Genomic DNA, 144179 nt, shown 5'->3' with positions numbered 1-144179 from the left:
CAGTGGTTGTTCCTCATGCAATTATCTAAGACCAAGTTTTGTTCTATCTTCTGACTTAATCATTCTGGATAAGCTTATGTGGCGTCCAGAAGCAGAGGATTGTACAAGCAGCCAGATCCCTCTCATGGAAGCCATGGATAAGAATGGCATATTCCATTTCATTCACATACATGACCACTTTAACTACATAATCCAAATGTATTCATAGTGATAAGCACTCTGATATAAAACTAAAGGATGGAATTTTTAAGGAAAGTTAACATTTCTCCCAAATTTGAACAACACTGAAACATTATAAAAATGATATTAAAAATAAACGACCCCCGAAGACCACCCCCAAAGATAGCTACAGTGGCAATTTGATGCCTAGTCCTACTTTGCATGGAGTCATTTGTTCCAATATGTTTAAGTGACTCCAGAGTATGCCTAACACTTTTAGATATAACTGCAAAGATGCTAAAGATTACAAATGGGACTCATCTTATTCTCCCTCAATGCACAACCACCACATGAGCTTCTCCTTTGTGATTAGAATATTCTTATTTGTGTTGGTGTTTTCTCTACCTAAAACCTCTCAAATCAGTAACAGTATAAGAACTTTCATATTCTTCATAATCCCCATCCAGTGATCTCATCATAGAAGTCTTCCTTCAATATTTATTTATCCTGAATTTTTTTCATTGTGGCAGCTGAAATCCCAAAATTAAAGCATAGCTATCGTCCAAGGTCTAGCAATGGGTTTTCTACACAGTAGCTCTACTTTATGAGTATTCCTTGTTTTCTAAATTATCTATCTGGTTTTATCTCTACTAGATTGTAAACTCTTTTCTCACTAGTAGCTACTGTTTTGATTTTTGTTTTGTTTTTTTTTTTTTTTAAGATTAGGGGACCTTATATTTCTTGCCTACCACCATTTCTCAAAAAAAAAAAAAAGCACATTTCTTGGAGTTTATATATGTGCAGTGAAGGAACTGAAGAATTATTACTGCTGTTTACAGAATGTATACTTCTTTTCCAAGAACTGTGTCAGGAATTTGGGGGTTTTGGTTTGGTTTAGGGTCTTGTTTGTTTGTGTTTGTTTTCATTTTTTGTTGTCGGGGTTATTTCATTTTACAGTTTACGAGCCCATCATACAGAGAATTCAGGGTAGTAACTCAACGCAGAAACCTAGAGGCAGGAAATGAAGCTAAAGCCATGAAACTGACTGATGTTATGATTTCGTGAGTTAATTGTAGAGGAATTTCAATCCAACAACATGGCTGCTCTTGCAAAGGATCACAAACAACGACCTTCTGGATCAATATGATCTAGCCAGAATCAAGACACAACCTAGATTACAGTATGATCTGACTGGGATACAGACATTCTCTTAGTACACACCTTTAATCCATAACAGTGAAGGTAAGATTAGTGTAGAAGGAAGAAGTCACGTTTGAAAGTGACTATAATTGAGGGACAAAGTCATGAATCCAGAGACAGATTTGACAGAATGAGGCAGAAATAGAATATGCTCAACTCACATTGGAACAGCACAGGAAAGAGCATCTCTTTAAGAGCAGAGAGACAGGGAGGAAGACAGACAGACTGACTGACTGACTGACATACTGACTGACTGAGACAGAAAGGCAGTTTTACCTTTTTCTGGGACAGTTTTACAGAAACAGGTTGCAGAGTGAACAAGCTAGACACCAGTGAATGAGCTAGAAAATGGGAAAGAGACGTAAGAGTAGAACATACTGCCAAAGTTAGTAGGAGGCCAGACAGACCAATTCAGGCAGAAGCTGAGAGAAAGCAGATTAAGTCAGTCAACTTGGAAGATTACAGAGGCTAGAAGCTTCCAGGCCTAGGCTTAGGATAATTAGACTAGAAAAAAGAAACACTCTGTTCTCAGCCCAAGCCATGTATTCACACAGCTAGAGTACAGCTCTCATCCCATCCCTGTATTTGAGGAAATAAAAGTGACATTTACAGTTAATCATTAATAGATAGAGAGCAGAATAAGAAAATGTTTTATGAGGACTAAACTTTAAACAATTAGTAAAGTAACTAAAAATCTTGAATCATTAAAGAGGCTGTAGAAGTTCATCACCAGTTAGTGTGAGAAGGCAGATAAATAACCTATCGACAATGGAAAGGGAGATGTTGGGAAAAATCTCCAGGAGCTCCCCTTTGAAAGTTTATATCCGAGTAATTTGTGATGGTCCTGGAGTTAGCATGAGCTATCCAAAAGCTAGTCCCACTGGAAAAAAGCCCGGCTGGAAGCTATAGAATCTGCATATATTTTGTTTAAGTTTGAAGATAGTACTGTAGTTGGGGGGTGGGGGTGGGGAACAGTACATGGTAGGGCAATGAGGTGCAGGAAGTGGTAGGGCCCAACAGATACCTCAATATCTTTCATTTCAGATAACCATGGCAGCCTCGTGAAAATGAAATATTCCACGTCCTTCTTTTGGCCAACACTCACTGAAATCATACATAAAACAGATTAGGAGAGCACAATCAAACCACCACTGCAAAACCCACAGAACTATGCGTACACTTTTATTATGAAAGATGGAAACCTTTCAAAGTCTATCCATGTAGAGCCATTTCAGTTCTTATTTAAAATATTTAGGATTCACTACAGGTCAACTTTCTACCTGACATCTTCCCATGGATGTCAAATAAATATTTCACTCATAACACTGAAAAATTGAAGTTCTTGCCCTCATCCTGCCCCTAGTACAGTTGACCCCATTCCTACCACTTAACCCTGGACAGTTTTCTAAACTATAAGCCAAATCTTGTTTCATCTCCCTTTAGAGCTTTCACACTGGGTTCCCATTATACCAAGAAAAAAATACTGTATGCTCTGGAGTTAATACTCTGCCCCCTTAGCATTAACTGATAGCCCCTACACTGGCCCTATATACTCCACCAACATTGGCCTTCTTTGTACCTTCAAACCAAGTATATTCAAGTTGTCATTTACAGATGTTGCTTCTGTTTTTAGGAACTTTTCTGATTTTTCTCATCTCAGACATTTTGGTGCCTCCTAGACCCAGCCAGTTCTAAAGTACTTACAAAGTCTACATGATGAGCTTCTGCATTCCTTGGAATTGGACTCCAAATTTAAGCATTTGCTTAAAATCTTAGATGTTTGTTTCCAATTATTCATTCCACTTGTTTATTCAGTGAAATGAGAAATCACATCAGCTACATTCCTATATTTAAGAACAGATGTTTACATGGTAAGAATTTATCAAATACTTATTTGTCTCCTGAGAGGCTCTGCCAGTACCTAACAAATACAGAAGTGGATGTTCACAGACATCCATTGGACAGAACACAGGGTCCCAATGAAGGAGCTAGAGAAAGTAATCAAGAGGCTAAAGGGGTTTGCAGCCCCGTTGGAGGAACAACAATATGAACTAACCAGTACCCCCAGAGCTCCCTAGGACTAAATCACCAACTAAAGAAAACACATAGAGGGACTCATGGTTCTAGCTGCATTATGTAGCAGAGGATGGCCTAGTCGGTCATCAATGGGAAGACAGGCCCTTGATCCTGTGAAGGTTCTATGCCCCAGTATAGGGGAATGCCTGGGCCAGGAAGCAGGAGTGGATGGGTTGGTGAGCAGGGGGAGGAGGGAGGGAATAGGGGATTTTTGAAGGGAAACTAGGATAGGCGATAACATTTGAAATGTAAATAAAGGAAATATCTAAGAAAAAAAGGAAAAAAAATATTAAATACATATATGCAAAACAAAAAATTAAAACTTTAAAAAGAAAACAGTGTAAAAAATTCTGGGATCAGTCAGAGGGGACAGTAGAGAATGAAATGAATAATAATCATTTTCCTCTGAAGCATCATATGCTACTATGTCCTCAGTCAGGGAATGTTTATTAAGTTGCTAAGGACTGTTGAGAAACATGCAAAACATTTGGCATGATCCTAATGTCCCATGGCTGTATGTTTAGACACGGAGACAACTGTACACATAGGAAGCTAAGTAGGCATCTTAGGAAATGCCAGAGAATGGTTGTCCCACATGAAAAGGAGAACTGTTGAAAGACAATGTATTTGTTTCTCAGGCCGACTGAAAACATTTCTTTTTGTTTCTATCACCATTACAGTATAGCTATATGTATACTTGGATGTATGATCAATAAGCAAAATTTTGAGAACATCTTAAAAATGTTTTAAAAATGAACTGAAAAATGTAAATGATTTTATCAAAGAAAAAATATTTTGGGCAGAGAAAAAGTCTTGAGCAGAGACAGGCTTACCTGCTTGTAATATACACATGTGGGGAATGACTTGAAAGCTATTCATGTTTCACAGTTGTCATTTTAGAAAAAGAATTTGATTGCCTAGTTCTAGTAACAGAGATTTGCACCACCTGGGCCATTTTTCAAAGCTATTAAAATTCTTCCTCTGATGTAACTCTTTGTAGTCAGAAATTCTGGGTTGAACCTATACAATGCAATACAAATACACTGATTTGAATTTTTTTTAAAGTACTGTGTGAATGGGATTCACAAATTCATTTATTCTTGTCAGCTGCATTGTGAGGCCAGAAGCTGTGAAAGATTCTGTACTAGGGAAAAGATCACAAAAAAAGGAAAGCGTAAAGGAGACAAATGTTGCCTACTTTTGAAAATTACCAATGTAAACATCAATAGAAAATGTATTTAATTATATTTGAAAGGAATGGCAGGGAGGGTAGGATTTAAGGGAAGTCTATCAGCAAATGACAATTCTCTATTGTTTTTTCACTACCGCCTACACACACACACACACACACACACACAAAACCTCTGCAAGATGTAGTCTCAAAGTCATTCTATATGGTCATATCACCATGGTTACCTACAACCCAAGTTACATTATATCTGAAGAGCAGTATGAACATTCCTTTACAGAGAAAAGAATGCATGTAGGTCACACACAGTGGGAGAGAGTGTGGCTCAAAAAGAAAAGATTCATTTACAGAGATGTGCAAACTGGATGCTGCAGGCATGAAACCCTTGAACAATCAAGCCTTGTTGAGCCTTCTATTATAATAAGGAGACACACACAATGTTAACCCCAGCTACTACAGCTAGAAGTGTTTCTAATGTAGTAAGGAGGAAAAATAAACCAACCAAATAAATAAATAAATAAATAAAACACTTAGTGACAGAAAAATACCTTTCCTAACCACATAACACAGGAAAGTTTCTTTTCTCTTTTAAAACCAAAGTGGAAGATTTTTCACTTACCCTCTACTGAAAGTGCAAACACTTTTGTATTGTGTGTATGTATGCCTGGGGGGGGGGTATGCATGTGTGTAAGGTTTGTGAGCTCATGTGCACATGAGCTCACGAGTATGGAGACCAGCAGTCAGCCTTCAGTATTGTTCTTTGGGAGCCATAAAGCTTGTTTTGTGGGACAGGATCTCTCCCTTGGCCTTGGGATTGCTCACTGGGCTATGCTGTCTGGTCAGCTGTTCCCACCTGGTTCTGTCTCCATAGCACTGGGATTATAGGCGTGTACCACCATGTTGAGCTTATTACCTGGATGCTGAGATTCAAACTCAGATGTTCACGCTTACACAGCAAGCACTTTCCTGGCCGAATCCTTTCCCCCAGTCCAACAGAACATTTTCCTAGAAGCCCTGATCATCTTTTTCAAATATTATATAGATGGCATTGGTTAAATTTGTTCACACAAGCCAAACTGCCTTTCACTGAGCCTTAAAAAACATGTATCTGTGTGAGAAACAACAAGAAAAAATAATATCTAGAACAATACTATCAAAAACTTACATAATGTTTGATAGACATTTTATGTGTGTTTTGCTTTCTTAGTCCTCCCATCATCCTTATCATATACATACTATTTCCTCTTTTTATTTTTTAAACAATGAAGAAACTAAAAAACAAATATGCTCACCAAATTTCCCCAGGGCACACTGCTACTCTATGTCACACACAGAATTCATAGAGACAGATTGGCTCCAGAGTCTGTGCTGTCATCTCCTGTACTGAGGTCAAACTGCATTATCTGTACATAGGATAAAATATCTCAAAGTGGCTGCCGCTGCTGTGTTAGTCACCCATCATTCTGTAACAAATGGTTTACAATAATAGGCATTTATCATTTCAGAATTTCCATGGCCAGGACTGAGGCCCCACTCAGGTTTCTTATGAGATTGTGATTAGCATGTGAGCTGCACTTTCAGTCATTAGAACTGACTTGGACTGAGAACTATACTTCTAAAATGGTCCATTACTGGTAGTTGGCACAAGGCCTCAGTTCCCTGTTACTCAGGGGTCTGGATAAAACTGTTAGTGTGACCTTGCAAAGCTGTGATCTGGCTTCTTCTAAAGCAAGACCTTCTCTGGGAAGCATTAGAAGCCAACAGCTGAATTATTATATACCTCTGACATTTGTTGAGCACACAAAGTGCTAGTTTAGTGAACACCACACAAAAGATGATGACCATTGGGCATCACCCAAGAGACAACTACTATCGCTGTATTTTCAATTACCTGGGAAAAGGTGGTGCAAGTAAGGATGAACTTGGCAGCCCAGAGAATGAGTGCCTTTTTGGATTTTGTGTCCTAGAGTTCTGAGTTGTTAAGACAAGCTCCAGTCCTGCCACAAAGAATAAACATCCCTTTCCTTTACCATTCATTAATGCATGCGTCACTTTTATAAAGTCAGTCATTCTTACACTTTTATAAAGTCAGTCATTCTTACTAAAGCCCCTACCATGATTTTAGATGGTTATCATTGCATTCTAAATATGTTAAGCCTATAGTCTTGTCATAAATTTTAAAATTATGCTTCTAATATGCTTGCTTATGAAGCTTTACTTCCACAACATCTCTCTAAGCAACTAGAATGGAAATCATTTTCAGCCATGGATTCTAATGGGAATCCATGGGAAGCCCATGGGAATCCAGGGAGCATGTCCATGAGAATCCAGTTACGGTTCTAATTTTGAGACAGGGTTGCAGAACATAACCCAGCCTGCTCTGTTAGCCATGTTGATCACAATGAACTGCAAGCAACCTGTCAGTTCCAGACAAGGCTTTCCTACCTCAGTTCCCATGGTGGTTTCTGCTTGGCGAGTTGTGATTCTTTGTACACATCCTGTCTCTTGAATTTCATGGACAGTAGTTTGCTCTGTAGACTCTTTTTCATTATGCAGCTAGGAAGAGTGTCTGATATTTTAAGTTGTTCATGATAGAGTGATGACCTCTATGGTCTTTCCCAGAATCCTTTTTACTACTCATAGAACTCTTGCTGGATGTGGACTCTGTGTGCATGCACATGCTTAAAACACAGCAATGGAAAAAGATGTCATATTTGATATGAAAGTTTTTTTTTAAATCCACTGGTATGAACTTATCACCAAATGCAGCATACTACTTAAAGTACTAAGCAGAGATAATTGATTACAGCCAGATTTTGCTATTTTAATTCTGCTTTAAAATATAATTTATACCATTTTAAGTCATTCCTTAATTCTTAGAAATAAGTAATCTATTTGGAAGCCATCCAATATCTCACTATGAATTAATCTCTCTCACTCTACAATCATGCTATTTAATCAAAAATTAATTTCCTTCCAGAGTAACTTGTTAAGGATTTACTAATTTTGATTTTCTTTTCTGAAACTTAATTGAGCTCAGCAGTCAATCGCTCTTCTCTTCAAGTCTGTGATAACTAGGTACATTTTTTTTTTAAAACTCACACCCTGGATTTATCACTTTTTAGACCTGTGCTGTTTTTTCTTTTAAAATTGCTTCTCTTTTCTACAGTGATTAAAGCAATTAAAAGGGATAAACAACTCACCATTGGGTGATTCTTCCTCAAGTTTTGCTACTTTTCAGTATGAGAATGATTTTCCATCTCTTCTAATAGGCATTTGTGCCAGTTAAAAATAGGGTAATGTGTACCATAGTTTAAAATGAAACCTCAGCTTCAGTTTTATGTCTTGAAGGCCTGGTGACCCTAGACTGAAAGGAGACCGGAGCTCTAATTATTGTGTACAACCCAGAGGAAGTCACAGGAGGTGCTTTTTTGTTTGTTTGTTTCTTTTTATTGGATATTTCATGTATTTACATTCCAAATGTTACCCCCTTACCCAGTTTGCCTCCAGAACCCCCCTCTCCCATCCCCCTCACCATGCTTCTACCATGCACCCACCCACTCCCACCTCGCTGCCCTGGCGTTCCCCTACACTGAGGAATCCAGCCTTCACAGAACCATTGATGCCAGACAATGCCATCCTCTGCTATATATGCAGCTGGAGCCATGGGTCCCTCCATGTGTACCCTTTGGTTTGTTGTTTAGTCCCTGGGAACTCTGGGAGGTCTGGTTGGTTGATATTGTTGTTTTTCCTATGGGGTTGCAAATCCCTTCAGCTGCTTCAGTCCTTTTCCCTGACTCCTCCATTGGGGTCCTTGTGCTCACTTTAATGCTTGACTGTGAGCAACTGCCTCTGTATTTGTCAGGCTCTGGCAGAGCCTCTCAGGAGGCAGCTATAACAGGCTCCTATCAGCAAGAACTTGTTGACATCTGCAATAGTGTCTGGGTTTTTTAATCCAGAAAGGCTCCTGTCTGGAGGTACATTTTTGATGGATATCTTCTCCGGGGCCACCTCCAGTCTCACAGTGTTATTACTTTCTGAAAACGATAAGGTGATCCTCCTCATCCAGTCTCCTACCTTCATGCCAGTCAGCTCACTTCAGCCTAAAAGGATGGAGATGGCAAACCATGGTCTAAACCTCTGGAATGTTGAGCAAAAAGAAACCTTTCTCCCAATAACTGGCTTTACTTAGGTCTTTTGTCTCAGTGGTCTTACCAACTCACAGTCTAGTGTCTTGGGCAAGCCTGAGGTCTTTGTCTTCTTTTCTCTGTTGTTAACTATAGTCCATGAGGAATAGCCTTCCAGGACGGTATCAATGCCGCCTAAAGCTAAAGCAGATATGTAATGAAAGTCACTTGTGGAACTGTGAAAAGCTTTAAAAATTTGAGTAAACTATTTAAGCTTTCTGATTAATAAGTTGTGGAGAGATCAAGGTTGTGGCAGCAAAATTGATGAAGACATATTGATAACAGAGAAAGCTAGATGATACATTCAGGGAGCTTACTATGGCATTCTTCCAATAGTTATATATGAATTGAAATGCTACAAAATGAAAATAAAGGATAAGATATAAAATGCAAATCATAATATAACTGTATAGGAAGGGGCATAGAGAAATAGTTAGGATACAAACAAAAACCAAGTATATCTGCATGTGGTTTCTTGTAACTGAACCACAACTGGACAAGATTTGTTGGGTTTTTGTTTGTTTGTTTGTTTTGCTTTGCTTTTTAAGAAATAACATGATATGTTAGATCAGGAACATTAGTCTGTATTCTACCATCTTTGTTTTGTATTATCATTTGCAGAACAAATAAAATCAACTTAAAGTAATGCGTCCTGACCTTCTTTCTTATAGCCTGGTAACAGTTTGTAATAAAATGTCACATTCACCTGTTTAGGAAGGATGACTGACACTGGTGATATAGCACAGATGTAAGGTACTTACCACTTACAGCCACATCTTTCCCTAGAGCTAGAGCCATTCTAGAGAGTCCATCCACAGTCAGGTTTGTGGAAGAGGGCTATTAGTTTTTCCCAGACTGCCCCACCAATATAGGATGAGATCTTGCCCTTAACATCATCTCCTTCTGCCAACAAATATGGTCTTATACTACATCATCCTCTAGAATAAAGAATTAAATAGTACTGCTAGTAAAAGCAGATGCATGGCCACCCAGACTGATACTAAGATCTGATCAGAGTCTAATATCCTCTAGTAGTCATAAGGGCCTACTCTCTCTCAAAGGTGCAAAATGGGGCACAAAACCACGGCCACCTGGGATGCACATTTATGCCAAGTGCTAGGCAATTTTACAACTCATTCTGACTTGAGCACAGTTGTGCCACCTGAAGTTGGGAAACTGAAAATAGAGAAAGCCCCTTGGTCAGCAATGTTGACTATAAATTGAGCCATCCCTGATCTTCAGAGCCAGATTATGCACAGTCTGTAGAAGGAATTGATTGTGTCAGGTCCCCACATGTCTCTTTGCTGCTGAGGAAGTCTAGAGGCTCCATCGGTGACTTCTGACAAGTGTCGGGAATTTTAGTTTCTGCCAGATTCCCCACACAGCATTGGGCCTGTGGAGACTCCTTTGAGATGGAACTCTATGCTGTCTTAGAACTGTGGGTGATGGAAACAATCATTGCCCTATCCTAGATGCAGTTCTGGCAGATCTGCATGTAGGTATTGGGCCATGGTTTAGGGGCATTCTCACACACTCAGTTTCACATGGTGACAGACCTGAAACTGAGTTTTAATTCTGAAGTCTGGACTTCATTTTCTCTCCCTAACCAACAGGAAGTATTTTTCTTCATGCTGGGAAGCCTACAGTTGTGGAACTGGAGCATCATTTTGCTCCCTTCTTTCTTAACTTTGTCTTTTAACATTATAAAAAAAAAGTTTCCATTTTATTAAAAACACTTCTTTTTCATACAACTTATCCTGATTATACCTTTCCCTGGCTCTATTCATCCCCAGTTCCTCCCCACCTCTCATCTTATCCAGATCCACTCCCTTTCTGTCTCTCATTAGAAAAGTAAAGCTATCTAAGATGTAACAACACAATTCCCGCCCCTCAGAGATCAGAGAGCCCTGTGGAAGAGGAAATGGGAAGAGTGGAAGAACTAGAAGGGATGGAAGACACCTGGAGAACAAAGGTGCTCTAATGTTTGTGAAAAAAGCCCATGTGGAACCATAGAAACTGAAGAAGCAAGAACAGGGCCTACACCAGTCTGAACCAGGTTCTCTATGTACGGACTGTGGTTTTCAGTTCAGAATTTGGACAGAGTTCCTGAGCATTGGAGCAAATGAGTCTCTGGTCCACATAACTGCTCTTGGAGTGTTTTCCTACTGTTGGTTTGCCTTGTCCAAGTTCAATGTAGTGATTTTTATTGTATCTTACTATATTTTATTTTGCTATGTTTGTTTTTAACTTTTTATTTTTAATCTCTAAAAGTGCATAATACTTTAAAAAAAAGAATTCCCTTGTTGCTTATGGATGTTAACTCTTCTATATATGTTTTATCTTTACTCTTTAATGGGATAAGTTGCTTTCTCATTTGGGCTTTATGGTTGGTTGTTTGTTTGCTTGCTTGCTTTTCTTCTTGAAGATTTTTCTTTAACTTTATTTTCTGAAACTCAAATAATTGCCACTCATTTCTGGTGGGAGTACAAGATTGTATGGTCATGTTGGAAGACATTTGGGAGTCTCACATACAAATAAACATTCTTAATACCCAAGCCAGCAATCATACTTTTTATATCTGCCCAAATACAAATGTGTTTATATGATAATTTGTATGTGGATATTAACAACAGCATTGTGTACAGTTGCCAAAATATGGAAGCAACAAATATACCTTCTAGTAAATGAATAGGTAGTACAGCCAAAAAAATGGAATATTACTTGTAACTACAAGTAAATGATTCTATGGAAAGAGACAAAGAATTCTTGAATGCACACAAGCAGAAAGAAAATCTGAAAAGACTATAAAACAGGATTCTAACAATGGAATGAGGGCATGACCTGACCACTCCAAGGTATGGTTATCTTAACCACTCCAAGGTATGGTTAAGATAAAATTTTTATAGTAGAGATGAAAGAAACTACAGCCAGATGCATCTGGAAAAATACAAAGCAGGGAATGAATATAGTAGACTAAACATGACCAGTAGAATGAACTAGGCCACAAGAATAGGGAAGGTGAGAGAATGAGAGAGGAAGAGAAGAGAAAGGAGTGAGAACAAGAGAAGGGATTTAGAGGGCCCAGAAGGCTCATGGGTGAAATATCAGGGTTATATAGGAATGAGAAGGTAGGAGAAGGGAAGCCAATGGACTGGAAAAGTTTGTGTTTGGAGTAGGTGGGAAGGATGAGAAGAGCTGAGGGAAGACATGTGTACTGAGTGACACTGGAGGCCAGCAGACACTTTAGTATGCAATTAGGAACCAAAGTTAACCATTTGACCCCAGCTTCTTTTGGACCTGACACTAACTACATGGAGTCCTGGAAGGCAACAACAGACAATAAAGCATAAGAGGTTTTCAGGAGTTATAGGAAAAATCAGGATGCACACATAGGACATAAAAAACTGTACAATAGTGAACTATCCTGTGTAGTGTTATTGTCATCACAAGCTACATTATATGGGCTCACATCCATAGGATGTACAAGACAAAGAATAGACTGCTAAAGTAAACTTAACCCCATGTAATAATGACATGGCTGTATAGAGTCATTAAACTATATACCACTCCAATGGGGGTGTTAATAGTAAAAGAAACTGAATGACATCTCGGAGAATATAGACACTCTGTACTTCAGAAATTCTTCTATGAGCCAAAATTGCTCTAAGAATTAAAATGTATTAATGTATAAATAAATAATAATGGATCAAGTATCAAAGGAATTCAACTCATTCTCTGAATATTTATTTGAGTGACAAAATGCTTATGTAAAAACAAAATACTGAACCACATTGAAATATAATTAAGCTTCTTTCTACAATAAGAATAACCTCTAGCGTGGATAGTATACATACATAACAATGATTTCAAAGGTAGATCTTTTGAAATTTTCATTCAAAATAAATTTTTAATCCTCTATGGTATCCAGACTCTTACCTAACTAATCATTATTAATATCAAATTCAGTTTTAAAAACATGTACCTCACTGTGCATGAATATTATTGTGTGTATGATGTTACCCCAACAGAAACTATTCCAAAGGAAAAAATATATAAACACCATAAATTATTCTAGTAGTTTTAAATTTATTTTTATTTTAAATAATTTTAAAACATATAAAAAACCTCAATGTGCATTATACTATAAATATATACTTAATATTTTCTATTTGAGATTCAAATGAGCTTGACCTTATAAGCCATATGACTTGAAGCATTTAGAGATGAAGATTTAATATATAGTCTGAATAGGAAATGAATAATACTCTTGATCAATGATTCTCTAAGTCTGCTTCTTTGATCAGCAATCTAATAACTTCTAGTGCTTCTAACCCTGTGCCTAATTAATAAAATATTCTGGGAATACAGCCAGATAATATGGTTCTTAAAGCCTTTCAGCTTCTTCTGAGCCCAACTGAAGTTTAAGATGTCCTATTCTAAATATTTTATGTAATGATACATTTAAGGGACTGGAGAGATGGCTGATTGGTTAAATATGTTTGCTAATATTCAGAGAACCCTAGGAACCTATTTAGTTCCCAGCACTCACATTGGTCACCTCACAACTACCTGTAACTCCAGGTCCAAGGAATTCAATGTCCTCTTCTAGCCTCTGTGGGTGTCTTCACATATATGCCAGACATACACACATACACATAAATAATATAAATATAAAAAAATAGATTTGATACAGGTCAGATTCTTACAATAATACTAAAAAGGCTGCAAGAACAAGTGCTAAACAACAGCTCCAGAAATAAACATGTTCAATAACATGTTGGGCCAGGATGATGAAGTCAAATCACCATGTGATCGATATTCTTGGTTGTCAACTTGACTGAAAATGGAATTAACTAAATCTCCAAAATGAAGAGCACATTTACAAGAGGATTTTGCCTAATTTGAAGTAGGAAGATCTACTTACAATCCATATCTTTGGGAAGGAAAACGTCTTTAAGCCACATCTTTTGATCTAGGAAAACCCACCTCTAATCTGAGCACTTACTTCTGTTTGAAGCCTGTATAAGGGCATGGAAGAAGGAAGTTTTTACCCTTGGCCTCCTAGCAAGTCCATTCCTTCACTAGCATCAGAGCCTACTTCTTCAGAATTTCACAATATACTCAATACCAGATGCGACATGTAGCCCCATGGACTGAATAACTGCTGGATTCTTGGACTTTCTGTTCATAACTAGCCATAGTTGGATTAGCTAGACCACAGCCTTTAAGTCATTGTAATAAATTCCCTTTCTACACACACATACACCCACACTTTATATCATTCTCTATATATGTGGTTGTATTTATGTATATGTATATGTGTATGTGTATGTATATGTGTATGTGTATGTGTATGTGTATGTGTATGTATATGTATATATATATTGAGAGAGAGAGAGAGAAAGAGAGAGACAGAAAGAGAAACAGAGAGACAGAGGCAGAAACAAGGGGAGACAGAGAAAGACAGAGACAGAAACAGGGAGAGATAGAGAAAGAGAGAGAGAGAGAAAGAGAGAGAGAGAGAGAGAGAGAGAGAGAGAGAGAGAGAGAGAGAAAGAGAGAAAGAAAGGGAGAGAGAGTCTATAAATTCTGTTCCTCTAGAGAACCCTGATTAATACAACAATAGTGTCTAACAGGTATGTATATCTCAATACCAAAACTGAAGAGAAAGCCTAAAAATTAACAGCAAACAGACCTTACATTTCCATTCAAATTTCTTATATAATTTAGTGAAGAGGTCAGATACAAAGGCAGAGCATATCTCACAAATCTTCTCACTTCATTTTGGAATATAAACAACAATAAAACCAGAAATATAGATATTATCTGTTGACAGTCAATGAACAGCATAGTTACATTAGCACACCGATATGGCCCATTCTGTTTTGAAATAGCTATAACCATCATTTTTACCCAAAACTCTATTCAAGTATAGATAAAAACATGTAAGAAAGCAAAGGATTTAAAAGTAATAATTATCGACATTGTAAGCTGCCATATGGTCACATGGCCAATAAATGAGTCAAAGAATCCATGTCTTCTAAGTCCTGGGTCAATGCTTATTCCAATACATTTATTCCTTTGCATATGTCTCCTGAAACACAGCATGACTGAACAAAATGGTACCATGCTGGAGACAGGAGAGTAGTGTGAGTGAGAGGCAAACTGGGACAAGTGATGGCCAAAAGAGAGGCTTCAAATTACCATCACAGCTAGCTGAAGACACTGTGAGTCTAATGTGGTTCCATATACAAATATCAGTTAGTGAAACTGGCTTGACTACAGTAAGATAACCAGTACCAGAATCCCAGTGACTTCAGTAATAAAGCTTTATTTCTTGCTCCATTGAGGGATAGATGTAGACCTTAATTTGCCTTCTCTTCACTCTAGAGCCAGAGCTAATGAAGCTTCTATTAGCTGTAACATCACTGATCATCGCAGCAGAGGAAAAACACACTCTGGAGAGTCTCTTGCTGGTGTTTAAATGATACACATCACTACTGCTCACACCTCATTGACCTGAATAAGTCGCATGGTCTCACCCAACCATAATGGGGTGTGGAAGGACTATTCTATGACACGCATATGAAGTGGAAAGAAAAATCAAGTCAGTGGTGATTGTAGCTGGTGATTGAAGTTACTGGTGATTGTAGCAGCATCAAAGTTAAATTAGCAAAAAAAAAAAAAAAAAAAAAAAAACGTTTTAGGTGTTGGGTTTGTTTGTTTGTTTATAGTAGTTGTTGTGGTTGTTGTTGTTGTTGTTTTTAAAACCTGGAATTAAAAGTCAGAAGCAATCAGTTAGGATAGACTGAACAATGTTGGTTAAGTCAGTGCCTGCAAGTAAACAAAGATATGGAAAAGCAGAAGAAGTCATTCTTCAACAACAACAAAAAAGGAAAGAGGGTATTAGGCAGTGTCATCTTAGGGTTTCTATTACTATGACAAAAGGACCTCTTTTAAAGGAAGACATTTAGTTGGGGTTGGCTTACTGTTTCAGAGGTTTAGTCTGTTATCGTCACATCGAGAGGCATGGGGCATTCAGGCATATAGAGCGCTGGAGATAGAGCTGAAAGTTCTATGTCTTAATCTGCAGGTAGCAGAAAGAGACTGTGGGCCACACTGGGCATAGTTTGAGCATATAAGACCTCAAAGCTGCCCCCCACAGTGACACACTTCCTCCAATAAGGGCATGCCTACACCAACAGAGCTATACCTCCTAATAGTGTCACTCCCTATGGGACAAGCACTCAAACACATGAATCATAGGGGACTATCCCTGTTCAAACCATCACAGGCGATGAGACAAAGAAAAGGGACCAAGTCTAACAGAAGTCCTAATATCTTTTGTGATCTTGACTATATGGAAGAGTACCCTATCTGTCCTGTAATACTATTGATAATTCATCTATTAGTTGTCTTTTTTTTATATGCTTTGAGTTCATTTCCTATTACGTGCAAGTAACAGCTTTAATTAAAATAAAAACACCATATCCTTAATATCTCTTTATCAAATAAACTGCAATACAGATTCTAACATAGTATGTTAAATTAATTTGCCATAAAACTGGTGGACTGGAGACTGCGTATGATGATGTATGTCTTTAGTGTTAGTACTCAGGAGGCAGAGGCAGGCAGATCTCTAAATTCAAGGCCAGCCATGTCTACATACTGAGTTCCAGAACAGCTAGGACTTTATAGAGAACCTTTGTCTCAAAAAACAAAAACAAATGGACAAGCCAGGTGGTCTTCATTTTATTTTTCCTTGTATGACACATTGAGATAGTAATTTCTTCAAACTTTAAATAAGTATCACATTATGGGAAATAGAGTGAGAGTATGTACAATTCCTTCTTAAAAGTTAAAAAATTGGAGTGCCATTAATATAAGAGAATATTAGTAAAGATAGGATAAGTTTCTGTTTAAAATTGCTTTTTAATGAAAGCAAACAAGCAAAAGCAAAACAAAAAAGCAAAACCTGTAAAGACAGACACTTAGAAACTGATAAAATGCCAATTATCATCCCACTGACTTCTAAAGTTTAAAATATTACCTTAAATATAACAGTGAGAAAATGATTTTTCTCACATATCATGACATTTAAACAGAAAATTCAAAACTGGAAATCTTTGGATATTCAAATTAGTTAAGCAAAAGAAATTTTCACATTCAGAATGGAATTTTTATTACCCCACCAAAATAAAATGGAATACAAAAATAAGTACTTAAAATCATTAACATAATCCTTGAAGGAGTATTTCAGGTTAATAATACATGCCTTTCAGCTCACTGCAAAATAGCAATTATGGTGCTAAGCTCATATGCAAGGAAATCATTTGGTTTACACTATGAAAAAAAATCAGACAGTCATTGATGGAGGCTGTCAGACAAGCCAAATTGTTAGTTTACTTTGAACATTTCCCAATGGAGGAAGTAATTTGACCAGAACTGCCAAAAACATGCCAACTATTTCAATGCATGCTTGAATAAACATGAAATAATATTTATATATACTGATTAAACATAAGATTTTGTGATAGATTATAAGATTCCATGCAAAACTGTTTTCTATTATTAAGAGGACCAGTAATGCTTTCAACATAAATACTAAAATCTGTCTTTTAAAAAATGTAGCAGGGAAATATGATATTAATAACACAAAGGGCATAATAAATGATCTAAAGAAACTCATGAACTCCTTGCCATATGATTATGCTTTGATAATTTGTATCCTTCTGTGACCTTATACTTTTCAGTAGCAAAACATCTCTCTCCAGACACAGAATTTAAGTCCTTTCTTTTATAATTATATATTGTAAAAATATGATATTCTTTATTTCTATTCTCTAGCCTGAGTAGGTCCACACAAACAGGCAAGTCATAAGCTGAGTTCCTGTGGTGTGTGGTTCTCTGCAATGAGGGGTTATTGATTTGCTTTAAAAATAGTTGAGTGTCTCCTGGGTGCCAGATTTATTTTAAGCATTTAAAATTCAGTTGGGGACATGGTATACAAGTTCTCTGCTTCATTTAACTTCATATTAACTAGTGGGAAAATATTTTTAAGCAGGCAAGTAAATATGCAACACAAGTGCTATGCAGAACCATTAAGTCGGAAACTATGGAAAAACTACAATGTAATTCCTCCACTCATCAGGAATCAGATTCCAACAACGCCTTTTAATCTTCCCTCATCACGTCAGCAAAACCACTTTTATTTATAACATTCATGTCTTTCTTTTACTTATAAACAGTTTTAGTTCTACAAGAGAAGCCTGTGCCTTGTGTCATTCTTGAGGCTAAGAACTTATTTGTAGAGAGGTCATAGGTCCTAGAAGATAACCTGAAGTGGAAACTTAAGGGTTCTTTGGAAAGTGGGTTGTATCAGACAGTGTTCTGCTGGAACAAACAGGCAAAGGAGTGTTTTCCTGAAGCAGACACAAATGAAAAGTATGCTTTGCTAACGCAAGCATGTGAAAGAACATGTGATGAAGGATTCTTCTTTAACGGCATGCATGTATTGGTCCACCTTACATTGCATAGTTGAGCTCCATTTGTCAGGACTCCACAGAGAGAAACACATCAAAAGACTTCTAGTGGTGTGCTGCAACTTCTTGCTGCTTCTGAGGACTTGGGCCAATTGGCAGAGTGATGTTCACCTGAGACAGACTCACATACTGAGCCAAGACACATGGTGAGGCAAGACCTGTGGCAGACACGTGATGTTTAAAGGGAGTATAAAAAGGATTCAATGGACTGTGAGAGGGGCTTTCTGGTAGAGCTAGCTGTGCAAACCTTCTTGGTCTCACAATCTTTGTTTTGCTGAGAGAGGCACAGCCCAGAAAGTCTCCTGGCATCCCTGATGATCCAAATGCCTCCTACTGATTCGTGTTGATTTGGCTAAGGCCTGGCTGTGTCTGCTATGTAGTGCACTAGGCACTTTCATGCAGCAGTAAGTGTATTCAATGGAAGTAGGGCACAAAACAAACAATCAAAAAACCCAAACAAACCAAAACCATGAGATCAGGGAGTGGAGAGGAGAGTAAAGGAAGCATGAAGGGAAGAAAACAAGGAGTGGACTTGATCAAAACATGCCATATAGATATACAAAATATATAATAAAAAATCATTATTTTAAAAAATAAAGTTTGTTGATCTTAATGATCTTAGCCACACAATGTTGCTTCTTTGAAATGCGTTGAAGAAAAAGAGTGAACAAGAAAGCCTGGAAGAAAAGCCTGGAAATATGTCAGACACATATTGACTTGGCGATTCCTTCACTTCCTGCACCCATCAGACACAAGCTTAAATTTTAAATCTTCAGTTTTTGTAATGTAGAAATGCCTTGATTATCAACCTGGTTGGATTGAAATTACCATAGAAACACATTTCTAGGTTTATTTATGAGTTTGCATTCAGAGACTCTCTGAATGTGGAAAATATCATTCAATGGGCTTGGATATTGGCATAAATAAAAGAGAGAAAGAGAGAGAACACCACCATTCATCTCTCTCTGCTTCCTAGTTATAAACACACATAAACAGTTGCTTAACACCCCTACCACTGTGGCTTCCTTACCATGATGGACTCTAAAACTGTAAGCCAAAATAAACCCTTTCTCCCTTAAGTTGCCTTGGTCAAGGAAGGCATTATGAACTTGAGAGTCATTGCCCATGCCCCAAGCCAAGTTTGCTTATCCTTTCTCAACAAGCCAATTAAAAGAACCAAGTTAATAGAGGAAAACAGAAGATGTAGTCAAGGAGATCACATACAGAAGAGGGACAAAGACCTAGGGACTCCACAAGATCCTTCTTTGGTAGGGGTCATAAAGTAAAATTAAAGCTTAAATAAAGAGGCTAATGTAGCTTGTCTTTTGCTACTTTGTGGTGTCTCCTTTCTTTCTCTCTTCTCCATCCCCTTTTCTTGGACATTTTTAAGCCCCTAACAGAAGATAAGATTGAAAAAAATAAAAATAAAAAGACAGGAAAGATGAGAGGTGCCTGAATAAAGTCAGGGATTTGAAAGTGGATGATGTTATCCTTAGACTACTTCTTGCTGATTAGGGGTGCCAAGTTACTTGGGGCAAGTTTGATTTTTTTACCATAAAGATATTTCCATTTCTTCTTGTCATTGTTTCTTCTTTGTGCATGACTACTTAACAAACTGTGACTAACAACCAACCAACATCCCATCAACAACTAACCCTGCCTCCCGGGGCCCTAGCGTTTATGTACCCCACAATTCTAAACACCATACAACCACAGAAACTACCATGCGCCTGCCAGAGCATGAGACAAATCATAGTCAGCTGCTATGAAGCAGCCCCATATTACATACCTGGGGTTAAAAGGAAAACACATTTATATAATATGTTTGTGTTTTTTAAGAAACAAAAATTCCAAAATTGTCACTACACACTACAGAGATGGCTTGGCCATTAAGAAAACTTGCTGCTCTTTCTGAGAACCCTGCTCCAGTCTTCAACATCCACTTGGATGATGTCTTGCAACCATCTGAACTCCACTTCTAGGGAATTGGTGTCCTTTTATCACCTTTGTAGGACCAGGTATGCACACGGTATGCATACATAAATGCAGGCAAAACACCCATGTACATAGATAAATCTAAAGTTTAAATAAAAGACCAAGGTGTGTACCCCTGAGCAGCCAAGACAAAGGTGTGGTACTGCCCACCATTGATCCATTACTAGGTTTTAGCCTCATCTTGTAAAGTGATCTGACAAGCAGTTAGAACTGTGAGAAATTTCTTTCCAAGAGACAAGTTCTCCTTCTGGTAGAGGTCTTTTTCTCCACCTAACATAAGATTCTCGTGGACATTTCCATTTCTCTGCACCCCGTTGTTTCAAAAGTCTGATAGAATTGAGATATTGTGTCTCTAGAATATCTTCAAGTCTGCCAGGCCAGCTCCAAGTGTGTTTGGTAAAAACAATGAGAAAATTAAATAACATGCTCTGTAAGGTGAAAAACTGTACTAAACAATGAAGCCAAGAGAAAATTGGTAAGGTCTTTCTTGTTTTTCTCATATATGACCTATATAGCCATATTTGAAGTCTCAGAAGTAAGACTAGATTTTTCACAATATCTGTTGCCACCAACAGGTAGACTGAGCATCGTCTGTAGGATGGGGAAAGGACTTTTTTTTTTTCACCAGCTAAAACGGGGTCTTATGAAAGTAGATTCTTGAGATCACTGAAGTGCTGCTAAAAGGCTTTCAGAGAATTGAACTCAACTAATTGAAAGACAACCCAACAGATTTCCCTAGAGGTATACCAGATAGATTTGAAGTGTAAAAGGTTTCTGAATTCCTAGAGGTATCATCTTTTGAATGAACTTCAAAATGGAAGTGTTCACATTAGTGGTAAAAGGCCTAATACTGTCTAATGTCCCCAGCAGGATAACACAACTAGGAAATTTCTCTCCTGTATACTTCTAAGACTGGAGGGAATGTTTGCAAAGCACGTTATTTTTTTGTCTAAGTGAATTGGTGGCTACTAATAAACACAACCTTTAAAGAATATTATACTGAATTGTGATCTCTTTCATGTGTAGCACTCATTACAAATTGCTTATAACAGCATCCAATCATCATACATAAAATATCAAAATAAATTCATTCACTAATTTTTCATTTCTACCCCCATAAATCTATCATATTTCTGGAATATTCATATGCAGTTTCCTTTGCATATACACATGTGGTAAACAAGATTAAGAAAATAGGGTCAAAGTCCAAGAATCTCTGTTACACAGATATTCACAATTGTCCCCAATGATTTCACAAAGTTGGTCCTTGTGCAGGCCAGATCCTTCTGGAGCACCTCTGCTCAGAGCAAGCAGCCAAGGTTCTCTGCTAAGCCAGTGCAAAGGGGAGACCGACTCTTTAAACAGTCACTACAAGATCCACAGCACAACCTTGTGTAAGGTCCTCTCCCTGTACTTACAACTACAGGTTCAAGATTTAAATACAAGTTCACTGGTTAAGACATGAAAGGAAAACATAAAGAGAAGAGAAGAGAGAGAGAGAACTGTAAATGGTGATAATTATTCAATTAATTAGGAGAAAAGAAAGTGGTGGAATAAGAAAAGATATTACAGCTGTGTCATGTTTATGCAGCAGGTAAGAGAGTCAGTTCAAGCAATAATGATAAGAACTTACAGTGCCTTTGATGAATCACAAAATATGAAGATGCCCAAAGTGACAGTCGTTAAGAATCCAGGAATGCCCATAGTACCTTTTTTTTTCCTAGTTTACATTTCCAATGCTATCCCAAAAGTCCCCCATACCCACCCCCCCAATCCCCTACCCACCCACTCCCCCTTTTTGGCCCTGGCATTCCCCTGTACTGGGGCATATAAAGTTTGCAAGTCCAAAGGGCCTCTCTTTCCAGTGATGGCAAACTAGGCCATCTTTTGATACATATGCAGCTAGAGACAAGAGCTCCGGAGTAGTTCATATTGTTGTTCCACCTATAGGGTTGCAGTTCCCTTTAGCTCCTTGGGTAATTTCTCTAGCTCCTCCATTGGGGGCTGTGTGACCCATCCAATAGTTGACTGTGTGCATCCACTTCTGTGTTTGCTAGGCCCCCGGCATAGTCTCACAAGAGACAGCTATATCTGGGTCCTTTCAGCAAAATCTTGCTAGTGTATGCATTGGTGTCAGCATTTGGAAGCTGATTATGGGATGGATCCCTGGATATGGCAATCACTAGATGGTCCATCCTTTCGTCACAACTCCAAATTTTGTCTCTGTAACTCCTTCCATGGGTGTTTTGTTCCCATTTCTAGGAAGGGGTAAAGTGTCCACACTTTGGTCTTCATTCTTCTTGAGTTTCATGCGTTTAGCAAATTGTATCTTATATCTTGTGTATCCTAAGTTTCTGGGCTAATATCCACTTATCAGTGAGCCTTATTTATAATAGCCAGAATCTGGAAAGAACCCAGATGCCCCTCAACAGAGGAATGGATACAGAAAATGTGGTACATTTACACAATGGAGTACTACTCAGCTATTAAAAATAATGAATTTATGAAATTCCTAGGCAAATGGATGGACCTGGGGGGCATCATCCTGAGTGAGGTTACCCAATCACAAAGGAACTCGCACAATATGTACTCACTGATAAGTGGATATTAGCCCATAGTGCCTTTACATGATTTCTATGTTCACAGAAAGGTGAATTTCCAAACTAGCCAAATAGTTCTCTCATCTTCTCCAGAAAATTCCCTAGAGACAAATGCTATCTTCTTAAACAGATTGGCATAAAAATTGCATGAGAATAAACCTGACAGTATTAGAGATGATTAATCACTGTGACATTTTAAAACATGGCTTTATCTAATATGTCATGTATATGGGATATTTCTACTTAATTTTAATTTTTCTTGTAGTAAGAAAACTATAGGACACTACATAAAATTAAAATCTATTGTCTTCGTAGAAATTTTGGAAGACAATGTAAATAATTTAAAGAAAAACCATCTACTTACACATTTACTGATAGGGATTACATTATTAGACTTTTTAATATTTTTTCTTTTTTAAAGATTTATTTATTATTATATCTAAGTACACTGTAGCTGTCTTCGGATGCACCAGAAGAGGGTGTCAGATCTCATTACGGATGGTTGCGAGCCAGCATGTGGTTGCTGGGATTTGAACTCAGGACCTTCAGAATAGCAGTTGGTGCTCTTAACCACTGAGTCATCTCTCCAACCCTTTAATATTTTTTATATATCCCTATGGACTTTGATATTATTAATTCAAAGCTCTATTAATAAACAAAATTATCTTGGGTTAGGTAACCCAGACCACAAAAGACAAATATAACATGTATTCTCTTAGTTTGGATGTTAGTGTTTAAGTTGTCAATAAGCATTCTACAGTCCATACAACCAATACAGGTTGGGTATAAAGTAAAGGGCTAGGGAAGAAGGAAGACACTTTTAAGATGGAAGGAATAGTAATATAGAGTTGTGGAGAGACAGAGGGGTATTCTGTCCCCACCCCCACCCCATCTCCATGGAGACTGTTGGCCACAGCCTGTGCGGAGAAAGGAAGCAGAATGGAAAGCAGGGTTTGGAGGGTTGTGAGTATGGACAGAATTACCACCAGAGACTGCTGTATCAACAAAAATCTCCTTTATTGTTTTGAGACTAGTGTAGGGGCTGGAGAGATGGCTCAGCAGTTAAGAGCACTGACTGCTCTTTCAGAGGCCCTGAGTTCAATTCCCAGCAACCACATGGTGGCTCACAACCATCTGTAATGGGATCCGATGCCCTCTTCTGGCAGTCAGAAGAGACTAACAGTGTACTTGCATTAAATAAATAAATAAATAAATAAATAAATAAATAAATAAATAAATAAAAGAAAATGCAGGAGGGAAGGAGGAACTGAATGGAAGTAATTTGCTTACCTGCTCTGGTTGAGATAGTTGAGGATAGTGTATACAAGGGCTTTTTCTTAGGGGCATGGGTAGAAAGGGCTAAATTGGTCATGGCATCAAGTAAGCAGGAAGGGCTGACTGGTTATAGTACAGCACCAAATTATCATGCAGGCAGGAATCCAGAGCAGCATGTGTGTGCTGAGTTATGCAGCTTTGCAGAGGCTTTTTAGATAAGGCCAGGCAGACAACGCCAGCCAGCTTTGTTCAGGTTTACTCTCCAGACAAAGACAGGCAGAGACAGGGAAGCCCCTTTGAGAAAGGGAGTCCTCCATTTTGCAATGAGCTTAGAAAGCCATCTAGTCATGGGAAACTTCTACCTTAATAGCAAGGCCCCCCAAAAGGGTGAGACCAGAATGGGAGGATTAAACAGAGGATGAAGGAAGAGGGGGAATATGAGAGCCAACAAAGACAGGGACAGCTAACACTAAGGGCCATTTTGTGAAGTCATATGGAAATCAAATACAATAGAATCTCCTTAAAATATATACATATATGAGAAAATTCTAAATAGAATCACCAAGGAATGGGGAAAATAAAGCCCCAAATAGGTTTCTCTTGCTACCAAGTGAAATATTCGATGGTTGAAATGGCTTGTGTCTAATTGAGTTATTGACCAAAGAGGTCCCGTGGAAACTCCCAAACAATCAAGGCCAGGGCCATTGCTTGGGCTTCACAAACTGACAGCAGGCCATTTTTCTGAAGACAACACTTATATATCGCCTTGAACACAGAGAAGTTGAGTTCATGCCTAAGGAAAGTCTTCATTCCTTTGGACTAGGGTTCATGCTACTGGAAGGTACTTGGCAACACTACTGCAAAATAAAAAATAAACAACAAAACAAACAAAAAAAGACCCCATCCAACACTAACAAAAACAAAAATTGCATCCAGTTATATACTCCAGTCTACAACGCTGACTTGTCTTCATGATAGGTTGATGGAAGAGTGGCACAAAAGCTGTGGAAATAACCAATAACTATCTGATTGGATTTAAGGCTCACTCTGTGATTTGGAACCCATCCCCAACACTGTTCAGGTGTCCAAGAACCTGAAACTAGATAGGTTATGGAACTAGAAAAAAAAAAACAAATATTACTGTTCTGCTAAAGAAACAACAATAAAATGACTTATGACATTCTGCAGTGTCCGTAGATAGATCAGTATCTTACTTAGCCAGCATCCAAGAAGCTTCATCTTGAAGGAGATGGCAACTAATACAGAGACCCACAACTAGACAAAGTGCAAAACATGAGAGACCTTGGACCACAACTAGACAAAGTGCAAAACATGAGAGACCTTGGAGCACTCCATCCTACATGGGATGTCTTCATCAAACCCCTCACTTTAAAGTTCAGGGAATTTTTGCTGAAAGAAGAGGTGGAACGTTTGTAATAGTCACTGGGAATGGAAGGCACCAAGGAAACAAGGCCTTCCAGAAATAAAGGAACTGAATTGCGTATGAACTCACAGAGAACTTACTATGGTAACGGGCACTGGGTCTACACAGGTTCAAGCCAGATGGGGTCCTAGTGCTGAGAGAGGAACAAGCTATCTCCAAGTGACAACTGCTCATAAAGAAAAACTCAGTCTTCTCCAGTAGGATGTGATTGGGTACATAAACCATAGGTAAGGGCAGCTCCCATGCCCAGCAGCAGACGGACATCACAAAAGGAAGCCAATGATCCTTGTGGAAATGTTTTGTCTCATAATACTTTGGTTTGGCACCTGTATTGTGAAACGTATATGTTTTATTTCTAAATTCTGAATTGGGAGAGTTTATCCTATGAATGAGAACAGTTTACTCTGAGACTTATGATTTATAATACATTATAAAAATATCTTACCAGTTTTGGTCCTGGCTATGTCTGACAAGGTTTATTTGATGTGCAAAAATATTGGTAAATTCTTGTAGTGAAATAAACCCTTTTTTATTCAAGGTACTACTTGATTATTCCTCAGTGCTAGAAAAGCTTGAATCATCAAGTACGTATGCAAATGTTACAAATGTATTTATTCATATGTGTGTTGCAGGTGTGAGGGTTTATGTGCATGTGTGTGCGCTGGTGTGTGGAAGCCCGATACTGATGTCAGATGTCTTTTCTATTAATCTCTACATTACATGTTAAAGCATGGTCTCTCAGTTCTTTCCAGAGCTCGCCACATCAGCCAGTCTAGCCAACCAGATTGCTGCAGGAACCCCACCTCTGCCTCCAGGGCTCTGGGATTACAAGTAGGCTGCTATGCTCAACTTGCATTTACCTGATTGAGTTCTGGTCCCCATGTGTGATGGTTTGAATAAGATTGGCCCACACAGACTCATGTGTCTCAATGCTTGGCCCATAAGGCATGGCACTTTTAGAAGGTGTGGCCTTGTTGGAGTGAGTGTGTTATTGTTGGTGGAAATGTGTCACTGTTGGTGTGGGCTTTGAAGTCTTAGATACTCAAGCTATGCTCAGTATGGCACACAGTCCCCTTCTGCTACCTGCAGATCAAGATGTAGAACTCTCAGCTCATTCTCCAGCCCTATGTCTGCCTGTATACTGCGATACTTCTTGCCTTGGTAATAATGAACTAAACCTCTGAAACTGTAAGCCAACTTCAATTAAATATGTTCCTTTGTAAAGTTGCTGTGGTTTGGATGTCTCCTCACAGAAATAGAAACCTTAAGAGACCACGCTTGCAAGATAGCAGGCTCTGTGTCCACAGATATATATTTTCCTTTATACTTCATAAGCCCATTTTCAAATGAGCATACTTCATAAGAAGACTTGCGTTTCCATGATTCATAACTCCATTTGTGTCTTGCACACATGTGCCTCTGTGTGTGTGTGTGTGTGTGTGTGTGTGTGTGTGTGTGTGTGTGTGTGTGTGTATGCTGAGAATTGCATCTGGAGTTAGAAAATGATGGTCGAATGAGCTGTATTCTCAACCATAAATAGAAATTGGAAAGTACTAAAGTTAAATTTGTTTCCATTAGCAAGGTACTATGGGAAATATTTTTAAGTGGAAATCTCAACAGTGGTAATTTTTAGAGTATATTATCTGGATATTTATTTTAAATTTTAAAGTTTTTCTACAAAATGCATTTGTTCAAGAAGTTTTAGATTCAGAGTAAAATTTTAAATCACTGTAAATACTTTGTTGTCCCTATTTAATTTTATTTATATTGTTATTTTTTAGAGTATATTAACACATCATGTCTCTACATATTAAAATATGTACACACATGCCAAATACTATATCTTGACAACAGACAGAACTCTATCTGGGACAAAAACTAAGTGGAGATAGCAAACTCAGAGTAATGAAGTTGGCCTGATAGAGCATTAACTTAGCACTAGGCTTCCTGACTTAAAAAAAAAAAAAAATTGACACAACAAAATCAGCTCTAACTGTGCTGTCACATAACAGACAAATGGCCCACAGGGCTTTTATAACCTTTGCCTGATTGAATTACTGTCCCTGAGAGGTTCAGTGGAGCGTTTCCTACTTCATCCAGTCTCCACCATTCTAATATTTATAAATAGCCAAAAGCAGCAGGCCACAAAAATAAAAAAAAAAAAAAACAGCATTGGAATAACGAAGGTTTTCAAAACATCTAACAACAGCCCATTTATAAATTCATTCAATTCGCCCCATCTTCGCTTGTTGGGTACAGGGTGTGTTCAGGTTTCCTGCAGGGTATGCAAATGAGCAGGCACTTTACAGATATCTATTGTGGCTGTTCAGAGAAGAGTGTTTCTATGTCTATTCTCACATTCGAGCACTGTTCATCTTAAGAAATGGATGGTTAAAAATTAACATGCACTTATTATTGTACAGTCAGTTGCAATTTTCCATAGCTTTGGTCTTAAAAAAATAAGTAGGAGTCACATCAAATATATGCCATGTTATTTCAATTTCATGTTACTTGTATTGTTATATATATAAACTAAATTTATGCCCCAAATTTCTCCCTTTCAAAAAAAAGGCCTCGGTTCATCCCTAAATTCAGCAGTACATGGAAGGCATGAAAATATATACGTAAAGTTTGGTTGTGTAGGAGTAACTTTGATCAATGAAAATACCTAAATGAGTAAATATTTTGAATTCTTTAAATTTATTCCATAAATCAGTAAAATGATACATTTAAAAATTATTTTCAATCCCTCGCTAGCAAAAACACAGTTGCTTGTCTGCCCTCTGCTGGCTTTAAGAGGATAGTCCAACTTTACAAAGAGTACATTTGCACTGTAGTTTAGCACAGAAAAATGAGAAACACTTGTAACCACTTTCAACATTACACAATTATTTAAGCTATAATTAAAATCTAAGTAAAAATTAAGCGTTCATATACTTCTTTCAGGACTAAAGCACAGCTTAGAGTCAGAAGATCTGGAAAGTGAGGATACCAGCATGAAATCAAGTTAATTGAACGTTTTTAAGCAGGCAAAGGGAAAGACCAAAAGAGCCCCAAAAGCAGAAAATCGTTTAGTATTTACAAATAATACGGGCTGAACAAAGAGTCAAGCATGTGTTAATAATTTATGATGAGATAATTGTTCTTATTTATAGAAAAAAACAGAGGCCTCATCCACAAACCTCACATAAAACTAAATTTTAGGCAGCAGTCTAAAAATGTTAAATAGAAAACTTTAAATCTATAGAAAGACTACTAGCAGTTTGAAGAATTGTTTGACAGTAGGGACTGTCAGAAGTAAGAAACTGAGAAAGTCACAGAAGAAATGACAGGCACAGTTAACTACAAATGCATTTTTGTAAGAGGAACCCTTGGTAAAGGCAGAGGCAAAGATCGGTGTCAGAAACAGCACGAGACATCCTGTACAAAGGCACAAATTCTCTGATTGCAAAGTCTGACCATGGAGTAGTGAGAAAACAAAAATAGTTCCATGGAAAAAATAAAGATTTATTTAAAAGAAATGCCTAAAAGAAATCTAAGCTCATCGTGAAGATGTTCATCCTTAACTCAGGAGACTGTGGTAGGAGAATCAGAAGTTCAAAGCTAGCCTGAACTAGTCAAACCTGCTTTTCTCAAAAAAAAAAAAAAAAGTGGAAATGTGGCAGAGAAGACATAGAAAGAAAATTTTAAACCACCAGTAAGTGTGTAAACGTTTTAGAACCCACATTACTAATCTTGGAAAATAAAATAAAATGTGATATGTATATATACATATATATACACATATATATACATACATATATGTATATATAAATACATATATAATATATAATACATATATAATGTATAAATATATATGTATATATAAATGAAAGTTATAAATCACTGATGACCAAAATTGGAAACAATTAACATCACATCTAATCTGCTGCAAAAGTTATAATATATTTTGGCACTAATTGTAAATTATAAATGCATGTACATTTCACACATATAATTTTGGTGAAGCAATTCTACTTAGAATTTATCCAACAAAAATTTCAATAGGTCACTACCCAAGAATATTCAGGTATGAGTACATGATACATTTGGTGTGGCAAAAAGCAGCAAAATTCAAATGTGAGAAAAATATGATTAAATTTTTGTATAGCCATCCTATTATACAATTATTAGAAGAATCTTTTAGAAATGTATGCACTGATCATAAAGATGAATCAGTCAGATGGATCATCATGAATCATTAAGGAAAGTATAGATGATGATAACATTTATATATGATGAGAGAGAGAGAGAGAGAGAGAGAGAGAGAGCAGCGTCAGGAAATGACTAGATCCTTTATATTAACTAACAAGGAGGTACGAATGGGTAAGATGGAAATAATTTTCAGCTTTATATTTTCTTATAAATCTTCAATACTGGTAACATTTTAATTATTTCCGTTCAGAACGTATTAATATGTTAATGGCATCGCTTAGTTTGCAGAGTCAACCGGAAGTATTCATATATCACATCTTTGAGGATGTGTAGGACAATTGCTTGAACTGTTTCTTTTTTTTTTTATTTTAAACAAATTTTTTATTAGATCATTTCATCATTTACATTTCAAATGCTATCCCGAAAAAGTCCCCTATACCCTTCCCCCGCCCTGCTCCCCAACCCACCTACTCCCCCTTCCTGGCCCTGGCATCTTAATTCCTCTTCTTAGCACATCCTTAAGCTCCCTAGTGGCTTTTGGATTCAGCCTTCTAATCCAGTTCCTGACTACAAATGTAGGCTTACAGATTACCCATAGCAAGCATCTCTCCTAGTAGCATTTCATGTGATTCCTTCCGGTTGGCTGTGATAGCAGGTTCTGGCAATACTGATGGATGCCCAAAATAGCTTCCAAAATGATTCCAGAAAAAAAAAAAAAAAAAAAAAAAAAACAAAGACAGTGCACTATTTTGTTTTGTTCTTTTTTCTTCATCCTTGGCTCCACACTAGGATCAACTAGGGAACAAACAAAACACCCTGCTTTGCTGTACTTTCCCTGCCTTGGAGCTACACAAGGTTTACTAAGCTGCTATTTTCAGATGGCTCTCCAGGTGATTCTGCAGCAAAGCGGGGATTTAGCATTATTAGCAAGCCTTAAACCTGTGCCAGAGAAGCGCCTGGAGTCTGTTTGGTGCCTCAGCCAGGCATCCTGAAGAGGAAGACCGACTGGAACAATACATAAGAGAAAAGTAGGTTTTTCACTATGGTACTGTATGCTCATTGCTGTATTTCCCCCAGTTCACACTATCTTAAAATGGCTTCATTGAGTGGAATGTGTATAGTTCTTCCTATTTAAATATTTTGTTTGGTAAGTAAATTTATGTTGTTGTACAACGACCACTGTGACTGAGTGTGATGGATGATCTTGCTTGTCAACTTGAATGTAGCTGGTATTAATAAAAACACATCTCGATATGCACCCTTTTTGAACTTTTTGAAGATTTTTTTTTGTCAGATTATCTGAAACCAGATGGCCCTCCCTGAACCTCAGCAGCACCTTCTAGAGGCAGCAACAGAGGAACTCTGACAAATTCTAGAAGAATTCATTCACTATCACTCTCCAAATCTCCCCATATCCATTTATAATCTATCCCAGCCCCTAAGACAGCCACTGGTTTTCTTATTATTTATAGTTTTCACTTTCTTAGACCATGGATAGTCTCCTACTTCATGCTTCCTTCACTTAGCACAATATTGTCATGTATAACTGTGGTTTCTTATTTCTTGATGCTAGGCAGCCTTCTGTAGTTTATTTAGTCTCCAGTCAAAAAGCATTCAGACTCTTTCCAGTTAGGCAAATCTATGTGTAGATATTTATTTCATTACTTTATAAATTTGTGTGATTGTATCAAAAGTGTGTAGATTTGCATCATTGTATCAAAAAGTATAGGTTATTCCTTTTACAAAAAAGATGTAGAACTCTCAGCTCTGCCTGCACCATGCCTGCCTGGATGCTGCCGTGTTCCCACCTTGATGATACTGGACTGAATCTCTGGTCTCTGAGTGTTATGAGTGTTTCCTGTTTTATACAAAGCAAGGTAGATGATTTTATGTTCTATTTAATCCTTGCAATATACTGCCCCCACTAAATCACTAGCATGTGTTGAAACGATAGTGATCTTCACACTGAATAACAATGTCAAAAATGGAAAAAATGACTTTAAAAAAAAAGGAAAGCACATAAATGGATCAATTTCTGGACTTAACAAAGTTCCACTTATCTCTATGACTATTTCTGTACCAGTAGCACACCTTTTTTGGATTACTGTCACTTAGTAGGAAGTTTTGAAGTCAAACTAAATGTTTTCTTTTTTTTTTTCAAAATTGTTTTGCCTTCTCCGAATATACTGCCATTTGCTTTAACAATGTAACAGTAGCCAAGACCAAAAGGAAGATGGAAATGGAAATAGACAGTGTTCACTCTTGCTAAACAAGAAGAGAGATCACAGAATATCCTGAACATTATCTTGGGATCTGTGTACATGAAATTGGTTCACTTGTGGTCAGTAAGTTAATTTCTACCTGTGGCATCAATGAATGGGAATCTGGTTTTGTTATCTGACTGGTGGACATTTCTCCTTCTAATAATTTTGATTTAAAAATACAATGTACCAAAACGGTAATGGATTCAATCTTTGAGAATTTTATTGAGTATTTTTGCATCGATACTCATAAGGGAAATTGGTCTGAAGTTCTCTTTGTTGGGTCTTTGTGTGGTTTAGGTATCAGGGTAATTGTGGCTTCATAGAACAAATTGGGTAGTGTTCCTTCTGTTTATATTTTGGGAAATAGTTTGAAGAAATTGGTATTAGGTCTTCTTTGAAGGTCTGATAGAACTCTGCACTAAACTCATCTGGTCCTGGGCTTTTTGTGTGTTTTGTTTTGTTTTGTTTTGTCTTGTTTGTTTTGTTTTTGTTTGGGAGACTATTAATGACTGCTTCTATTTCTTTAGGGGTTATGGAACTCTTTAGAAGGTTTATCTGATCTTTACTTAACTTTGGTACCTGATATCTGTCTATAAAATTGTCTGTTTCATCCAGATTTTCCAGTTTTGTTCAGTATGCCTGTAATGCCAACACACAGAAGGAGAGGTGGAGGCATCAGGGACTTAACTACCTTAGCCACACAGGAAATTCCAGGCTAGTTTGATGTGTTACATAAAATTTTGCCTGGACTCAAAACGTCTAATATCTGATTGCTCTGATGAATAGAATACTGACACTCAGTCTTTGAGGAAGCTAATAATTTCTTTTGCATATTTTCTTAAAAGCTGTACCATATAAATACATGTAAAATATAAAACTGAATCAGTCTCAGATTCATTGAAAGGACTGTAGCAGACGGTCTTTCTAGAAAGAGTTTCATAGTTGCAGGCCTTGGAGTTTATGCAGGCATTTCTCAAGCAACTTTCACATTGTATCAGAGGACTTAACTATGATGTCCAAGAACCACTTTGGCTCAGAAGCAGACTTCAAATAAAAGCAGAACCAGAAGAAGAACTAGTTTAACAGAATCACCAGCATATGAATGAGGCATATGTAATGGTAGTTACTGGGAGAGACACTATTGCTATTATTTTAAATGACTGACATTTTGGTTGACTTTTTAAAGCACTGCCTTCCTTTACATTAAGTTTTAATGGTTTTATAACATTTCAAATGTGTACATCCCATGCTTTGCTCATAGCCACCTGGTATTTTCCCATCTCCTCCTTCAGTAAGTATCATTTCTTCTTCTTTCTTGGTGTGTGGTGTGTGTGTGTGTGTGTGTGTGTGTGTGTATGTGTGTGTGTGTGTGTGTGTGTGTGTGTGTGTGTGTGTGTGTGTGAGAGAGAGAGAGAGAGAGAGAGAGAACAATAATTTGTCTTTCTGAGTTCAGCTTGTTTCATTTAGCACTGTAGAGTTTTAAGGATGCCTTCCCTGTTTTTACTAATCTATTGCTAAAATGGTTTAATAGACTACATTTTTACAAGTAGATCCTCCTTCAAATGATCTTATTCTCCTTTCAGAACTAAGAAACAGAGACATTTCACTCAGTCTTCTTAATATTCATGGCAATACTTTTAGAAGAGATAGCTGAGAAATATCAGTGGCATAATGGAAAGTTTCTCTTTTTATTTGTTTGTTTGTTTGTTCCATTTCATTTCGTTTTAAATTGCTAGAGGTCACCATTAAGGAATAAGTGATTCACTACACTACGGAACCATTACATATGACATCCATAGATCAAACTTAGTTCATAACTATTTCATTACTTCTGAGATGCTATTTCTACAACTGATAGGCGATGTCACTTCTGAGGGCTGTTGAGATGGCTCATCAGGTCAAAGCACTTGCCACCAAGCCTAACAACCTCAATTAGATTCCCCAGGACCTACACAGTAGGAGGAAGGAATATACTCCTAAAAGCTGTCCTCTGATCTTCCCATGCACTCTGCAGCATACAATTATTCCCTTAAACCCACAGTTACACATTATATAATTAAAATCTTTGAAATAAAGAAATGCCATTTCTTAGAAGGTCAGCAAAGTTAGATTCTTATGATGATTTTGATAGAAGAGCAAATAGCTAAAATTTAAAGAGAATTCCAAAAAGAATTGTAGAAGGAGATTTGCCTTTGCTTTTCTAGACTTGAGCATGTCAGCATGTATCTGCAGTTCCAGCACTTGTGGTCCTAAATAAGTGGATCCTTTGAGCTTTGGTCAAGATTGGCAATACAGCAAGAAGGGAAAGAGAAGGCAGGGGACGTACCTGCCCAGTACAGCATCAGAGGTCTATGTCAAATAAAATTTAGTATAACACATATTATTAATACAAAGGCAACAAGGGATGAAGTCGGAGTAATAGAAAGAACAAAGTTTCCAGGGGGCTCTTGTGTCGTAAGAGGTTATTCTCCCCTCGCAGCAAAAGGTAAAACAGGGCTATCACAGCCATTTGTCTCTCTGTAAGCCTTGTTTTTGCAGTGAATGCTCAGCCTGAGAAGATGCATTAATACATTACAAGCCAAGAGTTGTGCATTTTAATATGTAGCAATCCAGTGAGGCCACCACAGAGAGAATTAGGAGGAAGGAGCTGTACACATCCAAGTGCAATTTAAGCAGCCTCATGCTGTGACTGGATAGAATGCAAATTTTATGTCCTCATCTCCTTTTAGAAACCCTAAGTGTATGTTAAAATATCAATGTATATTATGACCTAGAAATTTTAACCTTCAGTACAATTCAGGGAATGCATATATTGTTGGATTCTTTTTAAATACAATGTATACATATTTAATTTGTTTTTTTAAAATTTTTAATATTTTTATTACATATTTTCCTCAATTACATTTCCAATGCTATCCCAAAAGTCCCCCATAGTGCCCCCCACTTCCCTACCCACCCATTCCCATTCTTTTGGCCCTGCATTCCCCTATATTGGGGCATATAAAGTTTGCAAGTCCAATGGGCCTCTTTCCATTGATGGCCAACTAGGTCATCTTTCGATACATATGCAGCTAGAGACAAGAGCTCCGGGGTTCTGGTTAGTACATCATGTTGTTCCAACAATAGGGTTGCAGATCCCTTTAGCTCCTTGGGTACTTTCTCTAGCTTCTCCATTGGGAGCCCTGTGATCCATCCAATAGCTGACTGTGAACATCCACTCCTGTGTTTGCTAGGCCCCGGCATCGTCTCACAAGAGACAGCTATATTTGGGTCCTTTCAGCAAAATCTTGCTAGTGTATGCAATGGTGTCAGCGTTTAGAAGCTGCTTATGGGATGGATCCCTGGATACGGCAGTCTCTAAATGGTCCATCCTTTCATCACAGCTACGAACTTTGTCTCTGTAACTCCTTCCCTGTGCAATCGGTTAGCGCGCGGTACTTATACATATTTAATTTGTCTGTTTAAAAAAAGTATCAATTGTTTAAAAGTTTTTATTTTATTGGCTATTTTATTTATTTACATTTCAAATATTATCTCCTTTCCCAGTTTCCCTTCCGCAACCCCATCCCCCTCCTCCTACTTCTATGAGGGTACTCCCCCACCCACTCATCTACTCTTGCCGTTTCTATACATGTTTTGATCATAGCCACCTGGCTCCCAACTCATCTATATACACTGTCCTTCCCTTCCCAGCCAAATATGTGTCCTTATGTTTGTTTTTGGCTATAATCCTTCAAAACAAGTCTGCATTGCCCAAATGTTCTTCAATCGATGTTCTTCCTATTTGCCTTTCCCAGGGCTACACTCTAAACTGTCTCTCATTCCAGAAGGTAAACCCAGCCAATAGCTCCAAGGCTAGGTTGGGATTTCATGTTCATCTCCCATCCCCATGCTGGGGCTTGGTCTAGCTTGGACTTCACAGGCCTTGTGCATGCTGTTACAGCTGCTGTCTGTTCCTATGTGTCACTGTGTGGCTGTGTCACTGTGTGGCTGTGTCCTGAGGACAGTGTTTCCTTGTAATCATCCATCACCTCTGGCTCTCACACTCTTCTCACCCCCACCACAATGACTGACAATGAACCCTGAGCCTTAGGGAAGATGTGGTATGTTATCTGTATTCCATCCATTTAGGGCTTAGCATTATGTAAACTCTTATTCTTCACACCTCGACCAACTGCATGTCCCTGCATTAATCACTGAAGGTAGAAAGTGTTCTTTGATGAGAGCTGAAAGATACATTGATGTACCTTTAGAATGATAAGCCACTAGGGGTCAGTTCAGTATTGTGTCCACTTAACAGAAAAATAGTATGTTCTCCCTAGAGCCTGTGGCCAACCCAGCTATAGATTCTTGGGTTGATAATCATGCCAGGTATAGACTTCATCTTGTGGAGCAGGACTTAGGAATTTGAGGCCAACAAAAGTGTGTGTGTGTGTGTGTGTGTGTGTGTGTGTAACTGGGAAGGAAACAAAGGTAAAGAAGACATACTATACTGTTGGGTGCCTTCCAACAGGGTCCCTTTCCTGCCCCCTTCCCTTTGTTCTTTCTTTTTTTGTGTGCTGGGAACAGAATCCAGGGATACATGCTAGTGATCTTTTATTTAAAAAACAAAAAAATTATCCACTTGGAAGACAGAGGCAGACAGATCTCTGTAAGCTCAAAGCCAACCCCAGACTGGTCTGTAACGTGGGTTCCAGGACACAGAGAACCCCTGTCTAAAAAAACAAAAAAAAAAAAAACAAAACAAAAAAAAACCCAAACAACAAAAAAAGAACTTGTAGTGATATATTAAGTTTTAATACCCGCAAATCACCTTTGAATGTCACAGAAAGGAACAAATCTGTAGATCATACTAGTTAAGCAAAATAACCAAGACATATAATTCAATTTGCTATATCTGGGCTTTCTTTCCTTTGATGTCTCTGTCATTTTTGACACTTAGTCTTTTCCTGAGGACACAGATTTTTGTCAGTAAATCATGCAAATTCATCTAAGACATACTTAGTATATGCGAGCTATTTGACTTTAGGCTATCTCCTTGTAAATAAAATGGTTAAAGCAAAGAGTAACTATCATCTTTAAAAGTATGAGATGTATAATGTTATAATAATAATAGATAACATATAAAACCCAGTCACTCTTCTAGGAGCCTTGTATTATCCATTTCTCATTTAAGTTATTCTCTGATATTCATCTTATCCCAGATCTACAGTCTCCATAGTTATGAAAGTCCCACTTGGTTTCATTTTTTTTTCCCACATGAAAGAAATCTCACCTGAACTAACTAGTTTCCTCCTTCTTTCTCCAACTACTATAATAATATGTTATAAAACAAGAAGAGTTTGCAGCCATTTACTGAAATTCCAAATGTCATGGATTCTAAACACACCACACTCATCCAAAAGATTTAGAAGTTAGTTATGAGCCTCTTTCTTCTTCACGCCATGGACAAATAAATGGGGCAGAGATAAAGTAGGTAATTAGACAAAATCATAATTAAAATGTGAATTGTTTCCATGTAAATAATTCATGGTGAATTTAAAGGTTTATCCCACCCTCTCTTTTCCCATGACTCTACCATATTGAAGGTGAGATGTGATACACAACCTGATGGTCATTAAAATCATAAAACTAAATAAAATTACTGTTCCTAATGTTGCTAGGTAAGGAATAATTTTGTCGTTTGGGGAGAAGGTCGTGCTGGTTACCCAGATGACTGGATGCAAAAATATTAACTTATTGGAGTGTGTGTCTTGTTTGTTCTAATAGGATGGCAAATGCTGGGCCAGCACAGACAATTCAAAACCCTGCTGTGAATTACTATATAATAACCAGCTTGAGATATGGAATTACAGAGCAAGCAAAGCTTTTCAAGGGCTTAAATATATCCGTCTTGATTGAAATTTCACAGATGCGATTTCTAGAGATATATCTTCCAGCAGCGTGAGATGGATGTCAGGAAACAGTTTCTGTTTCCAACTCAGGAACTAAAATGTTGGGTGACCTTGAGCGGAAACGAAGCGCAATTTTTTTCTATCACATATTTCTACTCTTAAAATCTAAATCATATTTAAAATTCTGTTTTCAGGAATCGTAAGTGGGATAGACGGGCATGTGTGCAGTGAATTTAGACATTTTTAGGAAGGCCTGAGAGTAGCATTGCTTATTTCAGGGTCTAGTACTGAAAGTGGTGTGACCTAGTTTCACAGAAGTGAATATTTGTCATCTGCAGTATGCCCTCAAGATAGAAGACTTAAACTCGTCCTAAGAGACCTTAATAGTGTTAAAGTGGTGAGTAATTTCATAATCATGACTGCAAAGTCAGATGCCAGAAGCAGTCAAATTGTAAACAGGTAAAGTAATAACCATTCAAGCGCTTACATCCCTACAGCACTCGACATATATTCTCAGGGATGCTTCAGAACTTTGAGTCATTGTTGGGACAGCAACACACAACAAATGGATAAATAATTTCAATCAAGAGCCAAGATCAATACTCACTTTTTATACTGGACTGATGATTTCTGGAGCACTCTATAGTCTATGCTGGTAAAAGTTCTGTTTGACCAGAAGGATTTTCGCACGTGATTCATGTGGAATCTCCATTTACTATGCCATTCTTATGAAAGCAAAGAATTTAGAGAAGTCTTTTTAGTTACTGGAATAATAGACACCCTGTGAAGAGTATATTAATATATATCATATTATTTGTGTCATAAAATATTTTTAAACAATTAGACAGGTATTGCTATAAAGTGTCAGTCTCTGCTCTCTGATTCAAGATACTAATTTTCAAATTTGTTTTTATATTTTGCTGTTACTAAAGCGTGCAAAAATATAAATTTTCCTGTAAAGATAGTCTTACTTAGAATTTTATTGCTGTGAAGAGACACCCTGACCAGGACAACTCTTATAAAATTAAGCATTTAATTGGGGGATGGCTTACAGTTTCAGAGGTTCGGTTCATTATCATCATGGCAGGAAACACGGGAGGCTGCAGGCAGACTTAGAACTGGAGAAGGAGGTGAGAGTTTTACGTCTTGATCCTAAGGCAGCCAGAAGAAGACTGTCTTCTGCAGGCAGCCAGGAGGAGACTGGAATTCCACACTGGATGGAGCTTGAGCATAGGATACCTCAAAACCCACCCTCACAATGACACTCTTCCTCCAACAAGGTCACACCTCCTTGTGGACCAAGCATTCAAACACTGGAGTCAATGGAGGCCAAACCTATTCAAACCATCACACATGGTTTGAGGGTAAAATGCAGTAGATTGACAGTAATTTATCTCTTTTTACTTCAAACAACTTTTGCAAACGTTTATAACTTAATATGCTGCATTAATATGGACACTAAATAATAAACTGATCGGCACTAAAGACATTCAAACCATATTTCTCAACAAACAGGTATAAAATATAAGGCAACCTTAATGCTAATGTTTATAAAATGAAACCACACTTCAGTCTACCATTGAGAACATGAAAATTAATCCTCAAATCCTAAGAGTAATTAATTTACACATAACTTCTGAGACCTTTTTCTAAGACTGGTGAGATGAAATGGGTGGCCTCAAAGACATGCATAGTTTAATCAGTTTAAATGTCTATATCACAGTTCATCATCAAAGAAAATTAGGGCAGGAACTCAATCAGGGCAGAAACTTGGAGGCAGGAACTGATGCAGAGGCCATGGACAGTGCTGCCTACTGGCTTGTTCCTTGTTGCTTGCTCAGCCTACTTTCTTATACAACCCAGAACCACCAGCCTAGAAGGGATTGGCACCATCCACAATAGGCTTGGCCCTTCCCAATCAATCACAAATTAAGAAAATGCCCTACAGGCCAGCCTACAGCCTGATCTTATAGAGATAGTTTCTCAATTGAAGCTCCCTCCTTTGTTGACTCCAGCTTGCATCAATTTGGCATAAAACTAGGCAATAGAGAGCTCTAGAAAAGGAAGAATTTTATTGCAAGTAGTGGCTCTCAATTTTGATGAATTTAAGTTATGTACTACATACATCTGAGTTTAATCATTCACATGTTCATTTGTGCATAGGCTAAAGATTGTAATAGGAATTATCCCTAAAAGTCCACAGAGAGGTCACAGTACACCTTATGGCTTGTGTACCCAACAGCAGTTCAGGCCCAACTGGTTTGGGTTTTACTGCTGTGAACAGACACCATGACCAAGGCAACTCTTATAAAGGACAACATTTAATTGGGGCTGGCTTACAGGTTCAGAGGTTCAGTTCATTATCACCGAGGCAGGAACATGGCAGCATCCAGGCAAGCATGGTGCAGGCAGATCTGAGAGTTCTACATCTTCATCTGAAGGCTGCTAGTGGAAGACTGACTTCCAGGCAGCTAGGATGAGGGTCTTAAGCCCACACCCGTAGTGACACATCTACTCCAAGAAGGCCACACTTCCTAATAGTGCCACTCTCTGGGCCAAGCATATATAAACCATCACACTGGGCACATGTCTTGGCTTTTAATATGTTCCCTAACATCTTTAGTGGTGGTTTGAAAGAATGCTCCTAATAGAGTCATTTATTTTCATGCTTAGTCCCCATTTTATGAGTTGCCACAGAAGATATGGCCTCGTTGAAATAGATATGGCCTTTTTAGAGTAGGTATGTCACGAGGGGTGGGCTTTGAAGTTTCAAAAGATCAGGCCAGACCTGGTGCCTCTCTGTCTTTCTCTATGTCTGCTTCCTTCGAATCAGAATACAAAGCTCTTAGCTCCCCCTCCAGCACCATGTTGGTCTGAATGCTGTCATATTCCTTGACATGGTGATAATGGACTAGCTCATAGAAACTGCAAGCCAGCCCCCAATTAAACGCTTTCTTTTGTAACAGTTGCCTTGGTCATGAGAGTAGAACAGAGACTTAGACATGCTTGAGTAGAAAAAAAGGTCATTATCAAGGGATTTTGGAGAGGTAGCCACTTATTTCCATTGTTTAAAACAGGTACCTAGGCAGTCAGAAGCTGATAGAGTCCTGAGTTTCCAAAAGGTTGCTAGTGGTATTGTTGGGCAAGGAGTGTCCGTGCATAGAAAGAGTGTCAGGGTGTCAAGGATAGTAGTAGAAAAGGATGTGTATGTAGCCTAAAGCAAGCAGAGCCTCAGGTTGCTAAGATCTCCCTTGAACCTTATTTATGCAAAGCCTATTTGAGATCTTGCAGAAGAAGGGTCTCTCCCATACACATTTCCCTGGCTTACGTTAGTTTTTCACCACCACTCATGCAAAACAATCCCTCACTTCCACACACCGAACAATCAAAATAATTTGCTCTGACTCAACATACTGGCACCCAGAACCTATCTGTCTGAAAAACAGATCCCTGGGGTGGCCCACTTCATCGGCAGAAGTTGAACTTAGGGATGTCAGTCAAACAGCCTGCTTGAACTGGGTCTATTAACTTCCTGAAGGCTTGGTACTTTTACAACAACTCATTAATTTTGTAGATGGCAGTGCTATTCATCTTACATATAATATCACAAGGCATTGACCTTGAATTTTTGGTCTACACATATTCTTTTTAAATTTTTAGCTTTGTAATTACCTTTCAAGAAAAAGGTTTCCACATGATATTTTCAAGTATACTTTCTAGTCCTCATCTTCAATGTGCCCCCATCATCCCTCCATCTCCGGTTCCCACTTTTCCATTCAATCTTTTACCTCAAAGATTACTTCTATCTTCATAAACTGAGTGTTTAATAGCTTCTAACTATTGATATTTTCTTTGATAGTCAAAAAGTGTGAAGGAGTCTTAAATCCTTTTGGCTTTCACAAAGTATCAAAATCATAAGCAATTCTTACTCTTTCATCTTTTATCTGTTGAGCACCAATACAGGTTTGAGGCAGGGCTATTAATTCAGCCTCCTGGGAGGACTGAACACGGTAGAATGGAGCTGTCTGGATGACCTCACTTTCAATGAATACAACAAACGATGATACTGTTACCTTTAAGAGTAAAATTCATCAAATGCTTATCTAAGATCTGACTCGGCTGCACTGAGCTTCTGTTATTGCTCAGTGGATTTTCATTATAAAGAGGAAATCCGGTTTCATGAGTGAGATTTGAACGATGCTAAACAATGACGTTTAGCAGGTGATACAACTAACTTGTTCTGTAGCATGGACAAGCCTTCAGTTTGAAATCCTGCTGCCTCCGCTATCTGAGTAGCTAGCCCAGGTCACCAAACCCTGTTGCAAGCTGCATATCAACAGATGCTTCAAACAGTTCAGCTGTAGCCACCCCTGCAAATGTGATATGTAGACTTTTTTTTTTTTTTAACTGAAGGAATATGCTATAAGAGGCAATAGAAAGCCTCTGCTGGGTTATTACTCACAATGTGCCATTGTCCCTTTCTGAAATAAAGGAGACACTGAAGTCGGAAGGGTTTGAAGAGAAAAACAAAAGAGAAAGCTTCTTTCACCGTTGTATCCATGAGGAGACTTAGGAGGTGCCATCTCAAAAAGTTCCTGAGATGACTAGTTTTTAAAAGGGTGTTATTATTTAATTTTCTTTCAGTTACCAGTCAGTCTTTCTAATATTTTCATCCTCTTTTAGTGGTGTGGTGTGGTCTGTTCTTTGCAGGGCAGAAAATATCCACGTGTACATAGTGATTCAAATAATTTCTCCAACTTTGGACAGCATTGTGACTTAAAAAAAATTATATCAGCTAATTTTGAAAAAAAAAAGATATGTAGAGTTTTCTTGTGTTCGATTTAGATCAAGTAAGGATAGCAATATATCAACTATACACGGTATAAGCCAGCCCCTCACATAATGTGCAGATGAAATAATGTCCAAAACACACTGAGAACCTGTTGGAGTGATGTTTTGTACACAATGTAAAGATTATCCTTGTATTATTAAAATGCTGACTTCCATACAGCCAGAGAGTTGAGTACAGGCTGGACTTTAATGTTGTTATTTTTAAGTGAACCATCGCCTGTCTCAATGTTTTGTAAACATCCTTCTCCCTCACCTTCTGATTGGTCAATAAAGAGCTGAGCAGAGGAAAAAGGAAGAGCTGGACTTCCGATCCCAGCCAGGCTCCCAAGGAGAGAGAATCAGGAAAAGGAACATGTGGAAGATTTGCCACAACGTCATAAGGAGAGAGCAGACGTGAGGACACACCAGTGCGAGCCAAGGCAAGACTACATAAGGAGGTAATGGGCGTTTGTCTTATACTAACAGCCTCAGAGGGTTAGAATACCTCAGAACCTGCCCAGCCTAGGTTTACAGCTTGTTAACAAACTTAATAGGTCTGTGTGTCAATTATTCAGGAGATAGAATGGAAGCAGATGAGGATTTTATGCTTAAATTACAATCTATAGAATCCTTTTGTTTAAATCTTTATAATTAAAGGAAATACAAGGAGATTCCGTAAAACTCATGCATGATATAACCATACATGCAGGCTACTAATATATACCTAAAATAGCAAACAAGTGCCAACTCTCATTGTATACATATTTACCATATACTTATGCATTATCTAGCTCTTCAGGAAATTGACAGAACACCTTGCCATTGGGAGTTACCACAGTCTAGGAATCTATTTCATTGTTTCTACTTGAAAATGAATGCTCTGAAATATGAGTTTCCTTCTTTGATCAGGTACTTACCTGAACATTTAAGAGTATTGCAAGGGTCTGAGATATGTCTATCATTGTTCTAGTAAAGATTTACTACTACTGGGTTTTATTCAGGTTTGAGTGGATAATAGGATGGTGTCACTGTGGTTTTAAAGGACCCATTTAATCAACTACAAATATTCTAGTCCTATCAGTAGACTTTCAAAGTCTCATGATAGAAAGAGCCTGATGTAACAGTACCTCAAGAGAGGCTGGTCCATGTAAGAGAAGCATTGAGATTCATTGTAACGAATGTGCTAACATCTGGTGATCACTCAGTTTGATAATATTATAAAGTAAGACATAGTAAGTTAAAGTTGGCACATAATTGAAACTTAAATTTGCAGTACTGGTCAGGTTTATAAGTTATCAATATTTATTTAAGACAAACAGTTGTTATCTTGGCATGTAAGAAATGAAGTAGAGATAGTTAAGATCAAGTATATCCACTAAGAAGGAGAAAGTCCACACCGAAAGCAGACATGATGCTCAGGATATAGTGGGGGTGTTACTGAACTTCTTAGAAGGCCTTATGGTTTTCCAATTTGACTTTATAGGTTCCTTTGCCATCTGAACAAGAAGATATTATTACAATATCTAATCATTTCACATCTGTCGAAATTTCTGAACATTAAAAATCCTTCTATCAGCCGGGCGTGGTGGCACACGCCTCTAATCCCAGCACTAGGGAGGCAGAGGCAGGTGGATTTCTGAGTTCGAGGCCAGCCTGGTCTACAAAGTGAGTTCCAGGACAGCCAGGGCTATACAGAGAAACCCTGTCTCGAAAAACCAAAAAAAGAAAAAAAAAATCCTTCGATCATATGACGCAACCATGTGGTACCTTCAAATTTACCAAAAGAAAATTAGTGCACTGACCCATACAAGACTTAGACACACCTGTTTAAAAAATAGCTTTAGTTGTTATGACCAAACACTGAGAGTAGCTCATGTAACAATCAATAACTGATAAAGTATACCTATCCAATAAAATATTCCTATTTCAGTAGAAACGAACTACTGAAGTAACACATATGAATTGACAAGTATTGGTGCTGACTAGAAAAACAGGAAAAATAGAGCACAGTATAGAACCGTTGTTGTTATTATAACTATTATTATTATTATTATTATTTTGAAAATGCAGCCTGGATTGTAACAAAAAATGATCAGGTGCTGCTTTGAATCAGTGTGGGGCCCCTGGGAGGACCGATTACAGAGGCCCAGGAAGAATATTTTGATGCTGATGCTAATTGCTAGGAGACCGTAGAGAGAGTTCATGTGCAGATAGACTTCAGACTCACCAAGTTTTCCATTTACATATTTAATGGCATGCCTCAATGAAGCTGGCAGCCCTGTGAATGACTTAATGGTGGTGTTCTTAATAAAAGTTATCCAAACAAAGGAGAAATCTAGGGGACAAGAAAGGAAAATATTTCTGCTTTCTATTTCAGTATGTTATTCCTAATCAGGCTCCTGGAATAAAGTGGAATCTTCATATGAAATCATCATCTAGGTTAGCATTCAAATAAAAAAAAATACCCCTGGATTCTGACTTTCATACTGTTAAAAGTTTTAAAAAAATAAAAATAAAATTGACGTTCTCCCCAGTTTTATGTTTCACACACATGGCACACAGCCAAGAGTGTGCCTAATCCTCGGTTAGAGCTTTCAGCAGGTGTAGCCTCATTGTCTATTTTAGGAACGAACATGAGTCATTGAGCTCTTCAAAAGCTCAATTGATTCAACACCAAATCTAGAGTGTCTCTTGATTTTTCAAATGGCCCAGCAAATTAATAAAACACCCAAGATCACCACACTTGTCTCATGCCCTCATTTAAAAGGCAGCTATTCTGTACGTGATTTCACTCCTACAACCCAGTGGCTGCTATGGCCAAATATCAGAACCTATGAAGTAGAAAGTCATGGATCTAAGAGAAAAGGGCAAGATAGCTGATGATGCACACTTAAAACTAAACTGGAAGGTATCTGCCAATGAGAAGTTAAATTTATCATCCTCGTGCATTCGGCACGGCAGACTGATTCTCTCCTCTGAGCCAGCGTGTATCTGAGATACTGGTACAACCTTAAAAGGCAAAGCATCTGCAATAGTGCTACTCCAAACGACTGGGCTCCTTTAACTGCTTTGCTCTTTCCCACTTACAATGGTCAAACTCTTACAATGTACGATGCAATTCAACTACTGGTGTGAACAGGCTAGACCTTGAACGTCTCTGGAGCTCTGCACTGCACACAGGCATGTGTCTTGGATCTATAAAAGCAGCAAATACTGATTAATCAATAATGTCTAGCATACCCAATTATCATCTTCTGTCACTGAGTCTCTGTTGTAAATAAGATTGTTATCTAGTTTTGGAAGCCACTGATGAGCACCTGCTGCTCGTATATGCATTTTAAATATAGGTCAAGGTTAAGTCACAGCAGTTTGTATCGGAGGCTGACTCCTGTTGTTACCTTGCTTGATATTAGCACACTTAGGAGAGCTTGCCAAGTCTTACCTTGGCTGCCATCTGCTGTGGCCATCCGGGACACCAGCTTTCATGAGCCACCGTCTCAAGCATAATGTCAGAGAGGATTATTTGCTTTTAAGTTTGGCAAGAATAAGGGAGGGGATGCTGTGCCTTAGTTGAAGGCCATGTCCACCACCTTTATGTCACATGTCACTTCTTGTCTGAGGTCTCCAATCCTCTTTTTAAGGACAAATATTACACTCCATCTCTATACAATATTTTTCTGGGAGACAAGGATACTCTGAGTTCAGGCTAAACTCTCATCATAATACTTTTAAGGATGAATGCAGAAAGCTGGATGTGGTGGCACACACGCCAGCACTGGAAAGGCAGAGGCAAGCAGATCTCTGTGAGTTTAATGCCACTCTGGTCCACACAGTTCCAGGACAGCCAAAGCTGTTTCAAAAGGAGGATGAAGATGATAACAGAACAAGTAGGAGAAGGAAAAACAAGACAGGAAGAGGACAACAAAGAGGAAGAGGAGGAGGCAGGACAAAAGGAAGCAATTAAAAGCCTACTACACTTCTACAAATTAAAGCTATGGCCTAACATCCTCTATGTATGGTAAATTCAATGCCTGAAATCAGTCTCTGGTCATCCAAAGCTTCTTCATGTCCATAGCTAGCCTTTTACATTTTTCTCTTGGTAACTTGGACATATGTTACTTAACTTTTTAATCATTTTGTTTTGTAGCACTGGGGCTTTAGGCCAGGACCTTGACAATCAGGACAAGCAATCGTCCTCTAAGCTGTAACCTCAGCCTACAGAACAAGTTCTCAGATGCTGCACTGCTCAGAACACTGGCCTTTTCCTTGTTCTGTGTCTATCCTCATTTTTATCCTTTCTCAATAGAATTTGTTGTTGTAATTTATGAGAATGGTGAATGCTGACATGTGCCTATATTGCAACTGGCTCCTAGGGATATGGAAGATCAAGTCTAGGAGTTGAGGTCGGCTTAGGCAAAACAACATAAAAATCCATTTCAAAAGATGTCCTGGTCAGTAAAATGACTTTTGTGCTGTCCAAGCAGGAAGGTCTAAGCTGGGATTCCCCAGCAACAGCTTAAAGGCCAAAATGCTGTTCCTGTAACCCCAGTGCTGGGGAGGCAGGGACAAGAAAACCCCATGTTAGTGAGAAACTATCTCAGTCAGGTTCTGTGTGATTGAAGACCTCAACTTTGGTGTCCACACCCATGTATACATATACATATAAATATATATAATGTAGTATATGAACACCTAACATATATACAAGCAGGGTGGGTTGGGATAGGGAGATTATACATACTCTAAACCAGCCTGCCTGTTCTCAGTTACAATACTGTCCTAAGGCAGAACAAGTCAGCCAATAAGGAGACAATGTTATTTTCTCTGTATAGGAAGGACAATCAGAAATAGAGAGGTGGGCCAGGAGGTGGTGGCATACGCCTTTAATCTCAGCACTTGGGAGGCAGAGGCAGGGGGATTTCTGAGTTCAAGGCCAGCCTGGTCTACAGAGTTCCAGGACAGCAAGGACTACACAGAGAAATCCTGTCTCGAAAAAAAAAAAAAAAAAAAAAAACCCAAAGCAAACCAAACCAAACCAAAAACAAACAAAACAAAAAAAACAACCCTCTCCCCCCAGAAGAAAAGAGCGGAAATACTATCTCCACTCCTAATTATTTTTATAGACTTCACTACATCTCAAACCCTTTTCTCTCATTTCCCTTCTGCTCTGTCACTAGCTTTTGCAACCTTGAAGACTTAAGCATTTACCCCTACAATTATTTTTCTCTCCATACATGTCCAAGGCATAACTAATCTGTCTGGCTTTGGATTGTCTCAGCCTCCATGCTTTCTTTCCAGTAAATCCCTTCCATGAGGCTTTGGCTAAGGCTTTAGTATGAGTGGCATAAGAATCAACAGCCATGACTGAGCCAATCTCTGCTATTCAAACCTCAGGGTGTAGCTTTTAGATGAGGGGTGTGTGTGTGTGTATGTGTGTGTGTGTGTGTGTGTTTTACCACACTTAAGTCTCAACCTTTTGTTTTGAACCTAATGCTAATTGCTGTCCTAAAACATCTTTGGATATATACAAAGTAAACAAAACCAAGCAAACAAGACTAAAACAAAACAACAAAAAGCCCTCAACGTAGTAGACCTCTCCACAACAACGTAGTAAAGGTAATTAGTCCTATTTTTCACTTAAAAGGACCAGCTTTTTTAACCTGAAGAATCTAGAACACAGATGTGATTACAGGAGTTCAATGAAACTGCTGTGCATGCTTCCTTAATCAGATTGTGGCTTTCTTGGCTGTTCAGGTGCAGTAGCACATCACATACTTCTAAGCATTATTTTTCTGTGCAGAGATCAAGTTTTGTATTTCCTCAGCATGTTACTGAACTTTTAAACACAGGATGAAAGCTGTAATATGTGAAGCTTTCCTAAAACCTTTAAGACGGTTTTAGAATGTATTTGCTATTGTTTATAAAGCACGCAGCTTTACAACCATTATTATGCAGTCTTTTCGCTTACAAGGCCAAGGCATTCCTGTTCTGTTGCATCCGAAGGCAGGAAGGTTCTCTAACTATTTATGGTGACAATCCTTTTCAACGTGTAGGGCCCTCTGAAGCATCTGGAGAGCTTGATTACTAGGAAAATGCTTCTATTACACTCCATTCATAAATAAAATCTCTTTATTAGGTCTACGTTATTGTGGAAATACAAACTCTTTTAGTGTACTTTCAGGTAGCCTAGAAAACCTGCTTTCCTGTATTATATACTAGAAATTAATAAATAAAAACTGCAAAGGAGTCACTCCTTTCCTTAATTAAAATGAATGAAAACACTAAATAATCAGGGCTGGTGGTGTTGGATCTGAACTCCCAGTCTTCCTGGCGGAGGCAACAGCACAAGTTTCAGAGCAAATATATAAGCTGAAACTTTATCTCAAAACTCCCAGGGGCGACAATGTAGTTAATGTTAGTACAGCTGCCAGGCTAGTGCAAGGACCTAAGTTTAATTTCTAGTAACCAAGTGAAACATGTTCACTTCACTGAAAATATCTCACTGTGAGCTCAGGCCTATTTCAAAGCAGTATATTTCATTTAAATTCCACTGAAGTTTTTAAAGATCTTCAGGATAATGTCTTTTTTTTGGGGGGGGGGGGAGGTGGTGGAGAATATACATAGAAAATTTTCTCTCACAAAAACAAAAAATAATTTAACAATCCACTTGATGCCAACAAATTGAGTTCATCATTAGGAGGTTCCCATACACGTACAAAAGGATGCAACAGTCAGTCAGGATTCAGTCCTTAGAGACAAAGTGTCCGCTTTAACTGTTTTCTTGTATTTTCTGCAGAAGATACTCCATCTGTAGATTCAGGTTAGGCTGGCCCTTTTTAGTCTTTTTGCTCAGTATTTTGAAAGCTTCCATTTTTTTCTTTTTGTAGAGCCTTTGAGCCTCTTCTCTCTCTTGCTTTCTCATTTCAAATTCCTGCGATCATAAACACACATGATGTCATTAGTCACAAACAGGAAATACAGGTCAGAATTGCTCTGAAATTGCTGACACTCTGTGAGCCTTGATAATCTGTCTCTTACACTGTACAAGAGCAGAATTGGCGTAGTTGTCCTCTCTGCTTTAATACCATAATGATATAAGGAATAGCAGAGAATAACAGAGTCAGGGCAGCACTTTATGCACTTGTATGTAAGTAAAAGAGAAACCAAGTGTTTAACAACTTCACTGAGACGTCAAATACTTAACAATTCCATTGTTTAAATCCACTAATGAATTACCTTCTAAATTTTTATCGGAAAAAAAAAAATGGGCTAGTGGTTAACTGCTAATAACCTGGTAACAATAAAAGTTCACTTCCAGTAAACCGTACTTGTATATTGTTGTTGTTGTTGTTAACTAATTCACAGATTTAACCTAGAAAATGCTGACTACCCACCTACTACTTAAGTGCAAAACACTCTGCTAGACAATGTGTCTCACCATTTAAGGACGATGATGCTCATTTCACTTGCTATGATCAAAATTCAAGTCTAAGTATAGACGACTATAATTCAAAATGATAGCAGCTCTGAAGATCCAGCATTAACAAGCACTCTAACATTCTTACTAGCTTCAATGTAACAGCTGAAAAGATGCTGCACTGTACTAAGTGTGTTCTTCATCTGTGGTCCAGGGAGCCTCAAAATGATATACTAGACAAACATCAGACTTACACTGACTCGTAACTACAAGTAATTATAATTAGCAAGGAATCTTACATACAATTTGTGAAACTATAGCACATACAGAGTTTACTTTGTTGGTCTTACATCCAAGGAGTAAGCCCAGTGATAAGGAAGTGCCTTGCTGGGGACCACTCTGTGGCAGAGCTTGGTTTTATAAACAGATTCTCAACTGCTCAGGATGCTACTTCACATTACTTAACATCAGTTAACCACACATTTATTTTAAACACACACAGGGTTAAGAAGCTGGACGTGGTGAAGCACGTGTTTAATCCCAGGACTGACAAGGCAGAGGCAGGTGGGTCTCTGAGTCAGGCCAGCCAGAGCTACATATTGACGCCCTGCCTTAACAAAGTCTGAAAATTATTCATTGTCTTAATTAGGTCCCCAGAACTCAAATTTATAGCACATAAAATTATTTCAAGGAACTTGCTAAAGAACCCAGTTCCTAGGCCATAGTTTGAGAAACATTATCACAGATGCTGCTATTATTAACTGACCAACAACATTTTTTTTACTTGCTTTTTTTTTTAATCTTATCATTGACCTAGTAAGATTCTCTGAGCCAGTCAAAGACTTCAAATATTGTACAATTCTACAAGTCTACTGAGTAAAGCATAAAATAAGTACAGATAACATTATGTAGCAATCCTAAGAAGCACAGCTTGCACACATGGCAGAGAAAGAAAAACAAGGCTACAGAATCACTAAGTAGGACTTACGAATTTCTTAGCAGCACGCTTCGCTTGTACTCGTTCATACTCTTCTTGTGCCTTCTGGTTTGAAGTTTTCTTTTTCTTTTTCTTTGGAAAAGTCACAGAACTTGCAAGATAGATTAAGATAGGTAAGTTAAACCATTCAAAAATGATTTAGCCAAAATTATGCTACTGTGTCAGATTCAGTATCTACAAAACTTTACTAATACAAATTGAAGAAAGCATGAAAAGAATTACCAATACCACCTACAGCAACAACAAAAGGAAAATGCCCAAATAAGACATTGAAGCTATAGTATAGTCACGACTACAGGTTAAAGGACGGTAAATAGAGATTTTGGGGAGAGATATTTAACAAGTGCAGTAAGAATGGATAATAAGCTGTTAGAGCAGATAGAGCGTCCAGTACTGAATACAAGAGAGCTTGTATATGACTGCTTTGGTCACCTTGTGTCTGCCTCCTCCTCTTAGCACGAGTCATCCCTCGCAGACACAGCCTTTGTTTGCTGTGCTCTGCACTGGAAAGGGCAGTCGCTAGTGTCACCTGTCACCTGACTTGGTAGCTTCCCAGTTACAAATAAACGCATGCCTCCCACTACCAGAGTAAATGTCTGCATGAATAAACTAGTCATGACTTCCCACTCACTCCTGACTCTCTGACACACGATTTCTGCTCCACCATTCCAAACTGCCCTTACCAAGACAGTCCTGATCTCCCAAGCCCCAAATATTCAATAGGCTTTTTGCTTCCTTATTTACTTCTGAAAATGTCAGTGTGAGATAATGTCATTCTTCACTTCTAATTCTCATGCACATGAGTGTTCCTGTAGGTTTGGGCATAGTGTATGACATGTCTGGAGACTAAGGGACTGCTCACCACCAATTTGAAACAAGGGCTCTCCACAAACCAGGGGGCTAGCCAATGAGCTCCAAGGATTGACCTGTCTCATCTACTATTTCCTGACAGAAGAATCTACCAAAAACAAAATACCACCAACCCTCATTTCTTCCTTTATCCCTACTACATACTTTCTTCTTATTTGCAACACAAATAATGCTCAATTTTGTTTTTAAATTGAGAATTATATATATCCCTACAAGTATTATTGGTCAAACCTACCCACCATTTCTTCTTCCCCAATTCCTTCCCCATCCCTTTCTTCTCTGCACTTCCCCCTCCTAGCTTCATGTGCATCTTTTGTACTTTTATTAAGCTGAGTCTGCTTCCTGATACCAACATGTGCACATGCATGGGGGTGGAGCCACCTACTGGGGCATGGGTTGTCTGATGTGGCAGACTCCGCCTCCCCAGCCATCAATTGCCAAACTCTCCTAAGCTCCATATGGGACTTTGTAACTCTCTCCAAAGTCCATGATGGGATTTGACCTGGCTTGATTCTGCATATGACTTGTGCATGCAATCCTTGCCCTAGCTTTGAAAGACAACATTTTGGTTAAAAAAAAAAAAGTTAAGATCTGAAGTGATGCCTTGCTGTGCACATGTTAAGGCAGTTTTGCTTGAATTGTATGTAGTAACAGTCTTATAAACTACCTTTAATAAAATCAAGGGGTAAACAGGGTTTTGTTTTAAGGTAAAGTAGTGTAAGCTGGTCTGAAACTCACCATCTACCTCAGCTTAGCCTCTAACTATTGGGTCCTCCTGTGTTAAGCCTCTTCAGTGCAGGGATTATCAGGGGTAAGCCAGCAATCATTCAGGAAGAAGTCCATGTGTTAAATATTTTTGTTGTTTTATAGGATGGCATCTTACTATGAACTACAAGCTAGCTTTGAATGACCAGCAATCTTCCTGCTCCAGCCTTCTGAGAAGATTACAGGCATATAAAACCATCCCTTGCTTGGTTTTCATTAACTGCAACCTATTTTCTGGACTCTTTACAGAAAATGTAAATTAAAATACAGACAACAGCAGTTAGCAGTCATAAAGTTACCAAACACCAAGCATGTTTTAGAATACTTGATATAAATGAACATGATGTCATGAAATGTAATGCTTTAGGGACATCATTGACTGAGAAAATGATCCAGGTTGAGGCTATAAAAGATGGTGTCCACCGTGGCTCTCAAATCATTTTATACTATCCTTCCTATCACAGTGAACACTGGTATACCAATATGGAAAGTCTGGCTTTATAAGCCAAAGTGGCAATGGCTACACATCTGCATTGTTTTTCTAGTATCTGGTTATGTTGCCCCATGCTGGTCTGGGACTGGGAATTGTCTGGACTCAGGTTCCTAAATGTTTGGCTTCCAGATCTACAACATCAAACATAGTCCCCCACCCCAAATTAATATGCGCACATTAATACTGAGCTTAATTACGGTCCAATTATATTTCATGTTCTTGAGAGGCTGCAATTCAAAACTCAGATCTCTTAATTCTCATTTCCTATTTTCGACATCTCTGTTCAACTAGCCAATTTCAGTCATTTAACACTAAGTGGGGAGACTCCATGAAATACTGTTACATGACTTGAAAAAAGTGCTAAGAAAAATCCTGATTCTTACACAATTTTCTCTGTGTTGTCAGTAAAACATTCTTTACATTTAAAGTGAAGAATTTCTGAAGAAGGGAGTGCTTACTTTCCTGTGTTCAGCTCTTCTGGCTGAGGCTGGTGAACACCTGGCTGTTCTTCAGAGGAAGTCTGCTCAGTGCTGCCCTCCTCTTCAGGCAAAGGCTGGTCAACCTGTTCTTCTGACAAAGCCCGGCCAGCCTTTCTTTGCTGTTTTCTGAGTCTTTCCTCTTCGGCCAGATAGAGGTGTTTCAGGTGCTCTGGGTAATGATCTGTGAACTGGGACTCCTGTGACCCTGGTGCCTTCTTCACCTTCCACAGCAATTTCCTGTAATTTTGCTGGATCTTCAGTTTTCTCCGAAATGCAAAACCTTGTCCTAACATTGAAGGATTTCAGTTACAATTACTTTAACAGAAAATGAAAACTAAATAATTTTTTCTTTTACTTTATATTCAAATGAGAGAATTATTTGGCTTTGCTTTAAAGATAAGGTTAGGCAACCATTTAATGATACACTGAAGAGCAAGCTGGCCCTTTACCTAAATATAAGGATAACAGCGAGTTGTCAGACACCACGTAAAAACTTCTAAGTACAGTAAACTAAACTTTACTGCTCAGCTTGAATTTAGACTCATATCCACAAATTACATTTTCTTTAATCCACATACAATCTCACTTGGGTCTTCAGTAAACAATAAATAAAGTAGAGTAGTCTAGTATTTTTCCCTTGGAGAAACTTACTAATCACTTATTTTCCAAAACACAACACAAAACAAAAGGGGGGGGTACTGTACAACTTTATGAACACCTGTCGATTATTCTTAGAACGAACAAAAACCACTTAACCATCTGACATGCAATGAGAGGCCTTCAAAGACAAGACATCGAATCGAATCTAAGGAAGGCAGCAGTATGAGACTGGAGGGCTACTGTGGTGTCTTTTGGTTATCAAAGCTTTGGGGGCAGTGTATTTTAATGTAATATTGTATCTATATTACATACTTGCTGTAATAGAGATGCAAGTATGTCTGGATGCTTCTTGGCCAAGCGCACCTCTAGACGCCCCGTGTCTTTGCTTAGACCTGAGATCTGCGTTAAATCAATGAAGCTGACCGCACTGTCCGGTTCTCAGTCAAAGGACTGAGAAGCTCTCGGGCTTGGCGAGCTTAGGAACGGCTTCCCGGATCTCAAGCCGGATCCCATCCTACTCCCTCGACTTCGGCGGGCCCGAGCGCTCCTCCACGGCTGTCCCTCCTTACCCTCGCGCACGCTCCCCCGGAAGGCTTGCTGGGGGTTCGGCCGCCAAGTCCTGCGTTTCCCATTCTGGTTTCCGAATCTGATCTGAGGGGTCCCTTCCCCACGCGCCGCAAATCCTCCGGTCCGCCACCTCGAAGACGGCCGCGAAGGCGCCATCTTGCTCCACGGGGGAGTTCCTGGAACGCCAGTGGACGCCGACCTAACACGTCACGAGGCGGAAGCAATCAATCGCCCAACCCGGCGCGTGCTCGGAGCTCGACTGCCGCAGCCTGGGCCGCTTCCGGCGGGGAAGAGAGGGGTCGCGCGGCCATGTTGGCGCCACCTGCAGCCCCGGAGGATGAGCGTCATGGCGGCGGCCTGCCCTCTGCCCAGGACCCCGGACCTGGCCACGCTGCACGACAAGTTACAGGGCTTGCTGAGATTCCTCAGGGGCGCCCTGGCCATTTCCAGCGCGCACACGGTGGACTTCTACACCAAGTCGGTCTGGCAGGAGCTGGTCGACCTGCCCCCTGAGAGCGTGCTGGCGGCGCTGAGGGAGTCGGCGATGCAGGCCGAGCCGCGGGAGGCAGAGGCGGGATCAGGTGACTGGCGGGGCGGGCGGGGCGGGAGCTGTCAGCGCGCCCCCTGGTGGAACTCGGCGGAAGTGGCAGGGACTTGAAGGATGCTGTTACCTAGGAGATGAATTGGAGGGAGCCTAATAGCGAGGATGGATGGGAACAGGCGGGGTCCCCTCTGGGTTCTAATCTGGGTGTTGGTAGAGTTCCACAATTTAAAGTAGTCAACCCGGGGAAGAGGCGTTCCTTCACTGATTGATTCAACAATTTAGTTTTGAAAACATCTAAAGGCTGTGTGATGACCAATACAAAGTAGAAGTGGACTTGGGGGACCCATAAGAGCCAATTCCTACTCGGTACAAGGAAGAGTGTATCGTGGAGTGAATGGTGATAGTGAAAGTTTTGAGTGCTCGCTAGTTTATTTGGAAACAGGCTTTTGATCCCAGCACTTGGGAGGCAGAGGCAGGCGGATTTCTGAGTTCGAGGCCAGCCTGGTCTACACAGTGAGTTCCAGGACAGCCAGGGATACACAGAGAAACCCTGTCTAGAAAGAAAAAGAAAAAAGAAGAAAACTGTATTTTCAATATCATTTACGCACCCTGGTATTTTCTAGGCTCTGGACTTTCATACCCGCAAGAAACTTAGATTCTACCAAGTTTCTGCTTCTGGAAATAGACAGAGGAACAGTAGCAGCTACTGGAATTGCTTGTGCTTTGCTTCCAGGCGTTCCAGATGTTGTCAGCGTTAGTGAACTTACTTAATCAACTGAAGCAGCCTGTAAATGCAAAGTGCCACGGGGGCGGAGGTAGGGGCCATGGTGGGTGTTATAATGATAGAACTTAAGACACATTGGTTCTTGGCAGTCGTTCTTGGTGGTTGGAAAGTTAGACACCCTTTCAGTTTGCTCCCATAGTATTCTGCGTTGATAACTTGGTACATAAACTTGTAGAAAGCAGGAACCATATTTGCCTTAACCAGGATTCCAATGTGTGGGAAACTATTTGGCATACATTAAGTCCTCTATAAAATATTTGTTGAAAAATGTGACTTTTGTTGGCCAACAAGAAAAAAAAAAACGAAGAAAATACAAGAAAACAACTTTTAAGTGCAGAGCAAAACTTTGTTTAACTTTGTCTCTACCTGATGGGCTATTATTACCTTACATATACTAATAGCTTGATTCATTGGTGCCTATGGTATGTTCTGCAGTTTCTTTTGCTAGGTGCTTAATTTTTTTTCCTGTTTCCTCTGTGTGTGCGTGTGTGCACACACACACGCGCACACGTGCACGTACCTGCCTGTCCTCAGGTGAAAGGCCAGAAGTCAGCTTCCAGGATTATTTCTCAGGAGCTCTGCACCTTGTGTTTTGAGACAGGAGCTGACCAAGTAGGCTAGGCTGGCTGGCCAGTAAGCTTTAGCACCTGATGAATTCTGCCCCTCCCCCGATCCCCAATAATAGAATTACAAGTCTTTACCACCATGCCTGGCTCTTAATGTGGATACACAGGCCCCAAGGCTTATAAGGCAAGGATTTTGCCTACCTTCTAGGACCTTTTTTCTCGTCATCTTTATATTGCAAATTGGATTCTTTAATTTCTGATTTGTGAGTTTGCAGCTTGAATTAATTTTCCAGGGATGAGGGCTTTAGTGGAAGATTAGACGCTCAGTTTGGCATCATCTGACTGCATAGGATGGCCTTTCCATGCCCACGCTCAAGTCTGTTGACTTGTTTAGCAAACAATTACCCAGTAAGAATCAGTACTTAATAGTCCTAATGCCATCCTTCCTTAGTTTTTTTCTTGTCTCTTCCCATAAGCAGTATTCCCATAAGAATATTTTGTCCATCACTTTAGAACAATGCCTGGTCATTGTAGATTTTTAATAGATATTGGCCAGACGTAAAGTGTAATGAGTAGGTCAGTAATACCACTTCTTTGTTTCCTTAGGCTAAGAGTGAAGACTAATATTTGTTTTGATGTGTGCGTTCATGTGTGTGAGTGTGTGTGTGTGTGTGTGTGTGTGTGTGTGTGTATGTGCAAAAGTCTGAATACTAATTCAGACTAGACTGGATTATTGACCTTTGAAATATCTCTGGACGTGATAACTTTTTGAGTATGACACTCCCAATCTTATGAATTCCCAGCTGTTGTGTGAGCTGACTTATTGGAAGCCTTCTTTCGGATTTTGTCATCTAGTTCTGTGAAGAGACAGCATGGTGCAATGCAGGCAGACATGGCTGGAGAAGGAGCTAAGTAAGGGCCTTACATCTTTTCTTTTTTCTTTGAGATTTTTTTTTCTTTTTGTGATTACACTGTAGCTGTCTTCAGACACACCAGAAGAGGGCTTGGACCCCATTATAGATGCTTGTGAGTCACCATGTGGGGACTGGGAATTGAACTCAGAACTTGTGGAAGAGCTCTAACCGCTGAGCCATCTTTCCAGCACTGAGGGCCTACATCTTGATCCTCAGGCTGCGTGAAGAGACTCTGCCTCGGTTGAGCTGCTGAGACCTCAGAGTCCACCCACGAGTGACACAACCTCCAGCAACCAAGTCCCAACTACTTCAACAGAGTCAAGTCTAGTAATGCCACTCCCTTCGCCAATGTCCAGGCGAAGACATGATCTATGACGCCCTTCCTGTTCAATCTACCACAAGCTCTTTCTACACTTGTGAGGAAATCCAGCAGTGGAAGAGGTTAAACAAATGTTACATCCCAGCAGGGGAGATCACAGACCTCAGCAATTGTACAAAAGGATGCAAATTTAAGCATTCCTTCTAACTGGGATTTGTTCTCATTTCTCTCATTTATAGCAGTTTAAGAATTAATTTTTTACTCTTTCTAGATGAATACAAGAAAATCCTTTGTGTTAGGCATCGACCAGAGGATACGTTTGGTGTATATGCACATGTATGTGGTATGATATATATGTATATGTATGTGATGTGATGTATATGCATGTATATGTGATATGTTGTATATGCACATGTATGTGATGTGATATATATGTATGTGTACTTGGTGGGATGTATATACATGAGAATGTGATGTGTGTGTATATATGTGTGTGTGTATAATGTGATACATATATGAGATGCAGCTTTTGTTTTCTCATATCTAGTTGTTTGTGTGTCTCAAATAAGTTGTCAACATTTTAAATCCTTTTTAACATATAAAGGGCATTTTTATTATTTTGAAAATTTTGTGCATGTATATGCTTTCTTCTTCCTAACTAGCCTCCTTCCAACTTTAATGTCTTTGTGTGTGTGTGTGTGCATGCATTCATGCCTGTGCGTGCGTCCCCCTGTGTTTAATTAGAATTGCTTGTATGAGTATGCATGTAGCATTATTTACTGGAGCATGAGCAACTTGTCAGGGTGTACCCCTGAGGAAAATGTGTCCTCATCTGCCAGCAACCATCAACTGCCATTTTTTTACTCTTACAACATAAAACATGTATGTATCTCAGTTGTTACATTGCTTTCGAGCTATTCTCTCAAATTCTGTACAATAAAATTCTTACTGTTTGCCCCACAGTCAAGCTGTTCTTCACTAAAACACCTTTCTTCCACATGTTGATGTGCTTGTGTGGTGTGTGTACATACGAATATGTATGTTCTTGTGAGGGACACACATGCATGTGGGTGTACGTGTATGTTATGACCTGATATTGATGTTCAGTGTCTTCCTTGATTGCTCTCCACGCCTGTCGTATGGCTTACAGGATTTCCCATTGAACCCGGAGCTTGCCATTTTGGCTAGTCTGGCTAGTCTGCTCTTCTAAGGATTCCCTGCTTCTCTCTCCCACAAGCTGCAATTATAGCCAGTGGGTTGGGTAGTTCTGTCAGCCTGATAGAAGCTGCAGTTATTTGGGAAGAGAAAAACCGTGATTGAGAAGGCCCTGTCATCAACCAGACTGGCCTGCAGACAAGTCTGGAGGAAGTTTTCTGTCTTCGAGAATATTGTGGGAGGGCCCAGCTCACTGTGGGCAGTGCTACCCTTGGGCAGGAGGTGGTCCTTGGTGTATAAAAAAGCAAGCTGACAGAGCCAGGAAGAGAAAGCCAGGAAGCAGTATTTCTCCATGGCTTCTGCTTCAATTCCTACCTCCAGGGATTTGACCGCTCGAGTTCTTGTCTTGATTTCCCTTAGTGTTGGACTGACTGGGACATAAACCCTTTCTTCCTCAAATACGGTCTTTCCCCATCTCAGTAGGAAGTCCCCTAGGACAGGGCGGCTCCTGTATTCATCTGTCCTTCTTAGGAGGGTAGAGGATCCAGATTGTGGTCCTTGTGATTATGTGGTAAGCATTTTACCCCTGACCTTTTTCCCCACCCCTGTTCTTTATCTATATTTGAGGGTCTTCGTGCCATTTTAGTGTCCATGACTACAACTTGACAATAGTATGCACCCCTAAATTACTTTGCTTTTTATCTATTATTTTATTTAGCAAATACATTTCTACATTTGTCACATTGTATAGTTTATTTCTGAAAAAAAATTAAGCTATGTAAAGAAATTTTAAATTTAATTATTATGATTAATTCTAGTTTTATATTTAATTTCATTTTTAAATGTAATATAGTTCATTGTGAAGATGCTTAAAGAATGATTGACTGTATTTGTGCATCATTATGGTGTTAATATTGGTATAGTAAGGATCTGCGTGTCAGTCCTTCTTAATATGTACTATTTCATCCAAAAGCATGGTTTGCATGTTTAAATAATTTATTTTCATTTTATATGAAACTATAAATTAAGCTAGAGTTGTTTAGACCAAAAAAAAAAGAAAAAGGATAAATCCTAGCACATAATTAGATCATATAATTGGTTAATACTAAAAGCAGCAATATGTATTATATTTGTTCTCTTTGTACATTACAGTATGATGGATATTTGCAAAGTTTGTAGAATTTAACACAACCCATTTTCCAAATTTAGAAAGACAAACTTAACTTTTGGCTATTAAACAATTAACAATTAAATCTTGCAGTCAATTATTGAAGAAGCCAGAACCTTAAAACTTTTATTTAATTTTCATAGGATAAAAGTTTCCTTTTCAGAAAAAGCACGTTCAACTCTTCCACCATGGGGGGGGGGGGGGCGCAGCATTGTGCTTTTTTTATCCAAAGGGACACGACCATGAGGCTTTGGGGGCAGTGCTGGAACTAAGGGGTTTGACCCATAGCAGCAGCGATGGGGAGGGATTTTCAAATGAAAGGCAATTTACATCAGGCTAGGTTGCTAGCTAGACAAGAATGGAAGGCACACACACTGTGAAAGATGAAAAGACTTCTTAACTTTAACAGTAAATGAAATGCTATTAATCAACACAAGAGGTTGGAAAAGAGAAAGAAAGATATGTCAGGAATAAGGATATTTATAGAAATAAATACAAGATATTTTTATATCACTGTGAAGATAATTATCAGGAAGATACTCTTGTCAGCATCTTCCTAAAATTCTGGTCCATTGGCTGTGTGAATAATGATTTTCCCCAACCCGTATAGCACAGTTATGTCTGTAACTAGTACATATTTGTATCTTATACTGTGTTCTGTGATCTAAATCACTCTTGTCTCACACTAACATTGTCAACATTCAGGCTGAAACGAGCTTTTATGCTTCCCTAACAGGCTCAGTGCTGCTATTGAAGTCCTCGTAGTGGCCTCAGTGATTACAACCACTACGGAGTCTTAGGAGAGTTCCGTAGTTGATGATGCTACAATAGTAAGTGCATTGAAATATGCTGTCGTTCATGCATGCATGCATCCATCCATCATCCGTTCATTCATACTGTGTGCAAAATACTTTTGCTTTACAACTGAACATGGAACAGTAGTCATTCCTTGTTTCTAGTAGATACCACAGAAAATCTTACACGAGTATTTTACTGTCCTTTCAGAGACATCAATCATCTCTTATGTCCAAATTACATTTTAATTTCTGGAACCAAGATCACTTCTAGTGGAGAAGGAAATGTTAAGAAGAGTAAAGAAAATGGCTACAAAAATAAGCAAGTGTGTGATATCTTACCATAGCGCTATAGGCTGATCTCGACCAGAGAAGTTGCCAGACCGGATTCTGATAGTCAGGTCCCTTATAATGCCCGCTGTTACTTTGCCCGCTGCTGTGGCAGGCTCTGGAACATGGGGATTAGGAGCAGAGTGTGAAGTCAGACTGCCAAGGTTTATTTGCCCTGATGGTGTGTGCACATTTGAATCCGTTACCATCTTGTCAAGTCTTAGTTTTTTCCACTGCAAATGACATAAGAGCAACAATTAACTTGCTCAGATGACAGGTAAAATGTTTAACCATGCCTGGCATGTGGTATTAAGCATTCAGCACATCTTAGCAATGGGGTAGTGCGTTGTTGTGAGATCTGCAGAGCTCGTCCTCCTCAGAGTCTTTTGGGACACTCACATATGATAACAGGTAAGTAGTTTTGAAATCTTACTTGATTATGAATATACGTTCATTGATTTTTATCTCTAGTTTTAAAGCTTTGTGCATTTTTCCTCAAAGATTCTATGGTCTGTGTGTTTGACTTTTGGTTTCCTATATACAGCCGTATCTGGTAGAAATAGTAAAAGTAGGTTGGAGGTATCTTGGTATCATGTTTTTAAAACATCCTCTCCTGCCTCTTTTCCATCTTATTTCCTAAGTTGTTATTGTCTTTAAATCTTATTTTTATTTATTGTTGTGTGTGTGTGGTGTATGCATGACCTGTTAGTATGGATGCCAACATAGCATACCTTTGTGAATCTGTGGAGGTCAGAGAACAGGTGCAGGAGTCAGTTCTGGCCTTCCACCACATGGGACCTGACGATAGCCTTCAGTTGTCAGAATGTGCACAAGCGCCTTTACCCACTGAGCCCGCTCATTGGCTCTCAGTTAATCTGTTTCACATACTGCCTTATAGCTCTGGGATAGAGATAATAATGGTTGCACAAAGAAAACAATAGAAGCTGACACTGAAGTAAGGATTAGGAACTTCCACTAGAGGGCGCTGTAAGCAAAACAGTCAAGCTATGGAGTGTGCAGGTGTAGCAAGCAGGCAGCAAGCATCCTTCCCTGTGGGGAGGAATATTTGCACCCAACTAAGAAGTAGCTAAGGCTAGTCTAGTCTACTACACTGCAGCTTCTCTGCTCCTAGCTGCTAATCACAAACTGATTATATAGACACCCAGTCAGCAAGACACACATGTGGGACTCAGAAGAAAGGAAAGATCTTTCTCCTTTCTTGTTCTCTGTGACTCTCTAAAAGTGGCAAACTGAGTCTCTCAAAAGAAGAAAAGAAAATTACCTCAGCTGTACTTACATGATCAAAATAATTTCTAATTGTGGAACTCTGGACTGAGTAAACTGGTTTTAACTCTAAAGATATAAGATTGACTCAGAATATATATACCCCTTTAAAAAATTAACTTGTTGAAAACACTTTAACTTAGGCATCCAATATCCCAAATTTGGGGGTGTCTGTAATTAAAAGCAAATTAATAGCATTTAGGTCAAAGTCAAATTGGAATCTTTTCAAGAATTTTCAGTAGGATAGCTAAGTTGATTCAAACATTGACTTTTCCAACAGAAACATCACATTTCTTTCTGTTGGCAACATTGCCCAATAACTGACGATTATAACGGCCCCTCTGCTCACTGCCATTTAATATTTGTATTCTATCACACTTTAAGAAACTGGTCCCCTGGACCCTGCCGATGTTGAGACTGCTCTTAAACCTGAAAGTCTTACTTAATAGTTGACTGAGTTTCTCCCCCGGTATCATATCTAAATATTTTGATGTAGATTTAATTACTTTTGGCTACATCAGTAAATTCAGCTTGTAAAATGTCCCAGAATCTATATTAAATAAATTCACCACAGTAACTTTGTGGTTTTATTTTCTATTTAGTTGATTCAAAGTTGAAGTTGCACATCTCTGCTATTTTTTAATAATAAATATAGCACACATTATAACACCAAATTAAGAGATACTAGTTTTACAAAGAAAGCATGTATATGCAGAAGCATATAGTTTTTATTTAGAATTTGAAGCTATCATGTACATTATTTCCAAGTTTTATCAGAGAGCAGCAGTTTCCTTTGTGTCTCTGTGGACTTTAGTGGACAGGATTCATGGCATATGGATTATGGTGTTCGTTTGGCTTGGGTAGAATCAAAGAGTTCTCTGGAGTGTGTGCTTCCCCAGAGAGGATGCCATGCATACTTCAATACTTCACACTTGCTGTTCAACCCTGGATTTGTTGGTTTTGTAAGCTTGCTTTTAGTTTGTTACACTTTGATTTAGTTTTTAAAAATACTTTTTAAACGAATTAACTGTTTTATTCACTAAAGATTTATGAACTGCTATGTATAAATTAGAATGAAAAGAAAGAAAAAAACTTTAGAAACAAATTAATGTCCCATGACATCAGTATAAAAGAATACAATTGTGCAATACTATTTAACAGGAATAAGGAACAACGGTGTGGTAAAGACTGGCACCTTAACATGCACGGTTGTAGGAACGAAAGGCAGTTCATAAATTAAATATGTTACTCTTTAGACTTAAGACTTCTGCTGTTGTTGCTCCTGGAAAGCTCAAAGACCACATTTTAATTTGATCTTTAAAGACATGATTGGAGAAAATGCTAAAAACCAGGTTTTGTGGAGGCTGAGAGTTTAAATAGCAAATGCAAAGGAACTGTTGGAAATGTTGTAGAGATTGAAAGTTAAAACATTGTAAGTTGCTGTAAAATCCTAGCTGTTCATTTGCTGTTTGAAAGATCTCAAACACAACTGTTGCTAATCTCTTATGTCCATTTCTTTAGGTTTCGCTGAGCTCCCCAAAATATTTTGTGAAACTTCTCAGAAGCTGTTGAGTGTGGAAGCCTTTGCTCGAACTGCAAAACACTATTCTGTGCAAAACTTGGGACTGTGTACTCCTTCTGAGCAGTTGCTCACAGCCCTCCGAGTAGATACAAGACAGAGAGTTGGTATGTGTGGTTGTGATGTCTACATTCGCTTTTTAGGTCCTTAGACATAGGACGTGGCTCATTGATGTATGTCTGTCCGTTATAGTCTTAGTTTATTTATTGTCGGATATTATCAGCCCTGATAAGTTAGCTCATACTGAAAAGAACAGATTCCCTTATCCCATATTAAGAACACTTACAGATCTCTATGCTCTTTCCTATATTAGCCTCTGAATGTCTTTACCACAGTTTCAGAATCTCAAACACATATAATATTGTGCTACCACAGATGCTAAAATACTTGCATTCATCTTTATTTCAGTGGGATAATGGTTTCTCTATGGCTGGTTCTTAGGGAAGAATATAAAGAACGTGGAAGGTGGTTGCTGGGGAAATGTATGAGAAAGTGGGGATTTTCCAAATTATAACGCAAGTGGCCAGATAGAGTAAAACGCATGTCTATAGTTATGTAAGAATCAGAAGATACCCCAGTTCAAAGGTGGTGATCAGGAAGCTGTGGTTTTAAAAGCCGGCTGTGTTCCGTGCTGAGGAACCAGCGTTAGTAGTACAGACAATGGGTTAAATTCTAATTACATCAGTGATAAAACTATGTGACCTTTATTGTTTCCTAAAGTCTTTCTTGTCTGCTGTCTCATTTGGCCCTCATTAGTTCATCAACTTTTTTAGGAAGCTATAAACTTAGAGAAACATTGCTTGAATCCTGCCGTGAATCCTGATACTTTGACCTAGATTTGCCATGCTAAACCCCTGCCTGTTCGCTGTTAGGACGCCCACACATACTTCTCTAAAATCTGAGTCCTTTGACCATCAGCTACAGATACCGTATTCCCTGCAAGTATTTTAGCACATGTCCATAAGAACCCAATACATTCCTGCTTACCCTGTAGCATGTTGGTTTATTCAGGACTTTAGCTATGCGTTAGTAATACTATCTAATAATCAGGCTGTACTTAAGTTTGTCTTAGTGTTGCAGAAATTACTTACAGCTTCTTTTTTTAAAACTATTTTGTCTTTTAGAGTTTTTACTTTTATGTATGAGAGTGTTTTGCTTACATGCATGTCTGTGTATGAGTGTTTGCCTGGTGCACACAGAGACCAGATTACGGCATCTGAACTAGTTTTGAGCAGTTGTGAGCTGCCATGCCAGGCAGTGTCCTCTGCAAAACTAGCAACTCCTCCTACCCTGAGTCATCTCTCCAGCCTGCTTTTTCATTCCTGTAGGAATCAGTCTGGACTCATCCAGGACACTTAGATGTAACGTTTAAATCCCTTCCGTCGAGAAGTTTACCTCAGTCTTTTTCTTCTTGCTTATCCTGATGCTGGTAACTTGACACATGCAGGAAGGCGTGTTTGATTATCTCCCCATGATTAATCAGCTTTACAGTGTTAGCTCGAATGCTAATTAACTTGCTTTTTCGTGCACCTCACCCAGAGGCATACGTAATTTTGTCCTATTACCAGTGAATAGTGTTTGCTAGCCAAAGCAGATCCACAGAAGCCCTTCATTGTAAAGGGAGCTTATCTTCCCCTTCTGACACAAGCTTTGCATCATTATTGTTGTTCTTCCTTTATCTTTGAGTATTTAATAAAATTATTTTCACATGGTCATGTTTCACTGGAACAAATTACAAAGGACTTTGGGAAGTCATAGCTCGGGGTAAGGGTGTTCTGGCTGGAACTGATCTCATCAGCAACATTCCCATTGGCATTGTATCCAATGCATAAGTACTTTATCCCAGAAGTTTCTAAACTGGCCACAACTGAGTGAATTTCTCAGTAAGGATCGTCTGCCTCGACGTCCCCCTGCCTTCTAAAATTTAAGTACTATGTGTTGGATAGCAGGTGTGATCACCAAGATCTAGATGGACGATGTCTTATACCACTGAAAGAAAGCTGGCATCACAGTGTAGAGACAAGCTAGTGACAGCTAGCTTCACATGGAGGGAATATACTCCATATATGGAGTACGTCAGTTTATTTGTGTTCTAGGCTGGTTTCTGTCAGTGGAATGCAATTGTACTAAAACCATTTGCTCCTGGAAGCATCTTACTAGTAAGGTTTGCATTTTCCTATTGAAAAAAATAAGAGGTTCATCCTGTAAGCAGGCATGTTGCATGTGAGCACTGCCACACCTTAATAGATTGATTTCTAGCCCAGCCCTCCTGGGGTGAACTTGCCTCCACCCAATTCCCACCTGTCTAATGCTGCTGACTGCCTTGTTATATGTGCTTTATATTCTAGAGCACACAGTGTGTGCTCTAAAGTGCTGTGTTGTTGAATGCTCTGCAATACTATACAATATATTCATGTATATATTAGTGTATATGATTGCTTATACTATATAGGAGAAAATAACCACATATGGCTAATAAGCACTTCAAATATGACTAGTATAGCTTAGAAGTTTACTTTGCATTTTGGCTTTGGTAGTTTTATGTGTGAGTGTAAATAATCTTGTGCTTGGTAGACACTGGGTTGGACAGTGCAGACAGTGAAATGGCTGCTCCTTTGTCTGCTCTTATGTTGGGCAGTATTTTTCTTATTGATGTATAGGGTTTTATTTTTATATATGTGCATTAGAATGTCTTTTCCAGTTTGTTGCTTGCTTATCTTTTTACTCTGTTAAAGCTGTTCTTTGATGACAAGTTTTTTTGTTTGGTTGGTTGGTTGATTGATTGGCTTTGAGGAATTCAATTTTTTTCACTTAGAGTTAACTATTTGTTATATCACGGAATGATTTTAGTAATCTGTGGATTTTTATTAGTTCAATTTAAATCATAACTGTTAAAATAATGTATTTACACAGATATCACAATAGAATTCATGCCATTTTAATGTGTAATTTAAAAAGCTGTAAATTTCAGGTGACAACTAAAATTTTCTTTTATAGCAGTGTTCTAATTTTCTTTATGTTTGTTCAGATGAAAATGTGAAGGCAATTGAGTTTATGAATACAAAAAAATCTCATGAGGTTCAGGCAATGTCAGAGCTAATCTGCAGTATTGCTGATTACTGTGGCTTAAAGCAGGTAAGAATATTTTCTTACGAGTCTTACCCATCTTTGGTATCACTCAGGTTTCCTTTCCTACTTCTACATTTTAGTGGACTGTTGTTCCCCACGGCATCCTCTTCTTCTCAACTTTCCTTTCCGTGTTTATTTCACTTACCAAAGAGATTACACACAGTTCTTAAATCGCCATTGAAAGATCTGTCACGAGCCACATCAAGCTAGAATAAGACAAAGGCTGGTCTTTAGTATATACTGGAATTCTTGAGAGACAGGCTATACTTCCTGTGTATATGACTTGCTGGTGAGATGAGAGAGCAAGCAGGCAAAGAGAAAAAGCTTTCTTCTTCCATGTCCTTATAGAGGCTTCAAGCAGAAGGCATGGATCAGCTTAGAGGTGGATCTTCCACTTCAAAAGATCCGAATAAACTAATGTGCCTTCACATCTCGAAGGCCTGTATTAGAAGTGGATCTTCTCACTTCTGATGAACCAAAAAGCCCTCACAGATTTGCCCCTCCATTTTTGGTTTATAATCCCAGCTAATGGCAAGTTGACAGCCAAGAATAGCCGTCACAGGTACCTAGAGAGCAACACCCCATACACTTTAGGGTCAAAATTGTGAAAAGAAAGAGTCAAAGAGGTTTTCTATTCCCGGAAGGTAGATAACTAAGAAAGCCACCACCTTCAGCCTACAGAACTTACTGAAACCAGGGTCCAGATGGGGCAGGCTCTGTCATGAGCTGGCACTGGAACTTGACAGTGTTGCCACGTGGTATTGGTTTTGGAGGCTTAAAAGATGTAAGATTGAACTGGTCATGTTTCCTTCCTCCGTGATTTCACAGGGTCATTGAGACCTGGCAGCATGTGGCAGAGTCAAAGTCCCAGTGAGGAGATCCAGAGAGGCCATTGTGACAGGGAAGCTTGAGTTAACTGTGCACAGCCTGAGCTGTTAGAATGTCAGAGCTGTGGGAAGACTGCCAAGGAAGGGCAGTATACAGGGAGTGGAATCAGTCTGTAAGAGAGATGGGTGTTTTAGGCAGCAAAGGTGGAGGGGTGGAGCTACCTAAGCCTTTTGAAACTGAAGCGCAGATACTGGACATGGAGCTACAGAGTTCTGTGGTTTTCCCTAACGTGTTTCAGTATTACTTTAGTTCAGTCCTTGGTCACCATATCCCCATCCTCCCTTTTTAATGAAAACATTTGCTCTGTGCCACTGTGTATTGGAAGTATGAATTTTTAACCCCCTCTGTTCTCCTCCCAACATTGGTTCCCTCTTTCTGTATAGCCCAAGTCAGCCCGTGCTGCCTGTGTTACTCAGGGCTGTGGGGTTACTCACTGCAGCATGCCTTACCTGCTTGGGTCCTACCCTTAAAAAGACTGTAGAAAACTGACCTGCCTTCCCTACCCACCATCAACTGTCAGTAGCGCCTCAGCCCAGGGGAGGCTAGTTAGCCCTCTCCCTACTCCATTTAGCTATGTGTGTTAAATGTATAGAGGCTGGCAAGATGATGCAGCAGAGAAACCCACATAGCTCCAAGAGTGACATCCTGAGTTCAGTCCTTGGGTGGAAGGAGGTAGAAGGAAACACACACACACACACACAGAAGCATACAAATTAAAACAAACACGTAAAAGATATTTTTTTCTAAATTTAAACTGTACATTTTGAATAGCAAAAGCTTTATTTTTAACGAAATCTATCTGAACTATCTTGTTGTTCTTGCTCTTGTGTCCTGTATACAAAATCTTTGCCTATTTCTAGATCACAAAGGTTTTTTTTTTTTTCATGTTCTCTTGCAAGTTATATTCTATGTAGTCTTACAATTTGACCCATAATATGCTTTTAATATTTGTTTCCTGTGTGAGAGGCAGAGTTTATTTCCTCCCATTTAGCTACTTCTTTACCACAGTATTATTTATTGAAAAGACTGTTTCATCCTTGGGCGGTCTGCCTAATATTATAAAATTCCAGAATCTTTCCTTGATGATTTATATCTGTTCTTAGAGCACTATTAATCTGTTTGGGTCATTGTTTTATGTTAATATTTTGCATGTGTATTCATGTGTAGTGTGCCTCCAGTATTTGTATTCGTCTTTAACATGTATGCATGATGTATGTATGGGTGTGCTTGTGACAGACCAAAGGTGACATCTGGTAGACTTCCCTTGGTCACTCTCAACTTTATTTATTGAAGCATCATTTCTTGTTGAACTCAGACCCTGCCAATTCAAATTGGCATGTCAGGTTGCTGGAGGGATCCTGTCCTGCTTCTTGGTGCTTTGCTCATAAGTGGTTTCATACCTGCCCCACTTTATGTGTCTTCTGGGAATCTAAATTTAGGTCATCACGCTTGCTAGACAATCTCTTTATTCACTGAGCCTTCTTCCGAGCCTATTAAGTTAATTGTTGAACTAATAATATCTTTTAACTTTATTCTTTCTGAGAAAATGTTTTTGTTATTTACAGGTGATTTGCATTTGCATGTAAATTGTAGTATATGATTTTCAGTGTCTTTAGACTCAGTTAAGATTGTGTTGATCTCTGAGTTGAAAGAGAATAATTGCCATCTTGGTATTGAGATTGTTGATTCATGACATGAGCTATCTCAGCTATCTCTCTGTTTAACCTTTCAGGATTTTATGTGGCAGTCACAGTTTTCAATGTATGTACCTTCTGTTCTTTGTTAAACTTAACTGCTAGGTATTGTTATATTGTCTTGTTTTAAAACATTTGCATTCAAACGTTCCTTACTGTTGTGTTATATATGTTTTATGGGATCATTGGTAATCTCTACTTACTTGGTGCCTTGTATTGTGGGACTTTTGGGGGTCCTGCTTACTGGCACGGTCCCTCAGCCAGCCCATCTAACTTAAGCAGATTTCTCCTCCACTTTATCTCTCACCACACTATTTCCCTGCTCACCTTCTGCTTTTGTCCGGCTGCCTCTCTCTCCTCTGTTGCTTTTCTGCCCAAGCTTCAGCCTACAGCACTTTGTTGGTCAAATACCGCACTTCTTTCTCAAAAAACAAAACAAAACAAAACAAAAAACAAAAAGCTATTAGCATAGTGGGAGAGATTTCTCCCCCACAGTAGCCTGCCTTTCTTTTGGGTAGGTGAGGAAATGACAAACTTTTCCTTGTCCTGCTAGCTGGGCACTGCTGACACAGCGGTTAAGAACTGAGAGCACCAGACTTCATACCCAATTGATACAATGTGTATGGGTTATCCCAACACCTTGGCACATGGTTTAGTACAGCAGTTAATTTTGTTGACCTCTAAAGATATTCTTTGGAATTTTCTGTGGAGATAATAGTGCCAATATATGATAAAAACATAGTTTCTTCCTTGCTTTCAATGTTATTTTTGTTCCTTAGTTGTTCCTTTGATTCACTGTACAATCTGGAACAGGAAAATGTTGAATAAAGATGATCAGTAATTTATTTTTAATAGAAATCAAAACATTAGCAAGTATAGTATATAAAGGATATATTGCATTTGTTACTCATCTTAATAAAACACGTGGACTGTTTCTTCCATTTTGTTTTCTTCAGATAATTGACGTGGGTTCTGGTAAAGGCTATCTAAGCTCCTTTTTGTCCTTAAAATATGGTTTGAACGTTTATGGCATCGATTCCTCAAACACTAATACTCATGGCGCGAAGGAGAGAAACAGGAAGTTGAAGAAGCATTGGAACCTGTATCATCCTCAGTCAAGAGCAGACGCCACCGGCTTGGCATTAGAAATGCCCAAAGAGTTGAAAGTGCCAAAGGGAGTGGAGTGTAAGGGGGATGCTGAGAGCATGCAGAGGAGCAGGCTTGGGAATCAAGACCTGTCTGCCACCGATGTTTTGCCTGATTTTTCAGGGTCTGCAATTTCAATCATCAGAAAACAGCAAAAAAATCTGCTTGCTCAGCCAGCTGAGGAAGAAAATTTGTATTTTGAAGATGCCTTTTCTCTCATAGACTTTTTACCTGTTGATGCCATCGAACCTACTTCATCACAGGTGCAGACCACAGAAAAGTCTGGACTGAGAAAAGAGAGAAGAAATACGACATCCAAAGCAAGGGACTCAAGCATGTATTCACCACTAACGTCTTTCATCACTGCTGATTCACAATTGCATGACATTATTGAAGATCTGGAGGTGATTCAACTTTCAGATTCTTTAGTTTGCAAAAGTGCTGTTGACAGAGATGCAGTTTCAGTAGCTTGTTATTGTATTAATGTAATCTTATCTGACAGAGTAATCCTAAAGAGCAAGAGTAGAATCCTAACTGGCTTTCACTGTACCCACAGCTGTCAACATTGAATAAGGGTACACTGTAGAATACAAACCCCTCTACTCATTTCACTTGTGGGTAGAAGAGCTAGCACAACTGCTAGTCAGGAAGCCAAATTATCCACAGTTAGAGGTTGTTTAAATTCTAATTCAAAAACTGTCTATTTTCATAATTTACTTGTTTTGAATTGACACCATGATTATAGCTGTTCATGGGGTACAGCATGATGTTTTCCTGCGCTCGCACTTGATCAGATCAGGATGGTGAGAACAGCTAGAGAGGAGATGAGCGCAGAGTTATTAACCAGCACGCAGTTTCCTAGAGCAGGAATAGCCTATTCTTTAAGGTTTTAATACTTTCTGAGTAATAGCCTGTGTGTATTCTTTAAGATTTTAATAATTTCTAAGTAGTCGAGTTTATAATTGGAAAGCAGTGTATCTCAAACGCACTACCACTAGATGTTATAACAGTATTATACAGAAGCTCCGGAGATTATGCAGCCTGGCTCCTTTAGAAGTTAATATTATTCTTTGTTAATTTTTAAATATCTTTCTAAAAGAAATGTCTAAACAAAGATATTGGAATTCTTTAGATATTTAAATCTTGGTTTTATGATTTTTACAGGGTTACCCTGTCACTGATTTTCAACTTTAGAGATGTTATTCTTATTTTTAAATTATGTGTATATGCAAGTGTCTCTGTACAGTTTGTTCATGGGAGTGCACAGCTACATAGGCCAGAAGAGAGAGTGGATGCCCGGGATCTACATTGTAGGCAGTTAAGGCGCCCAGTCTGCATGCTGAGGAGCAAACTTGGCTTCTCTGCAGGAGTAGGAAATGCTGTTAACCGCTCCGAGGCTTCACCAGTGCACCCCGTCCCCAGCCATGTACCTATAACGGGTACAGATTAAATGGAACCTTAATCTGCATGCATTTAAAAGCAGTAATTAGGTTATTTTTAAACAATTTTTACAAGTAAAATACAAAATTTTTGTGCATTTTGTCACTTAAATTTTTCAAAACATTCTTGGAATTACATTACTAGAATTCTGCAACCTGATCGTGGTGGCATATGCTAGGGATAGCATAAAGATTGAAGCAAGGGGACCCTGAATTCAAGGACAGCCTGGAGACATTATCATAGGGAATCTATAACAAACTGGGAAGTTAACGAAAGTTGCAAAATCATATTTCTAATGAAGCAGACTCTAAATTGAGCTGTTTCTCAAGCTTATGTTCTTAGTGATACTGATATATTTTTTGTATAATTAGACTCATTGAGGCTTAACTAATTCTTTGATATGTCTTAAAGACTATGTCATCTATATTTATTTATTTATTGTTGTCATTTGTTTAGTTTTAAGACACAGTCTTGCTATATAAGCCTGACTAGCCTATAATTCATTATCTAGCCCAGACCAGCCTCAAACTCACGGCAGTCCTCTTGCCTGAGCCTCCTGACTGCTGGGACTTCTTACTGCTAAGCCTGGCTTTATCTATACCTTCGAATTTAAGTTTAATTGGTATTTAAAAATTAAACTGTTACGACAAATAATTCTGACTGAGCATTTGGAGGGTATGATGGTTTGTGTTTTCTTTTGGTTTTGTTTTTATGTTGTGGGGAAAAAAAAAAAAACCCTGAGAAGTTGCTGTGACTATATTCAAGTCATAAATCTAATCCTAGTGTGATCTCTGGACTATGTATGTTAAGGGTATCCCCTGAAAATCCCAAAAGGTCATAGAACTTCCAAATACCAAAAGCACATGGCACAGATTTTCTACAGAGAAGTCCCACTTGCTTTTGTTAATTTACTTCTGTGATTCATGTCAAGCAACACAAGAATAAATTACTCTGAGATGATTGCCAGATTGACAAAATTCTATGCATGTATATATTTGTACTCTATTACATGTAAGTACATTTAAATTAGAATTTGAGTAATTGGAAACAATTTCATAAGACAGTTTTTACATAAAAGTCATGCTAGAAATTTGAGAAAAAAACTACATATCTTGATTTTTATTTTGTTAGATTTGATCAATGAATAAAATAAGTAAATGTATTGGCATTTGCCTAGAAATGACAACTTAGTACCATTTCTGTTTCTTATAAAAGTTGAGCAGCCTAAAGAAGTTCAGCCAATAAAAGAAATGTGGCTAGTATCATACAAACATTTCAAATCTCGGGTTATCAGAGTAGCTACATTTTTGACCTAATTTTAACCTTTAATTTGCAGTATCTATTTGTTGAGCAAATATTAGTTGTAAAAGAAATGAGAGAAAATACCAATGAAGAAATTAAAAAAAAAAAAAAGCAAAAACAAACAAAACCCCACAGAAGCAATAGGAAAGTCTGACCATTTTGCCTAAAAGGAATTACTCATTTTGAGTATAAAATGATATGTAATACTTTTTAGGTAGAATTAATCATTTAAAAGATCCACATATTTAAAAAGACACTTAAAATCTTTACCTGTGTAGTTTTTAACTCTTGTCAATTGCTATTTTTCTTATTGCCTCCAAAGGACTGTTTAATGGTGGGGCTGCATACCTGTGGTGACCTTGCGCCCAGTACTCTGCGGATATTTACATCCAAGGCTGAAGTCAAGGGAGTTTGCAGTGTGGGTTGTTGCTACCATCTCCTATCTGAGGAGTTTGAAAACCAGCATAAAGATAGTAAGTACTCTACGAGTCATGATTTTCACTGATACCAGTTATCAGGACTATTTTCTATTTCTCTTGTAGTCAGTACTGTGACACGATTGCTTTGTTTTGTGTGGTTCTTGAATGGATCTCCGTGTATAGTCTTGATGTCCTGGAGCTCACTGGAAAGACCAGTCTGGTGGGAACTCAAGGGTCCATCAGCCTCTCCCTCCTGAGTGCTGGGATTAGAGCAGCAGCTCTCATCCTTCCTAACACTGGGCCCTTTCAGACTGTCCCTCGTGTTGTGCTGACCCCCAGCCATACAGTGGTTTTCATTGCTCCTTCATGGCTGTAATTTTGCTACTGATCTGAATCACAATGTAAATATCTGATATGCAGGATATCAGATATGTGACCCCTGTGAAAGGCTCGGGGTTACACCCCACAGTAAGAGAACCGCTAGACTTGAGGCTTGGGCTGCCATGCCCAGTCATTTTGTCTCTTGAATTAACATTTGAGATAGCATCTAATTTTGTTGCAAATTTAACATTAATAGTATTAATGAAATGAGATATAATATCACTTTTATGATCATTTCATTGGTCATAAAACTGATTTAATGAAGACTGAAAATTTTGTAAATATTTCCAAAATTCTATAATATACAATATCTATTTTATAAGATTTATATTTGTAAATACTTCTAAGTTTTGCTGTGATTGTAATAATAATAAATAAAATGATAGCAATATTATTTTCATAAATACAAATATTTATTCTCATTGTTAGTTTTCATTTCTAAAGAATTAACATCTTTTTAAAAAGAGTAATCAATGTACTTAGATTTCTATGAGCTTGAAAAGCTTTAGTACTTTTATTTTATTAAAATAGTAAAATTCAGTTTGTGTCCTTTGGACTCTGGCTGCAAAGCAAAATGAAAAATGTGTTGGCAGCTTCTAATATAGCATTTGCTTGGTGGGGTTTGAATGATAAATCTCTCCACAATATATCGCTTCAAAACTGCTATTTCAAATTTGTTTCATTATTTTTATGCTATTAATAATGGCTATTCTGTTATCTATTAAGTAGTATTTTAATTAAGTTTGACTAGGACATTGTTGTGGTTTGAGTGAGAGTGGCGCTACATGACTCTACCCTTCCAGCTTTGCTGACTGTAGCACACTTCTCTCTCTGCCTGGTTCTACTCCCTATGTGCAACTTTCCCACATAGCATCCCATGGTTCTGGCACTTCCACCATTTTTGGGTCCCCAATGCAGTCCAAGGTTCACTTTTACAGCTTCTTGTAATTGTTTCTTCAGGCCTCCATCCAAGAACTCTCCTGCCACACTCTTAGTGACTTTCTTTACCACAGAAGATGCAACCCCTTTCTGCTGTATCCTCCATGACACTAAAGCCAGAACCATATAGCTGATGCTTTGTCCAGATTGCTCTCAGCATTACTTTCTTTCAAGCTCCTAATGGCTCAGTAAGCCCAGGATACAGCACTCAACCACTTTTTAAATCGTAAGTCCCATGGTCTTCCAAAAAGGAGCATTGTGGGCCTGTCACAGGAATATCCCACTTCTGGAATCCTCTTAGTTACCTTTTTATTGCTTCCAGTTTGAGAGGGTGAGTCCATGACTACCATGGCAGGGAACATGGGAGTAGATAGACAGGCACTGAAGCCATATTTGAGAGCTCACATCTTTAGATAACAACAGCTTATTCAACTTTGCTAGAGAACTGCCCGTGACCATTTGAATTATAGCCTAGGTACAGAACATGAGTATCAGAATTTGTCAGAAGCTCCATATGGAATTCTGATGAACACCACTGTAAAAGCTGTGAAATTATAATAATTCTTTAAAGACATAGAATTTGAGAAGATGGTTTGTAGAAATATGTTGAAGAAAATACACACTATTTATTTTAACTTTTTCTGTATAGACTTAGATGGCAGAGATATTCAGATGCCACTTTGCAGACCAGAACCGAAGGTTGAGCTACATGACCCCAGCAAGACATATCAAAGTCGCCATGCAGAAGCCAGCCTCTATGTTCTAACATGCTCTAAGAACAGGCCACTAGCTTTCTAGCAAACGCAGATCCAAGAGCAGAGGAAATTGTGTTGTAAGTCTGGAATGAAGAGTTTGAGGCTAGACACATTCATGGGGAAAGCCTGAAGTAGGCAAGGAGTATCTGATAGTTAATCCTGATTGACAGATGGATGAGACTTAGACTCACCATGGAGGCAAATCTCCTGTGGGCAGCCTCGAGACACTGCCTAGATCAGAAGACTAGTTAAATGGGAAGACTCCGCTATATACGGACGGGACCAGTTTATGAGCTGGGACTCTTGGCTGGGTAAAAAGGAGAAAGCAACACAAGCATGGGCGGTCATTGCTTTCTGCTCGCTGCCTGTGGATGCAGTGTGACAGGTGCCTCAAGGCCCTGGTGCTAAGATTCCCATGCCCTGATGGACTGCACCCTCAACTACAGCCAAAAGCTAGCAATTCTGTTACAAGAAAGACACAAGCAACTAAGAGAGTATCCAAGAGAGTGTTGATAGCTTACAGTTCTTCATTGGTGAGCACATTGTGGGTCGGGTGGGGTGAGCAACAGGGGGTGGCGGTATAGCAGCCAGTGGAACACAAATGTAGCCAGCCTTCCTTTGTACATGTACTATACTTTTTAAATCATTTTAGTTTTGTTTGCTTTGTTTTTAACATGGATGAGTGTTTTACCCCATGTATGTTTGTGCACCATGTGCCTGCAGAGGTCAGAAGAGGGCCCCAAATCCTGTAAATCTGGATGTACAGGTGCTTCTGAGACACCATGTGGGTGCTAGGAAGCAAACCTGGATTCTCTGCACGAGCAACAAGATCTAAACCACTAAGCCAGCCTTTCAGCTGCGACACTAGTGTTCTTTCCAGAAATAGGAGTGTGTCACTATATACTTTAGCCATTATATTAGAACAGCTGAGTTTGCAGTGTTGATGTGGACAAGGCTAACATAATTACTGTCATATGTCAAGCTCTAGGCTCCATGGAGTTCTGTCAGAATGGACAAACATGTTTGTTATGTGTCCCTCACCTCATGTGTTATGCACCTGACCCTTTAGCCTCACTTTATTTGAACAGCTGTTTTGAAGTTTGAACTGGGGTATAAATTTGAGTTGTTAATTGTCTTATACAATATAGTCAAAGATTCTGGTATGTACACTGTAACTTTTTATGATTATATTGACTATGTAAACAATATGTGTCTTATATGAATATATTTACCTCATAACACTGTGGTAGACCATAGAGGTGGTCTGTCATGAATGTGAGTTTTCAAAAAAAAATTCCCCTATAATACTAAATTTATACCATATGTTTTACGAAGTACTTATAGGTACTTTTCATTATAAGCCAGTAGCCCCCAAGTGAACATTAAGTAACAGAAACAGTTTTATTGCAGTGTATTATAGAATATTTATTTTCCAAAGCTTAACTAATGTTTAAACATTTTGACTTGATATTGACTTAATTAAGTAGAAATGGTCTTATTATTTCTTCTCCAAGAAGGAGTAAGTAGTTTAGTCTTTTTAAATTTTACATAATACACACACATACACACTCACACACATATTCTTATTCACTTTATATCCCACTCACTGACCCTGCCCATTCCTTTTTGGCTCTTTTTTTATTTTTCACATCTCAATGCAGCCTCGCTATTTCCTATACAAATGGAAATGAAATACAATGAAATAACCCAGACTCACACAACTCGTCCTGATAAAGAAACCTTAATCCTTTCCAGGTATCAGTTATCAGGCAAGTTAAGCCTTTCTGTAACCATAGAGCTAAGGGAGTCTCCTTTATTCTAAATTATGTTGATTCAGTAGGAGTAGGTTTGAGACACAATTGTTAGCGGTGCAGCCTGCGAGCACAGCTCCTAGGCAGTGTTTCTGACTAGGTTGTGGTTTGAGTTTGTTTTTGTCGCTCCTAATTTTTGTTTATTAGTTTAGAGGGTGCGGAGAAGATAATAGGGCTGGTGTGGGAACATCAGAGAGTCCCTTTGAGAATTCCGTCCTGGTTTCCCGCCTTCCCATGGGTTCCGAGGCTTGAACTCAGGTTGCCAGACTTTAGCAGCAATCGTGCTTCCCCGCTCAGCCCTTTCACTGGCCTGCCTGGTGTTCTTCAAGCTGTCCAAAGCACAGGAATATGTGCCACGTTTTAGTTTGGTTTCACATATTTGTTTATTCAGCCTAAGAGAATGGTCTGCATCTGCCCTACCCTAGCATTCAAGTGTATCCTTAGAAATGATCAGTGTTCTGAATGAGCTTCTCAGATGAGTCTGAGCTGTGGAAGGCAAACACTTTAAGTTTATGCAGCGATTTCACTGATTGGGAAGGACTGGGGGAATAGAAACAGGGCAGGCACCCAGAGAGTAGGATGGTTTGATTGTCCTTCTTCTCTGGCTATAGTAGTCACAGCTCTGGCCAGGGACAGAATCACGCCTCCTTTCCCACCTGCTTCCAGGGATGCAATCAAAGCATCCTTCCCACCTGCTCCCACCTGCCACTAGGAAGGAAGTCTGCTGCAGTCTCGGTCAGGGAGAAGCCTGACTGGAGCTTGCACTCAGCCTTTAACGTGTTATAGGGTTCCTCACAACCGTGTTCTTCACTGGCTTATTAGACTCTCTGCTTGTCTGTTAGGCAGCACAATGATGCATTCTGATACTTACACTTCTTATCAAACAAAGCTTGCCGAAAGTGAGTGGAAGCTAGATACTTTGTCTGATCCTCTGCGGGTTTTAAGACTTAGTTTCATTGCTTTCCTAGAGCTATGTCTCCTACACAGATCTGGAGCTTGAAGCAAAGCATGCAGAGACTGAAAATGTAACATTTGAAAATCTAACAACGTACTTGATGAAAAACCAACTTTTATTATGTCTCTCTTCTTCCTGAGATTTAATGTGCAGCATGAAAAACTGTGAAGATGACTAAAAGCTATGGAGATATGACTATTCCCTTGGTAGATTCAATAACAATGAATTAATTCCATCATTGCATCAATGTTTGTAATTACTATCTTACCAATATAGACCTGACAGCATCTCTTGTTGTATGTCACTATGCACTTAACTAACTGAACATATTTGATTGCACAGAACTTTCTAACTGGAAATTTTAAAGATGTTGAAATGCATTGTCTACCAAATCTTTTGTGAGTGTGTGTGTGTGTGTGTGTCTGTGTAAAATGTCTTGTGTACTGAGATTAAATTTTATCAGATTAGCATAATTGATATATTCAGGGATTTGGGGGGGTTGTTGTTATTGTTGTTTATTTGTTTGTTTGCCCTGCTTGGTGTGAAACTCACTGACTGGCTCCAAACACAGAAGTCTACCTGCCTCTGTCTCAAGTGCTAAGGTTAAAGGCATGTACTACCTTGACCCAACTGGTATACCCACTTTTAATTGCTCCTTTTCCTTCTTTTTCTCTTTTTTTTTCTCTTTTCTTTTTCTTTTTTCTTTTTTCTTTTTCTTTTTCTTTTTCTTTTCTCTCTCTCTCTCTCTCTTTCTCTCTCTCTCGCTCGCTCGCTCACTCACTCGCTCTGTGTTTGTGTGTGTATAGAGTTGGAATTGATTTTATTTTTCTGTTCTATTACAATTTGTATGGGTCCTATGAGCTCTAAGAGAAGAGGTTGAAAATCTCAGGATAACCCAAGTCTGTAAACAGCATTTAGTTTCCGAAGAGCCACATCTTCAAAGGCAAATCCATATCTTTTAGCCATATCTTTAAGCTTATAGCTTAGTTATATAGCAAGCACTGAGTATAGCAACCTGCTTCCTCTGAAACTGTAACCAAGCCCCCAGTTAAATATTCTCTTTCCTACGAGCTGCAGTGGTCATAATTTTTTTTCACAGCAGTAGAACAGTAACTAAGAGAAACCAACATAGGAAATAAAATTTCTAATTCCTAATAACTGATTCAATATGAAACTAAGATATTTGCTAAGAGAAATAACCATGTCGAGCACATTAAACTCATCCCTAACTGGAGTCACTGACCTGATTCTTCCTGCTCATGAGCTGCTGTTGCTTTTCCCAGTAGTTATTGAGAAGGAAGAAAAGGGCACAAATGTTTTATAAACTCCAAAGCTCCTATTCTTTTCCCAATCTGTGATCCTTAACCAGCAAAGCATACCATGTAAAACATATCTGTGTGGGTGAAAATTATCCATTTTTCTTTAGTAAGAGTGGAATAGTCACACATTTTGCTGTGATCACCTAAGGAATTACATTTTAGGGTTTGATACATGTACTCCATGAAACGGCATGTATATATGCCAGCCTCCACTCTCCACCACACACACACACACACAAAATGTTATGATCTACTCTATATTTGTAAATTATAGAAATATAGAAAAAATGCTTCAATTTTATAAAAGGGTACTTTTTTTCTTTCTGAGTAATATTTATACTTTAATAGGTCCTTAATGTAACATCAAGGTTCAGGTTGACTTTTTTCTTCTACTGTGCTCTCATAAGTTTTATAAAATGCTAATGACAATTCACCAAATCGATTTTTTTAACTCATCAGTGGGTTGTGGCTAGATGTATGTTGGTAAATGGCTGCCCTTACTAAAAGCTGTTTTACATATATACAGAAAATATATATTTTTATTATGTTGTACGTTATTTTATTTATTATATGTAAGATACGTAAGTTTACATTTATATAAACACTTATATTTAAATTTATATATAGTATATTTATGTGTATTGTATATAATATGTAAAATATATGAACAGATACTTTTAAACAGTTTTTATTAGACATTTTCTTCATTTACATTTCAAATGCTATCCCAAAAGTCCCCTATACCCTCCCCTCGCCCTGCTCCCCAACCTACCTACTCCCACTTCTTGGCCCTGGAGTTCCCCTGTACTAGGGCATATAAAGTTTGCAAGACCAAGGGCCCTCTCTTCCCAATGATAGCTGACTAGGCCATCTTCTGCTATATATGCAGCTAGAGACATGAGCTGTGGGGGTACTGGTTAGTTCATATTGTTGTTCCTCCTATAGGGTTGCAGACCCCTTCATCTAATTGGGCAATTTCTCTAGCTCCTCCATTGGGGGCCCTGTGTTCCATCCAATAGATGACTGTGGGCATCCACTTCTGTATTTGCCAGGCATTGGCATAGCCTCACAAGAGACAGATATATCAGGGTCCTGTCAGCAAAATCTTGCTGGCATATTCAATAGTGTCTGCATTTGGTGGCTGATTATGGGATGGATCCCCGGGTGGGACAGTCTCTGGATATCCCATCCTTTCGTCTCAGCTCTGAACTTTGTTTCTGTAACTCCTTCCATGGGTGTTTTGTTCCCAATTCTAAGAAGGGGCAAAGTGTCCACACTTTGGTCTTCGTTCTTCTTGAGTTTCATGCGTTTAACAAATTGTATCTTATATCTTGGGTATCCTAAGTTTCTGGGCTAATATCCACTTATCAGTGAGTACATATTGTGTGAGTTCCTTTGTGATTGGGTTACCTCACTCAGGATGATGCCCTCCAGGTCCATCCATTTGGCTAGGAATTTCATAAATTCATTCTTTTTAATAGCTGAGTAGTACTCCATTGTGTAAATGTACTACATTTTCTATATCCATTCCTCTATTGAGGGACATCTGGGTTCTTTCCAGCTTCTGGCTATTATAAATAAGGCAGCTATGAACATAGTGGAGCATGTGTCCTTATTTCCAGTTGCAACATTTTCTGGGTATATGCCCAGGAGAGGTATTGTTGGATCTTGTGGTAGTACTATGTCCGATTTTCTTTTCTTTTTTTTTTTTTTAGTTAGGTGTTTTCTTCATTTACATTTCCAATGCTATCCCAAAAGTCCCCCATACCCTCTCCCCCACCCCCTCAACTCCCCTACTGAGGAACCTCCAGAGTGGTTGTACAAGCTTGCAAACCCACCAACATGGAGGAGTGTTCCTCTTTCTCCACATCCTCGCCAGCATCTGCTGTCACCTGAATTTTTGATCTTAGCCATTCTGACTGGTGTGAGATGGAATCTCAGGGTTGTTTTGATTTGCATTTCCCTGATGATTAAGGATGTTGAACATTTTTTCAGGTGCTTCTCAGCCATTCAGTATTCCTCAGGGGAGAATTCTTTGTTTAGCTCTGTACCTCATTTTTTAATGAAGTTATTTGAATTTCTGGAGTCCATCTTTGTGAGTTCTTTGTATATATTGGATATTATTCCCCTATCATGTTTAGGATTGGTAAAAGTCCTTTCCCAATCTGTTGGTGGCCTTTTTGTCTTATTGACGGTGTCTTTTGCCTTGCAGAAGCTTTGCGATTTTTTGAGGTCCCGTTTGTTGATTCTTGACCTTATAGCACAAGCCATTGCTGATGAACAGATATTTTATGTTATACATATAATAAACTAAACGGAGCTAAATAAGTGTACAACTGACAGCACTGTCCAGTATGCCAGGTGCTCTAACATCTCAGTTGTTACTGTCATGTAAGGACATTGAACATGTGTGCCTTAAACCCCATCTCATTCTTTTTTTCCCTATTCCTATAATAAAATACCCTGATAATAGCACATTAAGGGAGAAAGGACTTACTTCCCTTTTGGTTGCAGAGGGATACAGTATATCATGCAGCAGGCGGGGGCGGGGTCTTGGCAGCAGGAGCAGGAAGCTGGTAGGCTGGTCACATTGCATTCGCTCTTGGGGATCAGGGAGTAAACAGCAAGTGGAAACAGGTCTCAAAGCCTCAAGTCCCACCAAGTTGTCCTCTTCCTCTAGAAAGGCTCCACTTCCAAAAGGTTTCACAGTATGAGCTGGGAGCAAGTGTTCAACACGTGAGCCAGCGTGGGCCATTGCCCATTCCAACCACTGCATCTTCTCATAGTAGAGCTAGGTAAAAAAAAATGTATAAGAAACTCTTGAAGCACTGTTCAGCAGTCAGCTTGCCTAACTAGACTTCTCCTGTATATTTTTAGTGTCATGTCCTTGAGTAAATCAGTTTGCCTTGGGAGCTCTTTTGTAAATTAGTGAAAGAAGAGAAGTTAACTTTGAAGATCTTTGTCTCATAGCTGAAATGATTTTAGAAATTGAAATGATTGATCTGAATACAGCTGTCCAAAGCAGGTTAGTTAGTCTGAACTTATTTTATCTAACATTCTGACTTAGTTTCGTCTCATTTTCTTCATTACATTGGCTTTACATAACCAAATAACCGGTTTCCTGTCCTGATTCATTTGGTTGACACTGTGAAAGTTAACAATCTGCACCAGTTGTTACAGTGCACATAAATTCTCTGTTTCTCAAAATGTTCACGTTTGCTTTCTAAGAACTCAGTCTAACAATAATTTATAGCAAATACCTGTATGAGCTTTGACTTTCTTAGTCAGCAGTATTAAGTTTCATAGTTAGTTGGCAATTAGAAAATATCAGCACCTACCTCAGTCTCACCTGGAAAAAAGGGTCAGGCCTGAATGTTCTTAGTATTGTTCTCTGACAGTTATAAAGCAGGCAGATGAATTGTCCTGCCAAACTTGAGAGTTAACTATTTATATAGATTTTCTTATATAGTCCATCGCTTAAAAAAAAAAAAAAGCTGGACCTATGTCACAGAAAACTTTATGGCAGTTTGCATGGGTGAATGCAGATTTTTTTTAATGTATTTGGCATTCAGTGTGCAGTTTCTTTACACTAACAGCTGTATCTGATCTTCAGTCAGCTCCGTTTTCTACAACGTTGGCAATGATTTATTTTTTGCCCTAGGGCATCCTTTAGCTGTCTAACACTTTCTAGAAATGGATTTTTAATATACTTTTCTACTTTCTTACTTTAGTTTGCACCTCATTATTTTCTCCAACTAATATAAAATGTTTTTGAAGCGTATGTAGGGTAGGTTTAGTCAGCACAAAAGTCCATCCTATATGTTCATTCATAGTAAATAAAAGAAGACAAAAAATCTGAATAAACCTAAAACAAAATGTAATATATCTACTCATAATTAAGAAAGAAATAAACAAACAAACAGATGAAGGCAAGCTGTTAAGACAGCTTGGTTGGGAAAGAGCTTGCCACATAGCCTTGAGACCATGTGTTTGATTCCAGTGTGCACGAAACTGAGTTGTGGCAGGCACTTGTAATCTAGAGGCAGAGACAGCAGAATCCCTCTGGTTCACTGGCCAGAAGCCAGCCCAGTTAGTGAGCACCAGATCTCAGGGAGGGATCTATCTCAAAAAGAACACAAAGTGGCAGACTCTCGAGGGACAGCAAACTTGATCTCTGGTCTCCGTGTGTGTGCACCAGGACACAAATTGCACTTATATACAAAGCACACAAAACCCACAAAAGCAAGAGTAAGGGGAAATAATTTCAATTGTGAACATAATATTAAAGTTAATTGAGTTGACTGATAGACCTTAACAAAAACTAGTTTACAGTACACTGGACTTATGTGCACATCTGGATTTGGATACCTTAGAGAAAATGCTCTTAAATATATATTGGCTAAAAATACATTGCATTTCATGTCTTTTTTTTTTTTTCTGAGCAAATCATACACTAATTGTCTAAATTTCCTCCTTCATCTGAAATAACAAATAAAAGCACAGTCTAATCTATAGTATTTGTATGGGTTATTTCAAAAGTTCCATTATCTTAGTATAGTTTGGGTTTTAATAAAACACAGCTTCATACAGCAAAGGGAACCCCTGTCATACACAGTGATATTCCTCACTGGGGAGCTATCCTTCCAGCATTGACCAGAACAGCACAATGAGCTGTGCCAGTCTGAAGTCCTGAGGGAAAATACAACAGTCCTATCTGGACTACAGTCCACCACAAACATTCTCAATCTAGATGGAATGCTACATTTGTATACTTTCTCACTGTGCATGTTTGTATGTATAGACATATATATTTCCTTATCATTTACATATGTGTAGACTGAAATTATATATCCGCCTTGTACTCAAAACTGAAGAATAAGTGAAATCACAAAGCAGTGGGCATATAATACAGTGGTTCTGAACCTGTGGGTCACAACCCCTTTGGGGTGGTAGCATATCAGATATTTACATTACAAGTTATAACAATAGAAAAATTGTTCTGAAGAAGCACAAAATAATTTTACAGTTGGGGGTTACCACAAATGAGGAAGTGTATTAAAGGATCAGAGAATTTGGAAGGTTGAGAACCACTGATAAAATGGAATATTAAAGCTTAATAATAATATTAAATATTAATATTAAATAGAATATTCCTAGCTATAGGAATAACAAGCAGGAAAATGATTTCTTATATAGTGCTATATGCAGTGGTGCAGAAGTCAGATTCTCAAGTATTACATATACACTCAAAGAACCTTCATACACACATACATGATTTAAAGAATTAGTTCACATTGATTGTGGAAACTGAGAAGTCCCACATTAGAAAGAATGAAGACACTAAAAAGCCAATTGTATACATCCTACCCTGAGACTGAAGATCTAAGAACTTAGAGCACTGATGCAGACATCTGAGTCCAAAGTCAGAACTTGGGTGTCTCTGCTCAAGTAGTCAAGGAGAAAAAGACAGCCCAACCTTCTCCACTTCCTGCTCAGTTGTGGCCCCAGGGTATCGGGTGATTCCTCCTCACACCAGGGAACGAAGCTGCTTCGTTCACTCACTTTTCCAGTTTAAATTCCAGTCTCATGAAGACTGCACTGTAGACATATGCAGAGTAATGTTTAAGCACACACATGCACATCTCCAGTTTAAATTCCAGTCTCATGAAGACTGCACTGTAGACATATGCAGAGTAATGTTTAAGCACACACATGCACATCTCCAGTTTAAATTCCAGTCTCATGAAGACTGCACTGTAGACATATCCAGAGTAATGTTTAAGCACACACATGCACATCTTGAAGCACCATCAAGTTAGCATCAACTTGACATTTCCCAGAGAGAAAGAAATCAGAAACAGCACAGTGTTCTTTTCCTATTATCCTGATGGGGAAAGGAGCATTTTGCCATTGTGGTTAGCCCTTTAAAATACTCCTTGAAGCAAAAGCAGATTTTTTGGAATCTGTATCTTAGGGACTTAAAGGTCCTTAACACATTTACAGAATGAAACCACAACATTGAGCATGTGGCCATTATGCTGTCTTGAGATCTAGGATCTGTGTCTAGTAACCCCTTTCCAACTAGAATCATTTAGCGTTTGCATTTAAAGTCTCTTTTAAAGATTCCAAAATTTTATACTAATTCTGCACAAGATAGTAGGGACCCTTTTTAAACTTACTTTTTATTTATTTTTTATCTACAGTGAATAAAATTTATTCATACATGTTATATTCTTTATTATGCTATAATATTTATAGATATATACAATCATGATTATCCATTTAGTTTTAACATATTTGAGGAAGCAGTAGCTCATTATTACTTGAGAAGTCATAGCAGTCTTCATATTAAATTTATTTTTAGGTGATGTTTTCAGTGCTATTTGAATCAGCCTTAATAAACGGAGATCATTAATGCAGGTGGAAATAATAAACAGCTGTAGAAAGTATTAGGACAGGCTATAGGAATATTGGCACAAGATAGAAGATAACTAGCCAACAATATGATAGGAAGAGAATTTAACCTACAAATAAGAGACAGTGGTATCATAGAACCCAGATGCCATACCACTCTGAACACGTCCAACCTCGTCTGATCTCGGAAGCTAAGCAGAGTCAGTTAGTACTTGGATAGGAGACAAGACTGCTTTAAGGAGAAAGTATCAAAAACAGCTAAAGAGTCCTAGTAAGAAATCAATCGACATCCACAGTATAGTTTCCTTTTAGCTAGCTAACGTGCAGAGACCCAGTTTGAGGACTCAGGGTGGACAGGGGTGAAGAGTACTTGCTTCCCTTATAGATGAGCCGGGTTAGGTTCACATTACCGTCTCAAGTAACTCACAGGTGCCCATAATACCAGTTCTAGCGGATGAGCTCTCTCTTCCTTCCTTCGACACCTGTGCACATCTGTATGCATTTGGCATACACAAAAGCACACATACATACACACACACACACACACACACACGCACGCAGACACACATGGATAAAAATGTAAATAACTCTTGGGAAAAAAGACTCAATTTCTATTGAGTTTATGGCATATATGCCAATGATGAGGAAAACAGGTGTTGAAGTGGCCTAGCTAGGTGTCCGTCCCCTTGAGATAATAGTATTCCTAAGATAGAGGATAAACCTGACAAGAAGGAAGTAAATGGTGGTTTTGCTATAAGAAAGTAAATAGGTGCTGCATGTCAGTCAAGAGCTAATGAAGATGAGTGGGAAAGTAAAACTCTGTCTTACAGAAGGAAATAATAGGAAATGATAGCATGGAAGAGACAAAGGTAACAAGGGCTACAGATGCCCAACTTAAATAAAATGTTATGAGAACATGTCTAACAGAAGTGGTGAACTGTGGCTTTCATTTGAGATATAACGGCCTTATTCTTCACAGGAGTCTGGGTGAATCTGATAAATGACTTCCAAAGACAATGTTTAACATTTACACAGAAGGCCTTCACTGAGATGTTCAGTTATATCCACATACTGTGTTCAAAGAACTGAGTTGTGATGGCACTATGATCTCAACAACTAAGGAAACAGAGGCAACTTCAGAGAACGTCACAGCAATGTCCCGTCTATTCGAAGGATGTGGTTTCACAGAACCCCAGTCAATGGCAACAGTCTTATAGGTGTTTTAAGTAGGGATTCGGGGATCCAGGGCATACATTAAGACTGTACTTCAGTCCTTTATAGTTTGCTCTCCCTCTGTCTTTCCCATTCCTATTCCCCCTCGTCCCTCCCTCCCTCCTCCCTTCCTCCCCTCCTCTTCCTCCTCCTCCTCTTCCTCTTCCTCTTCCTCCTCCTTCTTCTTCTTTTCTCTCTCTCTCTCTTTCTCTCCCTTCCTCTCTCTCTCTCTCCCTTCCCCCCCTCTCTGTGCGTGTGTGTGTGTGTGTGTGTGTGTGTGTGTTGGTTAATTTCAACTGTTCACACATCATATGAGCACAATATTTCAATTTAGGGATTGTCTATATCCAATTGACCTATGGGCATGCCTTGGTGGGAGGGGTTTATCTTAGTTATGAATAGACCTAGCCTATTGTAGGTGTTATTATTCCCTGGTTTGTGTCCCTGGACTGTATAAGAGAAGAGGAGAGGGGTAGTTAAGTACTAAGCTCACAGACAACGTGGATGCATCTGATTCTCTTTGCTCTTGGCTCTGGCTGTAGTGTAAATAGCTGTTTAAGTTCCTACATTGGCTTTCATCAATGATAGACTGTAACATGGTAGTGTAAGCCATATAAACCCTCTCCTCCTAGAAGTTGCTTTAGATCATGGTGTTTTATCACAGCAACAGAAAGGAAAGTAGTCCAAATGGTTTAAGGTGAGACTGTCTTCCATGCAGCTAGAGTTACCTCTGCTTGGCCTTCATTGTAATAGTACTAACTTTATGTATTCTAACAAGTACACCCTTCTTCTGTCCTCACTTTATGAGTACAAGTTAGGAAACGTGAAGTTCTTTAATCGCCTTGCTTTTCCAGTGATAGTTTCTTATGCTGGATGCTCTCTAACTGGCTGTCATGCTGAATCATCCAAAAGCATGGACAGTTTTGGGTGTACCTCACAAGCCTTTTCTTTATTACCAAAAGGAGCTTGGGAAATCAGAGAATTCTCTGTTGCCTCAAGAAAAGTCCCTTCCCTATACCACAAGACTCTGCCTTACTACTGTCGATCTCAGGAATAATCCCATCAGACCTTATATCCCATCCTAGACCTTAACACCCCGTCTTTAGTGGGGTGTCATGACTCACACTTTTAAAAACCCAGAACTTAAAAGGCTGATGCAAGTGAAGCTCTGAAAGTTCAATGCAATCCTGGACTCTATAGTGAGTTCCAAAACAGCCAGAGCCATAGAGGAAGACCCGGTCTCAAAACTACCAAAAAACCAAACAAGCACCACCTACACACTCCAAAAAGGACGGGGGAGGGGGAGAGAGAGAGAAGGGGGGAGAGAGAGGAGAGAGGAGAGAGAGAGAGAGAGAGAGAGAGAGAGAGAGAGAGAGAGAGAGAGAGAGAAGAAAGACCCAAAAGCACCAGTTAAGTTTCTTTTAAGACTCTACTGAATAATTAATTATACATATCTCCCACTTCTCAACTACAAAGTCCTACTACTGCAGACGTGCAGTCTCTCAATTTCAGAAGTACCAGAGCTATGACTATATGGAGCATCCGCTCTTAGCGCTCTTTTATTTTTTTTACATAATGAAAACCCGTCATTTCCCCTGAAGAAATACACATTCCCTAGCAGTACCTATTCTCTAGTTTGGGATAATTGTAAGCCACTCAAGGCATGTGATATGCCAGGCCCCTCCCTAAGGACCTCCAACCATGAGTTTCTACCCATAGTACATTCCAGCTTCCCTACCTCCTAGGCCCTGGTCCACCCTACAGAGTGAAAAGCCCAAGCTCTAGACTTAAAAATCCACCAGTCCTCACTCCGAAAAGCTCCACTCCCCAAGAAACACTAAATAAACGCTGCCTTCCACCCCACTCTCTGCTGCTGCTTCCCGATTAGAGACAGCCACCCTCCTGGGTCTGTCCCAATAAATCTCTGTGAGGTGTGTTGTACAGTTGTGTATTCCGTGGCTTCCAACCACCAGGATACCTTTTCCTTTAGAGCTGTTACACTGTGGGGAAGCCTTTCCCCTAGAGCTGCACCGCTTGCAATAATTACCTCCTTATAGCTCATTGTTAACTGCAGGATTATGTCTGTGGCCTAAAGCCTTGTAAGGAGGCAACCCAGAGACTTGATGTTTACAGCCACAGTAATTTATTATTTCTCCCAGCTCCTTCCTATAGTTAAGAGGTTAGGGAATAACTTGGCTATGAGTTTCTTACTCTTAACTTTTTTGCCCTGATAATAATATACCCCTTCCAAGGTTTGTTTTGTTTTGTTTCTAGAAATTCTGTATTCTTTTCAATCTAGCATTAAGTAATTTTTTACAGTCTTAGTTTGATTTACCACTCTACGAGAGTCTGTTTACCTATTCCCAGGCAAGTAAACATCCTTTTGTTCTTGATCGCACTGCAGAGCAGTTGTGCCTTTCATTATAAAACCATTGTTTGGAGGTTGGAGTAGTTTAAAAATGTATTTGTAGTTTTTTCATTTTATTTCACGTAATATATTCTGATTACATGTTTCCTTCCTTCCCAGTGCCTCCCTACCTCCCTTCCCATCTGGGTCCACCACCTCCTTTCCGTCTCTGATTAGAAAAAACAGAAACAGGTTTCAAAGGGATAATATGAAAATCAGTATTATAAAATAAAAAACAAACTATCGTTTGCACCTCAGGAACCCCATAAAAACACTATGAAAGCCATATTATATATAGAAAGGACTTTATAGTAGAGGGTATGTGTGTAAAATTTAAAAAAAAAAAAAAAAAAAAAAAAAAAGGAAAAGGAAAAGACCAGACATGACAGAATGATACAGGGATCTTGCAACGATACTGTTGAGTTTGTTTTCTCTTTCCATCTAGTGATGGACATGCCTCCTGCCAGCCTGCCCTAAAAGGGAGCTTGTTTCCCCTGTGAGACACTCATGGAGAAAACTAAATTTTCATTTGCAAGTGGTTATCAACAGAGATTTCTTCTGAGTTAGTGCCCACTTGTCCTTTCAGCTCTACAACCCCATCTGGTGCAGAACCCTGTAAGCCTTGTGCGTGCTGCCTCCATTTCCGTGAGTCCATATACACAGAGAGTCTTCGGATTTGACAGCCTTCTCTTCCTGGTGTTGTCTGTTTCTGCTGGCTCTTCTACTCTTTGTGCTTTTGCTTCCTCCATTTGGAGCTCTCTGACCCTGGAGAGGAGGGATGAACACATCCCATTAAAGACCGAATGTTCCAAGGCCTCACTTTCTGCACAGTGTGTGTCTATGTGTCTCCACATTTGTTCCCATCTACTGCAGGAGGAAGCTTCTCTGGTGAAGGCTGAACAAGGCACTGAGATTTGAGTATAGCAACATGGCATTAGGAGTTGTTTCATTTCTCCTTTTTAAATAACAGTAGTATTGGGTTTTACCCTAGGTCTCTGGCTATCTATGTAGACTCAGGTTCTTGGTAACCCAAGCAGTGTGGTGTATGCTGGGTTCCATCTAATGGAGTAGACCTTAAGTCAAATCAGAAACTGGTTGGTTACCCCTACAGGCTTTGTGCCACCATTGCCCTAGCATGGAAGACATGCTAGGACATCAGTGTAGATCAAAGACTTTGTGGCTAGGTTGGTATTCCTAGTTCTCCTTTGGTAGCATGCAGGGTGGCTTCCCTGGGAATGGAGGCAGAGAGTGAGGAGGGTACAGAACCAGGAATAAGACTAGAGGATTGGATATGGTGGAGAGGAGAGAGTGGAGGTTTGAAACTCACCTATCTGCCCCACAGACCTATTTCTCTCCTTGGGAGGCTTGGCTGGTGGGTACCAGGAGATGCCTGCTGAAGTGGAAGGCTGGAATAGAGTGAGGTGTGAGGGGAAGGAAGTGTGGAGAAGATCTGTGGTCTACTGAGATGGGGGTGGGCAGGATGCTCCAGCAGGGAGGTGGTCTGCTGCAGAGCTGGGATGAGAGTGGGAGTGGATTTAGAGGAAAGGAGAGCGAGCTGAGGATCTACAGTGAGCTTGCTTACCTACTTTCCTTGGGAGTTGGAGCTTCTTTGTTTTGGGGGCAGCAGTGGATCTCTTTTGTTTCAAGTTAAGAAGAATTAACTGTGATAATCCTTCCATTAAGCAATATCACATTTAACTCATAAAAACTTGAGCAAGGCTCAAACCATTTTTCCAGGTAATCGTGAAAATAGAAGTGGTTCAGGGATCACTGCAGGCTGGGGAGGCCTCAGAGGCTGCATGACTCAGAAGCAGCTGCGGTGAGGTGGCTCCGGAGTGTGCATTGCCATCCTGGGTCTCTGAAACCATGGACTCTGCAGGCACACTGCCCGGTGACAGTGTGCAAACCAGCATGCTCTCTTCACGTGGCTAGGCCCGGTTTCCCCCTCTGAAACCTAGGAAGACTCGCATATCCAGTTCATAGAATTGCTACAGAGACATTGCACATTGGTACGTTTCAAGCACTCACGGGACTACTTCCTAGTATTGAATACCACGTCAGTACTAGAATTATATGTGTACTCCAGCTCTGAAGGTAGGAGAGTCAAACTTTGAGTCTGGCTTTTGGTAAGCTTTGTTAATGAATTTTAATTTAATACTTCAATGATTTATTATGCACATAAAATTTAAATTTTATCTCTTTTAATCAAAATTTACCCAATCTTTCATAGGACAGGCATTTCTCAGTAGAATAAACCTCTATTGCATTTTCTTTAAAGATTTTTTTTCGAGTTTTTGGTTTTCCTTAATCCAAAAACAATGTATGTTTATCTCAATTTTCAATTATTTGTCATAATTTTAATTACATTAATATTTGTTTCTGAGATCTCAATTTAAAATACAAATAGTTTCTCTGTCTTCCCAAAGTATAGTGGTTTTGTCCACATAAGGTGTTTGAGCCTTGGCTAGTTGTATACATCTGAGTTAGTTGGCAGTAGAAATGTTGGTTTTTGTTGTCCTTGTTTGAACCACATAAGTGCAGTTGAGCCAAATGGCAGTGCACAAAAACCATTATGCTTTCTTAAGCAAAGGAAAAATAAGAGCCCATACAGCTGTTCCGTTCCAGAAAAGGGACCACAGTGCCAGGAAGGATGATGCTCCAGTGCTGTCAGGAGTGGAGTCATACTATTCTTCAGGAAATTGCAGCTGTTGTATTTTCTTCCTCTTAGAAAGATGGGTCCACAATAAATGTCTAGTGTGTCATTAGTTGTCTCCTATGGTTACACGGAGTAGGAAGACTGTTGAATTTTAAGTTGTTTTTGCTAAATCTTATATAAATAGTTTTTGGCAAATTGGTTAATATGAGATCTGAAGCTGAACCACGAGGTAGCTGTTGTTAAGCAAATACATTTGGTAACATTAACAAGCTGTCAGTTGACAAACTTGGAATGCACTGTTAAACATCTTGTCACCACTTCATTTTCATCACTGTTTGACTGCCTCTCTCTCAGGAGATTATTTATGGCCCCTGGAAGAGGAAGGATTTTATTTAAATGATCCTTATTTTTCCCATCTGCAGGATATGCTAAGGAAAACTGGGGGTTTCCAATGTGCCACTATCTGAAAGAGGAGAGATGGTGCTGCGGCCGTAATTCGAGAATGTCAGCATGTTTGGTACGTCTGTTCCCTAGAAAACACAAGAACTTTATCCAGATCTTATGGAATTCATTATTTTTGGCAACTGTTGTTTAATAACCACCTATGTTCCTGAACATTGCAATTTGTGAAAAATATGATAGAGGTATGAACTAGGTATGCTATTCTCTGATTACTTCAGGTAATTGTTTTCACATCTCCATTATTACTAGGAATTACTAGGTAACCAATTCTATGAACTAAGTATGCTAGTCTTCCTACGTTTCAGATAGGGAAACCAGGCATAGCCATGTGAAGAGAGCATCCATTTTACATGCAGCATCATAGAAAAGTTTACACATGGCTGTTTTATTTATGATATGAAGTGCATCAACTACAGGTCTTAAACATAGAATTAGTTCAGTATTTTATTATATATAGCTTCACAGTGTCTATATATTTGTAAAAGTCTTTTCATAATCTAATTTTTAATAGAATAGGAAATTATTAAACTGTTTAATTTAGTCAAAAATGTTATTTTGTTTGATTTAAATGGTGTCCCTAGATGTAGAACATTTTAGCCCTTGGCATTATTTATTTGTCCATGTTGTCATGTGAGTTTACAGAAGGGCAAGCTAAATGTTAAAGGTGAGTATTTGCCACCAGAAAGCTTCAGTGATGCAATTAGTTTGGAAAAATGAATCTAGAAAACTAAATTATAGAATGAAGATCATAATTAATATTATAGTATTATATTCTTAAATACTCTGAGCATAGTGCTCTTACCACACACATACACACAAAAACATACAATAATAGAGATGTGAAATGGCTTAGCTGAACTAATCCTTTCGCTAGGTGTATGTGGGCATCACAACGTGTTGGTTTACATAAGCATAGAGTAAGTTTTAAAAATGAGATCTAGTTGGTCGAACAATTTGCTCAATGTCCAACCACTGAAGAAATGAACTCTTCCACACCCATTGTCTCTACATTACTGCTCTGCTATTGCGTGCATGCAACTGACTACGGAGGTTTTGTATTCTGTGAATAGCTTAGAGATCTATTTTTTCTCAGATAATAATTTTCTTATGAAGCACATTTAACATACTTCTCTGGAAATTTCTCTTTTTCATTCTATGTGTACATGAAACACACTGAGACTATTGTTAGAATAGCTGTCATCCTTGGAAGGTCCTGACCATGGAACGATGCTCACCAGGCGTGTACCTAAAGGCAGGACATTGAAATAGAGTTTTTCAGGGAGTTAACTTGATGAACATTTGTTTTGTAACATACATGGAAGCACCTTTCCATATGGTGAGCATCCCCCACCTGATCTCTGGCATGAGAAACAGAGGTATGATTAATGGGTTAAATAACAAGGTTAGCTTATAATCACTTGCTAACTAGCCTCCCAGTCTCAGGTAAGCTACTGATCATGATCAGGCCAGTGACTTTGTGTGTACATATAAACTGCACTTACACAAGATAGTCTGTAGAGTCCATTTTCATTCTAAACGTGTTTGTTTCAGTTATAGCTGAAAACCTATTATGGAAACCTAGACACCTGAAGCAAAACAGAGAGATTTAAAATATTAGTAGCAAGCTTACGCAGCTCAGTTATACTTTATCTGTCCTCTGTTTGGAGTGTTTCTAATTGAAATTTTAAAACAAAATTTTAGTTAAATACTTAACATCCAATAAATGCGGAAATGCATGTCTAAGAAATGAAAAGTTTTATAAAGGCTTATTCCATATATAAATTATATGGTAAATATCATATATTCAATATGATTATTAAAAGAATTAGGGTATACTTTTATAAAATATCTGAGTTCTTAAGTATAAATGTAAAATCAATAATATAGGTTTGTAGAAGTGTGCTATAGTGCTGTATTAATTATCTTTATGTCACTGTGACTGTAGTCCCTAACAGTAATAATGTAAGAAAGCTTTCTTTTGGCTCACAGTTTTAGGGGGTCTCAGTCCATTGTGGCAGAGAAGGCAGAATGAGGCAGCCCAGTTCATGTTAGTGAGGGCATAGTGTTCACACCACTGCACATCTGGACGCAAAGCCACCATGACTCTCCAGAGACTGGGTGTGACCTTCAAACGTCCATCAGTAGTATTAATTTCCCCCGGCTGACTGTCTCTGACATGGTCTACAGCCTCCCAAAATAATGCCAGCAAGCATTCAGAACACATATTGACACTGCACACTTCTAACAAGTTCCATTTCTTCTGACACTAGACAGATGAAAATGTGCTTTAAATTCATACAACGTGCAGGTAATATTTTTCCTCTAAAATACTCTTCTACTTACAATCTGTTCATGCTTTTTTGGGAAAGATGGAATTAACAGATCGAGGGGGAAGCTTCCTGGTAGAATACCTGCTTAGTTAAGAACAAGAACCTGGGTTTAATTCCCAATGCTGCAGGAAAACTTAAAAAAATGGAATTGCATGTCCCATAAAGTGTAAGATATCACAAAGCAATTTATAAATCCATCTATGAGTGTGCCGTGCATAAGAGCAACTGTGGATTTAGTTACCTAATGATACTAAACACCAGCTAGACTCTGCCATTTCCTGCTAATGCCTCCTACAATTCAGAATGTATAATCAGAATATGAATGTGTTTTTATATATGACACATTTCCATTATAAATTAGTCCTAATTTATACAAGGGTATGAGGTAACATTCTTTAACAATATTCATGCTTTTAACTATGTAAACTTCTGTGTTATCACTTAATTAATCTTTTTGATTGTCACTATTGCAAATCCTTGTAGAGGATATTTACAAATCTCCTAAGACTCAATATGTCAGCAGACTTTGTCTTGTTTCTTTCTTCTTTCAGGCATTGGAGCGGGTTGCAGTTGGCCAAGGGGTAAGTGAAAGTGTTTAACGTAGCTAACGAACGAATGTGGTTTTTCTCAAGCCCTCTTCAGACCTGACCTGTTGTTGAACTTGAAACCTGGTGGGGTTTAATAAATAACACCTCCTCTTGTCATCGCTGCACATTCAAGTGTATACATGCGCCGTGTGTTTAAAGTAATGTGAACTTTCAGCATGATACATGAAGGTTTGAGGAAAATTTACCCTTTGCCCTCATCCTATGTGTCACACACAAAATACATGTGTCAGAGGGTACACACTCGTGTTTTTTCCTCATTTAAAATACACTGTAAGTGTTAGGTGGATTGATTACTTGTGAAAAAAGAAAAGTCAGTTGTGACACATCTAGTTCATTCCTAGGCCAGCCAAGCACAGGCAGCGTAGGAAATGTTGACTGTCTTCCCCTCCCTCCCATCTGGACTCCACAGGATCAAGTAGACGAGTTATTCCAAGAATGAGCACTGGAAGGGACTGGTAACTCCCTTCATTTCTCTTGGGAAACGACTGTAAAGCTTTATTTGCTCATGAGAGATAAACTTGAGAATAATAGTTGGTTTTGTCCTGTTTGTTTTTCTCTGTGAACTTTATTTATGTATATTACCTTGTTTAAAATGCAAATGCATCTCATACAGTCTGTTGTTACTCTCATTCAACTCTTTTATTCTTTATAAAATATACATTTATTTACAAAGGATCTTTTTATAGTATATGTATATATTAATATGAAGGAGAAATTGTCATCTACTCTGTAGCTATGCCAACAAAAAGTGAAGAACTTTGTAAGCAATTTATAACTAACAATATTTCAAACAAGTAAATTTACCAAAACACTTGGCATTTCCGTAGGTCAGGCTTGTAATGCTTACTAGACCCCCAAGTCTCTACTGTTAATTTTGTTTCTGAGTTTCATTTATTTTTATGCACATATCTGCATTTTTTTTCAGCTGCCTACTGAATCACTCTTCTATCGTGCTGTTCTTCAGAATATTATTAAGGATTATTATGGCATCAGCAAATGGTATGAGAATTTTATTTTGTCATTTTTGCTGGGACCCAGAGATAGTTTACCTATAACATGAAATACCTTTGGTTCAATACCAAGCAACCAAAAAATGAGTATATAAATAAAATATCTGTGTTATATTTTTAGATGAGAGTCTTTTTTTTAATATTTGGTAGCTTAGAAAAAATAAATTATAATTAGTTTAGTTTGTTTATTCTTTAAAAAAACATTTTGGAGAGAGAGCATTGAGTTTATTAATGATTAATAAAGGATAATCAGTGTGGCCCAGAGTTGGCCCAAGCAAAGAGGAGCAAGAGTGTCCCTAACCTTAGGTACATTTCAGCACCTGCAGCAGTGGAATGAGAGTGCCAGCCTCGGGTTTTCCACAAGCAAGAGTGTGATCGTAAAAGTAAAGCAAACGCACAATGTCTGGCAGTTGGAAGTGAGGAGATAGATACTGTCCTTCCGTTAGTAAAAGCTTGTTCTGTTATATTAAAGGGCTTGGATAATCCTTCCAGTGCTGCTTTATAACTAAAGTAGATTTTTCCATTTCCCTTCATGGTGACACACCCTGACACTCAGATATTACATGAGAGTCCATCAGAAACCCAAGAAATCCATGATTCAGCTGTTCTCAAACCAAGGTATTGGGTGGCCAAACAGAAAGACTTTTGAAGGCAAATACCTGGGTTTACAGGCTTCCATTGAGTGGATTTTAAAATGGACAGGGCATCTTGTGATGTGGCTGAGCTCCTGGGACCACAGAGCAGAAAGATGCAGTGAGGAGAAGTAGGGCCCGGAGGGTGAAGGGTGTGTGCTTCAGTGTTGGGGAAGATGGTGCAATGACTTGTGAACATACTCAACCCGTTGTCTTCCTTCTCCTATACCCATCATTTGCCACTTCCCCCTTTCCCCACGTCAAGGTTAATTTGTGTTGCCCAAATCATCTTGGATGTGTGTCCATACAGTGGAGTGTAGTTGACTAGCCAGACAGGGACTACACTAACTAAACTAACTAACTAACTAGCACGTGACAAGTGCTGATAGTCCTCAGTTAGGGGTGGAGCTTTGTGCCCAGTTACCCCTCTCCATACTAGAATTTAGTCTGGCTGCATGGTCTTGTGTATATTGTCATGGCTACTATAAGTTTATTTGTTTCATAATCTCTGTTAGTTTCACTGTGTCCCTGTTTAGTTTCTGTTTCCATGATCTGTCCATTGGTGAAAGTGGTGTGTTGAAGTCTCCCACTATTATTGTGTGAGGTGCAATGTGTGCTTTGAGCTTTACTAAAATATCTTTAATGAATGAGGCTGCCCTTGTATTTGGCGCATAGATATTCAGAATTGATAGTTCCTCTTGGAGGATTTTACCTTTGATGAGAATGAAGTGCCCTTCCTTGTCTTTTTTGATGACTTTGGGTTGGAAGTCAATCTTATCAGATATTAGAATGGCTACTCCGGCTTGTTTCTTCCTACCATTTGCTTGGAAAATTGTTTTCCAGCCTTTCATTCTGAGGTAGTGTCTATCTTTTTCTCTGAGATGAGTTTCCTGTAAGCAGCAAAATGTTGGGTCCTGTTTCTGTAGCCAGCCTGTTAGTCTATGTCTTTTTATTGGGGAGTTGAGTCTATTGATATTAAGAGATATTAGGGAGAAGTAATTGTTGCTTCCTTTTATTTTTGTTGTTAGAGTTGGTGTTCTGTTTTTGTGGCTGTCTTCTTTTAGGTTTGTTGAGGGATTACCTTCTTGCTTTTTCTATGACGTGGTTTCCGTCCTTGTATTGGTTTTTTTCTGTTATTATCCTTTGAAGTGCTGGATTCGTGGAAAGATAATGTGTGAATTTGGTTTTATCGTGGAATACTTTGGTTTCTCCATCTATGGTAATTGAGAGTTTGGCTGGGTATAGTAGCCTGGGCTGGAAATTGTGTTCTCTTAGTTTCTGTATAACATCTGTCCAGGCCCTTCTGGCTTTCATAGTCTCTGGTGAAAAATCCGGTGTAATTCTGATAGGCTTGCCTTTATATGTTACTTGACCTTTTTCCCTTACTGCTTTTAGTATTCTATCTTTATTTAGTGCATTTGTTGTTCTGATTATTATGTGTCGGAAGGAATTTCTTTTCTGGTCCAGTCTATTTGGAGTTCTGTAAGCTTCTTGTATGTTCATGGGCATCTCTTTCTTTAGGTTTGGTAAGTTTTCTTCTATAATTTTGTTGAATATATTTGCTGGTCCTTTGAGTTGAAAATCTTCATTCTCATCTACTCCTATTATCCGTAGGTTTGGTCTTCTCATTTTGTCCTGGATTTCCTGGATATTTTGAGTTAGGATCTTTTTGGATTTTGTATTTTCTTTGATTGTCGTGCAGATGTTCTCTATGGAGTCTTCTGCACCTGAGATTCTCTCTTCCATCTCTTGTATTCTGTTGCTGATGCTCGTATCTATGGTTCCAGATTTCTTTCCTAGTGTTTCTATCTCCAGTGTTACCTCAATTTGGGTTTTCTTCATTGTTTCTACTTCCCTTTTTAGGTCTTGGATGGTTTTATTCAATTCCATCACCTGTTTGGTCTGGTTTTCCTGCAATTCTTTAATGGATTTTTGTGCTTCCTCTTTAATGTCTTCTACCTGTTTAGCAGTGTTCTCCTGCAATTTTTTAAGGGATTTTTGTGCTTCCTCTTTAATGTCTTCTACCTGTTTAGCAGTGTTCTCCTGCAATTCTTTAAGGGATTTTTGTACTTCCTCTTTAATGTCTTCTACCTGTTTAGCAGTGTTCTCCTGCAATTCTTTAAGGGATTTTTGTGCTTCCTCTTTAATGTCTTCTACCTGTTTACCAGTGTTCTTTTGTATTTCTTTAAGTGTGTTATTAAAGTCCTTCTTGATGTCCTCTACCATCATCATGAGATATGCTTTTAGAACCGGGTCTAGCTTTTCCGGTGTGTTGGGGTGCCCTGGACTGGGCGAAGTTGGAGTGCTGGGTTCTGATGATGGTGAGTGGTCTTGGTTTCTGTTAGTAAGATTCTTATGTTTACCTTTCGCCATCTGGTAATCTCTGGGATTAGTTGTTATTGTTGTCACTGTTTAAAGATTGGAGCAGACTCTGTGTTCCACTCACCAGAAGTCTCAAAATCCTGTGGCGGGTGTCGTGGGTAGCTGGCAGGTGTCAACAGGCCCTGTGCTCTAGCTACCCCGGTGCTGTTCAGACCGAAAGAGGCTTGTGGCCCTACTCAGGCTGGATTTCTGCCTCCCCAACCAAAGCAGCCTCAGGTCCCGTGGGATTGGACTGGAGCAGAAGCTGTGTTCCACTCACCAGAAGTCTCAAAATCCTGTGGTGGGTGTCCTGGGTAGCTCGCGGGTGTCAGCAGACCCTGCGCTCTAGGTACCCAGGTGCTGTTCAGACCGGAAGAGGCTTGTGGCCCTACTCAGGCCGGTTTTCTGCTTCCCTAACTAATGCAGTCTCAGGTCCCGCGTGCAATTCGATTGGAGCAGAAGCTGTGTTCCACTTACCAGAAGTCTTAAGATCCTGTGGCGGGTGTTGTGGGTAACTGGCGAGTGTCAGCCGACCCTGCGCCCTAGCTACCCCGGTGCTGGTCTGACCGGAAGAGAGTAGATCTGTTGTTAAAACAGCCCTTGATAGCTCCTATCAGAGACTACTCGCTGGGCAGCAAAACGGAACAAAATACTGTTATGTACAGCAACCTGGATGAATCTCCAGAGAATTGACTTGGAGAAGAAAACACAATTATAAAAGCATATATAGTGTGTGATTCTGTTTTTACCCAATTTAGGGGATGAAGCATAGCTCAGTGGAAGAACAATTTTTTTAGAATGCACAAGGTCATGGGTTTAGGCACAGTATAGCAATAGGGCAAGGTGTTGGGGGACAACAAAATAGACCCATTCAGTACGTTCTTGAAATGACAAAAGTTACAGAAGTTGCAAGATGCTACATATTTCTAGGGGAAAGAGGAAGAAGGTAGGGTGGGAAGGCGTGGGTATGGTTGTAAGACAGCAGACCAATGACTCTGCTGTAATGGGCATGCTGTCTCAGCAGTTTAAATCTGTGTCTGCTACTTTACCATCCTGAGGAAGCTACAGTCGATCATGCATCTTCTTTCTTATAACTCTGTGTGATCTTACATTTTATGATAAAACATTTCATAAAAGCAATGGGAGACAGAACATACAATAGTGGCCCACATAAAAACTGTAATTTTAAATAACAGTAAATGAACAAAATGAAGAGGAAGGAGGGCAGAGCATGACTTTGAATGAAGAGAAAGGTACATGTATGGGAAGCTTTGGAAAGGCTCTTTGATAAATTGATGGAGCAGAAAAAACTTACAAAGTATTATACAGACAATCTCAGGATGGTAGTCAGATTTTCAGAAAGATGGTTCTTTACCCAGGCATCATTTAAAAGCATAACTTTAAAATACCACTAGAAAACTAAAAAAAAAAAAAAAAAAAAAATCAGCCATATCTAGACCTGGGCATGGTCAAATATACTGTAGCTCCAGCTAATCAAGAGACTGAGGCAAAGGTATGAAAGTTTAAAGGCAGATTAGACCATGTAGGGAAATTCTGTCCAAATGACCAGAAAAGAAAAAGAAAAATATGTCTAATTAGAAGCCTAACTACTGTAATTGAATACACTCGTGAGGAATACAATAAATAGAAAAATGAATGTACTAAAAACTAAAATGCAAGCTCTCCCGTGAATTACAGGCTCCCTGTGGTCCAGAGCCTTTAAGGACTAACTAACCCAGAGCATGGGTGTGTCAGTGCATACACAGAATTTACCAGCACATATACAAGAAAGCTGAATAGCAAATGAAGCTAAGACAGTCATGAAGGGGCTGGGGAGGGAGGGAGATGTTGGTCTTGTGGCAGCAGCGTTATACAAGGGAAGGAGTAAGGCAGCGGCGGGATGGTATAGCAGAGTGGGAAGGAATCCTGTGCTCCTTGCATTCTTTGACAGTTTTCCACATAACTGCAGTCCTGTGTTTTAGTAATCGTGCATGTTCACCCTTCATTCACTTCTATCCTTGTCTTTTTGCAGTGTTGGGGATGATGCATGCTAGGCAAACAGTTCACTGCTGGACTACATCACTACTGTCTATCCATGTTTCTCTCTTCGGTAGTGAGAGCCATAAGAAGCAGATCGGGTTTTGATTGGTTTCTTGTTGTTGTTGTTGTTGTTGTTGTTGTTGTTTTGTTTTGTTTTGTTTTGTTTCTGTTGTAAGTTATGAGTTACCAAATTTAACCATATTTTTTTTAGTCTTACCCAATAGTAAAGTGAAAACCCAGATCGTTAAAACTTTCTCACTAAAGTACAGCAGATCCTTTAAGCTGCACTGTGTAGTCAATTTAGAATTAAAAGGACTTTTATCTTTAAAACTGAAATGTGGTTTAAAGATTTACAGAAAAAGGTACCCAGTGAGTCCGTGGCTCTCTGGTGGGGCTGGAGAAGCTGAGCCTTGTACATCTATTCTTTGTGTGCTTGCATCCATTTACCCTGTGTGCTGCTGCTTCACCATGTCCTCAAACTGCACACAGCTGTTGGTTGGAGAGTATGTGTGCCGCCCCTGTGCTCGTAGGGTTGTATTCAGGGGAAAGCGTGTGAGTAGTGCTGCCTTGCCTTGAGTAGAATCTTAATTAGATCTGATGTATTCACTTCTATTAAAAGAAGGAACGCATTCCTCCTTAGCATGCTGGCCGTGTTTTACTTTCACATAGGGCCCCTTCAATCTGCCCTGAATTTCCCTTCCTTTTTCTTTCAACCATTACATTTTTCTAACTTATTGAAAATATTTGATAATGCTTCACCTTTATATAGCCAACCTTAAAGATTTTCATTGTCACATTCCAAGCCACTTCTGATCTGTCACATCTATCCTTGCCACTTACTATATCCCTTGGTCCCTGGCTGCACTGGATTGTTGCACATCTTGTGTGACTATTTTTGTGTCTCCCGTGCTTTGGGGGATGCTTTGATCTACCTGGTCTCTTACCCGTTTCTGTCACTTCTTTCCCCTAGCACATGGAATCCTTAGTGTCCTCTCAACTCCACACAGGGGTTTTATTTTTTTACTTTTTTTTTAACCTTCTTTCTGCCCGTTGTACTTAAACTATAATAAATGGCTTCTAATGATTTTCATAGTAAAAAGACCTGTCCTTCTCAGCCACCTGGTGAACTCCTATGGCCACAGTCCTGTTAAATGGGAAGTCCTCTGTGGTCCACAGTTCCCGTTATTGATCATCTCCCAACTCACTTGTAGTTATAAATGCGTTTCCTTTACTCTCACTCCTTTTCTACTTCCCTTGAGTATATTCTGCTGTGTTTTACGTCCCCCACTGAAGCTAACAAGCCTTTTCAGGAGCCTCGACTTCCCTGTTGCTGATATCACAGGCATTGCTCCACCCTTATCCATCTTTGCCTGGTATCTGTGTTGCCTGCAGTTTATTGCTTTGTGTTGAAGCATCCTTCTCTCCTATTCTAGATTTGCTTGATGTTTCTTGAAAATGGCAGAAGAGCTACTAGGGCTTTGCATCCTCTGTTCCCTGGCTGGAGTGCTCCACTGCAGACCCTCCTGGAGCTCTCTCCTGCTGCCACCTTCAGTTCTCAGTAAGCATCCTTATCTGCAGACCAGTCACTCACCCTCCTCCCTCCCTCCCTCCCTCCCTCTGTCCTCACTCCTTTTTGCAGTGCTTTCTTCCTGCACTTTCTCATTCTTGTTCCCTATTTCACTTACCTTGTTGTCATCTCAGAATTCCTATGATGGCTTTTTTTTTCTTGGTTTTCTTCAGTACAACTGGTAGGACCTGATAAGCTGCCTCCAAAGTATTTTTAAACACTTGGAAACGGACAAATTGGACTTTGATCAGTGTGGGTTGATGTCCTCCAAATTGTTGTTCCAGACTGGTATTAGGAAAGTACTTGGTAGAGACATTAATGTAAATTCATGCGTCATCTGATGTCCCCCTGCCTACAGTCCCGCATACTCACATATAAAGACTAGGTCACTGGATGAGAGACATCAGAGTCATTATAAGAAAGGTATTTGGGGATGGCTGAGATAAGATTGACATTTCATGATTCGTTTGGGCAACTTTGTGAGACTCTGTCTCACAAATACAAAGATAAAGGAAAAGATCATAAGTGCAAGAGCTCTGCATGGATTCTGCTCCCAGTGCAATAACTGATGTTTTCCGTGCTTCTGAGTCCCTTCCCCTCCATTCTCTGCTGTGCAAATTGAGATTGATAGTGATACCTTAAAGAGGTACTGGGAAAGTTCAGTCACTGCTCAAAACAATGCTTGAGACATAGTGGTATTACTTTCCTAGTAAACATCTTTGTTAAAACCACCTCTCAAAGTATATGCACACTAATAGTCTTAAACTGCTTTGTGAAACAGACTTTAAAAAACATTATGAAAAGAATTATTTGGACACCTCTGAGAACCTCTGTTGGTATTTAACTCAGTATCTGCCTGTTCAAAATCCAAAGGCACTGACAGCAGCAACAAAAATGTTATAAACATTTGTGAACAACTGTAAGGTACTAAGATTCTTATTAAATAGAACTGTTTACATTCATATTTTCTGTTAGCTGTAGTAAATACAGACGTGTTTTACATCTTGGAAGTTTTGTGCAACGTCTTTTCATTGGCTCACTAGTCTTCGCTGTCCTTGATAAGTTTATATGTGACAGAATTTCATCTGTCGAGAAGCCGGCAAGTATTTTTGACAGTTTCCTCGGCATATTATTTGCCTGTGTATCACAAAATACTTGTTTAAAATATTCTGTAATAATTTAAATGATATACCAAGCAAATATTGCTTAGATTCATGTGATTTAAATGCTCACAGGAATCAACTCTAATGTATTTTCTGTTCATATGATATATACCATATAGTAAATAATACGGGGATGCTGGATTAGAAGATAGGGTTATATTTTGTTATTGATGCTTGCTTGCTTGCTTGTGTTCTTCTATTTCGCAAATGAAAGCGTTGTCTGTGTCTGTCTGTATCTGTGTTGATGTGCATGCCTCCCTGTGTGTACAAGTGCATACCGATGTGCACGTGGAGGCCAACAGCTGCTGTGGGGTCCTTCTCCTCTTAGATAGCTTCTGCCTCTAAAACTGAAGTTCTTGCTTTGTCTAGGCTGGTTGCCTATCTGCCTGCATCTCGCCAGCTTTCCAGGGCTGGGTTAAAGGCACAAACCTAGATTTCTACTTCAGTTCAGGGATCTGAACCTAGCGCCTTGAACACCAACCAAGAATCTACACGGGTCCTTGAACATCTTGTCCTTATATATTTTTGTTGTTGTTGTTTTGTTTTTTTGTCTTTTCGAGACAGGGTTTCTCTGTGTAGCCCTAGATGTCCTGGAACTCACTTTGTAGACTAGGCTGGCCTCGAACTCAGAAATCTGCCTGCCTCTGCCTCCCAAGTTCTCGGATTAAAGGCATGCACCACCACTGCCCGGCTGTCCTTACATATTTTTAAAAGTATTACATCTATGATTTTGTGTTTTCATTCAGAATTTGGGAGATGCTGTCCATGTAGCATGGTGCCTGTGTGGAGGACAGCTTGCAGGAGGGAGTTCTTTGGAGATACTCTCTGTGTAGCATGGTGCCTGTGTGGAGGACAGCTTGCAGGAGGGAGTTCTTTGCTTCCAGCACATGGGTCCTGGGATTGGATCAGGTCATCAGACATGGTGGCGGTGCTCTTACTTGTTGAGCCACCTCACCAGTCCCCCTTGAAGAATTTTATATAATGAAAATAAAGAGCCTCTGAGTAGAGAATTTCAGAACAGGACTGGAGAGGTGAGTCAGTGGGTATGAGCACTTGCTCTCCAGCCAGAGGAGCAGACTCAGTTCACAGCACCCATGTTGGGCTGGGAACATCATTTGTAAATTCTAGATCTAAGGGAGCCTCCATCTTCTGATGCTGCCTTTCTTGCACATACATGCACATGCATACACATAAATCTAAACAAAAAGGGTTCCAAGATACAGAAAGGAAGGAAAGCAGTAACACTCAAATCTTTAATCTTGTGTATTTTCTAGCAGAAAATATTACCTAAATAATGAATGAAAAGATTTAAATTTTATTGAAATATTTCAACATAAATTAAGACAGTGAATATGCCATGTAAGTAATAAAATTGTCCAAGCAGACTCAAAATACATCTTGTTTCATAGTGAAAAAGTGAGATTAGCACTTTATGTTTAAGGCTGCTCTATTCTGAAGTTATCTAAGCAGATTTCATTGTTATAAATGGTGATTATAAAACTGGAGGGTGCAGACTAGTTATAGCAAGTTCTCACAAAATGACGGACATTACTAAAAACATAATACATCCATATTCCATTTGTGTATATCTTTATTCTACTCATTTATTTTCCATAATTTAAGTCTTAAAGGTCTTGGACCTGCATCTTTTTCTCATACTGACTAACAAAATTCAGTATCTATCCTTAGAACACTAAATGCTTCTAAATTCTAGTCAAAAAAAAAAAAGAAAAAAATAACCTTTTCTTGCAACTACAAAAGAGTAGGTCATATTCTGTATCAGAAATTCCATAACTCCTTTTCCTTAAGTGTGACAAGATTGTTGCATGGCTGTCCTGTAAGGACACAGACATAGAAAGGTGTTCTGAGAGATCCCTATATCAGTTTACCTGTAGCTCAGAGGCGACCCTTCTTCGTTTGCAACTTAGTAGTATAAAGCAGGAGTTCCATCCTTGCTCTGCAGGATGTAGCATTGGCTATGTTCCGACTGAAGTGTGGAAACAGACACTAGGCAGCTTGCTAAACCTCTCACATTATTTTTGTTAATGGTGTTAGTAAGAGCTAGCCCATGGAGCAGTTTAAGGGCCCAGTGAAGGAACAGTGTGTTCTTTACTTTGCGCTTCACCTCGTGTTTTCCTTTAACATTTCCACCATGTCCCAACTTAGTCTTGTTTGTATCCTTAGGTTTGCCTTTGTTTGTGTTCCTTCAGTACATACAGTAACTATAGGAATAGATTTTCCTGTTGTTGTGTAATAAGGTTTGCTCTGGTTGTTTGATAAATGATTGGGTCCACTATTGAGATGCTCCCATATTTGTCTGCTGTGCTAGACACTAGCAGTGTGCTCACAAACAAAGCCGTAGAGACTGTCCTTGGCTGCTGAGAATAGTGCTGACCTCAGTTCAACCCCTGGGCCCCACACAGTAGAATAAGAGGATACAGGCCCTTGCAAACTGTCTACTGTGTTCCACATAGGCGCTACAACACACCCATGCTCACAGTCACACATCTTATGTGTCATATCTTACACATAAAATGAATACTTATTGTGTGATACGCTAGTATAGAACTTTTATAGTGAGCTCAAAATTTGGAAAAAAGAAGGCAAAAAAAATGAAAGGAAGAATAAAATTACAATGTTCATCCCCTTTGGAAAAGCCTACTAAGTTAAAATATCAAGAAAAGAATAATCAGAAAAATAAAAACATGTGAAAGGAATGTTTGTGTCAGGATTCTAATTTCATCTGGAGTGCCAGAGGCGGCTTCCATAAGGAAGCACTGTTTGAGGTAGGTTCTGAAGGGAGTTTGGGCTTCCAAGGACAAAGCTTGAAAGTAGAATGAATGTTCTAAGAACAGTGTTTATAGTTAAAAGAAAGCATGCTCAAAAGCTGTGCAAGCACCAGTGTTGCCGAGGAGACAGTGTCATAACACAGTGTTGGAACACTCAGTGGGGCCAGGCCAGCCCGCTTCACTCAGGGCAGGGCTCTGGCTTACTCCTTACGATTCAGGATTCATGAGACACTCGTGAAGAAGTTAAACAGCAAGAGTGACCCAACCAGTGACCTTTCTAGTTCTACTTGGCTTATAGTTTCTTCCTGTTATTGCTAAAGACAATAATACAAAGATTTCAAATGTCTTATGTAACAAATTATTGTATAGTGTACTAGAGTAGTCTTAACAATAGCTGAGCTATAAAGGAAATGAAAATTGAAAATATTTCTTTTACTTTTAAGCAGTCTAAATTAATAAATTCAGGAATCAAACCACTCCACTTATACTTACATTCTGATGTTAGCCTGCAATGCCATCTAATTCTGGTCATTTTGATGTTACTTAACCAGCTGCTAGATGAGAGAGAGAGAGAGAGAGAGAGAGAGAGAGAGAGAGAGAGAGAGAGAGATCTGGTAGGTTGATCTCATGACAGTGGAAGATCATGTATCCACAACTATGTGGGAAGCAGGAATTGTACTTACTGGTAAAACAAAGGACAAAAGGTGGGTGGGTAGGTCGTGGGTCGGTGGGGAAGAGGGGTGGATCTGGGAAGAAGTGGGGGACAATGAATAGGCTGAAAACTTGGGAAATTCTCAGAGAGGAAAAGTTAAATAAAATTGCAGAAGGTTACTTAACAGACACAAATAGATATTGAATATTAAAATGTTAATAAAATATTTACACAGAAGGCTAAAAAAAAAAAATTCCAGGAGCCTAGAGGATGGCTCATTGGGTAAAACGCTTCCTGCTCAAGCCTTAGGACCCAAGTTGGGAATCTCATATATCCACATAAAACCACACCTATAATAAAAACCATTACAAGCCTAAAGCACAGTGGCAAAGCAAGAGAGCCATCAGCCTCGGCAGCCAGCCTGTCTAGACAAAGTGCTGGGTTCCAGGTCAGTGAGAAACCCTGTCTGAAGAAGTAAAATGGAGAGGAAAAGAGACACACACAGACTAACCCAGAAATAGGAGTTCAGGAATGGTTTTGCTTTTAGTAGAGTCAAAGAAAAGGCTCACTTGCTCCAAAACCTGATGCCCTCAGTTCAATCCCTGGGCCCCACACAGTAGAATAGGGTATACAGGCTCTTGCAAACTTCGTGCTGTCCTCCACATTAGGCACCATAACACGCCCATGCTCACATACACAGAATAAATGTAATTTTAAAATAAAAGGATACTATGCATAGAGACAGCTAATATGTCTTGTTCTAAGGACTGTACATGTGTTAGCCATGGTGATCCTAATGTTCTCTAATACGGAAGTACTACTGCTGATAGGGAGCTAGTCGATGGCAGAACTAGGGTAACAGAAAGCTACAATCCTGTCTATGTACTTTCTCTGTGGAGGAACGCCATAAGGTGACAGTGAATAGTGTACAATAGAGGCCTTTCACCAAGGGAAAGACTTAATGGCTTTTCCCTTTGGGTGGAGGGAAAATACCCTGAAGGCATTCTTAAGATGAAAAGCAGGAAGTGACATTAGATGGCATCTTTTGTGACTAGCTAATCAGTTCGGTTCAGTATTCTATGATGTTTCAGCTGTACCTGTCTACTATATCAATATCTGTTGGGCATAAGATGTGTAACTATTTGTCGAAACTAAGAATGACATATAGTCCTGTAAAGCATTTGTTTTGGCTTCCTCAGACTGTACCTTTTCAAACACCTTCATACTCAAGAGAGTGGTAGAATATCAGACTGAATGAGAAGATCATAAGGACTATAGACATTCAGAATAAGCAGATTGATAACTACTTTGTGAAAAAGACTTGGTGCACATGGGCTTTTCCGTGTGAGTTACTAATACAGCCAAGGAGGGTGGGGATCTGCTTCTCTGTTCAGAAGTGATTACCTGCACAGATAAAACAAATGGAAGTGTGGTAGACATTCCAAACCAGTAACCAAGCATTTAAGAGGAGAAAACCAGAGTCGACAATGTGTGTGAGAAAGTGCGGAAACATTGCTGTAAATGGGGGTCCTGGTTGTATAATTGATGGAATAGTTAGTCACAACTTTGGGGGTAGAGAAGAGACAAAACATTTCTAAAAGACAAAAAAAAAAAAAATCTTCTAAAAGCATGTAAACAGAAATGAAGAAAGGTTTCAAGGATGTGTATGGAGCACTGGTGGTGATGGAGGCAGGAGGCTCCAACTGGAGGGGGAAGTGGGAGAGGACAGGCTATGGGGAGGTCTAGCTAACAGGAGAGAACTTGGAACACGCCTTGTAGAAACCTATTGTAGAAGCTTCCAAAGGTATGTACATAGGCATACACATATGGGAAAGAAGTTTAAGCCCTGTTACCCTGTAATGGCACCGGCCCCCTCCTAGATACCACAGGCCCTCAAATAAAAACCCCAGTGCCACGTGTGGGGTACCTCTCTCTGAGTTGTTAGCCAATGAGGTAGCATAACCCACCTCCAAAAAGTTACAAGCTACTGCCATTTATTTTGGTTACCTTCCAGACGGTGACAGAAAAATCCTATTTTTTAAAAGACATCAAATAATTAAGTTGGAGGAATCAAGTTTCTACTCACCTGGAAGCTCTCTCCTCTCAGGCTGTTTTCATGGTTCTGGAACATTCCATGAATACTGATGTGGCAGAAAAATCATCAAAAGTCTTACTCAGTTGTGAACATTGAAAACTATGATAAGAGCTGGCATGCAGATATGCCACTGGCATGGCACAGATGGCATAGAACTAACCAGCAACATTCCAGCTGGTTTTAAAGCCCACCCCACAAGATGGAGTTCATGCCTAATACTGTTAACTGGGCCAAAATCCCATAACTGGCTAGGTCACAGACCCTAGGGAACAGCCCAATACTATTATTCTACTAAGTGGACATAGCAGTGCACTGCCCCACCCCATGCTCTTATCTTCATACCCATAGGTTAGTCTTTATATCCATACATATCTCGGCTAGAGAAGCTGGCTTTTGCAGTAGATGGTGATTAATATGGAGATCCACAGCTAATTAACCTGCAGAAAGTAAGAGACTATGGGTGCTTCCATTTACAAGAGGCATCTGTACCCTGCCTCTTCACCTTAAAGCCAGGGGCAGTGGCCTTCTATAGTAAAGCCGTATTTGCCAGGCATGACAGCATCATTGGACATACAAAGTTGTGACTCAGTGCTTAATATATCAATCCAGCCAAATTAGACACACGAGTGGGGGATGGGATCATGGACTCTCACCCCTATCTCAAGAGATATTAGCAGTTGACGGAGACTGGGAGACAGTCAGACAGTTTTTATAAGACCCCGGAGAGGCTACTCATTCTTCAATAGATGATGCACAACCCATGCACATACATGCAACACTTACTGGGCTTTATGGTTTACTAAGCACAGCACTTGGAGGAGAGAAGAAAAGGTGATGGGGGATTAAGGGAGGGAAGGGGAGGAGCTAAGAAGAAATAGGGGTGAATTTGACCAAAGTATGTGCATGGATACGTGTATAAAATTCTCAAACAGTAATTTACAAAATCATCCAGGGGATACTTGGAATTATGCTTATTTGACAAGGTAAGTAGAATTGAGGTTGCTGTCTTGACGTGTGGCTGAAGAAATCTAAGCTACATTGCTAAGGTAGAAGGGTAGAATATAATGTCTAACCATGGGTTTAATCTCTCACCAGCAAATGAGGCTTTATTTACCACTTTCGATAGCATGTAGGTACTGATGTTCTTTCTTTATGCCTCTGATTTTTACGCTTAACATTATGCTTAAGTTGTAGCCAAAATTGGGAGATGTGATAGTCCATCTTAGCATTATTTAAATTGAAAACTATTTCATGACACTTTGTTTAAATTGCACTGAAAATCTGTAAGACATAAATGAGTCAGACCCCAATTGGCTGTTAGTGCTTGGTAGCTCCCTGACTAGCTGAAATATTGCCCCTGTTAGAGCATGTTGCCATAAAATGTGTAACAAGCCAATAAAGGCAAAATGTGTTTTGAGCACAGTGGAAACTTGAGGACCTTGTTAAACTGAGATTTTTAATAGTATAAGTTTGAAGCATCTCTTTCATAGTATTGTGTGCAGAATATTATCTTCTACTGCTGCATGGTCCAAGAATTCTCCGAAGCAGATCCTGATATAATGTCACTTACAAATATCACAAAAGTATTAACTTCATTTTTATCACATCTGGATCTTGTGCCATATAGATGGAAGATATTTTAAAATACTCCATGTTGAAATTTAAAACTATCTATACTTGAAAGTGGAAAACCTAAAAAGATATTTGCTTTTGTTTTGCAGTGAACAGCACGTTGGTAAAATGTATTCCAAATGTTCCTCTTTTCTGGAGTATGTCAGAATGTCTCTAAAGAAGCTTGGATTAGATGAGTCCAAGGTCAGTCAACGATTACGCTTTATTTTCACATAGTACAAGAATTGCTGGTAGAGTCACGGGTTGAGGCAGGATAGAGTGGTTGGCTTTCTGCTCATCTCCCTCCTGTGAAGTCTCAATTGTATTGAAATTAAGCTTCTGTTACCTTTTTTGCAACTCACCTTCCCTGTCAAACATATGGAAAGTTTATTATTGTGTACCAAAGAGACTTTTTTAGGTTATTTAGTTAAAAGAATAACTTCACTAAATAAGATAGGGTTGAAAGGCAGAGCATTGTCAATGTAAAATTAGAATTAAATAAAGAAGAAATGAATAATTTTAAAGTTATTTATTTGCAGTTTTATGGCTAACTATAACTTATTGAATTCAGAGAGCCTGTAAGTGTGCTCTTTCTATTAAGTTGTAACATCACAGTAGATCTCATCTTACATTGTTTATAATATTGTTGCAAGTAAATAGTAAGCTAGATGACTCTAAGGGGAAAACTCAATGTAATTCCAGTTATACATGAACTAAAAAGTCAAATTGAGCTACTGTTATTCTAACCTGTTACATTGACTTTAAATGGGAAAGTGATAATATATTTCTCAGTTTCTTTTCTGGTCCATGTGATAAAATGCCCTGACAAAGGCTTTAGGGAAGAATGGTTTAGTTTAGCACACAACTCTAGGTTAGATCCTTCCATAAGAGGCAGATCACAGGGAGTTGGTCATCTCATACCCACGTTCAAGTAGAGCTACCAGCACCAGCTCACTGTCTCTATTGTTACACAGTCCAACGGGCCCTAGCTCAGGACTGTGCTGCCCACAGTGAGTGGGCTTTCCTCCTGAGTTTGTTATGTAATCAGTGTAATCCACCATAGACACGCTCACGGATGATCAGGGTATAGACAGTCCTACGCTGAGTCTTCCCATGGGGTTCTGGATTATGCCCAGGTGATAATTAAAACTAACCATCACAATACGAGATTATTCTTTTGAAAGAGAAAATGTACACAGGCTTAATTATTGCATCAAAGTTAAAGAACATATTTGTCTACTGTCCTGGTTGTCACTGTGAGATGTTTGCTTATTTATTTCTTTAAGCAGCTAGTTTGGTAGTAGTTTTTTCGTTGTCTTCCCTATCAAATGGTTAAGAAAGAGCTGAAAAATATAGAAATAAGTAAATGACAAGATAGATAGAATTCCCCCAGTATTTATACACAGTTGTTAGCTGCATGACACTACTTACTATTCATCTCTATTAGTGTATAATTAATTAAGACCTAATTGATAAAACTCTCATAACTAGTTTTATTTAATAAAATGAAGCCTCTTTTACTTTTGAATGAATAATTGCACAGGACACTATGGATTACTCAAAGTGAAAACTACTATACTTTTCCAAAAACAGCACACAGACTAGAATTCAGGACTAATGCTTATTCTTTCTTCTGTTTTTGTCTTCTCAAATTTATTAATAGTAATATTAATAGATAATAGTAACCACTGTAAAAGTTTTTCATATATCTCTTAATGTGGAATTATTAGAATATTTAACTTTTACTAAGCACTTTGTGAGAGATGCTCTGCTAAGGATATCACATTGCCTCATTTCCTCCTCACAAATACATCTACAATAGATAACTGAAATCATAGGGTAAACCATGGATTTCCCCAAAGTGGAGAGATACAGGAGACTGTAGACATGGGAGCAAACTTTGACGTATACACGAACCACAGTGAGAAATCTGGCAGTGTCTCAGAGGCTCAGGATGGACAGTTGTAAGAATGAAAAACTGGAGATATGAAGACAATTATGAGTGGTCCCCACGCTGTTGAGATGTTTGCCTCTGACTATAACCCAGTTCTGATGAACATTGGAGAAAAGGCCCTCACTATTGAGGCAAGGGCAGTGAAAGATCATTTTTCTTAAGCGATTTGTTCTTACTAAGATCCACTTCTAAAGAGACAGTATTTAATTAGAACACAGCTACTGGAGTTTCATGTATACCTAACAGAAGAGGGCAAGGGAAGTAGCCAACATTAGTCAGTTCTATCAATCTGTCCCATACTACAGGACTTGAAAATACAGAGAAGTGCTGGGAAATTTCATAGTCCAGAAACACATTCAGTGACAGATCCAAGAATAAGATTACAAAATACGTTTTACTACCACACTATTAATGGCATGTTCATAAAAGTGATTTTTATACAGTACATCAATTTTATAACAGAAATTTGCAATGCACACTAAAGTCCAAAAGAATTTGAAGAGATGGAAGTCATCACAGACACATGAGATGTAACAAGAACACTAGAAATTATAATCTGCAATTGCAAATGGAGTAATGTGCTAAAAGTTGGGATTAAAGGACATCAGACAAGAGCAGATGGGCAGTGCAAGCAGATTTTGGAAACAGTTAAAATGTTTTAAAAATAGAAATACTTAAAAATATTATATCCAGGCAGAAGGATTATGGAAAGCCAGAGGTGGCAGATGCCTCTAAGGAAACAAAGCAGGACCAATGCACATATAAACTCTCACAGACTGTGATAGCCTGAGCCTGACCTGCACAGCTCCAACCTAGCACAGTGAAGTAGACATGGAGTCCCACCTCTAAGCCAGAAGCCTTGTGCAGTTGATATCTGCAGGGGAGGGGAAATCTCTCCAGTGGGGTGTCAACCGTGTTCTGCAACGGGCAACATGCTTTGGAGCAGTTGGCTATCACAAAACAAGACTCCATGGTTTTTTTTTTTGGCTTGGGGAACTTTTTGTGTGTGTGTGTGTGTGTGTGTGTGTGTGTGTGTGTGTGTGTGTGCATGTGTGTGTGTGTGCGCATGTGTGTGTGTTCGTGTGTATATGCACATATCTGTGTGCATGTGCCCGTGTATAGGGGTGTTTTATTGGGGTTGGTGGCCTCTTTGTTTCACTTTGATGATTTTTTTAATCTTACTTGTGTTTGTTTTGATGTTCACTGTTTCTGGTTTTGGAGAGTAAAGAAAAGCAAGAACATGACGTGTTAGGTAGGAGCAGAGTGGGTGGATCTGGAAGGAGTTAAAGGAAGTGAAAAAGAACAATCAAAATGTATTGCCTGTGCAAAAAGGAAAGATTTCTGAATAAATGACTGAATGGATGAATAAAAACGGAGTATAAGCAGACAGAAGGAATTGTGACTTACTAGGATTCTGAACACAGCCGAGGAAATGACCTAAGGGTTGAGAATATGCAAGCAGTGAACTCAATCAGACTGTAAAACAGAAAACAAACCAAGGATTCCAAGCACTGGACAAGCTAAAGTTTTATCAGAATGAAAAAAATAAAAGGAACAGAAGAAATACTTGAATTGCTAATGATGGAAATGTCTTCCGTTGGCTAGTTACCAAACCACAGATGCAGAAATCAGAGACCACGGCCAACACCAAGCAAGACAAGTTACCAAAAAAATGCATCCACATAGCTTTAATCAACAGAAAATCACAGCTACATTCTGTTCAATGTGAAAAGCAACATTTTTCTCAGTAAGATGAGAAGCAAGATTTTTTTCCTCCATACTTTTCGACATCATACTGTACCTACCGGCTCTCTCAGTCAGAGAAGAAAGGGGGTGAATGGTGTTTGATTGAGAATAAAGAAGACTGTTCTTGTTCAAGATGGCGTGATAATGTTCATGGAAAAAATCCAAAGAAACAACAAGCAATTAAAATAATAAAATTAAATAAGGTAGAATATAGACTATATAGAGAAAATTATTTCCTCTACACCAACAGTGAACAAGTTTAATGTAAATTAAGATACATCAGTTATTTATGTGAGCATCCTCTCTTAATGTGAAAGATACAGTTTTTCTAATAGAATTCAAAGGAAATGCCTCTCAAGTACAAAACTAGAAATAAGTCAAGGGGAGAGAGTCTGTGTTCATGGATAGGAAAATTCCCTGTTCTCAAGAGGTCAGTGCTCCTCAACTTGAGTCAGTGTTTCAGTACATCTCAGTCAGTGTTTCAAAAAGTTTCTCTGTAGATGTAGAAACTGTTTCTAAGTCTTTTATAGAAAAGAATCAAAAGGAGCTAACAATATTAACTGAAAAGAAAGCTTACAAGTTGTTACTAGGTAGCTTTAAGATTTAGTGTAAAGACAAGTTAATATTTGTAGAGTAATAGATAAATGGGTCCAGGAACAGAACTGAGAGCCCAGAAGTAGACCCACCCAAATGCAGCCAAGTGAACTTTAGTAAAGAGACAAAGACAATGGAGTAGAGCGAAAAACCTCTTCACCACATGCTGTTCAGACAACAGGGCAGACACAAGTAGATAGATGACTCTAGAAACAAACTTTACATCTTTCCCAAACTCGAAATGAGTCATACATAGAAATGTAAAATATAGGTCTATGACACTTACAGAAGAAGCAAAATCATAATTCATGAAGTTACCTAAACCTATGAAATGCATACTTCTGAGGCTGGATCCCAATGTAAAGTACAGTCCTGGGTAGCAATGGTGTACAGTCTGTCTATAGCCAATGCAGTGTTCTTGTGACACTGATGGGGCGTCTGCTTGTGTGCTGTCAGGGCACATTACAGGTGCTCTGAGCTTTCCTAAAAGAAATAGCTTAAGAAAAGATTACTCATGGTAGCTGCTTCAATTATACAAAATACATCTAGAAAGAGTCTCAGGAAAAGGCAAGTATCACTGACTAAAAAGACTGTCGTAAATGATTTCTTGCTTTTACTTAACTAATAGAGATGTTAATAATGGCCTATTGGTTTTCTCGTACAATCATGAGACCCATTTTATTTTGTTTTGTGTTTTAAATAGAAGTGATTTGAGGGAAAACAAAAGTATGAGCTGGAATACACTGAGAATGAGGAAAACCAGCAAACATCTTAGAGTCTGAAACAATGGGGTATAGGAATGGAAGCAAACTGATAAGAATGGATTTGGGGGTAGGTTATTATCTTGATTTTAAGCAAAAGAGATTTTTAAAAGTAGTGCCTTCTAGGTCTTTGTTTGGAACAGGGAAAGTGATAAAACCAAAATTACATTTCTGATATAAAATACAAATATTTCATTTTGCATGCATACCATGAAATAGAAGTATTAATTAAAATTTTCACCACAACCAATAGATATTTGTATGTAACATTATTTCAAGAAATCCTAAATGCTATATAGAATTTTAATTTTTAAATATACCAAAAGACTGAAAAGAGCTTTGACTAGATCCATAATTGTTTTATTAATGACCTTTCTGTGTAATTCCATGGGCAGCAAATGTACTGCTGTGCACTTAACAGTCTAGGTAAGCGAATTACTTACTACACCCGTTTAAATTGGAGTCACAAGAAATTATACTAAACATGAAAGGAAACCGAAGATTCAGAGACATCTCCTTTCAAAGGACACCAAGGCTAAATGTGCTGGATTTACACTGGCTCTCACAAAGCATGAAGAGTTTCTCCAAGAGTCTGCAGTCAGTTGTGAAAGCCAAGTGGACTTAGCTCTCAGGGCCTTCTTCAAACTCTGCACCACCGGTGGGCCTGTGGATCTGAATTTGTAGTGAGAAGCAGCTCCGTGTACTCAGCAGCACCTCTGGCCTCTGGCCACTAGATGTCAGCAGTAGAACGATTATAAACAACCTGGCATTTGCCAGAATTGCCCCTGTTGAGAGTCACTAATTTTGAGCTTTTTTTTTTTTTTTTTTCCTTTTATGATTCTCTCAGCAGCAACCTAAAGTCACATTATGTTCCTATGTTTTAAACTGCAGTTTACCATCACCAAGTATGGGAAAGGAAAGTCAGGCATACTGCAGACTGTTGGACATGGTTATCTTTGAAGACTTTTTGTTCAAAATGATTCCTTCTTAGCTCCTTCATCTTGGATAGTTGTAATAACCTTGGAGTGATGTTTATTGACACTTTTCATAAAGTATCGACTATTTTTAAAGCACATTTACCATTCTCCAAGCAAGTTAATTCTAACTATGTACCTCTGAAAAGAGTCAACTGTGACACAGTATCAAATACCTGTGACAGGTTTATAGGATTGTCTTCTTGTTGGAGGCTGAATAGTATTTTAGTGTGTGTGTGTGTGTGTGACATGCACACAGATACCAGGGTGTTTTTTTTAATCCATTAATCTGTCAGTGAAAGAGTAGATGGTTATTCCATCTTGGCTCTCATGAATAATGCTCCAACGGATACTGCAGCATAGATCTTCTTCCAAGGTGGTGATTTCATTTCCTCTGGATATGTGCCCAGAAGGAATATGGAGTCTCAGAGCTTAATAATTAAAACCCAAACATGAAAGAAGAGAAGGAGGAGCAATCCCCCATAGCTTACCTTTCATTTTTAAAACAAATCAAAACATCTATTTTACTTCCCCTAAGATTCACATTCCCAAGAAATACCTGTCTACATAATTGTATGATTTCTAAAAGTAATATGTATGTTAATTCAATCTTCTCTTGTTTCTACAAAGAAATACAGTGTCAATAATCTTTTGAGAAACAGTATGGTAAGTTTCTTACACCATGGTCACATGAGCCTCTTTGCCACTGGCTTTATCTGTCCATGCTTGCTTGAGAGGATTTAAGAAATTCACTTTTTGATGATAGTGGTGTTCTTGCGGCAGTCAGAGGCAGAGTAGATGGCAGTCCTTTGTTCATCCTAGCTTGATGCCTGGCTTGGTGGACAAAGCTATCTTATGCCTACAATTCATAAAAATCAAATCAAATCAAATCAAAGCTAGTCAGCGATGCGCTGGAGGACCAAGACAAACATCTGAACAGCACAAAAGAGCTGACCCTGGTTTGGGGCGGGGGATGCAGGTGAACCAGCCTCAAGGGCTAGAATTGGCCCTGCCACTCTTCAGTCATGAGGGCTGTGGGTACAGGTGTGATGCCTCGGCTTCCTTGACTCTTTACCAAACATGGCAGTCCAGAGGGTTGACCCCAGGCCACGTGAGTGAGAGAGCAGGTCCTGCACCTCCTGGACAGCGCAGTAAACCTAATCCTGGTGTAGGAAGCAAGGTGAGCCTGCCCTGATAGGGGTGGGCAAGCTGGCCCTGCCACTCGTCTGGTTTGAGGTGATGGGGGGAGGGGGGTGCTCTACCCTTCTACCCTCTCAGCACCTGCAGTATCCAGGAGAGCTGACCCTGGGATCATGAGAGAGCAGGCCCTGCACCTCACCTGGGCAGTCCAGTGAAGCTGGCCCTGATGGGAAACTCCTTCCTGTTATTCTGTGAGACAGTCTTCAGAGTGTGGGAGCAGGAGAGCTGGCCCAGCCCTTCACAGGCTGCATGCACCCCTTGAGAAAACAGGCCTCTGAACTTTGACAGTGCAACAGTGGAACTGGCTCTGGAGCTGTGGGTGACACTGAGCTGCCCTGGGGGCATGAGAAGAGGAGAGCTGACCCTGCCTCCTGCTGATGGCAGCATTGGGTTGCCTAGCTGGAGCAGTTCAGGAGAGCAGGTAGTGGGGAGCGGTTGGCCCAAGCCCAGATCCAGGTCTCTGAATTGTCAGACCCCAAATTCTGTATCACATGCAAATGCAAGTGTATATGCATCTGGGATGCATTCAAAGGCCTGCCCTGTTGTTCCAAAGCTGCAGGATCTCCATGACACGGGGCAACAGCAGAATAACAGGAAGGAGTTCTGATGTGGATCCAATATTGGTGGAGTTACAGAAATCACAGGTATTGAACCAGACCAATGAACATTTGCAAGTGAAGATGTGTGGACAGAGGGATATACTGTGGGACACACTGTGACATTCTACAGCTTTATTTGTTGTTGTTGTGTGTGTGTCTGTGTGTCTCTGTGTTTATGTGTGTGTGTGTGTCTGTTTGTGTGTTTGTGTCTGTGTTTGTGTCTGTGTGTGTGTGTGTGTGTGTCTGTGTTTGTGTGTGTATATTATTTGGAGGAGAGGATGCAAGAGCAAATGGTGAATATGAGGGGACACAGAGATGAGTGTACCTGGAGTGTATGATATGAGACTCATAACCTTACCTCTAGAGCCACCTCTTTTAATGCTTTTTGTTTCTTTTTCTTTATTTTGATAATATATACAAAGAATGGTTTTATTTATTTTTATTAGAATATATTTGTTGTACAAGCTGATTTTAATAATAGCATATTTTGTTCAATGTTATTCACTCCCTGCCTATTTAGACTCCTCCTTCTCAAATACGACCCTGCCGAATTTGCATGTTGCATCCATGCTATGTATATGGTGTCAGTATATCTGTTTGTCTGTCTATGTGTGTCTGTTAACTAGGTTTCATATCTTAGAAAAAAGTACATGACATTTGTCTTTATGTGTCTAGCTTGTTTCACTTACTTGTTTCACCAGCTGGGTTCATTTTCCTAAGAATGGCATAATTGCATGCTCCTTTATGTCTGAATGAAACTCCATTATTTACATATGACACATTTTATCTCTTTATGTATTAAGGAACACTTAACCTTGTTCTAAAAGTTGGTTATTGTGAATTATGCTCCAATAATCATGGTAGAACTCATTTCTCTTTAGTAGAATAATTTACATTCCCAGGAGTGGTATAGGTGGATCATATGGTAGTTCTGTTTTTAGTTACAGACACTATATTTAGAACTGTACTGTTTTCAGAATATATTTGCCATCTCTATTTTTTATTATATAAGGTACAGTCCTTCTCCTAACCTCTTTGGTCTGCGTAATATCCTGTACCTATTGATTTATATATGTTGAATCAATGCTGGCTTCCCTCAAATGAAACAAACTTGACTATATTGTATGATTTTTATAATGTATTGTTGAGCTGAGTTTGTAGGTATTTATTAGAAGATTTTACATCTATGTGTAGTTTCATTTTCATTTAATTCTAAGAACTTTTTACTTTTCTCCTTGATTTCTTCAGTAACTGCCCCTCCACCCCGTCATTTAGTAGCATGTTTCTTGGTTTCCATGTGTTTGCAGAGTTTCTGTAGTTTCTCTTACTACTTATTACATTTTTATTCCATTATTCCTAATAACATATGCAAATCAATTCGATTCCTCTATATTTTAGTGAATTGAAGTAAGGCCCTAATTGTAGATTCTTTTAGAGAAAGTTTCAGTAGCTTCAGAGTGTATGCTCTGTACTCTGTAGCTGTAGGGAACAAAACCTTTCAGACGTCTGCTATGTCCGTTTCATCTCTGACATGTTAAGTCTCAATTTTCTTTGTTGAATTTCTATATGAATTATTTTCTGTTGCTGAAACTGGGGTATTGAGGTCACCTGTTCATGTCATATGTAGGCCTGGTTGTTCTTTATGCCACATGGCTGGTTTTCTCAATGTAAGTGCCCCAACATTGGTGAGCATGTATTTAATTGTTGATTCTTCTTGATAGACTGTATTCCTTACAATATGTAGTAACTTAGTGACCTTTTTACCTCTTTAGACATTATTTGTCTTTTGTTTTCGTTGTGAGGTATTGTGCCTGCTTCCTACTACTGTTCACTTAATGCACTCTACTATCCTTTGTTTTTCTGTGTGATTCTTTATTGTTGAGTTGTGTCTTTAAAAACAAATGCCTGGATCTTTTGGGTTGATCCAGTCAACTAGTCTAAATGTCTTAATTTGAGCATTGAGAGCATTAACATCTTTCTACATTATCATTGAGATGTCTGCTGACTATGGTTACTACATTTCTAGTTGGTTGTGATACTGGTTTAGTTTGGTTTGTTTTTCTTTCTCCCTTCTTTATCTTAGACATGTATTGACTACTGAATTGGAAATGTTTGATTCTATTTGAGATTTCATTAATTAAAAAGATTTATCTGTGTGTGTGTGTGTGTGTTTGTGTGTGTGTGTGTGTGTGTGTGTGTGTTTATATGCACATTTATATATGGGACCAGTAGAGGCCAGAAGAAAGTGTTGGGTCCCCTGCATCTATGTCATAGGCACTTGACTTGCCCACCATGGCCATGTGCTGTGAGCTGAAATCTAGTCCTTCGCACGGACAGCAAGTGCTCTTAATGACAAAACCATCTCCTGCCCCACATTCTCATTTCTTAGTCTGTTCCTCGTGAGAGGTATTCTTCCGTGTGCTCCTGTGTTGTGACTTTCTTTTTCATGTGTGTGGAATTTCTTTTAAGTAACTTCTGTAATGCTTGCTTAGTGGGGGTGAATTGATTTCACTTGTGCTTATCTTGGAAAGTATTTTCCATCAATTTTAAGCTATATTTGCTAGATAAAACATAATTTATCTTGACAGTTATTTGCTTTCATGACCTGAAATATATCATTCCATATGTTTCTGGTTTTTAAGCTTGCTTAAGTTTTGTTATTACTGTGTGTGTACATATGGGAGAGTACATACCTTGGTGCAGTGCACATGTTGAAATCAGAGAACAGCTGTGTAGAGTCGGCTCTCTCCCTCCATATTTATGTGGTTTCTGGAGACTAAACTCAGGACAGCAGCTGGCACCTTTACCAACAGAGCCACTTCCCTTAGTTTTTAAGCTTTCTGTTAAGAGGTACAGTGTTGTTCTGCTGTGCTTAACATAGGGGGTAATGAGTTTTTCTCTTGCTACTTAGATACTTAGAATCTAGCTTTAACATGTTAAAAATGATATGTCTCAGAGATTCTTTTGTGGCCAGGTCTATTTGGAGTTCTAAATTGCTCTTGGACTTATCCATCCCTATCATTCCCTACGTTGGGAATTTTGTTATAACTGCATTACACGAGGAGGTTTTCTATTTACCGTAGTTCTTGAGCCAGTTCTGTGCTAGCCAGTGTCATCTCAGCAGCTTTCATCTCACCCTCTAGTGATAGGAAATAAGGCAGTTACTAAGTCACCTAGTCAGGTAAGTGGGAAAAAAAAATACTGAACGATTATGCAACTCTCATGAACTCATCCAGAGCTCCCTCTAAGTGTCATTATGGCCACCTTTGCTACACTGCAGTCCCTCATACTGATCTTTTCAAGAACAGAATAAGTCGATAAAAAGAGAGAAATCTCTCTTGAAAAGTAATTTATATAGATAGTTGTATTAGTTCCTTTGCTAGTGCTGTGATAGAACACCATGCCAAGACAGACTGTAGGAGGAAGTATTTATTTGGCTTATGGTTCCAGATTCTGTCATGACACAAAATCTGAGTAGGTGACAGGCACGGGGCAGGAAAAAATGAGAGCTCGTTGTTTTGAACTTCAAGAAGAAATGCAGCGATCAAACTGGGACTGGTGTGTGACTTTGAAATCCCAAAGCCAAAGCCTGTGCCAGTGACATTCTTCCTCCAGCAAGGCTGTGTTGCTAAACCTACCAAGCAGCTCCACCAAGTGAGCACCAAGTGTTCAAACATCTGAGTCTACGGAGGACATTTTCACTAAAACCGCCACAGTCTTCTATACACAAACACAGGCATCGTGACTGTGACTAGCTAGGTGGGGCAGTACATGATAGCATTCTTCTGAAGAGTAGACTCTGGGAATGGGACGGAAAGGAACTCCCCAATTTTAAAAAACTAAAATCCTTGCAGACATTGTCTAAGGCAGACAGTCAAGGTCATCATCAACAGTGACACGAGAGGTGGCTAGTGTGGCCCCTTGCTCTGAGGCATGGGCATGGCACTGTACTCCAGTGTCCTCCCTGCCCTCTTTGGTTTGTGAGGGAAAAAAAATCTAAACCATACCAGAAGAATATTCTGTAATATATGACCAATATTTCTCAAGACTTGTTAAGGTCATCAAAAACAAGAATAAGAAAGTGTCAAAGCTAATACAGCTAAATGTTGTACATCATCCTTTGTTTGATTCCAAAACTGAAAACGTAGTAAAATGTATGTAAAAGCCAAGGAAATGTGAATATCATATGGGCTTCAGTTAATAATGAATCCACAATAGTTCTTAAAATAAATATACCACTGTATAAGATGGAGAGGTGGGAGGTGGGGAAACTCCAAAAGGAGGTGAGATAGGGGAAATACATGATCAGAATACAGTTTTGGAAATGTTTTTCAAAAATAAAATACATATATGGAAATGATATATATAACATTATGAAAACTCAACTGAAACATGATTTGTGTGTGCGTGTGTGTGTGTGTGTGTGTGTGTGTGTGTGTGTGTGTAAATGTCCCCTCATGCTGACCTCTCAGCATGAAGACTGGTAACTCAGCGTGTAGCTGCACTTGCTGCTCCTGCAGAAGATCAGGATTTGATTCTCAGTACTCACATAGGGTGGCTTTAGTTCTACAGGATCTGTCACCTTCTGTTCTCTGTGGATAGCTACATACACAGTACACACACACACACACACACACACACAAACACTCAGGCAAACACGCATGCACATAAAATAAAAATCAATCAATATTTAGACAGCATGAGAAAACGTTTATCGTTTATGAATTTCTGCTCATGCAAATATTATCCTGAAGTATTTTATCATGTCAAATATTAGTGATTATAAAATAGTTGATGTGATTTTCATCTTATATGGGACATAAGTACACTTCTTTTTTGCTTTCATTTTCTGGAGGCTTTGAAGTATTTTATTTTAAATATCTAATAAAGGCAGAAAACGGTCTGAAAAACTATTACCTAGGCACATGAATTTCATTTTTCTAGATGCAAGCACAAGTGGATAAAACAACCCAAAACCTCCAAGGCCACAAACCTGCTCCCCAATTTCTATGCAAGACTCTAAAATGCTTCTGTATTTACTCTTTCTGAATTCTCATTTGACTACCTCTCTTCAGGTCTGTATTTTCCAATATATATATATATATATATATATATATATATATATATATATATATACATATATACATATATACATGTATATATGTATGTATGTGTGTATATATGTGTGTGTGTGTGTGTATATATACATATATACTCATATATACATATATATTTACATAGCTGCATGTTACTATATATATGCCTGTGTGTGTGTGTGTGTATATATATATATATATATATTACAAGTTAGTGAACAGTTAACAGAAAGATGATTCCATTTGAATTTTAATTCTTGAAATTCGTCCAGACAGAATGCTGGTCAGGAATACAAAATCCACTGGGTAGTAACACATATATAGTCTCTATATATTTATACATTATCCCAAGATATAAGCTCTATTTCAGCCAGAATAATTCAACAAATACAAGGTGGTTGGGAGATAGAAGAGAGGGCCTGAAATGACAGTTTGTTCACAGTTTTCCACTCCAGGTCTCTTAGAACTGACCATGTCCTTGACTGTACTCCATAGTCCTCACTTACAGTTAAACTACAGGTTTTCCTAGGGCGTGGAGATTGGACAACAGGAAAGAGTAGAATTATTTCAGTGCTTCCATCTGCCATTTAATGTACATTCAGTGCTCAAAGGCAGCAGGCATGCAAGAACAATACAGTTTACACATAAGTAATTTTCTCATTCATAAACAACCATTTCCCATTTTCTTCCTCTGGATAATATATATATAACTTATATATCCATAATATACTGAATTATCACACTTGGGAGCCACTTTATAGTCATATACAAGTCTGCAGTCAGCAGTTGAACTTTTTGGTTAGCAAGTCAATTGTTTGCATTTCTAAGCTCTTTAATGTCAGTTATATTATCACAATAATATAAATAATACATAATTGATGAAGTTACATAATCAATAAACTGAATGTAAACAACCTTGTTTTTATAAGGTGAGTATCTTCGTGAAGTGCTAACCAAAGGGGAGGCACCAGATGGAACAGCTGTTGAAATACATGAGAGCATCAGGAATGCTGGTGTACCCTGGAATCCCAGCACTTGGGAGGCCCAGGCAGGAGGACTACAAATCTTAGACAAGACTGGGCTACACATCAAGATCTTATCTCATGAAATAAAAATCAACCAACCAAATAAATAAATTACGTGTGTGATAGTTTGAGACTGGCCCCCAAAGACTCATACATGAATGCTCTGTCCCCAGTCGGTAGAACTGGGAAGGCTTAGGAGGTGTGGCCCTGTTGCAGGAGTTGAGTCGCTCGTGGTGGACTTGGCAGTTTCAAACCCCATGGCTCCCATTCACCTCTTTGCCAAAAAACAGTTTTTCTGACAATAGGGTTATCTTAAATCGATATTATGCTTCAGGTTTTATTATAGGAATTTTTTAATTATTTAACTTTAACCATTGATAAATTTATTGCTACTGTTTTTATTTCAAAGGTCTCTGAAGAAACTATAATGGACTACTATGAGAAATATAAGCCTAGAATGAATGAGCTAGAGGCATTTAATATGGTAAGTTATGCACACGCATACACACACACACACAAATTGTATTAGATATGATGCTAGACTCGAATAGTAGCCTATTAAATTTTATTATGGGTGGTAGTGATGGTGGTGTGTGTGTGTGTGTGTGTGTATGTGTGTGTGTGTGAGAGAGAGAGGGAGAGAGGGAGAGAGAGAGAGAGGCAGGAGGGGGAGAATTTTCTTTCTATGAGCAAACTATTATTTGGGATCATTTCCTATTTCAGAACTATATTAGGTGTCAGTAATGTCATAAAAGAGCACATGGTAGATTTCTTTTAAAGTGCATCATAAATGAGCAGAGTGATGCTTCGGAGTCCTTTGAACACATGGTGATCTCCAGAGCAGTCATTTCACAAGCTTTCCCTTTAATGAATTGCATTCTTAGGAGTCCTTTAAAAGCTTTCCATCCCATGATGGCTTCCTGGATCCCACCTCGTGTCTCCTAGAGGACATTCGTTTTCTGTAATTAGTAAAGAAACGCTTTTGATCTGTAGGATCCGTTTTCTGAAGATGCATGGTGGATATCGGCTATCTGACATATATAAAGTTCTGCAGATACATTTTCTCAAACGTAACTGTTAAACAAACCAACCTTTAAAGTGCCACCACCTTTTATGTGTTCTTGCAGTTGAAAGTTGTTCTGGCTCCCTGCATAGAAACACTCATTCTTCTTGACCGACTCTGTTATCTGAAGGAACAGGTAGGTTATGTTATTTTTCAATATGCAACATAGATTACAGTATGTAATAAGTAAATGAATGAATTAAGTAAAATCATATAGCTGGATACAGTTATTTCACACAAATTAGTAAGATGATGTCTCTCGTGCCCCAATGCTTTTAATATACATTCTATTTTCTGCTTTATGGATACACATATGTACAGCAGATGTTTTCAGAAAATTGCTGTAATAAACTTGATGTTCTTTTAATTGTACAATAGTTAATATTCATAGGCAGTGAATACAAGCAACCATATATGTTTTAGAGCCAAAATTAATTATGGCCAGATATTGAAGATCCTGTGTACAGATTTCACTTTGTAAGATTTGATCTTTTAATGTGCGTTGGACATATGTGTCCTTTAATGTACAATGTCTCTGTAATCAGGGAAGAGTGCTTCTCTCCCACGACCGTATTGTTTCATCCGTGTCCGCTGGTCTGCTGAGCTGAGGTTAATAGATGACTTTGAACTGTTTGATCCCTTTCATGGAATCAGCTTACTGCCCACCATAAATCCTTTACTTTAACAACCTTATTTTGTCATTTAGTGATGTTTTTCTCTTTTTTTTAATTAGATATTTTCTTTATTTACATTTCAAATTTTATCCCCTGTGATTTTTCTTTTCAGAAGACTTTGAAACAAAGGGGTCTAAATAAATGTCTTCATTTTAATTGGTGGTTTTACAGATTAAGGCAGTTTTTAAGTATTTAAATGATATACTTTCTTTTGCCTCCAGTTACTTCCCAGTCACACACAACACAGTCTTGATCCTAGTTGAGGGGCGAGACACTCAGTCCCTGCTTTAATAAGTACTCATTTTCCTTCTCAAAAGAACTCCATTGACCTAGGTAATCAGTTACTTAAACTAGCTCACAACAAAATTGATCGGTCCAAATAAAAAGATACAAGCATATGATCATTTATTTTGAATATTTAAATGTCTAATGAAGGTTCTCATATTACTTTTAAAAATCTAAGCTATATAATATCAAAAAAGAGAAGTAAAAGGAGTGATAAGCATCCTGCCTTTCAGACTCAGTTATTACATGCTAGGAGCATTTTGTAATGATGTCAGACATGTAGATTGTGCATGCACATGTGTGTGTGCACATTATTTATACTTTAAAGCTGTAATAATTGTTTACTGTTTATTTTTAATTTATATAGCATTGCCTCTTGTCTGTACAAGGTGAATAATATTTTGTCAAATACAATATTTGTTATTGGCCTTCTCTGCTTTTCTATATTGAAACAAAGAATACTGTGGCAGCCAGTCTCTATAGGTATATATGTTTCAACATCTTGAAAATAAAATTGTAGATGTTAATTTTTATTTAGCATAAAAGTTACAACCTTTGGTTTCTACTTATATTTTCTTTTTTTTTTTATTGGATATTTTCTTTATTTACATTTCAAATGTAATCCCCTTTCCTAGTTTTCCCTCTGAAAATCCCCTATCCTCTACCCCTACCCCCTGCTCCCCAACCCACCCACTCCCATTCCTGGTCCTGGCATTCCCCTATACTGGGGCATAGAGCCTTCACAGGACCAAGGGCCTCTCCTCCCATTGATGATCGACAACGCCATCCTCTGCTACATATATAGCTAGAACCACAAGTTCCACCATGTGTTTTGTTTGATTGGTAGTATACTTATATTTTCTATGTATTCATCTATGATCATTTATGTATTCTGATTTATCATCTTATTTACTCAAAAATGGTTGTATATGTAAATTCTTTATCAATTTTCAGGACGGTGTAGCCTGGTCTGCCCTCGTGAAGTTGTTTGACCCTGTGCAGTCGCCCAGATGCTACGCTGTCATTGCTCTGAAGAATCAGGGTGACCGCGGCTGAAGCAGAGTGCTAGACAGCCGGGCTGGGGACTTGCTCAAGGACTGCTTTCTTAAACATTTATATCCTGTTATGTAAACATTTTAAATCTATTGCCTAACAACACAAAATCATAGTGTTTTCATTCTCAAAGCATACAGTAATAAAATAAGAATTTATGTAAATATTATGATCAATGTTCTTGAGTGTGTCAATAGTAGATTACAATCTGATTTTAATTTCTGTTCAATATTTGGAAGCCTTAGTGTTTACCACACATCACATTTTAAGCTTTATTCACTCAATCAAGGAAATGATAATCCCAAATGTAGTTGTTATGAAATGCCGAATATTATGTGCATTTTCCAGAACATTTTGGAATATTTTTCCACATTGCTATAAAGGGGGATATACATATGAAAAGACTCACGATCAGATCAGTTATAAAACGGGCCTAATATAGAGCATATTTTAGACTGTTTCAATAAGGTGCATATGGAGATAGTCTCTGTGAGGAAATGTGTATCGTATGAGTAATAAGTACTCACGTAAGAATTCCTGAGGCTATTTATCCTGCTAAGATGAAGTGATGGGGTGATGCTTGGGGGAATTGAGCTGTGCTCTGTAAGAAGCCAGCTTGAGTGAAGCCAGATTGAATGGGAAACCTCCTTTCCCAGTGTAGAATAAGTCCTTTCTTTAGCAATACACAAGTTTCTCATGTACACTAAGGAGCTGGGCAGCTGGATAAGGCATCCTCCATGCTCAGCTGGAGAGCCCTCCTAGAGACTCTAGAGAAGAGGAAGGAACTGCTGCTGTAAATGCTTGAGCTTCTTCCTAGGATGGGAAGGATTTCATTTCTTTGGAGTTACTTATAGAGTTTCTAGCCAATATCCATACACGAACACACACACACATGACCAGGAACTGTCCATAGATAAACTACCTTTTATCTGATAAGGATTCTAGTGTATGGAGGAGGCAGGTCAGTTGTGAGGGATTCCTGTGTGCTGGTCACAGACTTTAATGATTATCAGTATTTTATCAATCATACTTCACCTTTATGAACGTACACATACATATCCACCAGGTCTTCCCCCGCTAAAGAACTGTAATTTCATTATCAATTTATTATTTCTAAAACCTGGGAATCTTATTCTATCCTAACATGGTAGGTCTTCCCACTCACATTGCTTTGCTAATAAAGTATATAAGTTCAGTTTGAACTTGATTAAGTGAGGTGGTTGCTTAGTGCTTTGAGATTTTTGGGTTTTTTGCATCATTTTTATCCTTGTTTTCAGACAGAAGGGAGTTAGTTTGTGCATGAGGGCCGTAGCAGTTTGTGGAGTTCAGAGGACAACTTGGGGAAGTCAGCTCTGTCCATCTACCATATGGATTCCAAGAATCAAATTCAGGCCATCAGTCAACAGTGGGTGCCTTTACCCTTAAGTCATCTCACTTGCTTTTGTTAAATTTGTGTCACTTTCTTCTCTCTTTTTTTTTTTTTTACTTTTTAAGTAGTTATTTTATTTATTTACATTTCAAATGTTATCCCCCTTCCCAGGTTCCCCTCCACAAACACCCTATTCCCCCCCCACTCCCCCCTGCCTCTATGAGGGTGCTCCCCCACCTGCCCGCCCACTCCTACCTCAGTGCCCTAGCATTCTCCTATCCTGGGTCCACAGGAGGACCAAGGGGCTCCCCTCCCAGTGATACCCAATTAAGCAATCCTCTGCTACATATCCAGCTGGAGCCATGGGTCCCCCCCTCCCTCCATGTGTACTCTTTGGTTGATGGTTTAGTCCCTGGGAGCTTTGGGGCGGGGGTCTGGTTGGTTGATATTGTTCTTCCTATGAAGTTGCAAACCCCTTCAGCTCCTTCAGTCCTTGCCCTAACTTCTCCATTGGGGTCCCTGAGTACAGTCCAATATGCCATCGCAATGTTAATTTAAATCTACAGTTCATTTGTAATTCATATGTATTTCATACAACCTGAGAAAAATTTTTCTCAAGTTTCAATAGTTTTGTATATAAAGCACTTCTGTGGCATGGAATTTTTTTTTTTAGGTGTGACAAGTATGTCCATTCTATGTGTGACAGAAAGTACTTTAAATTTTAGATCATTTCCCTTTTAGGCTTTTCAGATTAAGAATCCTCAGCTGGAAGCACCATAGTTTCGAGTCCCGTGATTTAAATCACTTAAGTCAAAATGATGTTGATTGGATAAGTAGCTCAACTCATCAGTGTACCTCAATTTTTCATCTTTTAATTATTTTCCCCTCATAATGTTGGTATATCTTGTGTGATCTATTTCCTCAAAACCTATGTTAAAAACTTCAACCCCAACAAAGGGAAGTGAAGCCTTTGGAAAGTATTTGGGTCCTGAAAGTTCCACTGTTATAAATGAGCTATGGGGGTATGTCTACTCTTTGTCCTTCGGTTTTCACCACGAAAGACACAATAAAAAGGCCCACATCAGCATCCAACACCATGCGTGATGCACTGTCCAACTTCCAGAACTATAAAGAGTGCATTTTGTTTGTATATGAGTAACTCAGTCTCAGATAAGTGTATAACAACGTAAAACAGTGAGGCAGCTCTTATGAGGACTGACTAATAAGTGCTACTGAACTCCAAGACAGCCATGAAAAATGAGATTAAGTTTATTAGGACCCACTGTGGCAACAGAGTTGGCCAGCTTCAGCTTGACAGTCTGGTTAGTATTGTTGAAGGGAGATATTTGTGGTTTGTAAGTGTCTGGGCACCATTTTGAAAAAGACTGGGCTTTGTACGTGTCTGGACACCATTGTGTGGGCGTGTGTGTGTGGGTGTGTGTGTGTGTGTGTGTGTGTGTGTATCACAGTGCCAGGTTCTTGAAAGAAAGTCTTTTTTTAAATTCTATTTGTGCTTTATTTTTAAGGAAATCTTCATAAGTAAACTTGATAAGTGAGCTCTTTACCAAGGTACAATTACTTTTCTGAGATAAGCCGATATGTAAGTATTTCCTGAAACAATGAGGTTATTTATTGCTTTACAGCATTATCTTTCCCAGGCAAGGTTTTCCTATAACAAACAAATAAATCGTGGTGACGCAGGTGGTTTCAGTTCCTAGACCCAAGAGCTCCATCACACTGATGCAGGTGGTGAATTTCGAAGTGTAAAGCATTTACTTCCTGGCCCTGACTGCACGCTGTTTAATACTTGTATTAGTTAAGTATCCTAGAGGGACAGATATGGGAACTTGCTCATGTTTATAGCATTGAATTAATAGGAAAAAGCGTGTTCTAAATTCTAGTCAAATGACTTGCAAATGAGATTACCTACATTTGAAGGTGAAATATTATCAGATGAAAAGCAAAGTTTTAGAGCATTTTTTTCTTGCTGAGATAATTCATTATCTTTTAATTAATAATCATTTGGGTGGCCTAGGGAGTTAAACTTGGGGCCTTAAGTGTTCTTTACCAGGTGCTGTATGTACCATGGAGCTATATCTCAAGGTTAATATTCATTTTATGCTAATTTCTACCATCCATGTCCAGTATTTCCTGCCTTAGTTATTTATCTATAGGCATAAACAGAGACTTACCACAAAAAGGCTATTGCCATATTATATGCTTCAATAGATTGTTCTTTGATTTGTAGTTATATCTCTAGCACTGATGACACGAAAACAAAAAGAAAAAAATTTTCTCTTGTAATCAAGATGGGGTTTACTCTTGGCCCCCCTTCCTGCCCCGATGTTCAGTGGTCAGGAATCTCTGCAGGCCTTTTTGTTTTATTAATAATGGGATCTCCAGGACTGCTTTCATTGTCAGAACAACCATGAAGCCTCCATTGAATGTGGAAAAGGCCAGAACCATGATGCTATCAAGGGGAAACAGACTCAAGTCTGAGGTAGACCTCGGGTCCATCACAAGCCCCATCAAGGCGAAGGACTGACTAGTGAGGTTCCCCAGGGACAGCGCTCAGGTCTTGTTCCTCTACTAGTAAAGGCTGACTTTGGGGGATGGACTCAAAGAAAAGCAACAGAAAAAAAAAAAAAAAGTAGTCATTACCAGACGGAGGAAAAGACTAGAAGCCTGGGCAAGGCATGAAGGTGTCTGCTGCAATTTCAGTACTGGGGACAGAGAAAGGAAGACCAGAGGTTCTAGACCAGCCTGGGCTACTAAGGACGAGCTTAGTAGATGATGATGATGAAAAGAAGAGGAGGAGGAGGAAGAGGAGGAGAAGGAGGGGGAGGGGGAGGAGGAGGAGGAGGAGGAGGAATACCCCCTTTAAGCTTCCATACTTAAGCCAGCATGTCTTTCATGAGGCATGACGTTTCTTATTTTCTTTAAATGGCTGTGAGTTCAAGTTGACTATTCTTGTTTTTTGGTTTTTTTTTTTTTCTTAAATTGTTACTCTCTATTCTTTTGAGTTAATTTTCCAAATATAGGAAAATATTTTTTATTTAATTCTCCTCAATCTTAGCACATTGCTATAAAATTACATAAGGATATCATTGCCATAAATTATTTCACAAATGTATATAATCAAGAGATGTGCTGTTATACAGGGCAGTGTCTAGTCTAAGTTCACTACTGCTGATCATGCCTTTAATATTACGGAGGGTTAGAATAGATATGAACACAGATGAGATGCCTAGAATATGTACAAGTATAACATCTAAAATTAAACACTGCCACCAGGGTACCATGCTGTCATAATGGGTTATGTTACCCAAAAGTTACTTGGAAAATTCATTATGCGTAAAGCACACCCTACTCACATTGAGTCTGGAAAATGAGCATATCATCTGCTTCAGTCACATACTAAATATGTTATAGAAAGTAGTAATTCATGATATCACAGTACCAGCAAATGCGCTTTGTCTAGACATGGCCAAAACACACACACATCCTCTATAATGTTCATAAAGGTCTGTCATTATCCTGTTATATAGCTAGAAACTGGTAGAAGTCAATTTCTTACCAAACACACAGTTTTGCCAATAATTGCCCACTCATAAAAGTAAAAACACACAGACAAATTAAAACAACTAATGTGTAGAACAGACCCATGTGGCTTCCATATATTTCAATTCTGAAGCACAGTCAAGTGGCATTCCTTGTTGCTATTATTCTGTAGATTTAGTGTTTTAACAAGGTATGATGTGGGTACTTTCTTTTCTGGTTTTGCCTATTTGATGTTCTGTGCGCTGCTTGTATCTGTATGGCAATATCTTTCCTTAGTTTGAGAAAGTTTCATATATGACCTTGGTGAAGATCTGATCTATGCCATTGGTCTGGGATTCTTTTCCCATGTCTATGCCTATAATTCAACCATTTGCTCTGTTCGTAGTGTGCTCAACTGTGGATTTTTTTATAGCCTTACCTTGTGTCGTTTAACTTTACTACTTTGTCTTTGAGATGTAGTATTGTATTGTAATGCAATTATTAGAAAAGAAATATTATACAAATGAAATTATTAATAATGAAAAATTACACACAAATTGTTAACACATCCAAATGTTATTAGATAAGTAAGAAAATTGATACAACCTTAACAAAACTAATTTGGTTTAAAATGACCCTGAAATAAAGTGTCAGGAATAACAACAACAAAACAAAACAAAACAAAACAAACAAACAAACCATGTTGCTCTACATCCTACATTAATCAGGAAAAAAAAATTAGGGATAACTTTTGCCCATGAAGTTTAAGCATCATATAATTTTCTGGAAATCTTGTTTAAGAACAAACTGCTTCAAGAAAAACAAACCGTTAAGTTAGCATAGAGCCATATAATTGAAGCTGTAATCCCTTATTGAATCTCTACTCATCAAGTACTTTCTGTACTTAATCCTGGTACTCCTGGACCATCCTACTTTGCTTTCTACTGCTGTGATAAATACCACAAGCAAAAGCACTTGGAGAAGAAAGAGCTTATTTCATCTCATACATCCAGGTCACAGTCCATCACTGAGGGAGGGCAGGGCAGGAACCCAGGCAGGAATCTGGAGGTAGGAACTGAAGCAAAAACCGTGGAGGAGTGCTGCTTACTGGCTTGATGTCCATGGGTTGCTATGTAAATGGTGAATAATTTTAACCCCTGTTTATTGGCTAGATAGGAATCTAATACTGCTGCTTAGCTGAAATGGTATAGCATCAAATTACCTTCTAAAGTTCCATGTTTATTTACACAAACAAAAACCACTCTCAGCCTTAATCAGAAAAGCTTCCTGCAGAAAACAGAGGTGAATATAGAAACCCATAGCCACACATGATGCTAAGGACAAAGGATGATTAAGTGCTCAGCCCTAAACAAGACATGTGTACTACTCCTGACGATCAGGAGATGAAAGAATTTAAAACCCAGAAGCTAAGGAGAAGAGTTGAACAGTGCTAAGTTTTTATGGCAATCAGGAAGTCATCCCAGCTGTTCCTTCTGATGCTGGACCACAGAGGCTGAGCCCTCCGAACAGTTAGTTATATATGGAGAAGGTCCTGCCTCCTGCTGCTGATCTCTTGTCAACTAGAAGAATCTCTGTGAAAAGCAGAGAAATGGCATCCAGTTTTGTAGCTCCTGGTGAGTCTGCCCAGGCTCTGATGGTTAGTTCTGAACCCAGGGTCACACAGATGTCTCTCACCTTTATGGGAAATGAAACAAAAGAAAAACTTGTGAATATGAGAAATAAATTAGTAAGGAAAGGGAGGCTGACAGAAGTGAGGAGAAAGATGGGTTGTGAAGGATCAGAATTCATTGTAAATATGTATGAAATCATCTAAAAACCAAATTGATTAAATAAAAATGACTATGCTTAACATTAATCATTTAAAAAAAATTTGGAAGAAATTTTCCAATCTTCAAGAGTTAGTAATCCAGTTACTGAAACACATATAATAAATACACAAAAGAGTTAAGATAATGGTCCAGTTCTGAGACCCCGATTTAGAGCATTTCTCCCTAGAAGGTAAAGCCCCCTAGTGTCACCGCTTGCAGTCGAACTCCCCTGCCCTGCACAGCAGAGGGACTTAGTCCTCAGCTAGCTGATAATAAAACGTCTTGCAGTTTGCATAAGGTGTGGTTTTCTCTCGGGTCACTGGGGTGCTCCCCAGCTCATCCCGGGACTTGAGCAGAGGCCCAGCTTCAGGAGTCTTACATGTGGGGGCTCGTCCGGGATTTGTGGCCTACCCCAGTTCTCAGAGACCCTGCTTGGAGGTAAGATCCTATCTTTGTCTGTATCTTTGTCTATATCTTTGTCTATATGTTTGTCTGCCGGCTGTGTTTAAATTCAGTATTGTCGGTTTGCAGTCGACCGTGCTCGTGAGAGCAATGAACTCCCTGTCCGGGATGGAGGGGTGGGCTACTGACAGGCATGTCAGGAGTAACTGGCTACCACCCTGGGAGACATCCCAAGAGGTCTTAGGGAGCTCTAGGGACGCCTGGAGATTTCCCATCAGGGTGCCAAGTGAGAATATGCTCACTTGGCCATCTGTTTCTGTTACTGGGTGCCAAGTGAGAGTGTACTCACTCGGCTGTCTGTTGGTCTCGGTGATTGTAATCTTTTTGTGTGTATAGATTGTTTGTTTCCCTGTATGTGACTCTGACGATGGGACAGACTATTAGCACTCCCCTTGGACTGACTCTCGAGCATTGGACTAAAATTAAGACTAAGACTCACAATCTGTCTGTAGATGTCAGAAAGAGATTTTGGAAAACTTTCTGCTCTATGGAATGGCCAGCTTTTGATGTTGGTTGGCCACCAGAGGGCACTCTTAATTTGATTGTGATTTCTGCCATTAAAGATAATGTTATGCAGAAGAGGCCAGAGTCTCAACCAGACCAAGTGCCCTACATTCTCATCTGAGGAAATTTAGTTCAGGACCCCCCCCAACCTGGTTGAAGCCTTGGGTTCAAAAGAACAAGCCGGGCTCCCAAGTTCTGGCCCTCTGCCACCCAGAGAAAAAAACTAAAATAAAAACGGCGGGGGCTGAACCGCAGCCCTCGGCTCCTCCCAGGATCTATCCAGAGATAGAAGAACCTCCAGAATGGCATAACACCCCAGCCCCATATCCCCAACCGGTCCCCTCCCAGATCTCTCAACAGGGTGCCGCTAAAGACTGGGGGTGGGGGTGGGGCAGCTGCTGAAACCAGAGGCCGGCAAGCTCAAGGGACCAGGCTCAACCACCACACTGCCTTCATGTACTTATGGCCCTCCTCCAGCAGACCCTGGACAACTGCAGCCCCTTCAGTACTGGCCTTTTTCCTCCTCTGATCTCTATAATTAAAAGGCAAATCATGCCCCCTTCTCTGAAAACCCTTCTAGCCTTACTAATCTAATGAAATCTCTCACGTTCTCTCATCAGCCCACTTAAGATGATTGTCAGCATCTTTTACAGGTTCTTTTCACCACAGAAGAGAAGGAAAAGATTCTACTAGAGACAAGAAAAAACGTGCTGGGGGCCAATGGACGGCCGACACAACTTCTGAATAAATAGATGCAGGCTTCCCTCTGACACATCCTGACTGGGACCCTAACAGGCCTGAAGGTAGGGAGCAGTTGACAGTTTTCCTCCGGGCTCTGGTAGCAGGACTGAGAGGAGCTGGCAGGCACTCCACCAATTTGGCCAAGGTAAGAGAGATCCTACAAGAGGAAAAGGAGCCCCCAACAGTGTTTTTGGAGCGCCTCTTAGAAGCATACAGGCGTTATACTCCCTTTGACCCTACATCAGAGGGCCATCAGGTGGCAGTGGTCATGGCTTTCACTGGGCAGTCTGCTTCTGACATTAGGAGAAAGTTACAGCGACTAGAGTCTGCAAACATTATCTTTGCAAGATCTGGTTAAAGAGGCAGAGAAAGTGCACCATAAGAGAGAGACTAAAAAAGAAAAAAAGAGAAAGAGAAAAGAGAGAGGCTGGGGCAAGAGAAAGTAGACAAGATAAAAGGCAAGAAAAAATTTAACTAAGATTTTGGCTACATTTGCAGGTGATAAAGAAGTTTATAAAAAAGGTAGAGGAAGTAGGCAGACAGGGTACCTGGGCAACACATGGCCGAGAAGACCTCACAACCACTTCTAGATAAGGACCAATGTGCATACTGTAAAGAAAAGGGACACTGGGCAAGAGACTGCCCCCAAAAAGAGACAGATACCAGACCACCCAAAGTCCTTACCCTAGAAGATAATGACTAGGGGAGATGGGGCTCAGACCCTCTCCCCAAGCCTAGGGTAACCCTAACTGTGGAGGAGACTCCCTAGGATTTCCTTGTTGATATCGGAGCAGAGTTTTCAGTCCTGAAAGAGCCACTGGGGAAATTGAGAAACAAGAAAACCGTACTAATTGGGGCTACTGGTCAGAAACCATACTCTTGGACCACTAATAGAAAAGTTGATTTGGGAAAAAGCCAAGTAACTCATTCCTTCCTCGTCATTCCTGAATGCCCCACCCCATTGTTGGGGAGAGACTTACTATCAAAATTAAAAGCTCAAATAAGCTTCTCTTCGGAAGGAACTTCAGTCTCTTGGCAAGCCCCTATCTCTATAATTTTAGCTTTAAAATTAAAATATATATATATATATATATATATATATATATATATATATATATATATTATATGAGCCTCAAGCCCCATCAAGAAAAGTACTAGAAAGGACCTGGTTAGAGAGATATCCTCAAGCCTGAGCAGAGACTGGAAGTATGGGAGAGGCAAAGAGGGTGCCCCCCAATCATTGTGACACTAAAAACTGGTGCGATTCCTATTGGGGTACAATACCCCATGATCAAAGAGGCCTGAGAGGGCATCAGACCTCACATTCAAAGGCTCATAGAACTAGGTGTTTTGGTCCCTTGTCAGTCTCCATGGAATACTCCATTGCTACCAGTTAAAAAGCCAGGTACTAATGATTATCGGCCAGTACAAGACTTAAGAGAAGTAAACAAAAGAGTACGAGATATTCATCCTACTGTCCCTAACCCCTACAATCTACTCAGTTCTCTCCACCCTGACAGACAATGGTATATGGTACTAGTCCTAAAGGACGCATTCTTCTGCCTAAAACTACATCCCATGAGTCAGGTAATTTTTGCTTTCGAGTGGAGAGACCCAGATTCGGGACAGGATGGACAACTAACTTGGACACGTTCTCCTCAAGGATTCAAGAACTCTCCTACTCTCCTTGATAAGGCCCTCCACTGGGACATGGTGCCATTCAGGTCAGAAAACCCCCAACTTTCTCTCCTTCAGTATGTTAATGACCTGCTTCTTGCTGCTACCACCGGGCAAGAGTGCAGACTGGGAACTGAGAAATTACTGGCGAAATTGAGCGACTTGGGATACAAGGCATCCACTAAGAAAGCACAGCTTTGCAAGACAGAAGTAACCTATTGGGTTATACTCTCAGGGGAGGGAAACGATGGCTGACAGAAGCTCAGAAAAAGACTGTGACTCAAATCCCCATCCCAACAACCTCGAAGCAGGTGAGGGAATTTCTGGGCATGGCTGGGTTTTGTAGGCTCTGGATCCCAAGCTTTGCCACTCTGGCAGCCTCACTCTATCCCCTTACTAAAGAGACTGAGACTTTCTCATGGACCCCCATACACCAGGAGGCCTTTAAAGAGATTAAAAAGGCCTTGCTTAGTGCACCAGCCCTAGCCCTGCCGGATCTGACTAAGCCTGTCACTCTCTATGTAGACGAAAGAGCAAAAATAGTGAGAGGGATCCTGACCCAAGCTCTGGGGCCATGAAAATGACCTGTGGCCTACTTATAAAAAAAATTAGACCCAGTGGCCACTGGATGGCCATCTTGCTTAAAAGCTATGGCTGCTCTGGCACTACTTCTCAAAGATGCTGACAAACTGACTCTAGGTCAACAAACTATAATAGTAGCCCCCATGCCTTAGAAAGCATTGTTAGACAGCTACCTGATCGCTGGATGACTAATGCTCGCCTGACCCCTTATCAGAGCCTCTTACTGACTGAGAGAGTGCAGTTTGCACCACCTGCTATCCTGAATCCTGCCACCTTGCTGCTGGAAGCCAACGACTCCCTACCAGTGCACCAGTGTATGGACATCCTGGCAGAAGAAACCGGAACTAAAAAAGACCTCACAGCCATGGCCAGACTGCCCCAACTGGTGCACAGATGATAGCAGCTTTTTGGTTAAAGGTAAGCAAAAAGCAGGGGGTTGTGGGGAGCAGCAGTGGTCAACAAAAAAAAACTATCTGGGCCAGCAGCTTGCCTGAAGGGACGACAGCCCAGAAAGCAGACCTATAATAGTAGCCCCCATGCCTTAGAAAGCATTGTTAGACAGCTACCTGATCGCACATATCTACACAGGGACACTGGCCCGGCCTTGCTCACACTCACCAGGCACAGCACAGAAACCTCTTCCCTCCCTCCTACCACTGACGAGAGAATCTCTAGTCTCATTAGAGGGGCTTCTGAGGCTCTCAATGTTACAAATCCTAAAGCTGCGACCTCATGTTGGCCTTATTTGACAGCTGGGCCAGAGGTTTAATTTTTCTAGTTCTAAGATTAGAACTATGTACTAGAAGGAGTGAGGAATGTGAGACCCCTACTTAGAACATTTCTCCCTAGAAGGTAAAGCCCCCTAGTGTCACCACTCGGGGTCGAACTCCCCTGCCCTGCACGGCAGAGGAACTTTGTCCTCAGCTAGCTGATAATAAAACGTCTTGCAGTTTGCATCAGGTGTGGTTTTCTCTTGGGTCACTGGGGTGCTGGCCAGCTCATCCCGCGACTTGAGCAGAGGCCCAGCTTCGGGGGTCTTACACAGTCATTACTTAGTGACCTTGGAGAGTCAAGTAGGAAACATGCTTTATAAGTTTGTGAGAGTTTGCCACGAACAATACATTAATCAACTGTGTGAAATACTACTCTTTGTTAACCCATGGCTAAATCCTCAAGCCTCCACAGATGGCTTGCACTTGGCCGGTGAAGCTACTGTACAAGAATCTGTTAATTGACACACTTAGCTCAGTGGGTTCCCTCATTAAATTTGTAGATGTTCTGTCAATGAAAAGACTTTTTCAAATATTTAGTGTTTTTACTCAAAGTTTCCAAGGTACAATCTGGCCTAAGAGTACTAACCAATGGCAGCATAGAACAAACATGCATGTATTTAAATCTCCTGGGAGCAAAGGCCTTTAACATTTGCAGAGGGTGTTGGGATTGAACATGCTGAATTTCAGAAAAGCAGAGAGAGACGCAAATTCCAAGCTAAATTTTACTACATTGCTTTCCGTTTGACTGGCATGGGATTCTGTAGACCCCAGTTCATGTTACTGAACTATAAGGGCACCTGTACTCAGAGTTCCCTGCCCTCCACAGGAAAAGCTTTAGACTTCTAATATTGCTGTAAAACTTAGTATGAATTGAACTGAAAGCTAGTATGCAATTAAGGAAGGTATACTGAAATCATGTATGTCAAGGAAAGATAACAATTTATGATTTATGGTACATTTGATCATAAGGTATGTCTGGTACTCTGGTGACTTCAGCATATTTTAAATTTTGGTAGATGACGTAAGTTCATATTAACAGAACCACCTGGGATAAAGTATATACATATACATATATATATATATATATACATATATATACACATACATACATATATATGTGTGTGTAATATATAGAGAGAGTATATATTTATATATAGAGAAGATATAGATAGAATATATATGTATATATATATATATATATATATATATATATATATATATATTTCAATTCCACCCCATCCCATTTATTGAAAATAGATTGTCTTCTCATATAATATATCCTAATTACAGTTCCCCTCCTTCTACTCCTCCTAGTTCTTCCACCTCCCCTTCCATTCAGATCCACTCCCTTTCTGTCTCTCATTAGAAAGGAACAGGCTTCTAAGAGATAACTGAACATAACAAAATAAAATATAATAAGACAAAACAAAAACCATTGCTTCAAAGTTGGACAAGGCAAGCCAACAGAAAGAAAAGAGCTCCAAGGGCAGATGCAAGAATCAGATTCACTCTTTCACACACCCAGGAATACCATAAAATACTGTGCTGAAAGCTCTAATACATATGCAGAGGGCCTGGTGCAGATGTCTATGGGCCTGTCAGTCACATAAGCTTAGCTCTGTTGATTCAGAGGGCCTTGGTCTCCAGGTGTCCTCCATCCACTCTGGCTCTTACACTCTTTCTGCTTATCTTCCATGGCGTCCCCTAAACTCTGAGGGAAGGGATTTGATGGAGATATCCCATTTAGAGCTGAGTGGTGCAAGGTCTTTCTCTCCATGTAATATCTGACTTTGGATCTCTGTATTTGTTTCCATGTGCTAAAAGAGGAAACCTCTCTGATGGTGGCTGAGTAAGGCAGTGATCTGTGAGCACAGCAGATTATCTTTAGGGTAGGTTTATACTACAATTTTTAACATTTTTATTTAATATAAATACTCCAAAAAATCTTTTTAAATTCCCCTGGAATACATTTTAGAAATTCAACAAATTGTCTTACATTGTGTGTTTGTGTGTGTACATATTGTGTGTGTGTGTGTGCGCGCGCGCGCGCGGACACGCGCGCGCGCACACACACACATACAAGAGCATATGTAGCAGAGGACAAATTTCAAGAGTCAGTTCTCTCCTTTCCCCGTGTGGCATTGAAATTAGGTCACCAGATTTGGCAGCAAGCACCTTTGCCCACTGAGCCACCTCTCTCTCTCATATCACAGTTACTTTGTATATCAACTTAGGTTTCATATCCACGCTACCATGTTTTGAAAACCCCAAAGCAAAGACTTTACTTTTTTTTTTAATTTTTTTAAAAAATTTTATTGGTTTTTTCCTCCTTTTTTATTTACATTTCAAATTTATTACATTTCAAATTTACATTTCCTGATTTCCCCTCCAAAAATCCCCCCCCCTCTTCCTCCCCCTGCTCACCAACCCACCTACTCCTGCTTCCTGGCCCTGGAATTCTCTTATACAGTGGCACAGAACAACCTTCATAGGACCAATCAGTTACAACTTGTAAAAGCAACTTTGTGCCTACCCAAGACAAGACTATGTTTTCCAAATGTGTTATGATTTCATCCTCTACAACCAAACTTGTTCTTGTCCCCACTTCCTCTAGGATCCAGTCCTCTACTTTATATGGCATTTCATTTAGGACTCCTCCCTGCAAAACGGTGTCAAAACCTGAGGCTCTTCAAGTGCTGGATCTAGCATCTAGAAAGTATCTCAATATAGCCCATGGGCAGTCTTCCCTGCAGTTTGAACCACTTCTAGATTACATACAAGACCCAATCCAGTGTAAACCCTGGAAGTAGTTGTCATATAGGGAACAATGCCAACCAAGGGTGTACAAGTTCTTTGCAGACCTGTTCATTCTGCTTCCAAAATGTGCTTAGTCTACAATGGGTCAAATATGCAGATTTCACATTTGAGTTGGCTGCACAGTTCCTTTTCTCATATTTGCTTATCTCAACTTGCTTTAAATAAACTTCGGCCCCTACCTCTCCTCAGATGCAGCTACA

General features: G+C 39.1%; 2 protein-coding genes across 4 annotated transcripts; one reads left to right on the top strand and one right to left on the bottom strand.

Annotated features, from left to right (window-relative positions):
- Window positions 1-48960: 48960 nt before the first annotated feature.
- On the bottom strand, window positions 48961-55324 carry Ccdc59 (coiled-coil domain containing 59). Its single transcript, XM_021173973.3, has 4 exons — window positions 55040-55324; window positions 53850-54156; window positions 51255-51354; window positions 48961-49780 (listed from the first exon to the last, which is right to left on the bottom strand). Exons 1-4 carry the CDS (start codon window positions 55191-55193, stop codon window positions 49619-49621), a joined length of 723 nt encoding a protein of 240 aa, XP_021029632.1. The 5' UTR covers window positions 55194-55324; the 3' UTR covers window positions 48961-49618.
- Window positions 55321-129854, top strand: Mettl25 (methyltransferase like 25). Of its 3 annotated transcripts, XM_029482671.2 has the most exons (13): window positions 61299-61317; window positions 61493-62022; window positions 64417-64581; window positions 67503-67609; window positions 71142-71735; window positions 74396-74546; window positions 93764-93858; window positions 96685-96714; window positions 97667-97740; window positions 112772-112865; window positions 127020-127094; window positions 127738-127809; window positions 129587-129854. In XM_029482671.2, the coding sequence occupies exons 2-13, from the start codon at window positions 62013-62015 to the stop codon at window positions 129686-129688; spliced, it is 1569 nt and encodes a 522-aa protein (XP_029338531.1). In that variant the 5' UTR covers window positions 61299-61317; window positions 61493-62012; the 3' UTR covers window positions 129689-129854. The 3 variants fall into 3 exon arrangements, with proteins under 3 accessions (XP_029338532.1, XP_021029631.1, XP_029338531.1); XM_021173972.3 differs by lacking the exons at window positions 61299-61317; window positions 61493-62022 and adding an exon at window positions 55350-55618; XM_029482672.2 differs by lacking the exons at window positions 61299-61317; window positions 61493-62022; window positions 112772-112865; ... (1 more) ...; window positions 127738-127809; window positions 129587-129854 and adding exons at window positions 55321-55618; window positions 104218-104301.
- The last annotated feature ends 14325 nt before the right edge of the window (window positions 129855-144179 follow it).

Source organism: Mus caroli, unplaced genomic scaffold, assembly GCF_978045245.1.
Source record: "Mus caroli unplaced genomic scaffold, Mus_caroli_1 scaffold_9, whole genome shotgun sequence".
Classification (NCBI taxonomy): domain Eukaryota; kingdom Metazoa; phylum Chordata; class Mammalia; order Rodentia; family Muridae; genus Mus; species Mus caroli.
Note: the sequence above shows the minus strand (reverse complement) of the source record. Positions and strands in the feature narration are given on the sequence as shown.

Coding starts and splice junctions, on each gene's coding strand:
- Ccdc59 (XM_021173973.3), bottom strand. CDS start 55,193: ATGGCGCCTTCGCGGCCGTCTTCGAGGTGGCGGACCGGAGGATTTGCG. Junction 51,355..53,849: donor GAAGAGCTGAACACAGGAAA/GTAAGCACTCCC, acceptor CTATCTTGCAAG/TTCTGTGACTTTTCCAAAGA. Junction 49,781..51,254: donor AGCGTGCTGCTAAGAAATTC/GTAAGTCCTACT, acceptor TTATGATCGCAG/GAATTTGAAATGAGAAAGCA.
- Mettl25 (XM_021173972.3), top strand. CDS start 55,375: ATGAGCGTCATGGCGGCGGCCTGCCCTCTGCCCAGGACCCCGGACCTG. Junction 96,715..97,666: donor GGGTTGCAGTTGGCCAAGGG/GTAAGTGAAAGT, acceptor ATTTTTTTTCAG/CTGCCTACTGAATCACTCTT. Junction 112,866..127,019: donor TTGGATTAGATGAGTCCAAG/GTCAGTCAACGA, acceptor TTTATTTCAAAG/GTCTCTGAAGAAACTATAAT.